Consider the following 102,431-nt stretch of genomic DNA (forward strand, 5'->3'; position numbering starts at 1 on the left):
ATCAACAAACTTCAGGAGAGCAATAAGATATTTTAGAAGGGTAATACTGAGAGGAAAACAAAAGATCATATGGGAGCATCAGTGAATGGGACAAATGGGTAAGTGGTTACAGGCAGAAATGAGGTGAGTGGGAATAAAGTATTGTTTGATGATAGGGTGGCAGATGTGGGGTATTTAAGATAGGAAGGTATGTAATGGGAGAGAGTCCTAGCAAGTACATTGGTGAAAAGAGAGGCAGATGTCAAAAACCTTGCTGAAAATGAAGTGTGCCAAAGCAGCCTGGGTGGATGGGATTGTAGTTGAACTTCTCAAGGAAAGATAACTGCTATTGATTGGTTAGTTAGGATTTTTGATATATGAATGGCTCATGGTGATGTGCCTGAGGATTGGTAGAATGCCTCTGTGGTGGCATTTTATAAAGGGAAGAGGGCCAATACTGCATGTTCAAATCACAGTGGCTTAAGGTTTTTGAGTGTATCTGGTAAGTTGTATGGGAGAATGTTCATTGAGAGGGCGTTGTCCTGCATTAAGCTTCAGGCTGGGAAGGAACATTGTAGTTCAAGAGTAATAGGTGATGTGTAGATTAGATTTTTGCTCTGAAGAATTTGTGCGAAAAATACTTAGAAAAACATGATTTGTAAGTGGCATTTATGAATCTGGAATAAGCGTATGGTGGGGTTGATGTAGATGTTCTCAGGAAGGTTTTATTGATATATGGTGTTGGTGGAAAGCTACTAAAAGTAGTGAAAAGTTTTATCAAGAGAATAAGACATGTGTGTGAATAGAAAGAGAGCAGGGTGAATTGTTTCATGTGAAGATGGGTCTGCAGCAGGGATGTGTGATTTGTTTGAGTGGGGTGGTGAGGGAAGTAAACATATGGGTTTTAGGAAGTCTGCAGTCTGTTAGGGGTGGGTGGCTTGGGAGATGTGTCATTTATTTCTAGCTGATAAAAAAGTTTTGATAGCAGTTTTAAGTGAGAAAGAACAGTTTGTTTTTGTGTTTGGGAGAGTGTGTGAAAGGAGAAAGTTGTGAATAAAAGCAAGATTATTTGATTTAGTAGAGGAGAGAGACAGGATAGTTGCAATATGAGTTTGAATGGAGAGAACTTAGAGAAAGTGAAGTGTTTGAGTTACCTGGGAGTGGCTATGACAGGAAATGGAACTGTGGGAGCTGAAGTGAGTCATGGGGTGGGTCAAAGGGCAAAGGTCTTGGGAGCGTAATGTATGCAAAGAAAGGTACTATGTGGGAGGAAGATGGGCATACAACAGTGTTGTATTGATGTGAGGCAAAGGCTTTAGATGAGTATGTGTTGAAGATGGTAATTGTGTTTGAATTGAAATGTTTGAGGACACTATTTGGTGTGAGGGGAGTTGATTAAGTAAGAAATGATAGGGAAGAGGGGATATGGTACTAAGAAGAGTTTGTGTGAAAAGGGTGTGCTAAAATGGTTTGGATATGTGTAGAGAATGAGTGAGGAGAGGTTGACAGAGAGGGTATATTTGTCAGAAGTGGAAGGGATAAGGAAAAGAGAGAGACCAAACTGGAGATAGAAGGATGGAGTGAAAGAGGTTTTGCGTGTTGGGGCCTGAACATTTAGGAGGGTGTAAGGTGTGCGCAGGATATAGTGAATTGGAGTAATGTGATATATAGGTGATGATGTGCTGTCAATGGAAGTCTTTGAGACTTGTTTATGGGTGGAAGGTTGTGGTTTTGGTGCACTATACATGACAATCAGAGTGTATTTATGAACAAATGAGGTCATCTCTTCTATTCCTGGCACTACCTTGTTAACATGGGAAACTGCATTTGAGTATGAAATGATATACTTTGCAGTATCCATTTCAAAAACTGGTCTTCACATGAAGTTGACTGCTCCCTCTAAAGAGGCCCTTATTTGAGGTCAACCATCTCTTGAAATGTAATACCCTCCCCTCCTTAAAGATGCTATGGGTAATACCATTCCATATTCCCTAATGCTAGAATTGTGTAACACATAGCATTCTCATTTTTTTATTTGAGTGTTTCTTCAGTCTTACACCTTTCTTGTTTAATGCAATTTTTCTTGCATTTCTTGTATGTTAATTCTCACTTTGTCTGCTTTTCTTATATGCTCCTGTTTCTGAACATGACATTCACTTTTATTACTTTGCAGATGTGTAGGATTTGAAGAGCAGGAGGTAGAAAGAAGAAAGTGTGGTTAGAGTAGGGTACTGGTGGAAGTTATTGACTGTGACCACCAGCAGCACACCACTAACCCTCTTTGCAATAAAGATATGATATCAAGCCATAGAATCTCTTATGCAAACATTTCTGAGAATTTTGTGAACTTGTAATTCTGTCATTGCATTTAGTGATTGAGAAGAAAGTTAATATAACTTAAATTAAACTAGAAGTTAATAGTTGTCTAAGACATATATACAGTAGACTTTGGTGAATTTTAGAATACTTTGTTGTGACAGAGTTCATGAACTGCTACAGACTGACATTATGTGAACTTTTCAAATGTTTAGCATTAGTGCAACAGTATATTACAAGAAGCATAAAGTGAAAACAACAAATGTAAGGTGTTCTGCTGTCACAGATCAAGAAATAAACAGAGTCAATATCTCATAGGGATATGATGTGTGTTGTGTAACTACGAGCATGTCTGGCCGTCACTTGAGCTCCGAGGATCGACGGGAACTGGCCCGTCTAATCAAAATTCTTACACAAAAGATTGTACAAGTGGTAGTTCAAAGTCGTCTTGGGGAGAAGGCCTATACCAAGTCAAAAACACCAGCACAAGGTTCAGAATGGGTAACTATTTTTTTGATTTGTATACATTATTTTTGATGTGTCAATGTCACTGAGGAGAGTATATGTAGTCTCTTTTATTAGAATTAAGTAAATAAAGAAAATACATGTCACATATGTACATGCTTTTCATCGGATATTAAGAAAAAATGAATAATTATTTATTTATTTATTGTATTCTTAAAGGACTGTATGGGTTTAGTGGGCCATGTATCCATTATCATGAGAGTAACATAGGTTATCATATAGTGAAAAGAATCACTTGGAACTTTTGGACCATTGTCATGAGAGTAACTTGAGTTTTAAACCAGGTATTCCCAATCACCAGTCCTTTTTCAGCACATAGATCTACAAGCTCTTCACCATTTCCATTTACAACACTGAACACCCCATGTACACCAATTATTCCCTCAACTGCCACATTGTTTACCTTTGCATTCAAATCACCCGTCACTATAACCCGGTATCTTCCATCAAAACTACTCACACACTCAGCTGCTCCCAAAACACTTGCCTCTCATGATCATTCTTCTCATGCCCAGGTGCATATGCACCAATGATAACCCATCTCTCTCTGTCCACTTTCACTTTTACCCATATCAATCTAGAGTTTACTTTCCTACATTCTATCACATACTCCCACCACTCCTGTTTCAGGAGTAGTGCTACTCCTTCCCTTGCTCTTGACCTCTCACTAACCCCTGACTTTACTCCCAAGACATTCCCAAACCACTCTTCCCCTTTACCCTTGGGCTTCTTTCACTCAGAGCCAAAAAATCCAGGTTTCTTTCCTCAAACATATTACCTATCTCTCCTTTTTTCTCATCTTGGTTACATCCACAGACATTTATACACCCCAATCTGAGCCTTCGAGGAGGACGAGCACTTGCCGTGTGACTCCTTCTTCTGTTTTCCCTTTTAGAAAGTTAAAATACAAGGAGGGGAGGGTTTCCAGCTCCCTGCTCCTGTCCCCTTTTGTCACCTTCTACGACACGTGAGGAATGCGCAGGAAGTATTCTTTCTCCCCTATCCCCAGGGTGTTTATGTATATATATATATATATATATATATATATTTTTTTTTTTTTTTTTTTATACTTTGTTGCTGTCTCCTGCGCCTGCGAGGTAGCGCAAGGAAACAGACGAAAGAAATGGCCCCCCCCCCCATACACATGTACATACACACGTCCACACACGCAAATATACATACCTACACAGCTTTCCATGGTTTACCCCAGACGCTTCACATGCCTTGATTCACTCCACTGACAGCACGTCAACCCCTGTATACCACATCGCTCCAATTCACTCTATTCCTTGCCCTCCTTTCACCCTCCTGCATGTTCAGGCCCCGATCACACAAAATCTTTTTCACTCCATCTTTCCACCTCCAATTTGGTCTCCCTCTTCTCCTCGTTCCCTCCACCTCCGACACATATATCCTCTTGGTCAATCTTTCCTCACTCATTCTCTCCATGTGCCCAAACCATTTCAAAACACCCTCTTCTGCTCTCTCAACCACGCTCTTTTTATTTCCACACATCTCTCTTACCCTTACGTTACTTACTCGATCAAACCACCTCACACCACACATTGTCCTCAAACATCTCATTTCCAGCACATCCATCCTCCTGCGCACAACTCTATCCATAGCCCACGCCTCGCAACCATACAACATTGTTGGAACTACTATTCCTTCAAACATACCCATTTTTGCTTTCTGAGATAATGTTCTCGACTTCCACACATTTTTCAAGGCTCCCAAAATTTTCGCCCCCTCCCCCACCCTATGATCCACTTCCGCTTCCATGGTTCCATCCGCTGCCAGATCCACTCCCAGATATCTAAAACACTTCACTTCCTCCAGTTTTTCTCCATTCAAACTCACCTCCCAATTGACTTGACCCTCAACCCTACTGTACCTAATAACCTTGCTCTTATTCACATTTGCTCTTAACTTTCTTCTTCCACACACTTTACCAAACTCAGTCACCAGCTTCTGCAGTTTCTCACATGAATCAGCCACCAGCGCTGTATCATCAGCGAACAACAACTGACTCACTTCCCAAGCTCTCTCATCCCCAACAGACTTCATACTTGCCCCTCTTTCCAGGACTCTTGCATTTACCTCCCTAACAACCCCATCCATAAACAAATTAAACAACCATGGAGACATCACACACCCCTGCCGCAAACCTACATTCACTGAGAACCAATCACTTTCCTCTCTTCCTACACGTACACATGCCTTACATCCTCGATAAAAACTTTTCACTGCTTCTAACAACTTGCCTCCCACACCATATACTCTTAATACCTTCCACAGAGCATCTGTGGGCAGATTAGAAAGGGTAGTGAGTGGTAGGATGAAGAAGTAAGATTATTAGTGAAAGAGAAGAGAGAGGAATTTGGACGATTTTTGAAGGGAAATAGTGCAATGACTGGGAAATGTATAAAAGAAAGAGGAGGAGGTCAAGAGAAAGGTGCAAGAGGGGAAAAAGAGGGCAAATGAGAGTTGGGGTGAGAGAGTATCATTAAATTTTAGGGAGAATAAAAAGATGTTTTGGAAGGAGGTAATTAAATAAAGTGCGTAAGACAAGAGAACAAATGGGAACATCGGTGAAGGGGGCTAATGGGAGGTAATAACAAGTAGTGGTGATGTGAGGAGATGGAATGAGTATTTTGAAGATTTGATGAATGTGTTAGATGATAGAGTGGCAGATATAGGGTGTTTTGGTTGAGGTGGTATGCGAAGTGAGAGGGTTAGGGAGAATGATTTGGTAAATAGAGAAGAGGTAGTAAAAGCTTTGCGGAATATGAAAGCTGGCAGGGCAGTGGGTTTGGACAGAATTGCAGTGGAATTTATTAATAAAGGGGGTGACTGTGTTGTTAACTGGTTGGTAAGGATATTTAATGTATGTATGACTCATGGTGAGGTGCCTGAGGATTGGGGTAATGCATGCATAGTGCCATTGTACACAGGCAAAGGGGATAAAGGTGAGTGCTTAAATTGCAGAGGTATAAGTCTGTTGAGTATTCCTGGGAAATTATATGGGAGGGTATTGACGGAGAGGGTGAAAGCATGCACATAGCATCAGATTGGGGAAGAGCAGTGTAGTTTCAGAAGTGATAGAGGATGTGTGGATCAGGTGTTTGCTTTGAAGAATGTATGTGAGAAATACTTAGAAAAGCAAATGGATTTGTATGTAGCATTTATGGATGTGGAGAAGGCAAATGATAGAGTTGATAGAGATGCTCAGTGGAAGGTATTAAGAATATATGGTGTGGGAGGTAAGTTGCTAGAAACAGTGAAAATTTTTAATCAAGGATGTAAGGCATGTGTATGAGTAGGAAGAGAGGAAAGTGATTGGTTCTCAGCAAATGTCGGTTTGTGGCAGGGGTGCATGATATCTCCATGGTTGTTTGATTTGTTTATGGGTGGGGTTGTTAGGGAGGTGAATGCAAGAGTTCTGGAGAGAGGGGAAAGTATGCAGTCTGTTGTGGATGAGAGGGTTTAGGAAGTGAGTCAGTTGTTGTTCACTAATGATATGGTACTGGTGGCTGATTCAAGTGAGAAACTGCAGAAGCTGGTGACTGAGTATGGTAAATTGTGTGAAAGAAGAAACCTGAGAGTGGTGATGGGAATGAATAAAGGCAGCAAGTATGAATTATGTACATGTGTATATATGTATATGTCTGTGTATGTATATATATATGTATACCTTGAAATGTATAGGTATGTATATGTATGTGTGTGGACGTGTATGTATATACATGTGTAAGTGGGTGGGTTGGTCCTTTCATCTGTTTCCTTGCGCTACCTCACTAATGTATTAGACAGCGACAAACTATAATAGATAAATATATAGATATAAATAAAAGATGTTTTGGAGGGAGTTAATAAAGTGCGTAAGACAGGAGAACAAATGGGAACATAGGTGAAGGGGGCTAATGGGGAGGTAATAACAATTAGTGGTGATGTCAGAAGGAGATGAAGTGAGTATTTTGGAGGTTTGTTGAATGTGTTAGATGATAGAGTGGCAGATATAGGGTGTTTTTGTCAAGGTGGTATGCGAAGTGAGAGGGTCAGGGAGAATGATTTGGTAAACAGAGAAGAGTTAGTGAAAGCTTTGCAGAAGATTAAAGCCGTCAAGGCGGTGAGTTTGGATGGTATTGCACAGGAATTTGTTTAAAAGGTGGTGACTGTGTTGTTGACTGGTTGGTGAGGATATTCACTGTAGGTATGGCTCATGGTGAAGTGCCTGAGGATTGGCAGAATGCATGCATATTGCCATTGTGCAAAAGGGAAGGGGATAAAGGTGAGTGTTCAAATTACAGAGGTATAAGTCTGTTGAGTAATCTCAGGAAATTATATGGGAGGGTATTGATTGAGAGGGTGAAGGCATGTACAGAGCATCAGACTGAGGAAGAGCAGTGTGGTTTCAGAAGTGGTAGAGGATGTATGGATCAGGTGTTTGCTTTGAGAATGTATGTGAGAAATATTCAGAAAATCAGATGGTGTGGGAGGTAAGTCGTTAGAAGCAGAGAAAAGTTTTTGTCAAGGATGTAAGGCATGTGTACAAGTAGGAAGAGAGGAAAGTGATTGGTTCGCTGTGAATGTCAGTTTTTGGAAGGGGTGTGTGATGTCTCCATGGTTGTTTAATTTGTTTATGGATGGGGTTGTTAGGGAGGTGAATGCAAGAGTTTTGGAGAGAAGGGCAAGTATGCAGTTTGTTGTGGATGAGAGGGCTTGAGAAGTGAGTCAGTTGTTGTTTGCTGATGATACAGCACTGGTGGATGATTTGGGTGAGAAACTGCAGAAGCTGGTGATTGAGTTTGGTAAAGTGTATGAAAGAAGAAAGCTGAGAGTAAATGTGAATAAGAGCAAGGTTATTAGGTACAGTAGGGTTGAGGGACAAGTCAGTTGGGAGGTAAGTTTGAATGGAGAAAAACTGGAGGAAGTGAATTGTTTTAGATATCTGGGAGTGGATGTGGCAGCAGATTTAACCATGGAAGTGGAAGTGAGTCACAATGTGGGGGAGGGGGTGAACGTTCTGGGAGAGTTGAAGAATGTGTGAAAGGCGAGAACATTATCTCAGAGAGCAAAAATGGATATGTTTGAAGGAAAAGTGTTTCCAACAATGTTATATGGTTGCAAGGTGTGGGCTGTAGATAGGGTTGCCCGGTGAGGGTGGATGTGTTGGAAATGAGATGTTTGAGGACAATATGTGGTATGAGGTGGTTTGATCGAGTAAGTAATGAAAGGGTGATAGAGATGATTGGTAACAAAAAGAGTGTGGTTGAGAGAGCAGAAGAGGGTGTATTGAAATGGTTTGGTCACATGGAGAGAATGAGTGAGGAAAGATTGACAAAGAGGCTGTATGTGTCAGAAGTGAAGGGAACGAGGAGAAATGGGAGACCAAATTGGAGGTGGAAGGATGGAGTGAAAAAGATTCTGAGCGATTGGGGCCTGAACATGCAAGAGGGTGAAAGGTGTGCAAGGAATAAAGTGAATTGGAACGATATGGTATGCCGGAGTCGACATGTTGTCAGTGGATTGAACCAGGGCATGTGAGTGTGTGGGGTGAACCATGGAAAGTTTTGTGGGGCCTGGATGTAGAAAAGGAGCTGTGGTTTCAGTGCATTATACATGACAGCAAGAGACTGAGTGTGAGTGAATGTATCCTTTGTTGTCTTTTCCTAGCGCTGCCTTGCACGCGAGCATGGGGAGGTGGGTGTCATTTCATGTGTGGCGGGGTGGCGATGGGAATGAATAAAGGCAGCAAGTATGAATTAGGTGCATGTGTGTAAATGTATATGTCTGTATATATATATATATATGTATATATATATATATATATATATATATATATATATATATATATATATATATATATATATATGTATATATATATATATATATATATATATGTTTTTTTTTTTTTTTTTTTTTGCTTTGTCGCTGTCTCCCGCGTTTGCGAGGTAGCGCAAGGAAACAGACGAAAGAAATGGCCCAACCCACCCCCATACACATGTATATACATACGTCCACACACGCAAATATACATACCTACACAGCTTTCCATGGTTTACCCCAGACGCTTCACATGCTCCGATTCAATCCACTGACAGCACGTCAACCCCGGTATACCACATCGCTCCAATTCACTCTATTCCTTGCCCGCCTTTCACCCTCCTGCATGTTCAGGCCCCGATCACACAAAATCTTTTTCACTCCATCTTTCCACCTCCAATTTGGTCTCCCTCTTCTCCTCGCTCCCTCCACCTCCGACACATATATCCTCTTGGTCAATCTTTCCTCACTCATTCTCTCCATGTGCCCAAACCATTTCAAAACACCCTCTTCTGCTCTCTCAACCACGCTCTTTTTATTTCCACACATCTCTCTTACCCTTACATTACTCGATCAAACCACCTCACACCACACATTGTCCTCAAACATCTCATTTCCAGCACATCCATCCTCCTGCACACAACTCTATCCATAGCCCACGCCTCGCAACCATACAACATTGTTGGAACCACTGTTCCTTCAAACATACCCATTTTTGCTTTCTGAGATAGTGTTCTCGACTTCCACACATTCTTCAAGGCTCCCAGAATTTTCGCCCCCTCCCCCACCCTATGATTCACTTCCGCTTCCATGGTTCCATCCGCTGCCAGATCCACTCCCAGATATCTAAAACACTTCACTTCCTCCAGTTTTTCTCCATTCAAACTCACCTCCCAATTGACTTGACCCTCAACCCTACTGTACCTAATAACCTTGCTCTTATTCACATTTACTCTTAACTTTCTTCTTTCACACACTTTACCAAACTCAGTCACCAGCTTCTGCAGTTTTTCACATGAATCAGCCACCAGCGCTGTATCATCAGCGAACAACAACTGACTCACTTCCCAAGCTCTCTCATCCCCAACAGACTTCATACTTGCCCCTCTTTCCAAAACTCTTGCATTCACCTCCCTAACAACCCCATCCATAAACAAATTAAACAACCATGGAGACATCACACACCCCTGCCGCAAACCTACATTCACTGAGAACCAATCACTTTCCTCTCTTCCTACACGTACACATGCCTTACATCCTCGATAAAAACTTTTCACTGCTTCTAACAACTTTCCTCCCACACCATATACTCTTAATACCTTCCACAGAGCATCTCTGTCAACTCTATCATATGCCTTCTCCAGATCCATAAATGCTACATACAAATCCATTTGCTTTTCTAAGTATTTCTCACATACATTCTTCAAAGCAAACACCTGATCCACACATCCTCTACCACTTCTGAAACCACACTGCTCTTCCCCAATCTGATGCTCTGTACATGCCTTCACCCTCTCAATCAATACCCTCCCATATAATTTACCAGGAATACTCAACAAACTTATACCTCTGTAATTTGAGCACTCACTCTTATCCCCTTTGCCTTTGTACAATGGCACTATGCACGCATTCCGCCAATCCTCAGGCACCTCACCGTGAGTCATACATACATTAAATAACCTTACCAACCAGTCAACAAATGTATAAGTATGTATATGTGTGTGTGTGGATGCGTATGTACATATATGTGGATGGGTTGGGCCATTCTTTTATCTGTTTTCTTGCGCTAACTTGCTGATGCAGGAGAGAGCGACAAAGTATGATAGATAAAGATAAATGAATAATAATGATATAGTGTTTATGGGATAGCCTTGACTAGGGCCTCAGTTGTCTTTCCTGTCTCAGCTTATATAGAAAAGAATATGTGAGGAATTCAATAATGAGTTCAAAAGTGTTGTCACATTTGAAAACACTATAGCTTTAGAAAACATTGAGTTATCTAGAAAAGACATTAACAGAATATTAAAAGGTCTTGATCTGTACAAGGTTCATACAAGATTCCTCCATCAACAAGGAGGAACTCAGTATTGAAGCTTTAAGTTTTTGGAATCTTTATACTCAATTTTTAGAGAAAAGTACAGGAAATACCTTACATAATCTAGGATTTTATAATCATCCATTGACTCATTTTCAATGTACCTGGAAGCTTTTCAGACCTTTCTAGAAAGTTTGAATGTCACTGAAGCCTTATATACTGAGATACTCAGTATATGGAAAGCTCACCGATAAGGATGACTTTATTGTCCATCAGCACATGGTGACAGGACTGAGTCTGAATTACTAACAAATTTTTTTTGAGGGGCTTTTATGGTATGTATTGCAGAGATCCTGAAGGATGAATGGAACATATTGTGAGTCATACATGAAACTGGGTTACAATAAGGGCCTGTTAATTGAACTCAAATAAAAGGTCTGGGATTCAAGAAAGAAGTTCTGGTGATGACTTTAGAAATAATCCTGGGAGGAAAAGACCCCTTGTGGTACCTAACTCATAGCATGCAATACAAATTAAGGATATTGTAGAATTGCTATCTGTGGATGTAATGACCATGGCAGGAGTAAATACAGGAGATATACACAACTCCTTATAGAGGGTGTGAGAGGAATTATTATGGTAAGACTTGTCATGGTCTACTGGTGAGGCTGCAGGAACAATGAATAACATAAGACACCACCACAGCACCTTTTTGTAGGTGGTGCATATGTATGAGGAGGGACATGTACCAAGATGAAGGGAGAATGAGTGTTTTTCACCAGGAAATAAATGCAGGTAGAAGACAAGAAAACTTTGGAAGTGGCCCATGTTGCCATTTAAAGAAATAATAAAATCAAAGCAGGAAGCTTCATCTAGGCCAAAGCAGCAGCAGAAGTAGTGCTTTGTAACTGGACAGTTTATGGCAAGCAAGTGTCATTAATGGACCAATCAGGTAAAAACACTTCTCAATGTCCAATTCCTTGATCCACTACTTTTATTTAAAAGCTTGTGTGCCTGTCAGGTTGTATCAGTATTCTCCTGAAGAAGATTTTGTCAGAACTAGTTGAGAAGAATAAATTCCCAAATTTTTCTTTGAAGTCATTATTAGTTGTAACTTCCCTTTGTGTTTCTTCTACTTTTGTCGTACTTTTACATTGTTCATGTTTTCTATGAGATTACTTTATGTGGGCATGCTTTCAAGCTGCTTAGGGGGTTAAGTCTTTGGGAAGGAAATATGTTTTAAAGTGTTATGAACCATTTCTTTCCCTAAGGCAGATACCCACGAACATCATTTGTTTATAATTTCTTTGCTTTTCCCTTTTTTCTTCAGTAGAAAAATCTTTCATCAATCCTAGCTAAGGCCTTCCTGAGTTAAACACTAGGAATCTTAAAGAATGAGGTTTGCAGGGTAACTGGAGCCTTGACATCAGGTATGTTGATGACATCATGGTCCAAGTGGTTGCTGATTGTTCAGGGTCCCCCATGTAATACAGTTGTCTGATACCACCTGTGGGATGGTCATTGAATTGAGAAATTCTCATTAGGTATGTCTATATATTTAGGAGGTAGAAAGTTCTTACTTACAGTTAGGTAAGCTTCCTCCCAGGTTGCTTTTGAGGCTGTGATTCAGGAAGAGAAGTTTTTCACTCTTCAAAACTTACAGTTTTAGATAAAAACTTATTCACAAAATTATCCGATTTCCAAATACAGAAAAAATAACAAGATGGTAATACCTGTCTGAGTGATAAATCATCATACTCTTCTTCTGCTTTGCAGTTCAACTTGGGTATTGAAGACATTCAAGAGATACAGCAGGAGACAAAGAGAGGCTTGGGAGGACACCTGCCAGATGTTGGGAAGCCGCTTGTCGTGGAAATTCTTCTCCGAACACCAGAGTCAGAAAGCCTAGTATTGGAACTATGGACTCTAACAATTCTTGATGCATGTGACACATCACCTGCCAGGATAAACCCAACAATCTACAATAGAATGACGGTAGGAGTTGTATTTATTAAAAGTTGTATTTATTAAAGCCTCAACCTTGCAGGTTGAGGCTTTTTTTTTATTTCATTAGTTTACATGTAAACTAATGAAGATATGTTGTTTTGGTATTAAGGTTCTTATGTACAGTACTACTAATTTAATATTTTATGTCTGTCATGTTTATTCTCTAACATCAACTATTCTTGGAAAGAACTGGAGGACTACTAGAATTATAAAAGCACAAAATGTTTTTCAGAAGTCTTACCTGTATGGTAATTTCTCCTAAGTTGCATAATTTTGGTTTGGTATTTTACTATAAGAAACAAAAGTATCTCCATAGGATTATATAGATTTCTCAGTGTAGAAGCTACTTCAAGGTTATGTAGCAGGTGTCTAGATACTATATTATATGAAACAAAAGTTTCTCTATGGTGATCATATAAGATACCAGTGTGATATGCAGTGGATGTATAGATACTGTCAGAGACATGCTCCTACTTGGCCCGACTCTGATATGGACTTTTTTCCGTGACTAGAGCCCTCAACATTAAAAGAAAATGTTGATCATATAAGATTATTGATGTAGTAACTGTTACAGGGGTATTGTTTCATGTGTCTACTAGGTGTAAAAGAGTGGGAAAAGGTTGAGTGTGGCCATCCTGTAGTCTAACCAGTGTGGTAGAAACTCTTGGGTGGTGCTGGATGTGTCTAATGGATATTAAAGAATGGGAGAAACCTGTGTGTTTGCCTGATAGTCCTGCCAGTGTAGTAGCTATTCCTGAGTGATGCTGAATATTTATTGTGGCTCTTAGGGAATAGAAGAAGGTTCTTTGTAGACCATCCTGTTTTCCTACCATTATTAGTGAAGACTGTGGACTATCCTGTTTTCTCACCATTATCAGTGAAGGCTCTTTGTGTACCATTCTGTTTTCTTACCATTATTGGTGTAACAGCAACTCCTGGTGTGATGTTACATAGGTAGAAGAGTATAGGAATTCTTGAGTGATGATCATGTTTCGTCTTGAAGTAAACCATTAGTTAGTCTCACTGGTTTGGTAGTTAGCAAGTTCTTGTGTTGACCTTCAAAGTTACATATTTTTATATTATGAGAAGGGAGTGCAGCACTTGTGGTGCTCATCGCTTGAATTTTCTCATCCATTAAACATCAGAAACTTTTGTACATTGCCAGCATTCACAGCTTCATCACTTGAGTGTACCTGTATTCAAATCACCTACCACTTTAATATCAAAAAGTTACTACTTTACATTCTTTCCAACATCCTTCAAGCTTATCTTTATGTTGTGACATTTGGTTGCTGTATCTGGATCTCCCAAAGAACTGTTTTCTGTTAGCATCATCAAAATGATGTCGTTACTTGAAGGATGTAATCAAGTCACCTCTTACTCATCTCTCTTCCTTGGTGAGTAAATTGATGTCTCCCAACCCCTCACTTTAGCTTTTTAATTCACTTTTAATTTTACCCTTCTCTGGACCCTTTCAGTTAATCTTTTAAGCTTCCTTTTGTATGATGACCTGACTTTGGAAGGTTATTCTAGTTTTGGTCTATGTTGTGAGTTATTTACCAGTTTTCCTTTTCCATGTACTTGAATGTGATTCTGTTTGCCAGTTGACAGTCTATCTCAGCATATTTTAAGACATTTGTCTCTGTCAAGAGATAAGGTACTATGACAACTCCCGGGTCTCTATCAAAGATTCCTGTACCTTATTTCTTGCTAGATAGTAATTGTGCCAAGACCCTCATTTACTTTTACTCTTCCACATTATTTTGAATTTAATCTGATTGAATTTTATCAGTTATGTAACATACCAGATTTTGGAATTTTAGATTACTTTGTAATGTGGTAAAATTCGCGTCACTTTTACTTCCACTATTAACATGGTATATCAGCATACATGTTCATGTAAGAGTCCAGTCCATCTGTGAAGTTACATGGATCAAGAAGAGCAGTAGTCCCAAAACTGAGTCTTGTAGCATTTTACCTGTGACCCTAGCCCATTTCAAGAATGCTCCTTTAACCTGTTTCTTTGCTCCCTTCTACTTAGGTAATCTTCTATCTGTTGAAAATATCTCCCCCGTATTGATGTTGGAAAATCAAACCTCTTAACTAATCTCCTTTTTGGTACAGGGTTAAATGCTTTCTTACTGTCAAGGAACACACAACCTAAATACCCATATTTTTTGTCTAAAATGGAGTTCATTCTCTCATAGAAATTCAAGATTTGTAACACTTGCCTTTCTTTCCTTGAAGCTTTGATTTCTCTCATGTTGTTGGTCTCTCTTTTGGAAGTAGCAATCCATTTGATGTTTGATTATATTTTCCATTGTTCTACAAACTAAAGTTGCTTATGAGACTAATCTACAGTTCATTGTAATTTCCTGATTTCCTTTCTAATCCTTTTGTCCTGAACCCCAACTTTCTATGCTTTGTATTTTGCTGCAGGGCTTGACTTTCACACCCTTTGTTTGCTTATAATTGACACCTTTTAGATTATGGCACCATAGGCATGTTGACAGGAAGTTAGCAGAGGCTGTGAGCATGAACTTTGCCAAATAAGAGAAAAGGAAGGATGTTTGGGCTGGGTTGCTCTTAAGATGTCAGGAGTAGATTGAACTTGAGTTGCTGTAGCAGAACAAACTTCAGTAGAGTATATTTGGGTTTTTTGGTATATTTTGGGTTTTTGGCAGTGAGAATGAATAAAGGCAGAGTGAATAGTGTGCATGTGTTTATATGTAGGTGTCTGTGTGTGTATATATATGTGTACATTGAGATGTATGGGTATGTATATTTGCGTGTGTGGACGTGTATGTATATACATGTGTATGGGGGTGGGTTGGGCCATTTCTTTTGTCTGTTTCCTTGCGCTACCTCGCAAACTCGGGAGACAGCGACAAAGCAAAATAAAAAAAAAATTATTCAAAATTAATTAATTTCAGGCAAAATAGATGTTTGTATGCTTTTTTGTGCTCATACAAATGCGGGAGACAGCGACAAAGCAAAATAAAAGAAAAATAACAAACCCTGAAATGTGTATTGATGTAACAGAAATAAGAAGACTGCAGTAGTAACCTTGTTTTTCTGGCAGTGCTGATGCAGTTATGTCTCATCCCGTTTGATGTTTTATGGTGGTAGTAGAATCATGAGCATATAGTCAAGTTCTTTATTTTTGTAATGAGGAAGGAACTTTCTTTATATCGCCAAAGTGAAAATGAGAATTTTCTCTACTACGTATTTGCTTTGTCTCCATCCCTACTGAGGTAATTAGGATGTTTTCCTAGTCCACAGTGAGAGAGTTAAAAGGTAGGTAGAACATTTGTTCTCTTCCTCTCCTTTAGCACTACATCTTTTTCTAGCATCAGTTATTTTTCATACTTTCTTGTCATTTTCCGTGTTTGTGAGGTAGCACAAGGAACAGATGAAGAAAGAGCTTCATCCTTTTACATCCATTCAGTAGCTTTAATGTCTAATGCACCAAAACAACAGCCTCCGTATCCAGAACCAGGCCTTACAGACCTTTCCGCGGTTTCCTGTGGTTGCTTCACATCCTCTGATTCAGTCCAGTCCATTGACAGCACGTCAGTGCCTGTATAACACATTGCTCCAGTTAACTCAATCATATGCATGCCTTTCACCCTCCTGCATGTTTAGGCCCTGAACATTCAAAATCTTTTTCACTTCATCCTTCCATCTCCAGTTTGGTCTCTCCCTTCTCATTGTCTCCCTCTACTTTTGCTACATATATCCATTTTGTCAACTTCTCTCATTCTCTCCATATGTTCAAACTATTTCAGCACACCCACTTCAGCTCTCTCATTCATACTCTTCTTGTTACCACACCTCTCTTACCCTACCATTACTTTTTTGATCAACCTTCTTCACACCACATATTATCCTCATATTATTTCCTTTCCAACACATTTACCCGCTTTTGAACATTTTCATCTAAAGTCTATGCTTTGCATCCATACAGCATCTGATATTGGTATGACTGTACCTTCAGACAAAAACATTTTCACCTTCTCAGACAGTTACCTGTCTTTCCACAACTTCCTTAGTGTTTCCAAAACCTTTGCCCCCTCATCTTACAAGTGTATGTGCTCACTCCTCCAGCTCATGGAGAAACTTCATAAAGAGAATTAGCCTTATATTGGGTCATTTGATTCAAATAGCCTAGTTATATCTTTTTTAGCAATTTCAGTGCTTTCCCAGATCTCTTCCCCGTCTTATCTTCCTGGTGTTTGTACTATAGTCCTCCAACGGTAAACTAAACTACTGAACTAAAATTTAGCTGCTCACATACTTTTCCTCATCCTCAACAGCTCTTCCTTTAGAATCCTTAGCTTGGTTAGCTGTTTTTTTTTACTAATGATTGCTCCTGATGAATTTATGGAAAAGTTTTGGATTATCTTTTGTCTTGTCCATGATATTTTTTTCATAGTTCTTCTTCCACTTCCTCCTTGTATTGCAGTACTTTTTTTTTTTTGCTCACTTGTGTCTTTCAATTACCTATTGGCTTTTATATCACCTGTATCTCCTCCATAGTACATCTTTAAGTTGTTTTGCTTTTTGGAATATTTTATTGACCCATATCTATCTCTTTCTTATTATATTTTCTCCAGTATCAGCCTTTGGTATCCATGTACTAACCCCTTTTCAGATTTCATGGAGCTTTTTGTAACATTGGTCTGTGCTTTGGCTGTGGAACTCCAATTTCCACTTTGTGTTCTCCTTGCATTTGTTATCTCTGCATAGTTTGATTACATTTCTATTTCAAATCAGGTTTGCTCTTGGCTTCTCCATTTTTGTCCTTTTATTCTGAAGAGTTGCTTCTCTAATGCATAGGTTTGGTCCTTCCTTGTATGGCTTATGGCTTTCTCCTCTGGGGTGTTCTAGTTCTGCATCCTTGCCAGATGCAGTTCGGTCTAAACAGTCTGATTTATCACTTCTCTTGGGCAAACCTCACTTCTTGACCTACTGCAGTGTTGATTCACTTTCCCTCTCCTATACAAATGACTTTGGTTTTTGCTTTTGATAGCTAACTGCTTGTATGCCCCCACCATTAGCTGCACCACTTAATACTGGGCAAACTACTGCATCACGTGACTATTGTAGGGCTTATGGGAACTCAAAGGTGGATAATTTTGAGTGGTTGCTTTTTCTACACCTTGAAGCTGAGGAACTCTCTATGCCCTTATGTCTTTCTCAGTTGCTATGACATGGCACTTTTTAAAAGGCTGGTCTTTTGTTCCCTTCAGAATTCTTAAATAATACTTTTCTTATCTCCTCTTTTTCCTTCTCAGTAACCTTTTTTATATATTGATTGAGGCCTGGCCATGATATGGACTTTTGTCTGTGAGTGGAACCTCCAACTTAAAACAATGAATACCCATATTGAAATATTATATTGTCACTTTTCCCTTTTCTTCATATTCAAGACTTGTCACAGACAAAAGTTCACACTGGGCTAGGCCTTAATTGAAATACAAAAAGGGGTTAAAATGAGAGAGAGCATGCTGGGCCCTGATACTCTTCCCATCCCACGAAACCCACTCTGCTTTCATTTCTGCTCAGAACCACTGGGAAGCTGTTCTTTAAAGAGTCAAGCACATGTTAGTAAAAAGAAATTCTGCTGATCTGACTACAGTTCTTCTTCTGACATATATTTTTGGACCTTCACAAAAGAAAAACTTAAATAACTTTTTTTTTTTTTTTTTTTTTTTTTTTTTTATACTTTGTCGCTGTCTCCCGCGTTTGCGAGGTAGCGCAAGGAAACAGACGAAAGAAATGGCCCAACCCCCCCCCCATACACATGTACATACACACGTCCAGACACGCAAATATACATACCTACACAGCTTTCCATGGTTTACCCCAGACGCTTCACATGCCTTGCTTCAATCCACTGACAGCACGTCAACCCCTGTATACCACATGACTCCAATTCACTCTATTTCTTGCCCTCCTTTCACCCTCCTGCATGTTCAGGCCCCGATCACACAAATCTTTTTCACTCCATCTTTCCACCTCCAATTTGGTCTCCCTCTTCTCCTCGTTCCCTCCACCTCCGACACATATATCCTCTTGGTCAATCTCTCCTCACTCATTCTCTCCATGTGCCCAAACCATTCCAAAACACCCTCTTCTGCTCTCTCGACCACGCTCTTTTTATTTCCACACATCTCTCTTACCCTTACGTTACTTACTCGATCAAACCACCTCACACCACACATTGTCCTCAAACATCTCATTTCCAGCACATCCATCCTCCTGCGCACATCTCTATCCATAGCCCACGCCTCGCAACCATACAGCATTGTTGGAACCACTATTCCCTCAAACATACCCATTTTTGCTTTCCGAGATAATGTTCTCGACTTCCACACATTTTTCAAGGCTCCCAAAATTTTCGCCCCCTCCCCCACCCTATGATCCACTTCCGCTTCCATGGTTCCATCCGCTGACAGATCCACTCCCAGATATCTAAAACACTTCACTTCCTCCAGTTTTTCTCCATTCAAACTCACCTCCCAATTGACTTGACCCTCACCCCTACTGTACCTAATAACCTTGCTCTTATTCACATTTACTCTCAACTTTCTTCTTCCACACACTTTACCAAACTCAGTCACCAGCTTCTGCAGTTTCTCACATGAATCAGCCACCAGCGCTGTATCATCAGCGAACAACAATTGACTCACTTCCCAAGCTCTCTCATCCCCAACAGACTTCATACTTGCCCCTCTTTCCAGGACTCTTGCATTTACCTCCTTTACAACCCCATCCATAAACAAATTAAACAACCATGGAGACATCACACACCCCTGCCGCAAACCTACATTCACTGAGAACCAATCACTTTCCTCTCTTCCTACACGTACACATGCCTTACATCCTCGATAAAAACTTTTCACTGCTTCTAACAACTTGCCTCCCACACCATATATTCTTAATACCTTCCACAGAGCATCTCTATCAACTCTATCATATGCCTTCTCCAGATCCATAAATGCTACATACAAATCCATTTGCTTTTCTAAGTATTTCTCACATACATTCTTCAAATAACTTATTAAACCTTTCTTTTGACATTGATCAATTAGTAGCTGACTCCCTAAATGATGTAGCTGCTCTTTTTGGTTTTTATCATATTCCTTTGGATGATTCTCTTCTAATCCTCCTCCTTCATCTCCTCCCATTGAAACTATGCCATCTCCCATATTCCTCTTGCACAGGGTATGCCACATGCTCTTCTAGCTTCAGGTGGACAAGATGTATAGCCCAGGTGGCATACATCCTCAAGCCCTATAAGAGTGTACCACTGAACTGCCTCAGATCCTTTCTTACTTATTTTGCCTTTGTCTTAAAGCTCAGACTTTTCCGTCATCTAGAAAGTATGCCTTGATGCAGCCCATCTCAAAGAAAGGAGACTGCTCTAACCCCTCAGATTGCCACTTCATTGCCTTCCCTTCTGCTATCTTTAAGGTCCTAGAAATTCTTAGCTCTCAGTTGCTCAAACACTTTCTGGTCACCTGCATGGATATCACAGCACTAAGTCTACTGGTAACCTCTTGTATCCTCTCCTAGGGATTTTGATTAAACTTTTGCAAGGCCCTTGACATCTCTGGAGCATTTGACAGGGTGTGGCATAAGTATTTGCTTTTTAAACTCACTTCATATGATTTTCGTGCTTCTCTCTATTCCCTTAAGTATTATTTCCTTTCTCACCATTCCATTACAGTAGGTGTTGATAAAGCAACTTTCCCTTCCTTTTCTGTATACAATAATGTTCCTCAAGGTTCTGTCCTACCATCTATTTTCTGTCCTCTCTCAGTAAATGGTCTTTCTTCTACTTCTAACCCTAATCATTCTTATGATGACTCCCTTTTGGATACATCAACTCATTTCCCTTCCTTCTTGAAAAAAATACTTGTTCTCCCTACTGAATATATATTCTCTCGTATCTTGGACCTGTGCAACATCGGAGAATGGATGAGTAAATGCTTAGTTAAATTTGTTAGTACTAAAAAGGTCTGTGTGGACTGGAAGTGGATAGGAAGCTGTGGTATCTGTGCATAACACATGACAGCTAGAGACTGGGTGTGAATGAACGTGGCATTTTTGTCTGTTTTCCTGGCACTGCCTCACTGAAGCAGGGGGCAGTGATGCTGTTCCCTGTGGTGCAGGGTAGTGCCGGGAATGGATGAAGGCAAGCAAGTATGAATATGTACATGTGTATATATGTGTATGTCTGTGTATGTGTATGTATATATATATTTTTTTTTTTTTTTTTTGCTTAGTTGCTGACACTGACAGCACGTCAACCCCGGTATACCACATCGATCCAATTCAGTCTATTCCTTGCCCTCCTTTCACCCTCCTGCATGTTCAGGCCCCGATCACACAAAATCTTTTTCACTCCATCTTTCCACCTCCAATTTGGTCTCCCACTTCTCCTCGTTCCCTCCACCTCCGACACATATATCCTCTTGGTCAATCTTTCCTCACTCATTCTCTCCATGTGCCCAAACCATTTCAAAACACCCTCTTCTGCTCTCTCAACCATGCTCTTTTTATTTCCACACATCTCTCTTACCCTTACGTTACTTACTCAATCAAACCACCTCACACCACACATTGTCCTCAAACATCTCATTTCCAGCACATCCATCCTCCTGCGCACAACTCTATCCATAGCCCATGCCTCGCAACCATACAACATTGTTGGAACCACTATTCCTTCAAACATACCCATTTTTGCTTTCCGAGATAATGTTCTCGACTTCCACACATTCTTCAAGGCTCCCAGAATTTTCGCCCCCTCCCCCACCCTATGATTCACTTCTGCTTCCATGGTTCCATCCGCTGCCAGATCCACTCCCAGATATCTAAAACACTTTACTTCCTCCAGTTTTTCTCCATTCAAACTTACCTCCCAATTGACTTGACCCTCAACCCTACTGTACCTAATTACCTTGCTCTTATTCACATTTACTCTTAACTTTCTTCTTTCACACACTTTACCAAACTCAGTCACCAGCTTCTGCAGTTTCTCACATGAATCAGCCACCAGCGCTGTATCATCAGCGAACAACAACTGACTCACTTCCCAAGCTCTCTCATCCACAACAGACTTCATACTTGCCCCTCTTTCCAAAACTCTTGCATTCACCTCCCTAACAACACCATCCATAAACAAATTAAACAACCATGGAGACATCACACACCCCTGCCGCAAACCTACATTCACTGAGAACCAATCACTTTCCTCTCTTCCTACATGTACACATGCCTTACATCCTCGATAAAAACTTTTCACTGCTTCTAACAACTTGCCTCCCACACCATATATTCTTAATACCTTCCACAGAGCATCTCTATCAACTCTATCATATGCCTTCTCCAGGTCCATAAATGCTACATACAAATCCATTTGCTTTTCTAAGTATTTCTCACATACATTCTTCAAAGCAAACACCTGATCCACACATCCTCTACCACTTCTGAAACCACACTGCTCTTCTACAATCTGATGTTCTGTACATGCCTTCACCCTCTCAATCAAAACCCTCCCATATAATTTACCAGGAATACTCAACAAACTTATACCTCTGTAATTTGAGCACTGTAATTTGAGCACTCACTCTTATCCCCTTTGCCTTTGTACAATGGCACTATGCACACATTCCGCCAATCCTCAAGCACCTCACCATGAGTCATACATACATTAAATAACCTTACCAACCAGTCAATAATACAGTCACCCCCTTTTTTAATAAATTCCACTGCAATACCATCCAAACCTGCTGCCTTGCCGGCTTTCATCTTCCGCAAAGCTTTTACTACCTCTTCTCTGTTTACCAAATCATTTTCCCTAACCCTCTCACTTTGCACACCACCTCGACCAAAACACCCTATATCTGCCACTCTATCATCAAACACATTCAACAAACCTTCAAAATACTCACTCCATCTCCTTCTCACATCACCACCACTTGTTATCACCTCCCCATTTGTGCCCTTCACTGAAGTTCCCATTTGCTCCCTTGTCTTACGCACTTTATTTACCTCCTTCCAAAACATCTTTTTATCCTCCCTAAAATATAATGATACTCTCTCACCCCAATTCTCATTTGCCCTCTTTTTCACCTCTTGACCTCCTGTCTCTTGACCTTTTCTCTTGACCTCCTGTCTCTTTCTTTTATACATCTCCCACTCAATTGCATTTTTTCCCTGCAAAAATCGTCCAAATCCCTCTCTCTTCTCTTTCACTAATAATTTTACTTCTTCATCCCACCACTCACTACCCTTTCTAATCAACCCACCTCCCACTCTTCTCATGCCACAAGCATCTTTTGTGCAGTCCATCACTGATTCCCTAAATACATCCCATTCCTGCCCCACTCCCCTTACTTCCATTGTTTTCACCTTTTTCCATTCTGTACTCAGTCTCTCCTGGTACTTCCTCACACAAGTCTCCTTCCCAGGCTCACTTACTCTCACCACCCTCTTCACCCCAACATTCACTCTTTTTTTCTGAAAACCCATACAAATCTTCACCTTAGCCTCCACAAGATAATGATCAGATATCCCTCCAGTTGCACCTCTCAGCACATAAACATCCAAAAGTCTCTCTTTCGCGCGCCTGTCAATTAACACGTAATCCAATAACGCTCTCTGGCCATCTCTCCTACTTGCATACGTATACTTATGTATATCTTGCTTTTTAAACCAGGTATTCCCAATCACCAGTCCTTTTTCAGCACATAAATCTACATGCTCTTCACCATTTCCATTTACAACACTGAACACCCCATGTATACCAATTATTCCCTCACCTGTATATATATATTCTTTTATACTTTGCCACTGTCTCCTGTGTTAGCGAGGTAGCACAAGGAAATAGACTGAAGAACGGCCCAACCCACCCACATACACATGTATATACATGCATGTCGACACACGCACATATACATACCTATACATCTCAACGTATACATATATATACACACACAGACATATACATATATACACATGTACATAATTCGTACGGTCTGCCCTCATTCGTTCCCGTCGCCACCCCGCCACACATGAAATGACAACCTCCTCTCCCAACATGTGCGCGAAGTAGCGCTAGGAAAAGACAACAAAGGCCACATTCATTCACACTCAGTCTCTAGCTGTCATGTATAATGCACCGAAACCACAGCTCCCTTTCCACATCCAGGGCTCACAGAACTTTCTATGGTTTACCCCAGACACTTCACATGCCCTGGCTCAATCCATTGACAGCACGTTGACCCCAGTATACCACATTGTTCCAACCACTATTCCTTCAAACATACCCATTTTTGCTTTCCAAGATAACATTCTCGACTTCCACACATTCTTCAATGCTCCCAGAACTTTCGCCCCCTCCCCCACCCTATGATTCACTTCTGCTTCCATGGTTCCATCTGCTACCAAATCCATTCCCAGATATCTAAAACACATCACTTCCTCCAGTTATTCTCCATTCAAACTTATCTCCCAGTTGACTTGTCCCTCAACCCCACTGTACCTAATAACCTTGCTCTTATTCACATTTACTCTCAGCTTTCTTCTTTCACACACTTTACCAAACTGAGTCACCAGCTTCTGCAGTTTCTCACTTGAATCAGCCACCAGCACTGTATCATCAGCGAACAACAAGTGACTCACTTCCCAAGCTCTCTCATCTACAACAGACTGCATACTTGTCCCTCTTTCCAAAACTTTTGCATTCACCTCCCTAACAACCCCATCCATAAACAAATCATACAACCATAGAGACATCACGCACCCAGCCGCAAACCAAGATTCACTGAGAACCAGTCACTTTCCTCCTTTCCTACTCGTACACCTGCCTTACATCCTCGATAAAAACTTTTCATTGCTTCTAACAACTTGCCTCCCACACCATATATTCTTAATACCTTCCACAGAGCATCTCTATCAACTCTGTCATATGCCTTCTCCAGATCCATAAATGCTACATACAAATCTATTTGCTTTTCTAAGTATTTCTCACATACATTCTTCAAAGCAAACACCTGATCCACACATCCTCTACCACTTCTGAAACCACACTGCTCTTCCCCAATCTGATGGGAGGTATAAGTATGAAGAAATATCTAGCAAGTTATTCATATCCTACATAAGACCAAAACTAGAATATTCTCATGTTTTATTGTTGCACCTAAAGAAGCACAAAGAGCTACTTGAGAAAGTTCAGAGGAGGGCAGTGGAAATGGTACCAGAAGTAAGGGAAAGCATGGAGGCTTCAAATTTACCCACCGTGGAAGAAAAAAGAGTGAAGACATGGTTATTGCACAGTATACATAGATTTAAGAGGTTGTATGAGAGCAGAGAATGTTCAAAGGTTGGAGCCTTATGAGTGTAAACTTCCTCCTTTACTATCTATCTATATCTTTGGCCATGGCAAAAGTCTCCACTTACATGCCTCCCTTACATACACAGTTCCTCGCATTCTTCCACCATTTCTCTCCCTCCAAAACTCTTTCACTCTATGTATTTCTCCATGTCACAGGTGGTCATCCTCTTGCACCAACTCCTTTAATTGTACTATCATCGACTCTCCTTGTAAACTCCCCAACTTGCATCCTTTCTATATGCCCAAACCACCTCAAAGTATTATGTTTCATCTGCTTGACCTCTTCACAATTCTTTTCCTTTGCATTCCCTGCCATACTACATCTCTCATATACACACTCTTATTACTTTTTTCATTCCATTTAGTCATACCAAATACTCCTCTCAAATAGCTGATTTTCACAGCCTGGATTCTTGACCTCTGTGACTCATTCCATGTCCATGTTTTGGCTACATAGGTTAGGATTGGGATGACTAAGCTGTCTCTTAATCCTTTCTTCATTTCAGTACTTACACATCTATCCTTCATTATTCTGTTAAGTAACCCAGAGACTCTTCTACCCTATACTGCTCTCTCCCTTATCTCTCCTTCTATCTCACCAAACTTATCCAAGGTAGTTCCTAAATACTTAAATTCTCTCACCTCTTCCAGTCTTTCTCCCCCATATCGATGACACAGTTTAATACACTTTCTTCTTTCACTCTATATGGTTTTGCAAAATCTGTACTTTTGACTCCATTTTCATTCAAGCACCATTACTTTACTTTTTCTAGCATATACCTTTAATCACCTACACTTACACATCATGAGAGACTCCTACAACCTTCATCAACTCAACTCCTTTTCACTCTCTTCACACTTTGATAATGGCATTGTCTGCTAATATGTTATTTTCATGGTTAAGGAAATAGTAATGGCCACTCAGATGTTAGACAGGAATTGAGTTTAGGTCATCTTGTTAGAAACAGCATGTTACAGTTTACTCTTGTGGCATTATGTTCTTTAATATACTTTTGAAGGTTAGTCATAAGCTTTTTGATACTGCAGTATACAGGACTCACAGAGATAAGATTCATTAGATAATTTATGTTATTTTACAACTCACAATAATTGTTTATATCTTCTAATGCCCAGGTGCTGCTGAAATCTCTTCTGGCAGTGACTCGCATCACTCCAGCATATAAACTGGCATTCAGGCAGGGACCTGACTCTTTTGTCATCTGTTACCGTGTGTATCTTGGTGACCCCAACTATGATTGTCTGGGTGAGTGTTGTCATTGGTAGCTGTTATTATGCAAATTGTTACAAAACATTTTAGAATATTCAGTTGAAATCTGAATGGCATATATTAGTATACCAAGGTGACCCTAACTATGATTATTTGGGTGAATGTTGTCAATGGTAGGTGTTATTATGCACACTGTTACAAACCATTTCAGATTTGATCAGTATATTTATATTATGATATTCAGTTGAAACTTGAGCAACATATATTAAGATATCCAGTTGAAATGTGAATAACATATATTATCCATTTGAAAATTGAACAGATTTTAGAAAATTTTGTTTTACCTTCATTTCTCATGCTTTTGTGTTGTGACAACAGACTGGACAGTCTGACCGTAGAGAGAAAAATGAGTTTTGAAAATGGAAAAACTGTTTCTTTTCTAGACTGGTGTTCTCTAAGCATTTTTTTTTCTGTCCTGCCTTTCTTTCTCTTTTGAAATTTTTTTTCCATATTTCTGAGAATCATGAAGTAAGCACTCTGGCATGGCTTGAAAGGCAGTGGGACAATAATTTCATCACTAATTGGTAATTGTTGATTGGAGGGGAGTGTACCTGGAGTGAGTGAGAGCTTCTACCACTGAATGTGTATTAATGAAGGGTGAGAAACATTGACCTCACTGGAAGGAAGGGGTCAGAGGCTTCTAGGGTTGAGAGACCATGAAGATTCTGTCATCGCTTGTAGGTCTCTGCCATGGAGATAATTTGTTTTTCATTCTTCAGAACTCACATTTGTTAGAGTTTCCAATACCAAGAACACTGCAATTCACAGTGTGGGAAAGTGTTGAAATGTGAATAACTGATAAGGTTAAATGTTTGATTCATACTGTATACTTATTCCTAACAATTTCTTCTGCAGGTGAGAATCATGTCCGAGCCCGGCTAGGTCAGGTTACGACTCCAGAATCAACTTTGCTCATGTGTGTAAGTTATCGTACTCAGATAACTCTTGCTCCCCCAAGCCGTAGTCCAGCGCATGATGCAATCATGCTCAAAAGTGACCATTTTAAGCCAGAAGTCTCTCCAAGGCACTGCCGTCGTGGTGTAGACAGGTAGGTGTCTTATGATTTTTGATGATACAATGGTCATGATTTTGAAATGACTGAAAAATTATGACCACCGTATTGACTTGTTTAATGCTAATGCAGTTATTAAATGTAATTCTTTTACCATGAGAAATATTATCGAATCTTGTATTATTATGTACACAAAGAATTGTTACATTAATATTAGTGAGCTCTATACAAACAGTTCCCTTTCCTGTCCACATGATAGAATTTAGAATTTTTATGACGTACATGATGCCATAGCAAACACCACAGTCCGGTAACACGAGTTTACCAGTAGTGTCTTAGCTATGTCTCTTTTGTATATCAACTGACTGTTCTATGTCTTCTATCTCATTCTTGTATCTCCCATGATGATGTGATCATTACAGGAAAGTGCATGTGGGAACTTATTGTCTTTCATTTTCCAGTGGTTTTATGGATATACTAGATCATGTGCACCCCTGTGACCTCTTTTGATATATTTTTTTTTGTACATATTCACTATTTCCTGTGTTAGAAAGGTAGCATTAAGAATAGAGAATCAAGCCTTAGAGGGAATATCCTCACTTAGCCCCCTTCTCTGTTCCTTCTTTTGGAAATTTAAAGACGAGACGGGAGGATTTCCAGCCCCCACTCTCTCCAATTTTAGTCACCTTCTTGACACACAGGGAATACGTGGGAAGTATACTCTCACCCCTATCAAGAGGGACATACATATATTTTTTTATATTTACTATATTTAGTCGCCGTCTCCCGCATCAGTGAGGTAATGTAAGGAAACAGACAAGGAATGGCCCAACCCACCCACACACCCATTTATCTACATAAACACCCATACACACACATATACATACATAAGCATTTCAGCATATACATACACAGACATATACATATATATGCATGTACATATTCATACTTGCTACCTTCGTCTATTCCCATCGCCACCCATCACAGATGAAATAGCATCCCCCCCCCAGGGAAGTAGTGGCAGGAAAAGACAAAAAAGGCCACATTCATTCACACTCAGTCTCTAGCTGTCATGTGTAATGCACCCAAGCCACAGCTCCCTTTCTACAACCAGGCCCCACAGACCTTTCCATGTTTTACCCCAGACGCTTCATCTTCCTTGGTTCAATCTATTGACAGCACTTCGACCCTGGTATACCATATCATTCCAATTCACTCTATTCCTTGCACACCTTTCACCCTCCTGTATGTTCAGGCCCCGATTGCTCAAATATGTGTGGATGGAACCATGGAAGTGAGTCAGGGTGGGGGAGAGGGCGAAGTTATGTATGTATGTATATGTGTGTGTATAGGCTTTTATGTATATATATGTGTGTGTGGGTGATTGGGCCATTCTTCATTAGTTTTTTGCGCTACCTCTCTGACATGGGAAACAGCGATTAAGTATAATGAATATATAGAATAGATATATATGTTTTTTTTCATACTATTCGCATAAGTGAGGTAGCGTTAAGGACAGAGGACTGAGCCTTTGAGGGAATATCCTCACGTGGCCCCCTTCTTTGTTCCTTCTTTTGGAAAATTAAAAACAAGAGGGGAGGATTTTCAACCCCCTCTCCCTTCCCTTTTAGTCGCCTTCTATGAGGTGCGGGGAATGCATGGGAAGTATTCTATCTCCCCTATCCCCAGGGATACACACACACACACACACACACACACACACACACACACACACACATATATATATATATATATATATATGATAGAGATGCTCTGTGGAAGGTATTAAGAATATATGGTGTGGGATGCAAGTTGTTAGAAGCAGTGAAAAGTTTTTATCGAGGATGTAAGGCATGTGTACGTGTAGGAAGAAAGGAAAGTGATTGGTTCGCAGTGAATGTAGGTTTGCGGCAGGGGTGTGTGATGTCTCCATGGTTGTTTAATTTGTTTATGGATGGGGTTGTTAGGGAGGTAAATGCAAGAGTTTTGGAAAGAGGGGCAAGTATGAAGTCTGTTGGGGATGAGAGAGCTTGGGAAGTGAGTCAGTTGTTGTTCGCTGATGATACAGCGCTGGTGGCTGATTCATGTGAGAAACTGCAGAAGCTGGTGACTGAGTTTGGTAAAGTGTGTGAAAGAAGAAAGTTAAGAGTAAATGTGAATAAGAGCAAGGTTATTAGGTACAGTAGGGTTGAGGGTCAAGTCAATTGGGAGGTGAGTTTGAATGGAGAAAAACTGGAGGAAGTAAAGTGTTTTAGATATCTGGGAGTGGATCTGGCAGCGGATGGAACCATGGAAGCGGAAGTGGATCATAGGATGGGGGAGGGGGCGAAAATTCTGGGAGCCTTGAAGAATGTGTGGAAGTCGAGAACATTATCTTGGAAAGCAAAAATGGGTATGTTTGAAGGAATAGTGGTTCCAACAATGTTGTATGGTTGCGAGGCGTAGGCCATGGATAGAGTGGTGCGCAGGAGGATGGATGTGCTGGAAATGAGATGTTTGAGGACAATGTCTGGTGTGAGGTGGTTTGATTGAGTAAGTAACGTAGGGGTAAGAGAGATGTGTGGAAATAAAAAGAGCGTGGTTGAGAGAGCAGAAGAGGGTGTTTTGAAATGGTTTGGGCACATGGAGAGAATGAGTGAGGAAAGATTGACCAAGAGGATATATGTGTCGGAGGTGGAGGGAACGAGGAGAAGAGGGAGACCAAATTGGAGGTGGAAAGATGGAGTGAAAAAGATTTTGTGTGATCGGGGCCTGAACATGCAGGAGGGTGAAAGGAGGGCAAGGAATAGAGTGAATTGGAGCGATGTGGTATACCGGGGTTGACGTGCTGTCAGTGGATTGAATCAGGGCATGTGAAGCGTCTGGGGTAAACCATAGAAAGCTGTGTAGGTATGTATATTTGCGTGTGTGGACGTATGTATATACATGTGTATGTGGGTGGGTTGGGCCATTTCTTTCGTCTGTTTCCTTGCGCTACCTCGCAAACGCGGGAGACAGCGACAAAGCAAAAAAAATATATATATATATATATATATATATATATATATATATATATATATATATATATATATATATATATATATATATATATATATATATATATATATATATATATATATATATATTTTTTTTTTTTTTTTTTTTTTTTGCCGCTGTCTCCCATGTTTGCGAGGTACCGCAGGGAAACAGACGAAAGAAATGGCCCAACCCACCCCCATACACATGTATATACATACGTCCACACACGCAACTATACATACCTACACAGCTTTCCATGGTTTACCCCAGACGCTTCACATGCCCTGATTCAATCCACTGACAGCGCGTCAACCCCGGTATACCACATCGCTCCAATTCACTCTATTCCTAGCCCTCCTTTCACCCTCCTGCATGTTCAGGCCCCGATCACACAAAATCTTTTTCACTCCATCTTTCCACCTCCCATTTGGTCTCCCTCTTCTCCTCATTCCCTCCACCTCCGACACATATATCCTCTTGGTCAATCTTTCCTCACTCATTCTCTCCATGTGCCCAAACCATTTCAAAACACCCTCTTCTGCTCTCTCAACCACACTCTTTTTATTTCCACACATCTCTCTTACCCTTACGTTACTTACTCGATCAAACCACCTCACACCACACATTGTCCTCAAACATCTCATTTCCAGCACATCCATCCTCCTGCGCACCACTCTATCCATGGCCCACGCCTCGCAACCATACAACATTGTTGGAACCACTATTCCTTCAAACATACCCATTTTTGCTTTCCGAGATAATGTTCTCGACTTCCACACATTCTTCAAGGCTCCCAGAATTTTCGCCCCCTCCCCCATCCTATGATCCACTTCCGCTTCCATGGTTCCATCCGCTGCCAGATCCACTCCCAGATATCTAAAACACTTTACTTCCTCCAGTTTTTCTCCATTCAAACTCACCTCCCAATTGACTTGAGCCTCAACCCTACTGTACCTAATAACCTTGCTCTTATTCACATTTACTCTTAACTTTCTTCTTTCACACACTTTACCAAACTCAGTCACCAGCTTCTGCAGTTTCTCACATGAATCAGCCACCAGCGCTGTATCATCAGCGAACAACAACTGACTCACTTCCCAAGCTCTCTCATCCCCAACAGACTTCATACTTGCCCCTCTTTCCAAAACTCTTGCATTCACCTCCCTAACAACCCCATCCATAAACAAATTAAACAACCATGGAGACATCACACACCCCTGCCGCAAACCTACATTCACTGAGAACCAATCACTTTCCTCTCTTCCTACACGTACACATGCCTTACATCCTCGATAAAAACTTTTCACTGCTTCTAACAACTTGCCTCCCACTCCATATATTCTTAATTCCTTCCACAGAGTATCTCTATCAACTCTAATATCATATGCCTTCTCCAGATCCATAAATGCTACATACAAATCCATTTGCTTTTCTTAGTATTTCTTACATACATTCCTCAAAGCAAACACCTGATCCACGCATCCTCTACGACTTCTGAAACCACACTGCTCTTCCACAATCTGATGCTCTGTACATGCCTTTACCCTCACAATCAATACCCTCCTATATAATTTCCCAGGAATACTCAACAAACTTATACCTCTGTAATTTGAGCACTCACTCTTATCCCCTTTGTCTTTGTACAATGGCACTATGCACGCATTCTGCCAATCCTCAGGCACCTCACCATGAATCATACATACATTAAATAACCTTACCAACCAGTCAACGAATAGTCACCCCTTTTTTTTATAAAAATTTCCCCTGCAATACCATCCAAACCTGTGCCTTGCCAGCTTTCATCTTCCCCAAAGCTTTTACTAAACCCCTTCTCGTTTACCAAATATTTTCCCTAAAACCCCCTCACTTTGCACACCACCTCGACCAAAACACCCTATATCTGCCCCTCTATCATCAAAAAACTTTTTTTTGAAATTTCCAAATACTCACTCCACCTCCTTTACATCACCATACTTTTTGTCATCCCCATTAGCCCCTTCACTGAAGTTCCCATTTTTCCCTTGTCTTAACATTAAATTTCCCCCTTCCAAAAACATCTTTTTACTCTCCCAAAACTTAATGTACCTCTCACCCCAATTTTTTTTCTTTTTTTTTTTTTCCCCTCTTTTTTTTTTTTTTGCATTTCTCCTTTTTGACCTTTTTCCCTTTTCTTTTTTATAATCCCCCATCAATTGCATTTTTTCCCCTGAAAAAATGCCCAAAATGCTCTTTTTCCCTTTTCACTAAAAATCTTATTTTTTCATCCCAACACTACTCCCTTTTTTAAACCCTGTCCCCCCTCCCATGCTTCTCAGCCACAAGCATTTTTGCGAAACCATCACTGTTTCCCTAAATAACCCTTTTTCCTCCCCACTCCCCTTACCTCCTTTGTTCCCCCTTTTTTTCCTTTGTATCTCTCCCCGGGTATTCCTCAACAAGTTCCTTCCCAACTCACTTACTCTAATCTCTTCCCCCAACTTTTCTTTCTTTTCTAAAAACCCTCTACAATTCCCTTCACTTACCCCCAAAAGATAATGTCAACATCCCCCCTTTGCCCCCCTCTAGCACTTAACACCCAAAAAGTTCTTTTTTGGTGCCTTAAATTGAAACGAAAATCCATAACCTCTTGGCCGTCTCTCTTATTACATACGTTTTTTTTTTTTTTTTTTTTTTCTTTGTCGCTTTTTCCCCGCGTTTGCGAGGGTAGCCAAGGAAAAGACAAGAAATGGCCCCCCCCCCCCCATAACATGTACTTTCCAGTCCACACACACAAATAACTACCTACACGTTCCCATGGTTTACCCGGACGTTTACATGCCTTGATAAACCCCACTGACACACGTCAACCCCTGTAACCACATCGCCCCAAATTACTCTTTTTGCCCTTTTTCCCCTCCTGCTTTTTAAAAGGCCCCCCGCACACAAAATTTTTTTTCACTCCTTTTTCCCCCCAATTTGGGTCTCCCCCTTTGTTCCCTCCACCTCGACACTATTTCCTTTTGGTCAATTTTCCTCACTTTTCTCTCCATGGCCCAAACCTTTTTAAAAAACCTCTTTGCTCTCTCAACCACGCTCTTTTTTATTTCCACACATTCTCTTACCCTTACGTATTACTCGATCAAACCCCTACAACACATTTTCCTAAAATCTCTTTCCCACATCCATCCCCTGCGCACAACCTACCATAGCCCACCCCCCCCCCCCTACAACATTGTGGAATCAATCCCTTTAAAAAAAACCCCTTTTGCTTTCCGGGATAATGTCTGACTTCCAAATTTTTTAAAGGGTCCCAAAATTTTCGCCCCTCCCCCCCCCTATGCCCTTCCCCTTCCCTGGTTCCATCCCTGACAGATCCACTCCCCAGTACTAAAAACTTCCTTATGTATATTCTCTTTTAAAAAAGGTAATTCCCCTCACCCGTCCTCTTGTGAGGTGCCTAGGATTTCGGAAAAAGCGTGATAGTGCCATTGACAAGGCAAAGGGGGTAAGGTGAGTGCTCAAATTAAAGAGGGGCAAGTATGAAGTCTGTTGGGGATGAGAGAGCTTGGGAAGTGAGTCAGTTGTTGTTCGCTGATGATACAGCGCTGGTGGCTGATTCATGTGAGAAACTGCAGAAGCTGGTGACTGAGTTTGGTAAAGTGTGTGAAAGAAGAAAGTTAAGAGTAAATGTGAATAAGAGCAAGGTTATTAGGTACAGTAGGGTTGAGGGTCAAGTCAATTGGGAGGTGAGTTTGAATGGAGAAAAACTGGAGGAAGTAAAGTGTTTTAGATATCTGGGAGTGGATCTGGCAGCGGATGGAACCATGGAAGCGGAAGTGGATCATAGGATGGGGGAGGGGGCGAAAATTCTGGGAGCCTTGAAGAATGTGTGGAAGTCGAGAACATTATCTTGGAAAGCAAAAATGGGTATGTTTGAAGGAATAGTGGTTCCAACAATGTTGTATGGTTGCGAGGCGTAGGCCATGGATAGAGTGGTGCGCAGGAGGATGGATGTGCTGGAAATGAGATGTTTGAGGACAATGTCTGGTGTGAGGTGGTTTGATTGAGTAAGTAACGTAGGGGTAAGAGAGATGTGTGGAAATAAAAAGAGCGTGGTTGAGAGAGCAGAAGAGGGTGTTTTGAAATGGTTTGGGCACATGGAGAGAATGAGTGAGGAAAGATTGACCAAGAGGATATATGTGTCGGAGGTGGAGGGAACGAGGAGAAGAGGGAGACCAAATTGGAGGTGGAAAGATGGAGTGAAAAAGATTTTGTGTGATCGGGGCCTGAACATGCAGGAGGGTGAAAGGAGGGCAAGGAATAGAGTGAATTGGAGCGATGTGGTATACCGGGGTTGACGTGCTGTCAGTGGATTGAATCAGGGCATGTGAAGCGTCTGGGGTAAACCATAGAAAGCTGTGTAGGTATGTATATTTGCGTGTGTGGACGTATGTATATACATGTGTATGTGGGTGGGTTGGGCCATTTCTTTCGTCTGTTTCCTTGCGCTACCTCGCAAACGCGGGAGACAGCGACAAAGCAAAAAAAATATATATATATATATATATATATATATATATATATATATATATATATATATATATATATATATATATATATATATATATATATATATATATATATATATATATATATTTTTTTTTTTTTTTTTTTTTTTTTGCCGCTGTCTCCCGTGTTTGCGAGGTACCGCAGGGAAACAGACGAAAGAAATGGCCCAACCCACCCCCATACACATGTATATACATACGTCCACACACGCAACTATACATACCTACACAGCTTTCCATGGTTTACCCCAGACGCTTCACATGCCCTGATTCAATCCACTGACAGCGCGTCAACCCCGGTATACCACATCGCTCCAATTCACTCTATTCCTAGCCCTCCTTTCACCCTCCTGCATGTTCAGGCCCCGATCACACAAAATCTTTTTCACTCCATCTTTCCACCTCCCATTTGGTCTCCCTCTTCTCCTCATTCCCTCCACCTCCGACACATATATCCTCTTGGTCAATCTTTCCACACTCATTCTCTCCATGTGCCCAAACCATTTCAAAACACCCTCTTCTGCTCTCTCAACCACACTCTTTTTATTTCCACACATCTCTCTTACCCTTACGTTACTTACTCGATCAAACCACCTCACACCACACATTGTCCTCAAACATCTCATTTCCAGCACATCCATCCTCCTGCGCACCACTCTATCCATGGCCCACGCCTCGCAACCATACAACATTGTTGGAACCACTATTCCTTCAAACATACCCATTTTTGCTTTCCGAGATAATGTTCTCGACTTCCACACATTCTTCAAGGCTCCCAGAATTTTCGCCCCCTCCCCCATCCTATGATCCACTTCCGCTTCCATGGTTCCATCCGCTGCCAGATCCACTCCCAGATATCTAAAACACTTTACTTCCTCCAGTTTTTCTCCATTCAAACTCACCTCCCAATTGACTTGAGCCTCAACCCTACTGTACCTAATAACCTTGCTCTTATTCACATTTACTCTTAACTTTCTTCTTTCACACACTTTACCAAACTCAGTCACCAGCTTCTGCAGTTTCTCACATGAATCAGCCACCAGCGCTGTATCATCAGCGAACAACAACTGACTCACTTCCCAAGCTCTCTCATCCCCAACAGACTTCATACTTGCCCCTCTTTCCAAAACTCTTGCATTCACCTCCCTAACAACCCCATCCATAAACAAATTAAACAACCATGGAGACATCACACACCCCTGCCGCAAACCTACATTCACTGAGAACCAATCACTTTCCTCTCTTCCTACACGTACACATGCCTTACATCCTCGATAAAAACTTTTCACTGCTTCTAACAACTTGCCTCCCACTCCATATATTCTTAATTCCTTCCACAGAGTATCTCTATCAACTCTAATATCATATGCCTTCTCCAGATCCATAAATGCTACATACAAATCCATTTGCTTTTCTTAGTATTTCTTACATACATTCCTCAAAGCAAACACCTGATCCACGCATCCTCTACGACTTCTGAAACCACACTGCTCTTCCACAATCTGATGCTCTGTACATGCCTTTACCCTCACAATCAATACCCTCCTATATAATTTCCCAGGAATACTCAACAAACTTATACCTCTGTAATTTGAGCACTCACTCTTATCCCCTTTGTCTTTGTACAATGGCACTATGCACGCATTCTGCCAATCCTCAGGCACCTCACCATGAATCATACATACATTAAATAACCTTACCAACCAGTCAACGACATAGTCACCCCCTTTTTTTTTTATAAATTCCACTGCAATACCATCCAAACCTGCTGCCTTGCCAGCTTTCATCTTCCGCAAAGCTTTTACTACCTCTTCTCTGTTTACCAAATCATTTTCCCTAACCCTCTCACTTTGCACACCACCTCGACCAAAACACCCTATATCTGCCACTCTATCATCAAACACATTCATTGAAACTTCAAAATACTCACTCCACCTCCTTCTCACATCACCACTACTTGTTGTCACCTCCCCATTAGCCCCCTTCACTGAAGTTCCCATTTGTTCCCTTGTCTTATGCACTTAATTTACCTCCTTCCAAAACATCTTTTTACTCTCCCTAAAACTTAATGATACTCTCTCACCCCAACTCTCATTTCCCCTCTTTTTCACTTCTTGCACCTTTCTCTTGACCTCCTTCCTCTTTCTTTTATACATCTCCCACTCAATTGCATTTTTTCCCTGCAAAAATCGTCCAAATGCCTCTCTCTTCTCTTTCACTAATAATCTTACTTCTTCATCCCAACACTCACTACCCTTTCTAACCTGTCCACCTCCCATGCTTCTCATGCCACAAGCATCTTTTGCGCAACCCATCACTGCTTCCCTAAATACATCCCATTCCTCCCCCACTCCCCTTACCTCCTTTGTTCTCACCTTTTTTCCATTATGTACTCAGTCTCTCCTGGTACTTCCTCACACAAGTCTCCTTCCCAAGCTCACTTACTCTCATCACTCTCTTCACCCCAACATTCTCTCTTCTTTTCTCAAAACCTCTACAATTCTTCACCTTCACCTCCACAAGATAATGATCAGACATCCCTCCAGTTGCACCTCTCAGCACATTAACATCCAAAAGTCTCTCTTTTGCGTGCCTATCAATTGACACGTAATCCAATAACGCTCTCTGGCCGTCTCTCTTACTTACATACGTTTTTTTTTTTTTTTTTTTATACTTTGTCGCTGTCTCCCGCGTTTGCGAGGTAGCGCAAGGAAACAGACGAAAGAAATGGCCCAACCCCCCCCATACACATGTACATACACACGTCCACACACACAAATATACATACCTACACAGCTATCCATGGTTTACCCCGGACGCTTCACATGCCTTGATTCAATCCACTGACAGCACGTCAACCCCTGTATACCACATCGCTCCAATTCACTCTATTCCTTGCCCTCCTTTCACCCTCCTGCATGTTCAGGCCCCGATCACACAAAATCTTTTTCACTCCATCTTTCCACCTCCAATTTGGTCTCCCACTTCTCGTTCCCTCCACCTCCGACACATATATCCTCTTGGTCAATCTTTCCTCACTCATTCTCTCCATGTGCCCAAACCATTTTAAAACACCCTCTTCTGCTCTCTCAACCACGCTCTTTTTATTTCCACACATCTCTCTTACCCTTACGTTACTTACTCGATCAAACCACCTCACACCACACATTATCCTCAAACATCTCATTTCCAGCACATCCATCCTCCTGCGCACAACTCTATCCATAGCCCACGCCTCGCCACCATACAACATTGTTGGAACTACTAATCCTTCAAACATACCCATTTTTGCTTTCCGGGATAATGTTCTCGACTTCCACACATTTTTCAAGGCTCCCAAAATTTTCGCCCCCTCCCCCACCCTATGATCCACTTCCGCTTCCATGGTTCCATCCGCTGACAGATCCACTCCCAGATATCTAAAACACTTCACTTATGTATATCTCTCTTTTTAAACCAGGTATTCCCAATCACCAGTCCTCATGGTGAGGTGCCTGAGGATTGGCGGAATGCGTGCATAGTGCCATTGTACAAAGGCAAAGGGGATAAGAGTGAGTGCTCAAATTACAGAGGTATAAGTTTGTTGAGTATTCCTGGTAAATTATATGGGAGGGTATTGATTGAGAGGGTGAAGGCATGTACAGAGCATCAGATTGGGGAAGAGCAGTGTGGTTTCAGAAGTGGTAGAGGATGTGTGGATCAGGTGTTTGCTTTGAAGAATGTATGTGAGAAATACTTAGAAAAGCAAATGGATTTGTATGTAGCATTTATGGATCTGGAGAAGGCATATGATAGAGTTGATAGAGATGCTCTGTGGAAGGTATTAAGAATATATGGTGTGGGAGGCAAGTTGTTAGAAGCAGTGAAAAGTTTTTATCGAGGATGTAAGGCATGTGTACGTGTAGGAAGAGAGGAAAGTGATTGGTTCTCAGTGAATGTAGGTTTGCGGCAGGGTTGTGTGATGTCTCCATGGTTGTTTAATTTGTTTATGGATGGGGTTGTTAGGGAGGTAAATGCAAGAGTTTTGGAAAGAGGGGCAAGTATAAAGTCTGTTGGGGATGAGAGAGCTTGGGAAGTGAGTCAGTTGTTGTTCGCTGATGATACAGCGCTGGTGGCTGATTCATGTGAGAAACTGCAGAAGCTTGTGACTGAGTTTGGAAAAGTGTGTGGAAGAAGAAAGTTAAGAGTAAATGTGAATAAGAGCAAGGTTATTAGGTACAGTAGGGTTGAGGGTCAAGTCAATTGGGAGGTGAGTTTGAATGGAGAAAAACTGGAGGAAGTGAAGTGTTTTAGATATCTGGGAGTGGATCTGGCAGCGGATGGAACCATGGAAGCGGAAGTGGATCATAGGGTGGGGGAGGGGGCGAAAATTCTGGGGGCCTTGAAGAATGTGTGGAAGTTGAGAACATTATCTCGGAAAGCAAAAATGGGTATGTTTGAAGGAATAGTGGTTCCAACAATGTTGTATGGTTGCGAGGCGTGGGCTATGGATAGAGTTGTGCGCAGGAGGATGGATGTGCTGGAAATGAGATGTTTGAGGACAATGTGTGGTGTGAGGTGGTTTGATCGAGTGAGTAACGTAAGGGTAAGAGAGATGTGTGGAAATAAAAAGAGCGTGGTTGAGAGAGCAGAAGAGGGTGTTTTGAAGTGGTTTGGGCACATGGAGAGGATGAGTGAGGAAAGATTGATCAAGAGGATATATGTGTCGGAGGTGGAGGGAGCAAGGAGAAGAGGGAGACCAAATTGGAGGTGGAAAGATGGAGTGAAAAAGATTTTGTGTGATCGGGGCCTGAACATGCAGGAGGGTGAAAGGAGGGCAAGAAATAGAGTGAATTGGAGTCATGTGGTATACAGGGGTTGACGTGCTGTCAGTGGATTGAAGCAAGGCATGTGAAGCGTCTGGGGTAAACCATGGAAAGCTGTGTAGGTATGTATATTTGCGTGTGTGGACGTGTGTATGTACATGTGTATGGGGGGGGGGGGCATTTCTTTCGTCTGTTTCCTTGCGCTACCTCGCAAACGCGGGAGACAGCGACAAAGTATAAAAAAAAAAAAAAAAAAAAAAATATATATATATATATATATATATATATATATATATATATATATATATATATATATATATATATACATATATATATTTTTTTTTTTTCCAAACTATTCGCCATTTCCCGCGTTAGCGAGGTAGCGTTAAGAACAGAGAACTGGGCCATTGAGGGAATATCCTCACCTGGCCCCCTTCTCTGTTCCTTCTTTTGGGGGAAAAAAAAAAAAAAAAAAAAAAAAAGCCTGCAAGGCAGCAGGTTTGGATGGTATTGCAGAGGAATTTATTAAAAAAGGGGGTGACTGTATTGTTGACTGGTTGGTAAGGTTATTTAATGTATGTATGACTCATGGTGAGGTGCCTGAGGATTGGCGGAATGCGTGCATAGTGCCAATGTACGAAGGCAAAGGGGATATGAGTGAGTTCTCAAATTACAGAAGTATAAGTTTGTTGAGTATTCCTGGTAAATTATATGGGAGGGTATTGATTGAGAGGGTGAAGGCATGTACAGAGCATCAGATTGGAGAAGAGCAGTGTGGTTTCAGAAGTGGGAGAGGATGTTTGGATCAGGTGTTTGCTTTGAAGAATGTATGTGAGAAATACTTAGAAAAGCAAATGGATTTGTATGTAGCATTTATGGATCTGGAAAAGGCATATGATAGAGTTGATAGAGATGCTCTGTGGAAGGTATTAAGGATATATGGTGTAGGAGGCAGGTTGTTAGAAGCATTGAAAAGTTTTTATCGAGGATGTAAGGCATGTGTACGTGTAGGAAGAGAGGAAAGTGATTGGTTCTAAGTGAATGTAGGTTTGCAGCAGGGGTGTGTGATGTCTCCATGGTTGTTTAATTTGTTTATGGATGGGGTTGTTAGGGAGGTGAATGCAAGAGTTTTGGAAAGAGGGGCAAGTGTGAAGTCTGTTGTGGATGAGAGAGCTTGGGAAGTGAGTCAGTTGTTGTTCGCTGATGATACAGCGCTGGTGGCTGATTCATGTGAGAAACTGCAGAAGCTGGTGACTGAGTTTGGTAAAGTGTGTGAAAGAAGAATGTTAAGAGCAAATGTGAATAAGAGCAAGGTTATTAGGTACAGTAGGGTTGAGGGTCAAGTCAATTGGGAGGCAAGTTTGAATGGAGAAAAACTGGAGGAAGTAAAGTGTTTTAGATATCTGGGAGTGGATCTGGCTGCGGATGGAACCATGGAAGCAGAAGTGAATCATAGGGTGGGGGAGGGGGCGAAAATCCTGGGAGCCTTGAAGAATGTGTGGAAGTCGAGAACATTATCTCGGAAAGCAAAAATGGGTATGTTTGAAGGAATAGTGGTTCCAACAATGTTGTATAGTTGCGAGGCGTGGGCTATGGATAGAGTTGTGCGCAGGATGGTGGATGTGCTGGAAATGAGATGTTTGAGGACAATGTGTGGTGTGAGGTGGTTTGATCGAGTAAGTAACGTATGGGTAAGAGAGATGTGTGGAAATAAAAAGAGCGTGGTTGAGAGAGCAGAAGAGGATGTTTTGAAATGGTTTGGGCACATGGAGAGAATGATTGAGGAAAGATTGACCAAGAAGATATATGTGTCGGAGATGGAGGGAACGAGGAGAAGTGGAAGACCAAATTGGAGGTGGAAAGATGGAGTGAAAAAGATTTTGTGTGATCGGGGCCTGAACATGCAGGAGGGTGAAAGGAGGGCAAGGAATAGAGTGAATTGGATCGATGTGGTATACCGGGGTTGACGTGCTGTCAGTGGATTGAATCAGGGCATGTGAAGCGTCTGGGGTAAACCATGGAAAGCTGTGTAGGTATGTATATTTGCGTGTGTGGACGTATGTATATACATGTGTATGGGGGTGGGTTGGGCCATTTTCTTTCGTCTGTTTCCTTGTGCTACCTCGCAAACGCGGGAGACAGCGACAAAGTATAAAAAGAAAAAAAAAAAATATATATATATATATATATATATATATATATATATATATATATAGTGAAAATGACTGGGAGATGTATTAAAGAAAGAGGCAAGAGGTCAAGAGAAAGGTGCAAGAGGTGAAAAAGAGGGCAAATGAGAGTTAGTGTGTGAGAGTATCATTAGATTTTAGGGAAAATAAAAAGATGTTAAGGAAGGAGGTAATTAAAGTGTGTAAGACAAGAAAACAAATGGGAACATCGGTGAAGGGGGCTAATGGGGAGGTGATAAAAGCAGTGGTGATGTGAGAAGGAAATGGAGTGAGTATTTTGAAGGTTTGTTGAATGTGATAGATGATAGAGTGGCAGATATAGTGTGTTTTGGTTGAGGTGGTGTGCGAAGTGAGAGGGTCAGGATGAATGATTGGTAAACAGAGAAGACGTAGTGAAAGCTTTGCGGAAGATGAAAGCCGGTAAGGCGGCAGGTTTGGATGGTATGCAGTGAAATTTATTAAAAAAAAGGGGGTGACTGTTGTTGACTGGTTGGTAAGGATATTCAGTGTATGTATGGCTCATGGTGAAGTGCCTGAGGTTTGGTGTAATACATGCATATTGCCATTGTACAAAGGCAAAGGGGATAAAGGTGAGTGCTCAAATTATGGAGGTATAAGATTGTTGAGTATTCCTGGGAAATTATATGAGAGGTTAAAGGCATATACAGAGCATCAGACAGGAAGCGCAGTGTGGTTTCAGAAGTGGAAGAGGATGTGTGGATCAGGTGTTCGCTTTGAAGAGTGTATGTGAGAAATACTTAGAAAAAGAAATGGATTTGTATGTAGCATTTATGGATGTGGAGAAGGCATATGATGGAGTTGATAGAGATGTTCTATGGAAGGTATCAAGAGTATATGGTGTGGGAGGCAAGTTGCTAGAAACAGTGAAAAGTTTTTATTGAGGATGTAAGGCATGTGTACGAGTAGGAAGAGAGGAAAGTGATTGGTTCCCAGTGAATGTCAATTTGCGGCAGGGGTGCATGATGTCTCCATGGTTGTTTAATTTGTTTATGAGTGGGGTGGTTAGGGAGGTGAATTCAAGAGTTTTGGAGAGAGTGGCAAGTACGCAGTCTGTTGTGGATAAGAGGGCTTGGGAAGTGAGTCAGTTGTTGTTCACTGATAATACAGCACTGGTGGCTGATTTGGGTGAGAAACTGCAGAAGCTGGTGACTGAGTTTGGTCAAGTGTGTGAAAGAAGAAAGCTGAGAGTAAATGTGAATAAGAGCAAGGTTTTTAGGCACAGTAGGGTTGAGGGACAAGTCAATTAGGAGGTAAGTTTGAATGGAGAAAAACTGGAGGAAATGAAGTGTTTTAGATATCTAGGAGTGGATTTGGCAGCAGATGGAACCATGGAAGTGGAAGTGAATCATAAGGTGGGGGAGGGGGCAAAAGTTCTGGGAGCATTGAAGAATGTGTGGGAGGCGAGAACATTATCCCGGAAAGCAAAAATGGGAATGTTTGAAGGAATAGTGGTCCAACAATGTTTTATAGTTGCGAGGCATGTGCTGTGGATAGAGTTGTGTGGAGGAGGATGAATGTGTCAGAAATTAAATGTTTAAGGACAGTATGTGGTGTGAGGTGGTTTGATCAAGTAAGTATTAAAGGGTAAGAGAGATGTGTTGTAATAAAAAGAGTGTGGTTGAGAGAGCAGAATAAGGTGTATTGATATGGTTTGGTCACATGGAGAGAATGAGTGAGGAAAGATTGACAAAGAGGATATATGTGTCAGAGGTTGAGGGAACGAGGAGAAGTGTGATACCAAATTGGAGGTGGAAGGATGTTGTGAAAAAGATTTTGAGCTATTGGGGCCTAAACATGCAGGAGGGTGAAAGGTGTGCAAGTAATAGAGTGAATTGGAACGATATGTTATACTGGGGTTGACTTGCTGTCAATGGATTGAACCAGGGCATGTGAAGCGTCTGGGGTAAACCATGGAAAGTCTTGTGGGGCCTGGATGTGGAAAGGGGGCTGTGCTTTCGGTGCATTATACATGACAACTAGAGTCTAAGTGTGAACAAATGTGGCCTTTGTTGTCTTTTCCTATTGCTACCTTGCACGCGTGTGGGGGTGGGAGGGGGTGTCATTTCATGTATGGCAAGGTGGTGACGGGAATTGAATAAGGGCAGCAAGTGTGAATTATGTACATGTGTATATATGTTTATGTCTGTGTATGTTTATATATGTATACTGTAAAATGTATAGGTATGTACATGTGCGTTTGTGGACGTGTATGTATGTACATATGTATGTGGTTGGGTTGGGCCTTAATTTCGTCTGTTTCCTTGCGCTACCTCACTAACATGGGATACACCAACAAAGTATAGTATAAATAAGATGTTTTATGTGTGTGTTTGTATGTGTTAGCAGATGTATCTTTCTTCGTCTGATTCCTGGCGCTATCTCTAATGCAGGAAATGGTTATCATGTATTAAAAAAAAAAGAATGTAATAATCCATTCCAAGTCAAGCTCATCTTTTCCAGAGGGAATGACAGCAGTGAGGCGACACAAGCTTCAGATGATAGCCAGGATGCAGCACGGCTCTTTACCGCCTCTCCTCTTGACCAGCCGTCAACACCACGCTCCAGAACAAGCAGGTATAGATCATCAGCTTTCAGTCTGCTCGAGAGTGAGAAAACATAGGTACCCATATGTAAGGCTTTATATTTATAGACTATTCAGTTCTGAAGGAGAGATCTTTACTTGTAGCAAGATAATGGAATAGTCTAAGGGTTTGGCCTTGGGTGGTAGGCTCTGGTTAAATTTATTGCATTATTCATGATATAAAGAGCAGATTTGTTCAAATGGGAATATTGTTCACCTGTTTCTGATGCTATAGAGTAGTCCAAAATCAGAATTCCTGGGCAAAAGTCACATGAAAGTCACACATGAACTTTCAAGAATGTGTTCAAATTTCTGACACTTTAGATGAATTTTGATGAGTAATTTGGAAATAGGATTGGAGAAATAAAACATGGCGTCAAGTTCTTGATATTCACTTGCATGATTGCATGTATGAAATGTATGTGCATCAAACAATCTGACTTTACAGATGGGTCCGATGGATTTCATAATGAACACCATGACTCCTGCACTAGAAAGACACATTATTTATTATATATATTTTGCTTTGTCGCTGTCTCTCGCATTTGCGAGGTAGTGCAAGGAAATAGACAAAAGAAATGGCCCAACCCACCCCCATACATATGTATATACATACACGTCCACACATGCAAATTTACATACCTATACATCTCAATATACTTATATATATACACACACAGACATATACATATATACACATGTACATAATTCATACTGTCTGCCTTTATTTATTCCCATCGCCACCTCGCCACACATGGAATAACATCCCCCTCCCCCCTCATGTGTGCGAGGTAGCGCTGGGAAAAGACAACAAAGGCCCCATTCGTTCACACTCAGTCTCTAGCTGTTATGTAATAATGCCCGAAACTACAGCTCCCTTTCCACATCCAGGCCCCACACAACTTTCCATGGTTTACCCCAGACGCTTCACATGCCCTGATTCAATCCATTGACAGCACGTCGACCCCGGTATACCACATCGATCCAATTCACTCCATTCCTTGCCCGCCTTTCACCCTCCTGCATGTTCAGGCCCCGATCACTCAAAATCTTTTTCACTCCATCTTTCCACCTCCAATTTGGTCTCCCACTTATCCTCGTTCCCTCCACCTCTGACACGTTTATCCTCTTGGTCAATCTTTCCTCACTCATTCTCTCCATGTGACCAGACCATTTCAAAACACCCTCTTCTGCTCTCTCAACCACGCTCTTTTTATTTCCACACATCTCTCTTACCCTTACGTTACTCACTCGATCAAACCACCTCACACCACACATTGTCCTCAAACATCTCATTTCCAGCACATCCACCCTCCTGCGCACAACTCTATCTGTAGCCCACGCCTCGCAACCATACAACATTGTTGGAACCACTATCCCTTCAAACATACCCATTTTTGCTTTCCGAGATAATGTTCTCGACTTCCAAACATTCTTCAAGGTTCCCAGGATTTTCGCCCCCTCCCCCACCCTATGATTCACTTCTGCTTCCATGGTTCCATCCGCTGCCAGATGCACTCCCAGATATCTAAAACACTTTACTTCCTCCAGTTTTTCTCCATTCAAACTTACCTCCCAATTGACTTGACCCTCAACCCTACTGTACCTAATAACATTGCTCTTATTCACATTTACTCTTAACTTTCTTCTTTCACACACTTTACCAAACTCAGTCACCAGCTTCTGCAGTTTCTCACATGAATCAGCCACCAGCGCTGTATCATCCGCGAACAACAAATGACTCACTTCCCAAGCTCTCTCATCCACAACAGACTTCATACTTGCCCGTCTTTCCAAAACTCTTGCATTCACCTCCCTAACAACCCCATCCATAAACAAATTAAACAACCATGGAGACATCACACACCCCTGCCGCAAACCTACATTCACTGAGAACCAATCACTTTCCTCTCTTCCTACACGTACACATGCCTTACATCCTCGACAAAAACTTTTCACTGCTTCTAACAACTTTCCTCCCACACCATATATTCTTAATACCTTCCACAGAGCATCTCTATCAACTCTATCATATGCCTTCTCCAGATCCATAAATGCTACATACAAATCCATTTGCTTTTCCAAGTATTTCTCACATACATTCTTCAAAGCAAACACCTGATCCACACATCCTCTACCACTTCTGAAACCACACTGCTCTTCCCCAATCTGATGCTCTGTACATGCCTTCACCCTCTCAATCAATACACTCCCATATAATTTACCAGGAATACTCAACAAACTTATACCTCTGTAATTTGAGCACTCACTCTTATTCCCCTATGCCTTTGTACAATGGCACTATGCAAGCATGCCACCAATCCTCAGGCACTTCACCATGAATCATACATTAAATATCCTTACCAACCAGTCAACAATACAGTCACCCCTTTTTTGATAAATTCCACTGCAATACCATCCAAACCTGCTGCCTTGCCGGCTTTCATCTTCCGCAAAGCTTTTACTACCTCTTCTCTGTTTACCAAATCATTTTCCCTAACCCTCTCACTTTGCACACCACCTCGACCAAAATACCCTATATCTGCCACTCTATCATCAAACACATTCAGCAGACCTTCAAAATACTCACTCCATCTCCTCACATCACCACTACTTGTTATCACCTCCCCATTAGCCCCCTTCACTGATATTCCCATTTGCTCCCTTGTCTTACGCACTTTATTTACCTCCTTCCAAAACATCTTTTTATTCTCCCTAAAATTTAATGATACTCTCTCACCCCAACTCTCATTTGCCCTCTTTTTAATGAGCATTTCTAATTTTTTTTATGTGGATTTCAATCTCCCATATTAGCATGACCTGGGCCTCACTATAGTACAGTTTTGTAAGAAGGGAGCCTCTACCTTATTCTTCCTCTAGAGCAATTTATTGAAAAACTTCAGCAATTGTTTGATATCCCTCTTACACCTTTGTCAACTGATACCTTAGTTTTTGACATAGTGAACATATCTTGTGGTTCTGGTGATTTCTCTTTCTAAAGAATCAGTTTCCAGGCCTTCACTTTGAGGCAAATTGTATAGGGAGGTTTATCTCCCTCTTTCCTTCTTCATGTAGGTATGCTTTCATTGCTAGAACGCCAAGATCAGTTTGAGTTTTGAAGAATGGAATGCTTTTTCTCTGATGCAGTGCCTGATTAGCAATTTTTCTTGGCTTTCTCACCCTCCCCTTCTTCCGCTCCTTTTTCAAAAGAACTTTACTCTTCTGAAACTGCCTTTGGATGGCTCCTGTGATCTACAAAATGTGTGAGCTTTGAGTAGCTGTTGGGAGATGGTTAAGGTGATGTCAACTTAGTGGCATTTACCAATTGGCCAAAAGTAAACCCCTTTCAGGCAGGCATTATCTGTGAATATCTTTGAGTCATTTGCAGAGAGAGCACAGGTAGATTCCTGCTTATGGAATATGAGGCTTGACAGAGCACAGCAGATATATTTCCAAGAAATGCATCTTCGCTCACAGGACACTGCCTTGGAGAGTAAAACCTACATTTATTGTATGGAGAGGCAGCTGGCTTGGATCTTTGTGTGGAAATGTCTTCCTCTGTGTGTGCAGTCTGCATTTTGAATTTATTGTGTGAGACAGACTTAGGTTAATTTTTGAGTCAGAAAATTGGTCTTAATTCTGAGTCTTTTTCTAAGCCTAATCTAGCGCAAGCGTAGGACATTTGTCATCTGACCCTCTCCATAGTTCAGTTCACATAGGGAAACATTGGCTTCCACTGTGCATGCAGCCTGTGTTTTGAATTTATTGTGAGAAACAGCACTAGATTAATTTTAGGGTCAGAAAATTAGACTTCACTTTGAGTGTTTATGGGAGATATTGGCTGTTATTTACAGGGCTGGAAGGGTTTGAAATAGCCAGAGTTGCCCTCTGCTAGTGGCCTGCTAAGGGTGAGGCAGTAAAGGCTAAGAAGCTGCACTGGGGTCCTCCAGGTATGGAGACTTGCTGTGTCCACCCCTTTGAGGGAGTCCAGTTGGAACAGGTGTCAGAGATATAGAGCAAAAATGGGTATATTTGTAGGAATTGTAGTTCCAACAATGTTATGTGGTTGCATGACATAGGCTAGAGATAGGGATGTACTCTATCATCATACACATTCAAAAAAAAATTCAAAATACTCACTCCATATCCTTTTCACATCATCACTACTTGTTATCACCTCCCCATTAGCCCCCTTCGCTGATGTTCCCATTTGTTCCCTTGTCTTATGCACTTTATTTACCTCCTTCCAAAAATCTTTTATTCTCTCTAAAATTTAATGATACTCTCACCCCAACTCTCATTTGCCCTCTTTTTCACTTCTTGCACCTTTCTCTTGACCTCCTGCCTCTTTCTTTTATACATCACCCACTCATTAGTGTTATTTCCCTGCAAAAATCATCCAAATACCTCTCTCTTCTCTTTCACTAATAATCTTACTTCTTCATCCCACCACTCACTACCCTTTCTAATCTGCCCACCTCCCATGCTTCTCATGCCACAGGCATCTTTTGCACAATCCGTCACTACTTCCCTAAATACATGCCATTCCTCCCCCACTCCCCTTACGTACATTGTTCTCACCTTTTTCCATTCTGTACTCGGTCTCTCTTGGTACTTCCTCACACAAGTCTCCTTCCCAAGCTCACTTACTCTCACCACTCTCTTCACCCCAACATTCTCTCTTCTTTTCTGAAAACCTCTACAAATCTTCACCTTCGCCTCCACAAGATAATGATCAGACATCCCTCCAGTTGCACCTCTCAGTACATTAACATCCAAAAGTCTCACTTTTGCGCGCCTATCAATTAACAGGTAATCCAATAACACTCTCTGGTCATCTCTCCTACTTACATACGTATACTTATGTATTTCTTTTCTTTCTTTCAAACTATTTGCCATTTCCCACATTAGCGAGGTAGCGTTAAGAACAGAGGACTGGGCCTTTGAGGGAATATCCTCACCTGGCCCCCTTCTCTGTCCCTTCTTTTGGAAAATAAAAAAAAAAAAAAGGAGAGGGGAGGATTTCCAGCCCCCTGCTCCCTTCCCTTTTAGTCGCCTTCTATGACACACAGGGAATACGTGGGAAGTATTCTTTCTCCCCTATCCCCAGGGATAATATAATTATGTATATCTCTCTTTTTAAACCTGGTATTCCCAATCACCAGTCCTTTTTCTGCACATGAATCTACAAGCTCTTTACCATTTCCATTTACAACACTGAACACCCCATGTACACCAATTATTCCCTCAACTGCCACATTATTCACCTTTGCATTCAAATCACCCATCACTATAACCTGGTCTTGTGCATCATAACTACTAACACACTCACTCAGCTGCTCCCAAAATACTTGCCTCTCATGATTTTTCTTCTCATGCCCAGGTGCATATGCACCAATAATCACCGATCTCTCCATCTACTTTCAGATTTACCCATATCAGTCTAGAGTTTACTTTCTTACACTCTGTCACATACTCCCACCACTTTTGTTCAGGAGTAGTGCTACTCCTTCCCTTGCTCTTGTCCTCTCACTAACCCCTGACTTTACTCCCAAGACATTCCCAAACCACTCTTCCCCTTTACCCTTGAGCCAAAACATCCAGGTTCCTTTCCTCAAACATACTACCTATCTCTCCTTTTTTCTCATCTTGGTTACATCCACATACATTTAGACACAACAATCTGAGCCTTCAAGGAGGATAAGCACTTCCCACATGACTCCTTCTTCTGTTTCCCCTTTTAGAAAGTTAATATACAAGAAGGGGAGGGTTTCCAGCTCCCTGCTCCCATCTCCTTTAGTCGCCTTCTACGACACATGAGGAATGTGTGGGAAGTGTGTGTGTGTGTATATATTTGAGGTGTATTTGAGGTGGTGGGCCATTTTTTGTCTGTTTCCTGACTCTACCTCGCTGACGTGGGAAACAGCGATTAAGTATAATGAAAATATTAAATATGATAGAAATAGCATCTACAGGCCTTGGTGACTCTGGAAGGCTTAGTATACAATTTACTTACTGCTGACAATTTGTCATCAGTAGTGATCAGTCCACTGAGAATTTTCTGCTGTTTCATCCATGCAAACTCTGGATTGATTTTGAACACATGTTCCTTCACTCATTATGGTTGGCCTCAGTGAAGAGTCATTCTGATTGAAAATCTGTTTTGAAATAGTTCTCAAATACTGATGTGCATTTTCAGATTCATAAATGCTTGATCCACCATTCTCTGGAGAGCCTTCTTTGCTCCCTGACTCCATATCCACCATGTTCATCACCATCTGAGTGATCACTGGTCCTTTTAACATAAACAGTCCTACCATACAACTTTCTAACAACACTAAGGAGGCCTTGCTTGTAGGTAATTCTTACAATCACTTTCACTCTCATTTTTCACTGGAATAGTTACTGCATTGATTTTTCTTCAGGCACTTGACCACCTTATCATATTTCTCTGCACACTTTCCAGATCCATTTCACAGCTTTTTAACTCCAACTGTTCACTGTATCACTCACCACTCCATCTCTTCACCTAACTTTACTATTCTTTAAGAGGTTTATTGCTCCTCTTGCTTCCTGCTGTTTAATATTTTCTAGATATATATACTCCTTTTTAGCTTTGTCTTCATTACCATTAGACATTTCTCTTTCATCATCTTTTCCACTGTTCTTTAGAATAATTTCTTCATCTTTTACAAACTTTATCGTTTATTGCTAGCATTCTCTTAGACTTCAGTATACTCGTGCTCCTCACACTAACCTTTCTTCTGTTGTTATTTGCTTCCTTTTAGGGTAGGTTTTTATATTCCTTTTTCCTCTATTTTTCCCATGATTCTCATTTTCTTTCCCTTTCATGCGTATATACCATTCTCCGTTCAGGAATTTATATTCTACATTCATGCCCCTTTGTACCTCATTATTTACTGGCAAATCCAGTATGACGTTTGCATGGAGCACTACTTGTCCCAGCATTGTTGAATGGATTGTGAAATGCAAATTGATATACATCAGGATAGGTGAAAATAAGAGCTTTAAATACAGATAATTTGTTTAGTGTAGTTATGATTTTGGAAGAGAGAGAGAGAGAGAGAGAGAGAGAGAGAGAGAGAGAGAGAGAGAGAGAGAGAGAGAGAGAGAGAAGAATTGAGGATATTTTTATTCATCAGCTTGCCATATCATATGATGAAAGTCTTTTAGGATGGTATGGCCAAGTAGAACGTATAGTAAATGGTACGTTGTCAAGATGTGCTTGGTTTCACCTTACAGTTGTAGGTTCAAAGAGAAGACATATGCTGCTGAAGAGATAGATAGATTTAGAGAGAAATTCTTAGGGCTAGAGGAATGATTGAGATTGGATGCAGTGGAAGTATTTTGTGTATGGATATAGTCTGAATGGAAACACTGGTCTCACTAAACAATCACCTCAATGTTCAAGTGAATATGTAAGAATAAATCATGCAAAAGTGGAAGTTCATGTTTCACTTTAACATGCTAGGAATGGGTTGAGAACATGCATGAGTTATTTTCTAAGGCTGTATGTACTTTATCCTTCCTTTGAAAATTAGGAAGTGAGTTAATGATTGTACATGGGTTAGATGGATAGTTTTCAAGTGTTCAAAATAGTTGCTTCACTGATATATTATCTCGGATTAATGTAATTGTGTACCCTCCATTGATTTTTTCAATCATAATTCACAGTTATGTGAGATAGTCTATGTTAATTTGTGTATGATGTATTACAGTGACAGTAGTTGCCGTGGATATGTCCAACAACAGCAACAGCCTGAGCGGAAAGTGTCGGTGGCCTTTGTAGATGCCAAACCTCCAAAGCCAGATGATTTCTTCATGCCAGATATCCCATTTTCTAATCTGTTGACCTCTGCCATTGAGGTTCAGCATGACAAGAAGACAGATAAGTGTGAAGGCACTGCTAATCAACTGTCAAATGCAGCTCAAGAAAGAAATGCTCAGGTGAGGATATAGTTTTTCTTATGTAACCAAAATATTTTTCATACTTGTTTGCCATCTCTTACATCAGCAAAACAGTGTCAGAAACAGATATCAGCCTTTGAGAAAAACCCTCGCTTGGCTTCTTTGCCTGTACCATCATTTTGTGGATGATGAAGCAAAAGAGCCAGACCTCCTTTGCAACCCCCACCTCTCTTAGTTGTTCCTATCTCTCTAGATATCTTTTAAGATTTATGATTTGTTACATGCTGTAGAAACTATGAGAGTGGTTTTATATTTTAAACAGAGATTCATACAGACATAGGCATTGATGTGAGATACGTAATAGATTGTATGATATGCTCCTTTTCTTTTTATTGCAAGAGAATATAGAACTGAATTTTGTTTTTAAAGTTACCATATGAGATACTTTTTTTTACAGTGCATATTTGCTATAGGTGGGATGGTGAGGTAATTGTCTTTGTCTCTTTGCTCCCAGGTTGTTCACATGCTGAAAGCAGAGGGTAGATTGTTAGTGATTTTTACCAAATTACCAGTGGTGCATACTCATTGTCTTTTTACGGGAGACCAACAATCAATGCAAAGAAGATATAACACAAAATTCTGTATTTGATCCGCTATTAGAACTGAAGTGCTTGCCTTTGCTTGATGAATAGTCATTGAAAGAGAACCTGGTCATTATTTAGAGGAAATGTATGGGAGGGGAACAGAACCTCCATCCTGGCATAGAACTGTTGAAGTGATTACAGAAATCATCCTGTATCCAATATATCAGGATTGCTGGTTTGGCTTTCGGCCTCATTAAAGCTAAGCTACAGTGCTAGCCTTAATACCTTCACCTGACGTAATTCATACACATCTTCTCTGTTGTATAATGGTTGGTCCACAGTCAACCCAGCTGTTCATCCACCCTTAGGGATTAGTCAATAAAATGGGTACCTGACTCAGGCTATGGTAAATTATATGGGAGGGTATTGATTGAGAGGGTGAAGGCATGTACAGAGCATCAAATTGGGGAAGAGCAGTGTGGTTTCAGAAGTGGTTGAGGATGTGTGGATCAGGTGTTTGCTTTGAAGAATGTATGTGAGAAATACTTAGAAAAGCAAATGGATTTGTATGTAGCATTTATGGATCTGGAGAAGGCATATGATAGAGTTGATAGAGATGCTCTGTGGAAGGTACTAAGAATATATGGTGTGGGAGGCAAGTTGTTAGAAGTAGTGAAAAGTTTTTATTGAGGATGTAAGGCATGTGTACGTGTAGGAAGAGAGGAAAGTGATTGGTCCTCAGTGAATGTAGGTTTGCAGCAGGGGTGTGTGATGTCTCCATGGTTGTTTGATTTGTTTATGGATGGGGTTGTCAAGGAGGTGAATGCAAGAGTTTTGGAAAGAGGGGCAAGTATGAAGTCTGTTGTGGATGAGAGAGCTTGGGAAGTGAGTCAGTTGTTGTTCGCTGATGATACAGCGCTGGTGGCTGATTCATGTGAGAAACTGCAGAAGCTGGTGACTGAGTTGGGTAAAGTGTGTGAAAGAAGAAAGTTAAGAGTAAATGTGAATAAGAGCAAGGTTATTAGGTACAGTAGGGTTGAGGGTCAAGTCAATTGGGAGGTAAGTTTGAATGGAGAAAAACTAGAGGAAGTAAAGTGTTTTAGATATCTGGGAGTGGATCTGGCAGTGGATGGAACCATGGAAGCGGAAGTGAATCATAGGGTGGGGAAGGGGGCGAAAATCCTGGGGGCCTTGAAGAATGTGTGGAATTCGAGAACATTATCTCGGAAAGCAAAAATGGGTATGTTTGAAGGAATAGTGGTTCCAACAATGTTGTATGGTTGCGAGGCGTGGGCTATGGTTAGAGTTGTGCGGAGGGGGATGGATGTGCTGGAAATGAGATGTTTGAGGACAATATGTGATGTGAGGTGGTTTGATCGAGTAAGTAATGTAAGGGTAAGAGAGATGTGTGGAAATAGAAAGAGCGTGGTTGAGAGAGCAGAAGAGGGTGTTTTGAAATGGTTTGGTCACATGGAGAGAATGAGTGAGGAAAGATTGACCAAGAGAATATATGTGTCAGAGGTGAAGGGAACGAGGAGAAGTGGGAGACCAAATTGGAGGTGGAAAGATGGAGTGAAAAAGATTTTGAGTGATCGGGGCCTGAACATGCAGGAGGGTGAAAGGCGGGCAAGGAATAGAGTGAATTGGATCAAGGTGGTATACCGGGGTCGACATGCTGTCAATGGATTGAATCAGGGCATGTGAAGCATCTGGGGTAAACCATGGAAAGTTCTATGGAGCCTGGATGTGGAAAGGGAGCTGTGGTTTCGGGCATTATTACATGACAGCTAGAAACTGAGTGTTAACAAATGGGGCCTTTGTAGTCTTTTCCTAGTGCTACCTCACACACATGAGGGGGAAGAGGGATGTTATTCCATGTGTGGCGATGGGAATAAATAAAGGCAGACAGTATGAATTATGTACATGTGTATATATGTATATGTCTGTGTGTGTATATATATGTGTACATTGAGATTTATAGGTATGTATATTTGTGTGTGTGGATGTGTATGTATATACATGTGTATGGGGGTGGGTTGGGCCATTTCTTTTGTCTGTTTCCTTGCACTACCTCACAAACGTGGGAGAGAGCGACAAAGCAAAATAAATAAATAAATAAGTAAAGTATTCCCTGCGTGTCGTAGAAGGCGACTAAAAGGGAAGGGAGTGGGGGGCTGGAAATCCTCCCTTCTCTTTTTTTTTTTTTTCCCCTCAAAAGAAGGATCAGAGAAGGGGGCCATGTGAGGATATTCCCTCAAAGGCCCAGTCCTCTGTTCTTAACGCTACCTCGCTAATGTGGGAAATGGCAAATAGTATGAAAAAAAAATAAAAAAAAAAAAAAATGAGAGGGGCGGATTTCCAGCCCCCCCGCTCCCTTCCCTTTTAGTCACCTTCTACGACACGCAGGGAATACGTGGGAAGTATTCTTTCTCCCCTATCCCCAGGGATAAATATATATATATATTTTATTTATTTATTTATTTTGCTTTGTCGCTGTCTGCTGCGTTTGCGAGGTAGCGCAAGAAAACAGACGAAAGAAATGTCCCAACCCACCCCCATACACATGTATATACATACACGTCCACACGCGCAAATATACATACCCATACATCTCAATGTACACATATATATACACACACAGACACATGCATATATACCCATGCACACAATTCACACTGTCTGCCTTTATTCATTCCCATCGCCACCTTGCCACACATGGAATACCATCCCCCTCCCCCCTCATGTGTGCGAGGTAGCTCTAGAAAAAGACAACAAAGGCCCCATTCGTTCACACTCAGTCTCTAGCTGTCATGCAATAATGCCCGAAACCACAGCTCCCTTTCCACATCCAGGCCCCACAGAACTTTCCATGGTTTACCCCAGACGCTTCGCATGCCCTGATTCAATCCACTGACAGCACGTGAACCCCGGTATACCACATCGATCCAATTCACTCTTTTCCTTGCCCGCCTTTCACCCTCCTGCATGTTCAGGCCCCGATCACTCAAAATCTTTTCACTCCATCTTTCCACCTCCAATTTGGTCTCCCACTTCTCCTCATTCCCTCCACCTCCGACACATATATATCCTCTTGGTCAATCTTTCCTCACTCATTCTCTCCATGTGCCCAAACCATTTCAAAACACCCTCTTCTGCTCTCTCAACCACGCTCTTTTTATTTCCACACATCTCTCTTACCCTTACATTACTTACTCGATCAAACCACCTCATACCACATATTGTCCTCAAACATCTCATTTCCAGCACTTCCACCCTCCTGCGCACAACTCTATCCATAGCCCACGCCTCGAAACCATACAACATTGTTGGAACCACTATTCCTTCAAACATACCCATTTTTGCTTTCCGAGATAATGTTCTCGACTTCCACACATTCTTCAAGGCTCCCTGGATTTTCGCCCCCTCCCCCACCCTATGATTCACTTCCGCTTCCATGGTTCCATCCGCTGCCAGATCTACTCCCAGATATCTAAAACACTTTACTTCCTCCAGTTTTTCTCCATTCAAACTTACCTTCCAATTGATTTGACCCTCAACCCTACTGTACCTAATAACCTTGCTCTTATTCACATTTACTCTTAACTTTCTTCTTTCACACACTTTACCCAACTCAGTCACCAGCTTCTGCAGTTTCTCACATGAATCAGCCACCAGCGCTGTATCATCAGCGAACAACAACTGACTCACTTCCCAAGCTCTCTCATCCCCAACAGACTTCATACTTGCCACTCTTTCCAAAACTTTTGCATTCACCTCCCTAACAACCCCATCCATAAACAAATTAAACAACCATGGAGACATCACATGCCCCTGCCGCAAACCAACATTCACTGAGAACCAATCACTTTCCTCTCTTCCTACTTGTACACATGCCTTACATCCTCAATAAATACAAACTTATACCTCAATAATTTGAGCACTCACCTTTATCCCCTTTGCCTTTGTACAATGGCACTATGCATGCATTCCGCCAATCCTCAGGCACCTCACCATGAGTCATACATACATTAAATAACCTTACCAACCAGTCAACAACACAGTCACCCTCTTTTTTTTTATAAATTCCACTGCAATACCATCCAAAACTGCTGCCTTGCCAGCTTTCATCTTCCGCAAAGCTTTTACTACCTCTTCTCTGTTTACCAAATCACTCTCCCTAACCCTCTCACTTTGCACACCACCTCGACCAAAACACCCTATATTTGCCACTCTATCATCTAACACATTCAACAACCCTGAAAATACTCACTCCATCACCTTCTCACATCACCACTACTTGTTGTCACCTCCCCATTAGCCTCCTTCACTGATGTTCCCATTTGTTCTCTTGTCTTACGCACTTTTTTTACCTCCTTCCAAAACATCTTTTTATTCTCCCTAAAATTTAATGATACTCTCTCACCCCAACTCTCATTTGCCTTCTTTTTCACCTCTTGCACCTTTTTCTTGACCTCCTGCCTCTTTCGTCTGTACATCTCCCTTTCATTTGCACTATTTCCTTGCAGAACTCATCCAAATGCCTCTCTCTTCTCTTTCAGTTATAATCTTACTTCTTCATCCCACCACTCACTACCCTTCTAATCTGCCTACCTCCCACGCTTCTCATGCCACAAGCATCTTTTGCGCAGGCCATCACTGCTTCCCTATATACATCCCATTCCTTCCCCACTCCCCTTACGTCCTTTGCTCTCACCTTTCTCCATTCTGCACTCAGTCTCTCCTGGTACTTCCTTACACAAGTCTTCTTCCTAAGCTCACTTACTTTCACCACTGCCTCCCCCCCAACATTCTCTCTTCTTTTCTGAAAACCTCTACAAATCTTCACCTTCGCCTCCTCAAAATAATGATCAGACATCCCTCCAGTTGCACCTCTCAGCACATTAGCATCCAAACATCTCTCTTTCGTGTGCCTATCAATTAACACATAATGCAATAATGCTCTCTGGCCATCTCTCCTACTTACATATGTATAGTGAAGGATAGAATGTGTAATTATGGAAGTGAGGAAGTATTACGGGACAGCATCGTCCTTCTGACCCTGATGAATGAAGCGAAAACATGGACATGGAATGAGTCACTGAGGTCAAGAATCTAGGCTGTGGAAATGGGCTATGTGAGAGGAGTATATGGTATGACTACATGGAATGAAGAAAGAAATGAGGGGATGTATGGGAGTTGGGGTATAACAGTGAATCCAGAGGGAATGAATTGTGGAGTGATAGAGTGAGTGGAATGTAGTACTTTAAGGTGGTTTGGGCATGTTGAAAGAATGCAAGATGGATGGTTTACAGGGAGAGTGTATGATAGTACAATTAAAGGGATATGTGTGAGAGGAAGACCACCTGTGACTTAGGGAAATAGAGTGGAAGAGTACTGGTTAGAGAGTAATGGTGGAAGAATGCATGGAATGATGTATGCAAGGGAGGCTTGTAAGGACAGGGATAGGCAGAGACTCTTTTGCCATAGCCACCCCTTTAATGGGAGTCTCCGTAGGGAATGGGCATCATAATTGTATCGATAAATATTTGAAATTTTTAGTCATACTCATCATGGGATGGCTAATGTCATTGCATTGCCTATATACAGAGATCACACTGAAGAAGAAATAGAGAAGGAAGCAGACATAAGAGATTAAGAAGTAATTATCAGCGTAAAGCTTGAATTGAAGGAACATATTGAAAAGCTAGTGCCTTCATACCAAATAATGCATGGAATGATATTGAGAGCATTTTTAATGAGAGATAGATAGTGATGAAAATGTTTAATGTTTATGTAAGAAGTAAACTCGAATGCCGCCATGTTGTATTGTCACCAGTAAAGTAGATTGAACTAAACAAGATTGTAAGAATACAAAAACATTCCAAAAGTAAGATGAATGGAGCATATAGATTACTATGAACAATTACAAGAACTGTAACTTCATGAAATCCAGTGTGAGAGGGAGAAATATATGATGATATATGCCTGGCAAATAATTGATGGAGTAAAGAACAATGTTTTGAACTTGAAAGCAACCAGACAAGGATGATACAGAATCATTGAGGAGAAATTCTTGGAAATATGCCAAAGTTACGTAAGACAAAGATATAAGAATGCTCAGCAAGGAAGTTGGGATGATTATTAATGATTAATGTGATGCTAGGGAATATAAGCAATTGAAATAGAGGGACTTGAGAAACATTCATAAGAAGATTAGAGCTTTAGTGGAGGACAGTCCTGGATGAACCTAGATTAGATAACTATGCTAGAGGAGTACAGTAGCTGCTGAAAAAAAAAGATAGCATTATACAACAAACAAGACAAGCATGGGAAAGAGATGAGGTGGTTAAGAAAAACATTGTTTTACATACAAGTCGAGTGGTGAATGCACCATAGTAGCCCCACTAGTATGACAAAATCTCATTGTAGGTACTCATAGGTAGGTGGGTACAGACTCACACCAACCTCAGATTTAGTCCCAGGGCATAAGATAAATTGAATGATAACCAGCTTGATGAAAGGTATGCCAAAATGGATATATTAATAATTGTGGTAAACTTGCAGGAGAGAGCAGGTGGAGCAACAGGTGTGGTGCAACAGGACACTGGGGATAAGGCTATGATGACAGCTTCAGATGGCTCACACAAATCTACTACGTCCACTCATTTGAGGGATGAGGCAGACTTTGTAATGGTTGAACTGGTAAGTGGTTCATTATTTTTCCTTTCCATTTTTTTTTTCTTTTTTCTTTTTTTCATACTATTCGCCATTTCCCGCGATAGTGAGGTAGCGTTAAGAACAGAGGACTGGGCCTTTGAGGGAATACCCTCACCTGGCCCCCTTCTCTGTTCCTTCTTTTGGAAAATTAAAAAAAAAAACGAGAGGGGAGGATTTCCAGCCCCCCGCTCCCTTCCCTTTTAGTCACCTTCTACGACACGCAGGGAATACGTGGGAAGTATTCTTTCTCCCCTTTCCATTTAGTTGAGTGTTTTCATTAAAAGATTGTTTAAAATTTTGTAATTCAGAGTTTAGGCTCTCAAATCACAGCATATGTCTCCAGTACATACTCTCCCTCCCTATGTGACTAGTCTTGAACATCCTAACATATCATTCCTGTGTGGTATGAAGATGTTAGTCACTCATATGTCACTTTTTCCATGTTTGAATTACAGTTATCTCATGTTTTCCTTTCATTTTTAAACCATTATTCTTTTTGTTGTGTTGAACTCTTTTGTCCTCAGCGTCCTCTTTTGTTTTGATCAGTAGCCTCATTTCAGCATCTCTAGAGTGGAATATGTTTATTAAGCTTCTGAAGTACTTCTTACTTTTTTAGTTTTCGCACTTGAGAGAGTTCATCAAGTATAGAAAGGTTGCATGTTAACTTGTATTATCAAGACAGTATTTTGTTGGATTGTGTCCCTAAATTACTCCCAAAAAAAGGAGCAGTGTGTGCCACAAAATGTTAATGTTCTCACAGCTGGAAAGATCTGATCTCCTCACAAACTTTATTTAATACTAGTGATTTGAGCCTGCCCCAAATTGAAACCCATTTTAAGAGGAGGGTTACATTTCTGAGAACTGGTAGTCCACATCTAACTCGTAAGTATGGAACATACATGTGAAAACTTAGCCTTGGAATTATTTACCACATAGTTTCATCTGTTGAATTAGTCAGTATTTACGTATTTTTACATCCAACTGTTGGTTGAATGTTAAGATTAACCTTATAGCTATTTGTCTACATCTCTTATGCCTGTTCCCTCTGGGAACTCCCATCAAGGGTGGCTAAGGCAAAAGAGTCTCTATTCATCCCTGTCCATACATGCCTCCCTCGCATACACCATTCCATACTTCCACCATTTGTCTGCCTCCAGTACTCATCCTCTCTATTTTGATATGTCATAGGTGGTCTTCCTTTCATACTAACCCCTTAAATCATACTCTTTGTAGATACATTCTTTCATTCTTTCCACATGACCAAATCACTTCAAAGTATTATGTTTTACATACTCTACCACTTCGCAGTTCATTCCCTATGTATTTCTTGCCATACCAAATCTCTCATACACCCCCTCTTTTCTTTTTCGATTCCATCTAGTCATACATATTCCTCCCAAATAGCTCATTTCCACAGCCTGGATTCTTGACCTCTGTGACTCAATCCATGTCCTTGTTTTGGCTGCTGAGGTCAGGGTTTGTAGGACTTTGCTGTCCTGTGAACCTTTATTTCCATTCTTACACGTCTATCTTTATTATTCTTTAAGGGACCAAGTGACTCTTATACCTTGTATAGCTCTTACCTTTATCTCTCTTTTCATATAAATAAACTTTACCAAGATAGCTACTAAATACAGGTACATTACCGATTTTCCGGCACTCTTGGTCCCAAAGCCTTGCTGGATTAACCATTTTGTCAGACCAACCATGGTCACATAATATTCATTCATCAACATACCTCTAACCCACTAATTATACTTCTCCCATATGTCTAAAGTATACCATGGACTGCTGGAAATTTGAATTAAACACAGATGAAATGTTTGAGCACCCTAAGACGGTAAGTTTGTCCTTGGATTGTTTGAATCATGTAGGGCCTTTTTCGTCTTCTGATATTAGTGTTTTCCTAGGTGTGCATCACCAAAATAATGCAGTTTCATTTGCATTATACACCTGCTCAGAACCGAGGTGCTCATCAGCTACAAGTTTTGCAAATTTGTCCACATACTTGGCAACTCCTTCGTGGTTTGCGGACTACTTTTCTCCGCACACTTTATTCATGGAAATTCCATGACACTTCTTGAATCTTTGAAGTCATCCTTCGCTATAGTCATGCTCATGTTGTAATTTAAGTTCTTTATGGAACAACTTATCCTGGTCCGTTATCATGCTACCTGACAAGTCCATTCCATCACTCCAACGCTGTTGAAACCATTCCATCATCACTCAATCGTACTCAGTACTCTTACCTCCTTTCATAGTTTTTCTAATCATCATTTGCTTCTTGGAATTGCTGTCTTCATAGTATTTCAATATTTTCTCCCTTTGCTTCTTTATTTCATAAACAGTTGATGAACCAGTACTGTAGATGTCACACAGCTTACACACCAAAACACCACAGTCCATTTTTTTCAACAGTTCTACTTTGTCTTGGATCGATATGGAGTGGTGTTTACGTTTGACACCACGACTGACACTCTCATATGTCTTAGAAGCCATAGCTAGGGTAAAATTTAAGCAAAAGAAGCTAAGAATCTCACAGAATTGCAGTATCACCACCAACAAGTGCAGTGTAAAGAATGTAAATAAGGATGCCTTACACACAACGCCATCTGTAACCGCCCAGTAAACTACTCTGGTGGCTGCGGTAATTTCAAGTTCCCTCATGTTATTTTGTCCAGACTAAAGGAGATGCCGAACCATCAGTTGCCGGAAATTTGGTGGTGTACCTGTACTTAAATTCTACCACCTCTTCCAGTCTTTCTCCCCCATATCTGTAAAACATTTTATTACACTTTCATCTCTCACTGTATAGGCTTTGCAAAATTTGTACTTTCACTCTGTTTCCTTTCAAATACCATAACCTTGCTTTTACGTGCATTTAACTTTTATTACCTATGCTTTTACCCATCATTAAGCACATTTATAACTTTCTGTAACTCCTTTTCACTCTCAGCAAACAACTCAGTATCATCTACAAACAGCCTTATCACTAGCCACCATGTCTCACCACCACATTCCATCTCTGCTTCCTCTTTCCCTAGTTTTACTTTCATGTTTCTTATTACCCCATCTGTAAATATGTTATAAAGGCTTGGTGACATATCATAGCCCTGCCTTACACCCACATGTGTGCTGAAACATTTGCTTAACTCTCTGTCCACTCTTACAGATGCATTTGCTTCTCTGTGGAAGGGTTTCACAACATCCTCCAGTTCTTCCCCTACCCCATATATCCTTAACAAACCCCATAAACTATTCCACTCATCTCTGTCATATGCTTTCTCCAGATCCATAAAAGTTGCATACAGCTTCTTACCTTTTGCTAGATACTTTTCCATTCATTCTCACCACAAAAATCTGATCTGCACATCCCTTACCTTTCTTAAAATACCTCTGCTCCTCACTTACTCTGCATTCAGTCACTTCTATCACCCTGTCAATCAACAATCCTGTGTACCCTTTTCCTGGTGTAGTTAACAGACTTATTTTCAGTAACTGCTACAATCATCCTTAGCCCTTTTTTTTTCTTTGAATAAAGGAAATGTTGCTTTCCCCAATCCTCAGGCACAGCCTTCTACTTCCATACTGAAATACATATAATCTGCATCTACTGTTTAACATTTTCTCTTCCTTTCTTCAACATTTCATCTTTAATCTCCATCCACTCTAGGTACTTCTCGTACCTTCAACTTTATTATATCCATATTTACCTTCCTTCTTGCTAAAGGTCCCTGCACCTGTATCCTTTTCCTTCTGTCCTCCATACCTGTGTATGGAATAACTGCTTCTTCACCTTCTCACTTATTCATAAGTTCTTCAGAATGCTCTTTCCATCTTTCTTTCCTTTCCTCCTTTTAATTCAGCAACTCCTCTTCCTTACTTCTCACATGTACATATCTGGTCTTACATCCTCCTCTTGCCTTTTTCACATCCTTCCAGTACAATTTCTTATTTTCCCAAAACTTTATTTCAACTTTCTTCCAAAATCTTCACATACTTTTTCCTTGCTTTCCTGTAATAGTTTCTTAACATTCCACTTACACATCATGTATTCTTTCCTCCCTCATTTGCTGAACTTCCATTGTTACATTCCGTTTGAGTAATTTACCATATGCCTTTTTCATCTCAAAAAAATCCTCTTACAACTGCAGTATCCACCACAACCTTTCTCAACCTTTCATTGTCTGCCATATCCATTTATATCACCCATCACAACTACCTTTCCCTCCTTCTCTAATCCATTTATGGTCATTTAGATTTCTTTAGAAATGCTTCATTTCATTCTAACCTTGCACAGTCTTCACAATTACAGGTGTGTATACATATAGTCATGCATACTTCAGATTTCCAGTCTTTTCTTTCACTCACACTGTTCTTTATTCATTCCATCCATGTTCTGTTACACACTTGCATACTTTCGGTGATAGCACAATTGCATATCCTTCTCCATATTCCCTCATAATTTTCATTCATTCCTGTCCATAGCACTCCTCCTGTCTGCCATTCCACAACTTGCATTCACCATTTCCATTTTACTCCATACAACCTGCCAAAGGATACGAGTTTCCCCAATCCCCTGCACATCCAGTCTATAACTTCTGAAATTACCCTCAAGCTTCCTTCTTTTACTCTCACCAGTCATCTCATTAACATACATAGCCATCACACTCAATTGCTCATCCCATTTATTCTTTGGCATAACTGGTGGATTTCAGTGCTCTTTCTTAGCCTTTTATGCTTCACTCTTGACAGGTCACTGGCTGAGGGAAATTTGTGTGCAGTATTTTCCAGAAGCAGAGGTGTTCTCAGTATTGTCCAAAAAGCTGAAATTTCAGTACACCTTAAGTATTTGTCTGTTTTAAAAACTAATTCCCTGATGGAGCTGGGCAATGCCCCTGCCTTTGGTTTTACCCCTCAGGGTGTTCCAATGAAGTCACCATGAGAAGCAGGGTGAGACTTGGATACTCTAGAAAACTATTAGTAGCCTGTCGATATCTTCTGCAATGCCAGGAAGGCACGGAAACATAATCTGCTCTCCTCATCACTGTTTACCATTCCCATTATAAGTACAAGCTATCAACCAATAGGTCACATGTACACAGTTACACTGTAGAAAATGCATAGGCTGTTGAGTGACCTAAGTGATGAGGATGAACATAAATCACACATATCAGTTGATGAAAGGTGATGGAGAATAACATGAGAAATTTGAAGAAATAAGTGACTCATCAAGTGAATTTAGCAGAATTATGCAAGGAGGAGGGAGGCCAGCATAGGACCACACTTATATCCCACCACTCTTGTACTTAGCCTTGAAATTACACGGTTACTGTGTCTAATTTTCTGTATGTTAAAAAGAGCTGGGGAAATATTGATAACATAAGTAACTGAGTGATTCTAGAATGATTAGGGAAGGAGGAGGTAGATCAGCAGGATATCCCTCCACCTGCACCCTGCCATCCTCTTGCTTGGCCTTGAGATTATATTACAACTGCATCAAAATTTTTCTTTATGTAATCCTGTATTGCTTGAGGATTTTGATAATTTTGATTGTAAAATATCATTAGAAGAGCAGTATTTAGTTTATCCCTTGAGTTGTTCCCAAGAGGAATGGGCAACAGAAACATGGGTATATAGATAGATGTGAAATTTTTTACAATCATTTATATATTATACTTGATCGCAAATTACAGAGGTGTAACTTTGTTGAGTATTCTTGGTAAATTATATGGGACGGTATTGATTGAGAGGGTAAAGGCATGTACAGAGCATCAGATTGGGGAAGAGCAGTGTGGTTTCAGAATTGGTAGAGGATGTATTGATCAGGTGTTTGCTTTGAAGAATGTATGTGAGAAATACTTAGAAAAGCAAATGGATTTGTATGTAGCATTTACGGATCTGGAAAAGGCATATGATAGAGTTGATAGAGATGCTCTGTGGAAGGTATTAAGAATATATGGTGTGGGAGGCAAGTTGTTAGAAGCAGTGAAGAGTTTTTATCAAGGATGTAAGGCATGTGTACGTGTAGGAAGAGAGGAAAGTGATTGGTTCTCATTGAATGTAGGTTTGTGGCAGGGATGTGATGTCTCCATGGTTGTTTAATTTGTTTATGGATGGGGTTGTTAGGGAGGTAAATGCAAGAGTTTTGGAAAGAGGGGCAAGTATGCAGTCTGTTGGGGATGAGAGAGCTTGGGAAGTGAGTCAGTTGTTTGCTGATGGTACAGTGCTGGTGGGTGATTCATGTGAGAAACTGCAGAAGCTGGTGACTGAGTTTGGTAAAGTGTGTGAGAGAAGAAAGCTGAGAGTAAATGTGAATAAGAACAAGGTTATTAGGTACAGTAGGGTTGAGGGACAAGTCAATTGGGAGGTAAGTTTGAATGGAGAAAAACTGGAGGAAGTGAAGTGTTTTAGATATCTGGGAGTGGATTTGGCAGCAGATAGAACCATAGAAGCGGAAGTGAATCATAGGGTGGGGGAGGGGGCGAAAGTTCTGGGAGCATTGAAGAATGTGTGGAAGTCGAGAACATTATCTCGGAAAGCAAAAATGGGTTTGTTTGAAGGAATAATGGTTCCAACAATGTTATATGGTTGCAAGGCATGGGCTATAGATAGAGTTGTGTGGAGGAGGATGGATGTGCTGGAAATGAGATGTTTGAGGACAGTATGTGGTGTGAGGTGGTTTGATCGGGTAAGTAATAATCGGGTAAGAGAGATGTGTGGTAATAAAAAGAGTGTGGTTGAGAGAGCAGAAGAGGGTGTTTTGAAATGGTTTGGTCACAGGGAGAGAATGAGTGAGGAAAGATTGACAAAGAGGATATATGTGTCAGAGGTGGAGGGAACGAGGAGAAGTGGGAGACCAAATTGGAGGTGAAAAGATAGAGTGAAAAAGATTTTGAGTGAACAGGGCCTGAACGTGCAGGAGGGTGAAAGGCGCGCAAGGAATAGAGTGAATCGGAATGATGTAGTATGTTGGGGTCGACGTGCTGTCAATGGATCGAACCAGGGCATGTGAAGCATCTGGGGTAAACCATGGAAAGTTGTGTGGGGCCTGGATGTGGAAAGGGAGTTGTGGTTTCGGTGCATTATTACATGACAGCTAGAGACTGAGTGTGAACGAATGGGGCCTTTGTTGTCTTTTCCTAGTGCTACCTCGCACACATGAGGGGGAGGGGGTTTTTATATCATGTGGCGGGGTGGTGATGGGAATGAATAAAGGCAGACAGTATGAATTATGTACATGTGTATATATGTATATGTCTGTGTGTGTATATATATGTTGAGATGTATAGGTATGTATATTCGTGTGTGTGGACGTGTATGTATGTACATGGGTATGTGGGTGGGTTGGGCCATTCTTTCTTCTGTTTCCTTGCGCTACCTCGCTAACGCGGGAGACAGCGACAAAGCAAAAAAAAAAAGAAAAAAAACTTGATTGCTGTTTCCTGCATCATTGTAATGCCAGGAAACAGACATCCACTCATATACACATATTTATACATATACACCCATACATGCAGATATACATGCATATACATATCATCATATACAGATATACACATATACATACACAGACATATACAGATATACATACATATACATACACAGACATACATATATACACATGTACATATTCATACTTGCTTTCCTTCATCCATTCCTGTCACAACCCTGCCCTACAGGAAGCAGCATTGTTACCCCCTGCTTCAGCAAGGTAGCACCAGGAAAACAGACAAAAAAGGCCACATTTGTTCACACTCAGTCCCTAGCTGTCATGTGTAATGCACCAAAACCACAGCTTCCTATCCACATCCAGGTCCCACAGACCTTTCCTTGCTTTACCCCAGACATTTCACATTCCTTGATTCAGTCCATTGACAGCACATCAACCCCAGTATTCCTTATCATTACAATTCACTCTATTCCTTGCACGTCTTTAACCTTCCTGTATGTTCAGGCCCCAATCTTCTCAAAACCTTTTTACTCCATCCTTCCACCTTCAATTTGGTCTCCTGCTTCTTCTTGTTCCCTCCACTTCTGACACATATATCATCTTTGTCAGCCTTTCCTCACTCATTCTCTCCATGTGTCCATATGTCCAAGCCATTTCAACACACCCTCTTCTGCTCTCTCAACCACTCTTTTCTTTCCACACATCTCAAAACCCTTTCATTACTTACTTGATCAAACCACTTCACACCACGTATTGTCCTAAAACATTTCATTTCCAACACATCCACCCTCCTCCGTACAACCCTATCTATAACCCATGCCTTGCAACCATATGATATTGTTGGAACTACTGTTCCTTCAAACATACCCATTTTTGCTCAGAGATAGCATTCTCTCCTTCCAAACATTCTTCATCGCTCCCAGAACCTTCACCCCCTCCTCCATTCTGTGACTCACTTGCACTTCCATGGTTCCATTCACCGCTAAATCCTCTCCCAGATATCTAAAACACTTCACTTCCTCCAATTTTTCTCCATTCAGACTTTCATTTTTTAATTTTTTTTATTTTTGCTTATATTGACTATCTCCCACCAACACTGGATGTGAAAGAAATAAGTCAAGCATGAAGCACAAAGGACCTCCATGTTCTTTCCTCTCCGCTCAAAATGATGGAGGATATTGGACCAACCCATACATGCCTGCCATACACTGGGTGTATGGCAGGCATGTAGTCAGCGGTGGGTAGCCACTGACCAGAGAGCTATATTACTAGTACTACGTGCCTGTGTATTGGGAGGGTTAGCTATGAGGGTTAGTTCAGTGGATGTCAAGTTGCATTCTTCTGACCCTGGTAGCTGTCTTTTGTTTCTGCCTAACCCTTATGTGGATTTGTGGCATTTTGTCTGCAAACATACAGTCGCTTCATGTCACACATAGCACTTGATATCTCTTATCTCACACAACTCATTCTTTTTTACTCTAGATTTTCCTGTGGTGAGCACTGTGCACTGTCCCTGCCAAATGGTAGGAATGATAAACAGAAGTATTAGGTTTGAGAGTTCAAATTACAGAGGTATAAGTTTGTTGAGAATTACAGAGGTATAAGTTTGTTGAGTATTCCTGGTAAATTATATGGGAGGGTATTGATTGAGAGGGTAAAGGCATGTACAGAGCATCAGATTGGGGAAGAGCAGTGTGGTGTCAGAAGTGGTAAAGGATGTGTGGACCAGGTGTTTGCTTTGAAGAATGTATGTGAGAAATACTTAGAAAAACAGATGAATTTGTTTGTAGTATTTATGGATCTGGAGAAGGCATATGATAGGCTTAATAGAGATGCTTTGTGGAAGGAATTAAGAGTATATGGTGTGGGAGGTAATTTGCGAGAAGCAGTGAAAAGTTTTTATCGAGGATGTAAGGCATGTGTAAGAGTAGGAAGAGAGGAAAGTGATTGGTTCCCAGTGAATATTGGTTTGCGGCAGGGGTGCTTGATGTCTCCATGGTTGTTTAATTTGTTTATGGGTGGGGTGGTTAGGGAGGTGAATGCAAGAGTTTTGGAGAGAGGGGCAAGTAATGCAGTCTGCTTGGGAAGTGAGTCAGTTGTTGTTCACAGATGATACAGCGCTGATGGCTGATTCGGATGAGAAACTGCAGAATCTGGTGACTGAGTTTGGTAAAGTGTGTGAAAGAAGAAAGCTGAGAGTAAATGTAAATAAGAGCAAGGTTATTAGGTTCAGTAGTGTTGAGGGACAAGTTAATTGGGAGGTAAGTTTGAGTGGAGAAAAACTGGAGGAAGTAAAGTGTTTTATATATCTGGGAGTGGATCTGGCAGCTGATGGAACCATGGAAGCAGAAGTGAGTCACAGGGTGGGGGAGGGGGCAAAGGTTTTGAGAGCATTGAAGAATGTGTGGAAGGCGAGAACGTTATCTCGGAGAGCAAAAATGGGTATGTTTGAAGGAATAGTGGTTTCAAGAATGTTATATGGTTGCGAGGCATGGGCTGTAGAGAAGGTTGTGCGGAGGAGGGTGGAGGTATGGGGAATGAAGTGTTTGAGTACAATATGTGGTGTGAGGTGGTTTGATCGAATAAGTAGTGAAAGGGTAAGAAACATGTGTCGTTATAAAAAGAGTGTGGTTGAGAGAGCAGAAGAGGGTGTCTTGAAATGGTTTGGTCACCTGGAGAGAATGAGTGAGGAAAGATTGACAAAGAGGACATGTGTGTCAAAGGTAGAGGGAACGAGGAGAAGTGGGAGACCAAATTGGTGATTTAAAGATGGAGTGAAAAAGATTTTGAGCAATTGGGGCCTGAACATAAAGGAGGGTGAAAGGTGTGCAAGGAATAGAGTGAATTGGTACGATGTGGTATACCAGGGTCAATTTGCTTTCAATGGATTGAACCAGGGCATGTGAAGCATCTGGGATAAACCATGGAAAGTTTTGTGGGGCCTGGATGTGGAAAGGGAGCTGTGGTTTCGGTGCATTACACATGACACCTAGAGACTGAGTGTGAATGAACGTGGCCCTCATTGTCTTTTTCCTAGTGCTACCTTGCATGCGCATGGGGGGAGGGGGATGCCATTCATGTGTGGCGGGATGGCGACAGGAATGGATGAAGTTAGCATCTATGAATCTGTACTTGTGTATATATGTATATGTCTGTGTATGTATATGTATGTATATGTTGAAATGTATAGGTATGTATATGTGCGTGTGTGGGCGTTTATATATATACATGTGTATGTGGGTGGGTTGAGCCATTCTTACATCTGTTTCCTTTCGCTACCTCGCTGATGCTGGAGACAGTGACTAAGTATAATAGATAAATAGTATAATAGTTAGGTTTGAACATTAGACAGGAACATTAGTTAGAAGCATTAGTTAGGAACAGTAGGTGGGAGCATTAGGCATGAACAATGGGTGTACACAAGGTAGTAGTCAGAAGGAAAATTAGTGAGGAGCCTCAAAAAGCATTTCACTTGAGTTGCCATCAGCCAGTGGCCTGTTAAGGGTGAGATACTAAAGTTTAAGAAGTGGCACTGGAGTTCACCAGTTATGGAAATTCTTTTGCACTGGCCACCCCTTTGAGGGAGTTTCTGAAGGAAGTCAGCATCAGAGATATAGATAGATAGGTAGTTCATTTCCAATATTGTGCCTTTGTGTGAAATAGAAGTAGAGTATGAACCAATTCCAGAGAGACAAAGAAACAACACTTTCTTGTCTTAACCAAATGTGCTAGCCTCTTTCTTCTTACTTTCATTTTAGTGTGCAAAGTGCAGTATTTTGGGATATTGAACACTCATGTAATTGATTAGTCAGTACTATTCCTGTTTATGAAATAAGACTATAGTGTGAAACAAAATTCATGAGAAAGAAACACTACCTTCATGTCGTTCCTTCTTATCAGGACCTTTCAGACATGGGAGTTACACCCTCTCACCTGCTCACTTAGTGCTGGACAAGGTTAACACAAAAGTGAAGGGGACAAGGAAAAGCAGGAGACTAAATTGGAGATGGAAGGATGGACTGAAAAAGATTTTGAGCGATAGGGCCCTGAACATGCAGGAAGCTGAAAGGCATGCACAGAATAGAGTGAATTGGAGCAGTGTGGTATACAGGGGTTTACATGCTATCAGTGGACTGAACTAGGGCATGTGAAATGTCCAGGGTAAACCATGGAAAGGTCTGTGGGGCCTGGATAGGGATAGGGAGTTGTGGTTTCAGTGCATTACACATGACAACTTGAGAATGTATGTGAGCAGATCAGGCCCTTCTTCGTCATTTCCTGGTGCTACCATGCTAATGTAGAAAATGTCAATCAAGTATGAAAAAAAATCATAGATAAAATATAATGTTTTGACTCATCCCTGAGCATGTAGTCTCTCTGATGTTTGTAGTGCTCTGCTCCAGTAGAGAAATTGCTTTTCATGCTTAAAAACACAGTTTTAGGATAATGCTCTCATATCTGTTCCCTTTAAGTTTAGTTAAAGAAAATACAAAGGGACAATATTGCAGCCTTTTTTGGTTTTGGCTTACCAAAGTTAAGGCATAGAAAAAAGGTTTTCCTTAAGACATTACCACAATTGTGTGAAGTTAAGATCTTGCATGTAAAGTGACAGGTCATGCAACATTTGCATTTGTATCTAGATAATTTTTCTCTTCAGAAAACTCCATTTGCTGGGACATGTGACACTGGCAGTGACCTAGGAGCTTTTTACCGGGAGTGCCAAAATGCTCCTCCACTTCGCATGTTTGCTGACACACCAGAGGATGAAATTAGTGACTTGACTGAGCAGCTTTTGACTTTTGAAGCTAATGTGAAAGAATACACTGAATTAGTCAATTCTTTACATTCTGAAAACAGTCCAAATAGTCCAGATTAAAGTGATTTGTATCATATATTTTGTCTTCTCTGTAATTTGTAAATAGTCCTGATGATTTTTTCGTATGTGTTAGATGTAATGCAGAGATTAATCAAAGAACTTTTTTGGAAAGCTTTTTTTCTATGTTGTTAGTAAAGCATCTCTTTTTAAAGGTCCATTGTGCATTTTTAAAGAAGAGTCAGCCTGAAATAAATTTCATCTCAGTGTAAAAAACTAACAGTTTTCTTGCAATATCAGGTGTAACCAGAGTAGATTTATGTTGAGTGGTATGTTGGTTCTTCCCAATGTACAGTAATAAAGACAAGGAAAATGTATTATAGTGGGATCCATGCAGATAAGATGTTTCCATGCATTGGCCTGATTAATGTACTCCAACCCATTCTTAGTTAGAATACTGGCATTAGGATGTATGGTAAAACTTGTAGGTTGTGCTAGGAAAGTAAGGCAGAATTTTAAACTAGCCAGAAGCCATGCTTTGTTGTGCCGTGTTTATTTTGACTTTTATGGTTTGTATATTTTCTTGCAATGTTTCTTCTGTCATCTGCTTGTTAAAACATGTTACATATTTGAAGTGTGAGTTTGAAAGGTAAACTTATTTATTTGCATAACTGTATTCATACAAGATATGATTAATATGCATTGCCTACAAGAATCCACTTACAAAAGTTGTAGGTAAAGTGGGAGAAGAGATACTTGCCTTTCCTGGCTGGGATCCTTGTGGTCCCAAGGGACTGTTCCCAGGTTATAGGATACAAGCTCATATGTATGAATACACACTCATACACATGGCAGATCAGAAAGGGATGTAGAAGCACTGGATAGAGGCTAATGATTTAACAGGAGTTTTCTGTCAATAAAATCATCTGTACTAGTCTCATTTGTTGGAAATAATAGGAACATTGTACTCATGGAACCAGTGAAGAATATACAGTATTGTTAGGCATAGAGACTTAGTGTAATCCATGGATACATTTTAACCTTTTCACTGTGACTAGGGAGTATACATGCGGATAATTTTTTTCTGCAGGCTGTGGCTGGGGCATATACACCTTGGTCATTTTTCTGTTTAATATAGCTGGGGTGTATGTATACAGCCATTAACCTTTAGGAGGCAGTTTACCCCTTATGGGGATCAGGTCTTGAAATGGCTGCCTTTACCTCGAGGCAAACTGTACAGCCATTTATTCTTGTATTGGCATCCCACACACTGTTCCAGGACACTACTATCAAAAATTTTTACTTATACTGGAAGGTACATGTAGAAATGTCAAGGATGCATGTATAATATCTGCACCCTCATGGTACACATGATAGTTGTTGTTATGTCTTTCTTACTAGATAATAGTTATTTATTATGCAAATCCATTAGTTGTCATCTTAGGTTGTGACAAAAACCCTTCCAAAAATATCACACAAATCCCTTTAGATGTCTGAAAATATAGCCCGAGTACCTCATACTCCTACCAGCTGTGCAGCATACGTTATAGATGGCACAGCACACATAAACAACGTACAAAGGGGACCTTGACAGACTCTAAAGTTGGTTTAATACATGGTTGATGAAGTTCAACTTGAGTCAGGGTAAAATACTTGGGATGGGTAACAGCAAAAGGCCTTGTTATGAATATCATGTAGCAGGAAATATGCTGCAGGAATCTATGTATGAAAAAGACTTGGGAATCAATTTCATTCCTAACTTATCAAGTAAATCGCACCTTAGGAGCTGAAACATGGACAAGGGGTAAGTCACAGAGGTCAAGAATTCGTATTGTGGAAATGAGTTATTTAAAAGGATTATGTGTTTTGAGTAGATGGAATGGAGAAAGTAATGAGGGGGTTTATGGCAAGGAATGTAAAGCAAATGAATGATGGAATGTTAAAGTGAGGACAATGTAATACTTTAAGGTGGTTTGGGCACATGGAAAGAATGCAAGACAGGGAGTTTACAAGGAAGTCTATGATAGAATGATTAAAGGGTTGGTTATTTATTTATTATACTTTGTTGCTGTCTCCCACGTTAGCGAGGTAGCACAAGGAAACAGATGAAAGAATGGCCCAACCCACCCACGTACACATTTATATACATACACATCCACACACGCACATATACATACCTATACATCTCAACGTATACATATATATACACACACAGACATATACATATTTACAATGTACATAATTCATACTGCCTGCCCTTAATCATTTCTGTCGCCACCCCGCCATACATGAAATAAAACCCCCCTTCCCCCACATGTGCGCGAGGTAGCTCTAGGGAAAGACAACAAAGGCCACATTCGTTCACACTCAGTCTCTAGCTGTCATATAATGCACCAAAACCACAGCTCCCTTTCCACATCCAGGCCCCACAGAACTTTCCATGGTTTACCCCAGACACTTCACATGCCCGGGTTCAATTCATTGACAGCACGTCAACCCCGGTATACCGTATCATTCCAATTCACTCTCTTCCTTGCACACCTTTCACCCTCCTGCATGTTCAGGCCCCAATCACTCAAGATCTTTTTCACTCCATCTTTCCACCTCCAATTTGGTCTCCCACTTCTCCTCATTCCCTCCACCCCTGACACATATATCCTCTTGGTCAATCTTTCCTCACTCATTCTCTCCATGTGACCAAACATTTCAAAACACCCTCTTCTGGTTTCTCAACCACACACTTTTTATTACTACATATCTCTCTTACCCTATAATTACTTACTCTATCAATCCACCTCACACCACATATTGTCCTCAAACATCTCATTTCCAGCACATCCACTGTCCTCTGCACAACTCTATCTATAGCCCATGCCTCGCAACCATATAACATTGTTGGAACCACTATTCCTTCAAACATACCCATTTTTGCTTTCCGAGATAATGTTCTCAACTTCTACACATTCTTCAACGCTCCCAGAACTTTCGCCCCAGCCCCCACCCTATGATTCACTTCCGCTTCCATGGTTCCATCCACTGCCAAATCCACTCCCAGATATCTAAAACACTTCACTTCCTCCAGTTTTTCTCCATTCAAACGTACCTCCCAATTGACTTGTCCCTCAACCCTACTATACCTAATAACATTGCTCTTATTCAAATTTACTCTCAGCTTTCTTGTTTCACACACTTTACCAAACTCAGTCACCAACTTCTGCAGTTTCTCACCTGAATCAGCCACCAGTGCTGTATCATCAGCAAACAACAACTGACTCACTTCCCAAGCTCTCTCATCCACAACAGACTGCATACTTACCCCTCTTTCCAAAACTCTTGCATTCACCTCCCTAACAACCCCATCCATAAACAAATTCAATAACCATGGAGACATCAAGCGCCCCTGCTGCAAACCAACATTCACTGAGAACCGATCACTTTCCTCTCTTCCTACTTGTATACATGCCTTACATCCTCAATAAAAACTTTCCACTGCTTCTAACAACTTGCCTCCCACACCATATATTCTTAATACTTTCCACAGAGCATCTCTGTCAACTCTATCATATGCCTTCTCCAGATCCATAAATGCTACATACAAATCCATTTGCTTTTCTAAGTATTTCTCACATACATTCTTCAAAGCAAACACCTGATCCACACATCCTCTACCACTTCTGAAACCACACTGCTCTTCCCCAATCTGATGCTCTGTACATGCCTTCACCCTCTCAATCAATACCCTCACTCTTATCCCCTTTGCCTTTGTACAATGGCACTATGCAAGCATTCCGCCAGTCCTCAGGCACCTCTCCATGACTCATACATACATTGAATAACCTTACCAACCAGTCAACAATACAGTTACCCCCTTTTTTAATAAATTCCACTGCAATACCATCCAAACCCGCTGCCTTGCCGGCTTTCATCTTCTGCAAAGCTTTTACTACCTCTTCTCTGTTTACCAAATCATTCTCCCTAACCCTCTCACTTTGCACACCACCTTGACCAAAACACCCTATATCTGCCATTCTATCATCAAACGCATTCAACAAACCTTCAAAATACTCACTCCATTTCCTTCTCACATCACCACTACTTGTGATCACCTCCCCATTAGCCCGCTTCACTGATGTTCCCATTTGTTCCCTTGTCTTACGCACTTTATTTACCTCCTTCCAAAACATCTTATCATTCTCCCTAAAATTTAAGGATACTCTCTCACCCCAACTCTCATTTGTCCCCTTTTTCACCTCTTGCACCTTTCTCTTGACCTCCTGCCTCTTTCTTTTATACATCTCCCAGTCATTTGCATTATTACTTCTTCATCCCACCACTCACTACCGTTTCTAATCTGCCCACCTCCCACACTTCTCATGCCACAAGCACCTTTTGCACAAGCCATCACTGCTTCCCTAAATACATCCCATTCCTCCCCCACTCCCCTTACGTCCTTTGTTCTCACCTTTTTCCATTCGGTACTCAGTCTCTTCTGGTACTTCCTCACACAAGTCTCCTTCCCAAGCTCACTTACTCTCACCACTTTCTTCACCCCAACATTCTCTCTTCTTTTCTGAAAACCTCTACAAATCTTCACCTTTGCCTCCACAAGATAATGATCAGACATCCTCCAGTTGCCCCTCTCAGCACATTAACATCCAAAAGTCTCTCTTTCACGCGCCTATCAATTAACACGTAATCCAATAATTCTGTGTGGCCGTCTCTCCTACTAACATATGGATACTTATGTATATCTCTCTTTTTAAACCAGGTATTCCCAATCACCAGTCCTTTTTCAGCACATAAATTTACAAGCTCTTCACCATTTCCATTTACAACACTGAACACCCCATGTACACCAATTATTCGCTGAACTGCCACATTACTCACCTTTGCATTCAAATCACCCATCACCATAACCCGCTCTCGTGCCTCAAAACTACTAACACAATCACTCAGCTGCTCCCAAAACATGACCTTTCTTCTCATGCCCAGGTGCATATGCACCAGTAATCACCCATCTCTCTCCATCCACTTTCAGTTTTACCCATATCAATCTAGAGTTTACTTTCTTACACTCTATCACATACTCCCACCACTCCTGTTTCAGAAGTAGTGCTACTCCTTCCCTTGTTCTTGTCCTCTCACTAACCCCTGACTTTACTCCCAAGACATTCCCAAACCACTCTTCCCCTTTACCCTTGAGCTTTGTTTCACTCAGAGCCAAAACATCCAGGTTTCTTTCGTCAAACATACTACCTATCTCTCCTTTTTTCTCATCTTGGTTACATCCACTTACTTTTAGACACCCCAATCTGAGCCTTCAAAGAGGATGAGCCCTCCCCGCATGACTCCTTCTTCTGTTTCCCCATTTAGAAAGTTAAAATACATGGAGGGGAGGGTTTCTAGCCCCCGCTTCCATCCCCTTTAGTTGCCTTCTACGACTCTTGACGAATGCGTGGGAAGTATTCTTTCTCCCCTATCCCCAGGGTTGGTGTGAGAGGAAAACTGCCTTTGACATGGGGAAATAGAGTTGAAGAGTACTGGAAAGAGAGAGAGAAATGGGGAAAGAATGCATAGAATGGTGTATGCAAGGGAAGCATGAAGCCATCCCCTTAATGGGAGTTCCTGGAGGGAATTGGCATCTGATATACAGATAGAGAAACAGATAATAATGTACTAATATTATAAAGGTGGGAGATGGACGATGTTGTGGAAAGTTAAAGATTAGTATAAATGAAAAAAATCAAGTTTTTAAGCTAACTTGACCCTAATGAGGCATCTGGACCAGATGAATTTTTCCCATTTGTGCTGAAGTACTGTAGTGCCTTCAGACATTTTCTAGGCTGCTCAAAATACTCAGTAGGACACTAAAGTAAAGGATAGTTCCAGAGATATGTAAGAGAGCAGATGTGCCTATCTTTAAGAAAGGAGACTTGGAGATAACTCTGAACCACAAGACTATTTTGTTGACAAGTGTTGTTTGTAAAACATTGTTAAAGATACTCAGAAGCAAATAGATAGTAATCTGCAAAGCAGAAATTTCTTAACTTGGAGACAACATGGCTTCAGAGAAAGAAGTTCCTGCTTCATGAACCTCTTAGAGTTCTATGACAGGGCGAGTTTGTTCTTAGATCAGAGATACTTGGGTAGACTGTGTGCTCCAAGACTGCCAATTAGACATTGATTAAGAAGCAAGAGCATCAGGCAAGAATGGGGTGAACTCCTTTGCAGGGTTGAATATTACGTATGGAGTTGGGAACAAAGGATATGGGTAAGTGCATATTTTCAAAATGGGCTTGAAAGTGGAGTGCCAAAAGGTTAAGTCTTCATCCCACTGCTGTTCTTGGTGTACATAAATGACTTGCCAGAAAGACTAGTCTCGTACTTAAACATGTTTATGAATGATTCCATGGTTGTGAGAAAATCAAGGCATGAAAATGGTTGCATCAGCTTACATGGAGACTTGGACAGACTCCAAAGCTGGTGTGACAAATGGATGATGAGATTCAGTCCAAATAAATGCAAAGTAATGAGAACGAAATACAGCAAAAGTAGGCCGTTAATGGGAAATAAGCTACAAGAATCAATCTGTGGAAGATATTTAGGAAAATATTATGATTCCCTGGGGATAGGGGAGAAAGAATACTTCCCACGTATTCCCTGCGTGTTGTAGAAGGCGACTAAAAGGGAAGGGGGCGGGAGGCTGGAAATCCTCCTCTCTCGTTTTTTTTTTTTTTTTTTCTTTTTTTTTTTCCCAAAAGAAGGAACAGAGAAGAGGGCCAGGTGAGGATATTCCCCCAAAGACCCAGTCCTCTGTTCTTAATGCTACCTCGCTATCGCGGGAAATGGCAAATAGTATGAAAGAAAAGAAAGATTATGATTGCATTCAAATATATGGATAAAGGAATGTTTAGTAAGCTACTCACAGTACAAATTACACCAAAACTGTATTATACCTCTCAGGTCTGATCACTGAACGTAAAGGAACAGAGACATGAATGAGAAGTTCCAGAAGAGATCAACCAAGATGCAACCAGATTTACAAAAGCTTACCTATTATAAAAGGTCAAAGGCTACATAGTCATAAATCTAACAGGAGAGAGGGGAAAGAGGTGACCTAATGACAGCATTTGAGTTTTGAAACCATCTGGTTGATACTGACAGTGTTCAGTTCTTCAAAAGGTGCAGTATCAGAGTTACCAGAGGTAGTGATCAGAATCTGAGAAAGAGTACAGTTAAGAAGGATGTAAAGAAGTATTTGTTTAGTGTAAGGGTAGTGGATGGTTGGAATGGTGTAAGTAAGGAGACTAAATGCAGGAAACATACAAAGATTTAAAAGTCTTCTTCATAGTACAAAAAGTACAAGAGATTGGGCCCCACGAGTAAACAACTGTCTCCCTATAATGTACATATTTGTAACCAGAGTAAATTAATTATTGCATCAAGTGAAGGAGTTCAGAGGACACAACCAAAAAAGAAGGTAGAGAAGGAAAGGTCAGAAGTGGCTGTCTTAGATGTCATAGAGGCTGTTGAACAAGAAAAAATGCCTATAACATATGGTATAAAAACTACTGAACATAGTGGGCAGGTATGGGAAGCAGAAGCAGCTTCTAGGGCTGGTCAGCAGACTAATGAGCAAGATGACTAATGTACAGGTAGTGGGACAGGGGTCAGGGAACATAATTGAAGTGCCCAGGAAATTGCGTGAAGTTATGGATATGATAATGTACACTGTTAGAGACAGAACAGTCAGGAAAATTTATTGTCCTGTTTATAAAAAGCATATAGGATCATTGCTTGTTAACAAAAAGAAATTATGAAGAAAGCCAGGAACACAGAGGCTGACAAATTAAGCTGATGAACTTAGGCTTAAGTGGATGGCACTAAAATTAAAGAAAGTAAATAAGGAGGTTGATATATGTAAATCTTTAATTATTTTTGGATTGGATAAGATCATGCACTGATGAAAAAGAAAGGGAAAAGAAAGAAGCATTGGTCATTAAAAGATTACTGTTTGTTGTAGATTTGCAAGATGAAATTTCTGTGATAAAAGAATAAAATGGTCATTGTAATCAACATTTAAATGTTAGAAAGCATTGAGATATCTAGAAAAAGATATTTCCCCTCATTATTATTATGGACCTCTGTGGTGTAGCCGTTAGTGTTCTTGACTGTGCTGTATTTATGGAATAACAATGGTAGAGCCCTCATAGGTTCAAATCCTGGTCATAGCAGCCAATCCACAGTTAACCCAACTCTTCATCCTTCACTAGGGGCTGGTCACAGATATGGGTACTTGGCTAAGACTAGGGTATATATATCATAAATGAGATGGCCTTAATTAGGCCCACACAAGGCTCATGGTCCTGATGAAATTTCACCACTTGCTAAAGGTGCATGTGCAGACACTTGAGAAACCTCTTGAAATATTGTTCAAGATGTTGCTGAAGTAAGGGAAAGCACCAAGGGAGTGGAAAAAGGGCAAACATCATATTTATGTGTAAGAAAGGAGACCAGGGAGAGGCATTAAAGTTACAGTCTAGTCTCACTGAAAATGTTGTCAGTAAGGTAAGGGAAAAGATAGTAAGGCAAATGGATTACTTCTTGCAGAAGAGAAATTGCCCAAGTGAAAGACATCATGGTGCCATGGGAAAGTCATGTGTAACATTGCTTAGATTTCTGAGGGTGAGCTCAGTATTGGACAAAAAAGAATTTTTGCCTGGGTGGATTGTTTGTATCTAAACCACCTAAAAACACTTGACTCTGTTCCTCAAAGGCAGCTGATTAGGAACATGGATCACTGGGTAGGAGTAAGGGATACTTCACTGATGAATAAATCATCTTAGTGGAAGGGAATTAAGGATACATATCAAGAGAAGCCTTCTCAAACTGGGTTTAGGTCACCAGCATAGTGCTACAGGGTTCTGTCCTGGGGCCATTATCTTTCATGGTATAAGTGAATGACTTGTCAAAAGGTATGGTTTCCAACATTGACATGTTTGCAGATGATGCTAAAGTCATGAAGGAAGTGGAAAATCATGGAGAATTACATCAAGTTAAAGAGGACCTTGACAGATTTCAAAGTTTGTCTGATATATGGTTGGTGCAGTACAGTCTGAATTAATGTAAAATAATGATGTGTCAGTGAAAGACCTTGATATGAATATCACCTAGCGGGAAATAAGCTCCAGGAATCTGTGTAAGAGTTATTTGCGAGTTGCCATTGTCCCTAACCTGTTACCAGAGCCCTACCTTAAGAAAATAGTTAAGGAGAGCACCTATCTGCTGGCAAATATTAGAATTGCATTCTATTCCTAAACAAGGAAATATTCAGCAAGCGTTTACATCATACAGCAGGCCAGAACTAGAATATGCTTCTCAAGTTTGGTCATCACACCTAAAGAAGTACAGAGATAATAGGGAAGGTCCACAGGAAAGTAACAAAGATGGTACCAAAATTAAGAGTTGAGTTATAGGAAAATGCTAGAGGCCTTGAATCTACTCTTCATAGTAGAGAGATAAATGAGGGGTGACCTGCTCATGTTAACTAAGAATAGTTCATGGAGTGATACAGAGATAAAGCAATCAGAGGACATACAATGAAATTAAGCAAGAAATAACTTAAGATGTGTAGATGTATTTTTTCAGTGAGTGAGTGGTGGATAAATGTAATAAAATTAATGAAAACATGATTAATGTGAACAACTTACTAAAATTAATAAATTTTCATGATAGCAAATTTTATAGTAAAGCTGCACACGTGCACACAATCAAGAGACAAGAATTATAGGGAAAGGCTAGAGGCCTTAAAATTGTCCTCATGGAAAAGAGAAGTGTGAGGGGTAATCTGATAACAGTCTTAAAATTTTAAGCCAGATTGATGATGTAGACTGAACAGTTCCTTGAAAGATTTAGGGGTATAATGACGAGGATATTTCATGAAATTTGATGAGGAATTTGTTTTAAAGAATGTACAAAAATTTATTTACAATGTGACTGTTAGATGAAGGGATGCATGGATCAGAGTTTTTGGTGGAAATGACTGTGGAAAAGTATCTTGTAAAAGATATAAACTGTATGCAGCTTTTATGGATCTGGATCAGGTTGTTGAGAATACATAGGGCGGGGGAACAACTTCTTCCAAATCCTTCAGTTCTCCTCCTTTTATATGATCTGCGTCTTGTCTCAACACAACTTCCTCAGTTAACTCAGACCTGGACAGGGTATCTCAGAGGGGTAGACAAAACCTGGTTAAGAATAATGCCTCCAAGACCCAGTTTCTACCCATCTCTCTATTAAAAACAACTCATAATTCTCATCTCTCCATTGATGGTTCTGTATTTCCTCCTCTTGCTTTCCTCAATGTACATACTTGGCATTAACTTAGGCTGAGTCACACTATTCATCACATCACTGTCACCTTCTCAAGAGAAACACTACTTTTCAGGCAGTTATTTCACTAAAAGAAAGACTAGCTTTATGCTTAAGGTGAGTATCAAACTTACTGCATTATTACAGTTCATTTATTTTGTGCATTAGGCTAGTACAGAATGTTTTTTAATGGTGTGCTGTTTCATTTTAAAGATTTTACAGACTCAGGAAGTGGTTGTCCATGCTTTTTCCTGAGTGGTATGAATAGGGTGATGGTGATGCATATGGTGATCCTACTGTGTTTATATTTTGAACTATAGCTGGGACTGTATTGTATTCAGGCATTGGTGTTGCTGAAGCGGCAGGTGAAATTTGTTCTAAAATTTGTCATCTCAAACTCAGATACAACTGAAAAAAACCTTGGTTTTACACATATTTTGATAATGGGGGAAAATTTTTTTGGCTTGGCACCATCACATCACATTAAAATATTCTTCCCAAGAAACCATGGTGTGCTGGGTGCATGACAGTGATTTGACATTTGGTGTGGACAGGTCCATTTGATTACATATAAGAAATTTTGATGGAACAGTTACATGATGTGATGTGACAGTTATGAGATGAATAGTGTGAATCAGCCTTTACTGTAACATTCATTCTTCCTTGGATTACCCACATTACAGAAATAGCTAAGTCAGCCTCTAAGAAACTGGGAGTCCTGTTTAGATGTCAAAATTTCTTCTGAATAGTTGTTCCATTTATACAAAGGTTGATTCGTCCTCATCTGGAGCACTGCTTTCACATATGGGATGGTTTTAGCTTTGGATCCTCACTTGACAGACTTGAGTCAAAGCTGTCCAACTTATAAGTTCTCTGAGACCAACTTCAAAATTTTACCTGCTTGCCATATGCCACAATGTTGGTTCACTTTCCCTTCCCTATAGGTATTTGGTTATTGCTCCCATGAGCTGGTTGCTTATGTGCCCACACCACTAGCTAGACCATGCACAAAAGTAAGCAAGCTGCTGCATCACATGATTGTGTAAGAGTGGATGGAAAGTTAGGCAAAAGTTTTGGCATACGTGTGTGTGAGATAAGTCTGTATGATGTCGCCATGGGTTTTTAATATATATATGATGTGATAGGAGAAATGAAAGCAAAACTAGGAAGAGGGGAATGTGGTGATGAGGTGAGGTGGCTAGTGACAAGTCTGTTTTTGGATGATATTGTGTTGTTTGCTTAGAGTGAAGAGGAGATGCAGAATGTTTTAAGTGCGTCTTATGATGTGTGCAAGCATATACGATTGAAGATAAAATGTGGTAAAAGTAAAATGGTATTTGAAAGTAAACAGAATGAAATTTTAGATTTAGCTAAGCCTAATACAATGAGAGGATAAAGTCTACTAAACTATCTTATGGATATGGAGAGATGAAGACTGAAAGAGATGACAGAATTTAAGTATTTGGGAGCTAACCTGGGTAAGTTTGGTTATGGGGAAGGAGAGATTTGAGAGAGAGCAATACTGGGAAGAAGAGTCATTGGCCCCCTTAATGGAATAATGAAGGGTAGAGGTGTAAGTGCGGAAGTGAAGGAAGGATTAAGGGACAGCTTAATCCTCCCAAATCTGTGTGGCTTACATGGAATGAGTCACAGAGGTCAAGAATCTAGACTGGAAGATAGGTGTTTGAGAGGAGCATGTGGAATGATTAGATGGAATGAAGAAAAAATTGAGAGGGTATATGAGAGACAGTATGGCAGGGAATGCAAAGGGAATGAATTGTAGAGTGGGTGAAACATAATACTTAGGGGTGGTTTTGGCATGTAGAAAGAATGCAAGGCTGGGAGTTTACACAGAGTTTGTGATAGTTTGATTAAGAACGTTGGTGTAAGAGAAAGACCACCAGTGACAAGGGGAAATAAAGTGGAAGGATACTGAAGGAAGAGAAATGGTAGAAGAATGCATGGAATGGTATATGTGAGGGAGGCATGTTTGAACGGGGATAAGTTGAGACTCTTTTGCTGTGGAACCCCCCCCATGAGAATTCCCAGAGGGAACTGGCATTAGAAAGATGAAAATAAATTAATGGAATAAACTAAACAATGAGATAGTCATTGTAGATAGCATATATAAGTTTTAAATGTTAAGAGAAAATGTTCAAGAGATAGGGCCCCATGAGTGTAAAACTTCCTCCTTGTATGGTATAAATAGGGAATTACTCAGCAGATTGAGTTGTATATCATTTTAATGAGATTATGCTCTAGTTTATCATAAGATTATTTCTATCATTATTATTTTGAAACTGCATCCAGTGCACTGAAAAAGTTTTTGTATTTGCCTCACACAAGGGTTCATGCTTGCAGTGGCATTCTAAACATTGTTTCCAAACACAAAAGTCTAATTTTTTCCATGCGCTAGTCAGGATATGTGGAGATGTCAAAGAAGCCTCTACCAGATCTACACTAGCCGTATATGATAATTTTTGAAGTGTGTCACTTTTGCAAGATAATAGATTGATAAAACTCATAGCAGTCATATTTGGTTGAGAGAAAAATACTTAAAAAAGTACCACAAATATCATTATGTAAATATGCCAGAAAATACTTACAGAGTACCTCAGTTGTCTGGCTGCAGAGTCTTGTGAGTTAAAGGCCACATCACACATTTAAAGAAGTGTCTCTTCAGGTTGAGTTCTACGTCACTGTATGCAAATTTTTCTAATGATTCACAGAACTGTTTTTCAGAATATTTGAGAATACACACATATACACATAAACATATCCCTTGCTTTGTGTGGGGTTATGTTCTGCAAAAACTTTGCACAAAGAGAAATTGCATATAGCGAATCAATAAACATACAGAGGAAAATGAGATGTTTTGGAGCAGTTTCTGTCAAACACATGCATAGTAGCATATTTTGGTTGCATAAAATGATGGACTGTTACAAGTAGGTTCCTTGCAGAATGGCAAAATTGCACATAGTGATCCTGCATAAAACGAGGGAGGGGCATAGTGTACCTTGGTAGTTAGGACTGTTGAAGTGATATGGTTTAAGAATTTTATTAAGGGTCACTGAGAGTAATATGCATCACAGAGCAGGCTAGAGAAAGAAGTTTCATTGAGTGTGTGTAGCAGTTAGTATTCCTGACTGTTACATTCATGGGCCACCCAGCACATAGGTTCAAATCCTGGTTGTGGGAGTCAGTCCACAGTCAACCCAGCTGTTCATCCACTCTTAGGGATTGGTTGATAAAATGGGTATCTGGTTCATGCTAGGGTATATATATTATTTATTTATTTATTATACTTGATCACCATGTCCCACATCAGCGAGGTAGTGCCAGGAAACAGACGAAGAATGGCCCATCCTTTTGTATACACACATATATACATAAATGCACATATACATATTCTTACTTGCTTGCCTTCATCCATTCCCGGTGCTACCCTGCCCCACAGGAAACAGCATTGCTATCCCCTGCTTCAGTAAGGAAGCACCAGGAAAATAGACAAAAAAGGCAACATTCGTACACACTCAAGTCTCTAGCAGTCATGTGTAATGCACCGAAGCCACAGCTCCCTATCCACATCCAGCCCCCACAGACCTTTCCATGGTTTACCCCAGACACTTCACATGCCCTGGTTCAGTCCGTTGACAGCAAGTCGACCCTGATATATCACATCATTCCAATTCACCCTATTCCTTGCATGCCCCTCACCCTCTTGTATGTTAAAGCCCTGATCGCTCAAAATGTTCTTCACTCAATACTTCCACCTCCAGTTCGGTCTCCAGTTTCTCCTTGTCCCTCCACCTCCGACACATTTGTCCTCTTCTGCTCTCTCAATCACGCTCTTTTTATTTCCACACACCTCTCGTACCCTTTCATTACTTCCTCAATCAAACCACCTGACACCACATACTGTCCTAAAACATTTCATTTCCGACACATCCACCCTCCTTCTTACAACCCTATCTATAGCCCATTCCTTGCAACCATATGATATTGTTGGAACTACTATTCCTTCAAATATACCCATTTTTGCTCTCTGCAGTAATGTTCTCTCCTTCCACACATTTTTCATTGCTCCTCAAGCATTTGTCCCCCTTCCCACCCTGTGACACACTTCTCCTTGCATGGTTCCATTCGCTGCTAAGTCCACTCCCAGATATCTAAAACACTCCACTTCCACCAGTTTTTCTCCATTCAAACTTACATCCCAGTTAACTTGTCTTTCAACCCTACTGAACCTAATGACCTTGCTCTTATTCACATTTACTCTTGACTTTGTCCTTTCATACACTTTTCCAAATTTATTCACTTACTTCTGTAGTTTCTCTCTCGAATCAGCCACCAGAGCTGTATCATCGGCAGACAACATCTAACACACTTCCAAGGCCCTGTCATCCCCAACAGACTGCATACTTGCCCCTTTCTGCAAAAACTTGCATTTACCTCCCTAACCACCTCATCCATGAACAAAATAAACAACCATGGGGGACATCACACACCCATGTCACAGACCGACCTTCTCTGGGAACCATTCACTCTCTTTTCTTCCTACTCATACACATGCTTTACATCCTTGGGAAACTTTTCACTGTTTCTAGCAGCTTACCTCCCACACCGTATACTCTTCAGACCTTCCACAAAACATCTCTATCAACCCTATCATATGCCTTCTCCAGATCCATAAATGCTGCGTACAAATCCATCCATCTGTTTTTCTGAATATTTCTCACATTCTTGTTGTGGATGAGAGAGCTTGGGAAGTGAGTCAGTTGTTGTTCGCTGATGATACAGCACTGGTGGCTGATTCATGTGAGAAACTGCAGGAGCTGGTGACTGAGTTTGGTAAAGTGTGTGAAAGAAGAAAGTTGAGAGTAAATGTGAATAAGAGCAAGGTTTTTAGGCACAGTAGGGTTGAGGGTCAAGTCAATTGGGAGGTAAGTTTGAATGGAGAAAAACTGGAGGAAGTGAAGTGTTTTAGATATCTGGGAGTGGATTTGGCAGTGGATGGAAACATGGAAGTGGAAGTGAATCATAGGGTGGGGGAGTGGGTGAAAATTCTGGGAACCTTGAAGAATGTGTAGAAGTCGAGAACATTATCTTGGAAAGCAAAGATGGGTATGTTTGAAGGAATAGTGGTTCCAACAATGTCGTATGGTTGCAAGGCATGGGCTACAGATAGAGTTGTGTGCAGGAGGGTGGATGTGCTGGAAATGAGATGTTTGAGGACAATATGTGGTGTGAGGTGGTTTGATCGAGTAAGTAATAATAGGGTAAGAGAGATGTGTGATAATAAAAAGAGCGTGGTTGAGAGAGCAGAAGAGGGTGTTTTGAAATGGTTTGGTCACATGGAGAGAATGAGTGAGGAAAGATTGACCAAGAGGATATATGTGTCTGAGGTGGAGGGAACGAGGAGAAGTGGGAGACCTAATTGGAGGTGGAAAGATGGAGTGAAAAAGATTTTGAGTGATCGGGGCCTGAACATGCAGGAGGGTGAAAGGCGTGCAAGGAATAGAGTGAATTGGAACGATGTGGTATACCGGGGTTGACGTGCTGTCAGTGGATTGAACCAGTGCATGTGAAGCATCTGGGGTAAACCATGGAAAGTTCTGTGGGGCCTGGATGTGGAAAGGGAGCTGTGGTTTCGGTGCATTATTACATGACAGCTAGAGACTGAGTGTGAATGAATTGGGCCTTTGTTGTCTTCCTAGCGCTACCTCACGCACATGAGGGGGGAGGGGGTTGCAATTACATGTGTGGCGGGGTGGCGATGGAAATACATAAAGGCAGACAGTATGAATTATGTACATGTGTATATATGTATATGTGTGTGTGTGTATATATATGTATACGTTGAGATGTATAGGTATGGATATTTGCATGTGTGGATGTATATGTATATACATGTGTATGTGGGTGGGTTGGGCCATTCTTTCATCTGTTTCCTTGCGCTACCTCACAAACACAGGAGACAGCGACAAAGCAAAATAATAATAATAATAATAATATTCTTGAAAGCAAACACCTGCTCCCCACATCCTCTACCACTTCTGAGACCACATTGATCTTCTCTAATCTGATGCTCTGTACATGCCTTCACCCTCTAAATCAATACCTTCCCATATAATTTCCCAGGAAAACTCAACAAACATATGCCTCTGTAGTTTGAACTCTCGCCTTTATCCCCTTTGCCTTTGTACAATGGCACTATGCATGCATTCTGCCAATTCTCAGGCACTTCACCATGATCTATACATACATTGAATATCTTTATCAACCAAGCAACAACACAGTCAACCCCTTTCTTGGTAAATTTTACTGCAATACTATTTTTTTCTTATACACATTCATTATGGTAAACAGAAATTGTGAGCAGCTTGCGGAGTTCTGTGCTAAAAAAGAACTGGTGATTGGGAATACGTTTTTAAAAAGAGGGAAGTACACAGGCATAAGTGTGTGAGTAGGAAAGATTGTAAACAGATATTATTGGATTACATACTAATTGATAGGTGTGCAAAAGAGATGCTCTTGGGTGTGAATGGGCAAATGTTAGGATGTCAAGATTGTAGAAAGTAAGTGAACTTGGAAGAGACTTGTGTGAAGAAATACCAGGAGCTATTGGGCATACAATAGCAAAAGGTGAGACTAAACAAAGCTCAAGGAGTGGGTGAGGAATGTAAGAAAAACAAAAAATGGGACTATTAGTTTGGCAAAGAGGACAAATCTGTTTTGGTTGTTTAGGTTTGGGGTTCATAGCAACTTCCATATATTGATGGGAGATGACTGGGACATCATTCTTCATGGTGAAAATTTGTGTGAACCTATGTTTGAGTTTAACATATGAACCAGTAAAGTGATTAAGGACAACTTGAGGCTGCGTTCCATGTGGGAACAGGGAAAAGTGGGACCCTCGTAAATGTAAAACTGGAAGTTTTATATCGTTCAAAATTGTAAAATTTACCTTCATTTTAAATGCTTTAAGACTTCCTAAGTGTTTAGAGAAAACTATGTTGATAAACAGGACAAAGTAAAAGACAGTGATCATGATTCTCCATCTTTATGTGCCATGAAAGTGATAGTAAGTTATAATTACTGTGAGTAACATAAATTCATTTGAAATTATATAAACAGAAGATTGAATGTTGCCTGGAAAATAGATGAACAAAAGTGATTCTGAAAGTAATAAACATCATGATGACATGCATAAGAAGTGTTATATCAAAAGGAACTAGGGTGTCTGACACCTTTGACTAAGCACCAGCTAGTCTGAATTATTCAAAGGAGATGGCATAAGTGCCTGATAGCTGTTGAGAGAAATGATAAAATTTGTAATTCATAAAAAGTGTGAATATGAATCAAGTTATAAATGTAGAAAAGTTATCATATTTGATGGAACCATCATGATTCAGTGATTTACCACTTCCTCCTCTGTCACATGGTGTTATTGTTAACACAGCAGATAATTACAGTGTAACAATTTTTGTTCCTGTATAGTAAGTGCTATTCCCTTATTGCTTATGCATAAAAAGTAGAGAGAAAGGCTATTATTCCCTTGAGACTTTGCCTTTGTGACCAGGACAGTGATAATTTGAAATTTACCGGCTTCCAGTTGGACAACAGGCAAGTTTGCACATTTTTAGTCAGGAAAACAACATATGAATCAAAATTAACATGTACTTGCACTAACGTTAAACAAAATTGATCACAAAAGAGTCAGAAGTGAGAAGTTTTTAGAGATTTACAATTGTACTGTCAATTACTCTTATGAATCAGACCCCCAAATACAATCTCCCATCATGTTCTCATTATATGTTCCTTGGTAGCGGCGTTCAAAGTTCAGTATATCATGGTGGAGGCACTTGCCTTGCTTCTTCGAATATGCTCCCATGCTCTCCTTGAATTTGTCAAGATGAGAGTTAAGGATATGGGCTTTGAGGGACATCCTGCCGCCCATTTTGTCAGTTTTTCACTATAGTCTCAACCAGTTCCACATAGTTTTCGGCCTTGTGATTGCCCAGGAAGCCCCAAACCACTGCAAAAAAGCTGTATCAAGTTGCTTGCTCCTTCCTAGTGAGCTTCTTGGGGAAGTCCTTGCACTCCAGGATTTTTATCTGTGGTCCGACAAAGACCCCAGCTTTGACCTTTGCCTCACACAGCTTAGGGAAGAAATCTTGAAGGTACTTGATAGAGTTGATAGAGATGCTTTGTGGAAGGTATTAAGAATATATGGTGTGGGAGGCAAGTTGTTAGAAGCATTGAAAAGTTTTTATCGAGGATGTAAGGCATGTGTACGTGTAGGAAGAGAGGAAAGTGATTGGTTCTCAGTGAATGTAGGTTTGCGGCAGGGGTGTGTGATGTCTCCATGGTTGTTTAATTTGTTTATGGATGGGGTTGTTAGGGAGGTGAATGCAAGAGTTTTGGAAAGAGGGGCAAGTATGAAGTCTGTTGGGGATGAGAGAGCTTGGGAAGTGAGTCAGTTGTTGTTCACTGATGATACAGCGCTGGTGGCTGATTCATGTGAGAAACTGCAGAAGCTGGTGACTGAGTTTGGTAAAGTGTGTGAAAGAAGAAAGTTAAGAGTAAATGTGAATAAGAGCAAGGTTATTAGGTACAGTAGGGTTGAGGGTCAAGTCAATTGGGAGGTGAGTTTGAATGGAGAAAAACTGGAGGAAGTGAAGTGGTTTAGATATCTGGGAGTGGATCTGGCAGCGGATGGAACCATGGAAGCGGAAGTGGATCATAGGGTGGGGGAGGGGGCGAAAATTCTGGGAGCCTTGAAGAATGTGTGGAAGTCGAGAACATTATCTCGGAAAGCAAAAATGGGTATGTTTGAAGGAATAGTGGTTCCAACAATGTTGTATGGTTGCGAGGCGTGGGCTATGGATAGAGTTGTGCGCAGGAGGATGGATGTGCTGGAAATGAGATGTATGAGGACAATGTGTGGTGTGAGGTGGTTTGATTGAGTAAGTAAAGTAAGGGTAAGAGAGATGTGTGGAAATAAAAAGAGCATGGTTGAGAGAGCAGAAGAGGGTGTTTTGAAATGGTTTGGGCACATGGAGAGAATGAGTGAGGAAAGATTGACCAAGAGGATATATGTGTCGGAGGTGGAGGGAACGAGGAGAAGAGGGAGACCAAATTGGAGGTGGAAAGATGGAGTGAAAAAGATTTTGTGTGATCGGGGCCTGAACATGCAGGAGGGTGAAAGGGCAAGGAATAGAGTGAATTGGAGCGATGTGGTATACCGGGGTTGACGTGCTGTCAGTGGATTGAATCAAGGCATGTGAAGCGTCTGGGGTAAACCATGGAAAGCTGTGTAGGTATGTATATTTGCGTGTGTGGACGTATGTATATACATGTGTATGGGGGTGGGTTGGGCCATTTCTTTCGTCTGTTTCCTTGTGCTACCTCGCAAACGCGGGAGACAGCGACAAAGCAAAAAAAAAAAACCATATATATATATATATATGCAAGGAATAGAGTGAATTGGATCGATGTGGTATACCGGGGTTGACGTGCTGTCAGTGGATTGAATCAGGGCATGTGAAGCGTCTGGGGTAAACCATGGAAAGTTGTGTGGGGCCTGGATGTGGAAAGGGAGCTGTGGTTTCGGGCATTATTGCATGACAGCTAGAGACTAAGTGTGAACGAATGGGGCCTTTGTTGTCTTTTCCTAGCGCTGCCTCGCACACATGAGGGGGGAGGGGGATGGTATTCCATGTATGGCGAGGTGGCGATGGGAATGAATAAAGGCAGACAGTGTGAATTGTGTGCATGGGTATATATGTATGTGTCTGTGTGTGTATATATATGTGTACATTGAGACGTATAGGTATGTATATTTGTGTGTGTGGACGTGTATGTATATGGACCATTTCTTTCGTCTGTTTCCTTGCGCTACCTCGGAAACGCGGGAGACAGCGACAAAGCAAAAAAAAAAAAAAAAAAAAAACTTGAAGGCTATAGACACTTTATCTAGAGCTGTGGCAAATTGTTTCATAAGGCCTAACTTATGTGTAGTAGTGGCATCAACACCTTCTGGGGTTCCACTAGTGGCTCCCACTTGATGTTCATCCCCACAGAGAATTTGGTCTGCTATGGCCAGTCCTGCCTGTAGTAGTGCTACATGGGGTCCCTGTTGTCCCATAGGCAAAGACAGCAGAGAAACTTGGTAAAACCGCCTTGGAGATCCATCAGGAGTGTCACCATTTTGAAGTCTTCAGTGACCCCCCAGCAGTACTCATCATACTTCAAGGTGTCTAGCAAGGTCTTGACACTGTTGTATTCTTCTTTGAGGTGCACAGAGTGAGCCATAGGAAGAGACGGGTACTTGTTCCTATTATGAAGTAGCATGGCAGTGAGGCTCCTGGATGAGCTGATGGGTTACAGGCGATTCTGACTTCCTCGAACAGACTGGTTACATTGTGGCAGAAGCAGAGCCCATCTTGACTGGTGAACAATCTGGAAAAATCCAGATGAAGCTTCCTTTGATCTGTGATTCACACACTTTCATCCAAATTCCACTGCTTGAGCCTAAACGTCAAAAGCTCAGCATTGGACTGTTTGAGACCAAGATCAGAGATCAAGTCGAGATGAGGTCATTTTGGTTGGGGTAGTATGGGTTTCTCTCCTCAGCTGCAACCCTGAAATTGTAATTTGGATATACATCTTCCTTCCCTCTGACTACTATTTATATTACTGGAAACTTCAGCTACTCAGCACTAAATCTATCTGGAATGTTCTGAAAAATAGGTAAATTTCAAAATCTCACTGTCCTGATCAGAAGATCAAAGTTTCAAGGGAGTAATAGCCATTTTCTCTACTTTTTAGATATATTCATTTAGAAAATAACATTTATTACCCAGGTACAAAAAAGTATAATTTTTTAGAGTGTTATCAATATAATCAATCATTCACATTCTGATGATAATCTTATTTTTTCAAAAGTTTGTAAAATATCTCTTAGATAAATTTATTCTTAAGTTCTGATAAAGATGCTTCAAGACAGAAAAGTTTTGTTGAATAATAAACTTATTACCAGTGCATTAAGATTAATAAACTGAAAATTTATTGTGCCTAATCATGTGATTTTAACCTCTTCATCAGTGGCAGGCTTATGACATAGCTCTCCTTCCCTTTGTGGGAAGGTGGGGTTTACAAAAATAAAATGACTCGAAGTACTTCCCTTGATCACAGAAATGTACGAATATTTTATTTCAGTTTCTGGTAGATATTTTCAACAAAAGCAACATACATATTGAGAAATGCTGACCTTTATCAAAGAAATATAGCTGACTGCTCTATGGCAACAAAAAAAAAAATACAAAGATCAGTAATTCAAGATCAGTAATTGTATTAAACATCTCGTGCAAGAATTTTAAAAGGCTGGATCCAAGTGTATATCAGCCATAGAGAACGGAAAAAATGTAGAAACAGTATTAATGAGCCCCAATGAAAGGGTTACAACAGCTAGGAAAGATTAAGTTGTTAAAGATTGATAATATGCTCTTCTGGGTAAATAATATACAAAAAATTATTCTAAATTCTTACCCTTTATTCAGATATGCTGATTATTAATTAGTAAACAAAATTCTACCTGCTTGATCCATTGCATCATGCCTACTTTTTCTTCAGTACATACCACTTTTTCTCAGTGGCTGACAAGGAACCTGTTGAAAGTATTTTAGTGTTCTTCATCATTGTGAACAGGGATGATAAAATTTTCAAAGAAATAATCTGCTGGCTAGACTGATGATAACTTTAACTGGTTACATTTGCACAAAGTTGATTAAAGCAAAGCTTTGATACAGTCTGGTGTCCAGCTCAATATCCAAGGTAGGATAGTTTGTGCATTTTTCTGATGAGTTTTCACAGTGCAAAATGTTTCCTTTTTAATTAGTTTGAAAAGCTGATTTTCAGACTTCCAACACTCATGTGCACTGTGCAACTATTACAGGGTCATAAATATAAAGAGTGAAAGCACCTGCACAGCATCTTATTACTTTACCGCAGTTCCCTACAACACTTTTAAGCTTTAAACTTATTTCACTTGTAGTCTTAATTTTGCTTTCTATGCTTACTCGTATATTTTTTTACCACCAGCTCTTCAACCTAATCATCAAAAGGCACAAATTCGGTATTCAAATATCCAGAATTTAACACATAGATGATTCACACCTCTCACATTGTTATTGGTACCTGAGTTTCCAGTCTAAATCTCAAGTTATCTATCTATCTATTTCTGATGCTCATACTCTCCTGGAACTCCGATCAAGTGGGTGGTCATGACAAAATTCTTCACTAATTCCTGTCCTTGCATGCCCCAAAAGAGTGGATTTTGAAAATGCAAAATGGGACATTAAATATTCAAGAAATATGTTGTTATAATAATTACAGTAATACTTCTATTTACCATATACAATACTGTACAATATACATATAAACTACTATACATATACTGTAAGCAGTGTATATAATTTGCCTTTAACTTGCCAAAAAGCCTAACTCCATATTACCCAGTGCCACTTTATAATGTTACTGCAGTTCTACAGAAAGAATATTAGAAAGATTATAAGAAAAAATAAGTTCCTTAAAAATTGTCATATATCAAAATTTAAATTTAAATTTTATGGTACACCAAACTGTTTTAACTCAGGCTTCTCAAAGTCATGGGCCAAACTAACATATCTTAATTTCTGGGAGAGATCCAGCTTCTATGCACATGCACTTCATGGCTGTTTGACAGTTCTACATAAAAATTTTTTTTCCTTTGGTGGTCAGTGCCTGTTCACTTCATCCACTAATTGTTACTTTTCATTATTTAGCCTAAGGAAAAACATTGCTCGCAATCATTCTGGTTTCTGCTGAGACACAATCTGTGATGTAGCAATCTGATTGATGCCTACAGGTCGCTTATTTACAACCAACATCAGTGGCACAGCTACTCGCACCGACCGGAATGACAATGTCTGAAAAAGATTGATCGATAAGTGTTCTAAATCATGAACATTATAAGTATATGTCAGATAAAAACAATCACTGAAGGTAGTTCATATAAAAGCTCACTTGGTATTAAAGGAATATGAGTCCTCCCTGGAAAAAAAGACATTTGCAGCTTTTTATGAAAGGGCAATACATATTGGAAGCACTCTCAATATCTTAAAGGAATAGGGTACTCACTTGTAAAAAAACAGCTCTACACCTTTTTAACAAAAGGCTATACATAATAGTAGCTCTCAGGAGTTATTAATGAATACACTACTTACCCATTTTACTGCAATGTTTGGACTCATCCAAATGAAGGATTTACACCTATTGGCTGCAGAAGACAGATTTATCCTGCAAAAAATGTATCCTATGGCAACAATCACCAAATATGCACTAGGCACTGGTGCCATCTAGTATATGATAGACATGCTTTCATTGTTCTGAAGGTAAGTTACATGTGAAATATATGATATCTGTACAAAGATATATTTTTTGTATATTATTATACTTTCTCGATGTCTCCTGCGTTAGCAAGGTAGCGCAAGGAAACAGATGAAAGAATGGCCCAACCCATCCACATACACATGTATATACATAAATGCCCACACACTCGCATATACATACCTATACATTTTAATGTATACATACATATACATAGACATACATACATACACATGTCAGTTGTTGTTCGCTGATGATACAGCGCTGGTGGCTGATTCGGGTGAGAAACTGTAGAAACTGGTGACTGAGTTTGGTAAAGTGTGTGAAACAAGAAAGCTGAGAGTAAATGTGAATAAGAGCAAGGTTATTAGGTACAGTAGGGTTGAGGGACAAGTCAATTGGGAGGTATGTTTGAATGGAGAAAAACTGGAGGAAGTGAAGTGTTTTAGATATCTGGGAGTGGATTTAGAAGCAGATGGAACCATGGAAGCATAAGTTAATCATAGGGTGGGGGAGTGGCATTTAAAAATGTGTGGAAGTTGAGAATGTTGTCTTGGAAAGCAAAAATGGGTATGTTTGAAGGAATAGTAATTCCAACAATGTTACATGGTTGCGAGGCATGGGCTATAGATAGAGTTGTGTGGAGGAGGGGGTTGTGCTGGAAATGAGGTGTTTGAGGACAATATGTGGTGTGAGGTGGTTAGATCAAGTAAGTAATGAAAGGGTAAGAGAGATGTGTGGTAATAAAGAGTGTGGTTGAGAGAGCAGAAGAGGGTGTTTTGAAATGGTTTGGTCGCATGGATAGAATGAGTGAGGAAAGATTGACAAAGAGGATATATGTGTCAGAGGTGGAGGGAACGAGGAGAAGTGGGAGACCAAATTGGAGGTGGAAAGATGGAGTGAAAAAGATTGTGAGTGATTGGGGTGTGCAAGGAATAGAGTGAACTGGAACGATGTGGTATACCAGGGTCAATAAGCTGTCAATGGATTGAACCAGGGCATGTGAAGCGTCTGGGGTAAACCATGGAAAGTTTTGTGGGGCCTGGATGTGGAAAGGGAGCTGTGGTTTCGGTGCATTATACATGACAGCTAGAGAATGAGTGTGAACAAATGTGGTCTTTGTTGTCTTTTCCTAGCGCTACCTCATGCACATGCAGGGGGAGGGGGCTGTCATTTCATGTGTGGTGGGATGGCGATGGGAATGAATAAGGGCAGACATTATGAATTATGTACATGTCTATATATGTATATGTCTGTGTGTGTATATATATGTATACGTTGAGATGTATAGGTATGTATATTTGCGTGTGTGGACGTGTATGTATATACATGTGTATGTGGGTGGGTTGGGCCATTCTTTCGTCTGTTTCCTTGCGCTACCTCGCTAACGCAGGAGACAGCAACAAAGCAAAATAAATAAAAATACATAAAAAAGAAAAATTAGGCTAACTGATGGGAGTGAAAAATCCAGTCTGGTGCCAAGCAGCAAACATGCTGACAGTACAGGAATCCAATAGTACTTTATGAAATGCTAATGTCTTGGACTAAGTGGGTTGATGATGTCACCCCTGTGGCAGTCCAATTGCCTAAGGGTGGATCCAAACAAGCTTTTGCCATTATGGCTAAATGGTTAGCGAAGGGTAGGGATGGGAGTATTTCTTCACCAGAAATACCAAGGGTTGGAAGGTCTCAACCCTGATTAGCCTCTAGGTATCCAACACAGTAGAATGTTTCTCATGCTCCTGGTAAAGATTGGAGAAGAGAAAAGTAGTATCTGGAGTGAAAAATTCAAATCTTTTTTGAATGAGATAAGAAATGGAATTCATATCCTTTGTGTCAGTTAACATGTATAACTTCTGTCTCAAACATATTAGCAAATAACTCACTTCCTCTGCTGGGATTTCTATACGATGAGTTTTCAGCACAGGAGCAATAATTGCTACCGAGTCTCCAATCTTTACACCATATCCACTGGCCCAATTGTATACAGTAACAGCAATGCAAGAGCCTTCCTTGTCCACCAAGCACATTGAAAATGGGATTCCAGATTCAGGAATAACTGTGCTTACAACTTTCCCCAAGATAACCTGAAAAAATAATAATCTTAGACAAAGATCAATATGAAGGGACTTAAATTTATATCAATTATGTATTTTAATGAGTTATATCCAAATTATGACATTTTTTATTTGAAAGAGATGGCATTGAAAGAAAAAGCCTAGAAATAGGCTATTCTTGAATCATAAACTACAACAATATTAAAGATTAATGTAAGGTGTAGGCTTAAAATGGAGAAACAGTATAATACTGATCTCTAAGTCTCAAATTGTCCTAGGGACTTAAAGCTATCATCTTTCCTAAATGAACTAACACCAATTTCCTGTTATGATCAAAATCATGCTAAACATCCATAAAACCAATATCATGATTACTGATGCCACAGAGACAATCATTAATTTGCATGTCTTTGGCAGAAAGTAGTAAGCACACATGCTTAGGTAGATAGATAGGGCCATACCTACCCCCTTGTGTTAAGTGGGTAACTGACACAGCAGGATTTTTTCAAAGATATTTATAGTTGCTTGAGACAAGGCAATTCTGCAGACCAAAAAAGTGTATATTTGAATTCAAATGAGGGTGGGAAGAGGCAATCCTTCCATTTGCAGTTGGAGAACCGCACTGAGCATAACCAAGTGCAATTGCAGATCATATTGGGTTCAGTACCATCCACTCTTCACCCACTCCCCTTGTTTCATACTCTCACCCTCCACTCTTCATGCTAATTCTCCTGATATCTTTGCACATAGGCGTCTTTTTTAAGTTCCCTTATTTGCATCACTTTTATCCCGCATTTCAATTAACACATTTGCCTGATGGGTAAACGGCAGCAAGCTGAACTGAAAACAAGAGCTAGGAAATCATTCCTCTCAGCTACTTTCCACAAAGTCTTCTTCTTGAGAATTATGATACATCATAACAGGTGTTACAAGCTTAAATACAAAATCAGTGGATTAAGGAAAAAATTACTAAGATATTACTCCCTGATTGGTCCATTACCAGCACTGCTGCTAACTGGCCAATCACAAGAGCTCCATTTCTGTTCCTGTTTTGGCCCAGGTGAGGCTATCTGCTTGCTGTAATCATTTCTTTTAATGGCAATGTTTTCCTTTTATTTTTGTCCACTCTTTGGCAGAGAATCTTTGCATCACTTCATCTTGGCAAGTATTCCTCCCTGTCCACATGTACCAACAAAGTGTCTGGGTTGTGCACATACCTTACATCAGCTCTGTGCTCACATAGCCTCACCTGTAAACCATGCCCAGACTCATTATAATAAATCTTCCCACACCTTTTGCATGGGATCTCTTACATTATACTGTTCTTGTTGTTCTATGCCTTTTTCTTAGTCATCACAGTGTCTCCTATCTTTATTTCTAATGTGTTCACTATGTCCATGGATGTTATTCATAAAACCTTATTATGAGTTACTTGCTGTGAGCTGGATATCAAGTGTCTCTTTCTCCTGTTGTTATTCAGCTTTCACAACTAGATCTTCTATCCATATTCCTCTGTGCCTTTCCTATGAGTTTATGAGGCCATTGGGGTAACAAAGCTTCATGAATGATTCCACAGGAACTCTGGCCTTCACACTCAAAAAGCCCTTGAAAAAATTCCTTTAACTACCCCAGACTTAATCCAATCATTGTGCACTAATAGATGGTGAATAACAATATCCTTGAAAGTGGGTTTTCTACATATTGAGTGTCTTTGTCCTTCACTTGTTCTACGTAGTAGAATGTCCAGAAAAGCCTGACAGCCATCATCTATTGTGAACTGGATCTTGTGATATACAATAAAGAGTTACTGCAGAATGCAATGTAGGTGTGACTACAAGCACGTCATCAATATCTCTGAACCACACTGTACCCCTGTTCAAAGTATTCTTATAATGATCCTCCTCCAAGTTCTCCAAGTACAGAAAGGTCAATAAAACACTATGCAGAAAACTCATAGCCAGGCCACTAAGCTGCTTATACTCCTCCTTACAGAATGTTAAGAGTCTAAACTTAACATGATGCGAGACCAATTCCATGTAGTTCAGCTTAGGCAGAATTATCAAAACAAGACAAGGTATGGCCTACAGGTGAGACTACATGAAAACACAGCTGAAATTAGATATGACCTCAACAAATATGCTTTGATGGCACATGTGTATGAGGAGGGACCCTTGCCAAGGTGAAGGGATACAAGGATTTTACACCAAAGAGAAAACAAGAAGACATGGAAACCACTGGAAGCAGCCTACACTGCCATTACATGAAAAAAATAATCAAAGCAGACAGCTTCACTTGGGCCAGGATGGCAGCAGAAATCGTGCTCTGTAACTCACCAGTCTGCATCAGGAGAGAAGCAGTAACAGACCAGTCATAACACATCTCAGTTACCAATTCCTTGATCCATCACCTTTGTTTGGCACAAGCTTGTGTACCTGTCAAGATGTATCATTATTCCCTGAAGAAGATTTTGTCAAGACTAGTTGAGAAGATTAAACACCTATTTATTGCTTTGATTTCACCTTGTTACCTTTTACCCTTTTATCACTATGGCTAACATACATATACCAAAAACAAAAATGATTCACACATTTAGAATCATAATTCTAAAGTCATATAGGTACACCACTGATTTTCCGGCACTCTTGGTTCCAAAGCCTTGTCTGATTAACCATTTTGCCAGACCAACCGTGGTCAGGTAATAATAATTCAACACAACTCTAACCCACTGATTATACATCTGACATGTGTCTAAAGTATACCATGGACTGCTAGAAATTTGAATTAAACAAATATTAAATTTTTGAGCACCCTAAGATGGTAAGTTTGTCCTTAGATTGTTTGAATCCAGTGGCATATCTAGGGTATGGCAGGTAGGTCAGGTGCCCTGGGCGCCACTTGAAGGGGGCGCCAGTGGCGTAATGGCGTCCTGGATCCAGACAATGATTCGGATCTTAAAGATTTAGATTTCTTGACCATGAAAACATATCTTTAGCATGTGGAATAACATTGATATCATTACTGGTTCAATAGTTATTCACAAAAATTGATATTTCCATAATGGGTCCTGGATCCAGACAATGATTTGGATCACTCCCAAAATCCTTGTGTCATTTCTGACTTTCCCTGAAATTTTCATCAAAATTTGTTCATAACTTTTGTTGAAAATTGCTCACAGACAAACAAACAAATGCCAGTAAAATTATAATCTCCTTGACGGATGTAATAAAAATAAAAAATATTGGTGTCATATGCGTGGACAGGGGCACAATTTCAGTGCTTGCCATCGGCACTATTTCCCCTAGATACGCCCCTGTTTGAATCCTGTGGGGTCTTCGTCTTCTATTGTCAGTGTTTTCCTAAGTGTGCATCGCCAGAATAATGCAGTTTTGCATGCATTATACACCTGCTCTGGACTGAAGTGCTCATCAGCTACGAGTTTCACAAATTCATCCACATACTAGGCAGCTCCTTCGTGGTTTGCAGACCACTCTTTTCTGCACACTTTATTCATGGAAATTCCATGACACTTCTTGAATCTTTGAAGCCATCCTTCACTATAGTGACGCTCATGTTGCAATTTATGTTCTTTATGGAACAACTTAGCCTGTTCCATTATCATGCTACCTAACAACTCCACTCCATCACTCCGATGCTGTCAAAACCATTCTACCATCACTCAATCGTGCTCAGTACTCTTACCATCTTTCATAGTTTTTCTAATCATCATCTGCTTCTTGGAATCGCTGTCTGCATAGCATTTAAATATTTTCTCCCTGTGCTTCTTTATATCATAAACAGTTGATGAACCAATACTGCAGATGCCACACAGCTTACACACCAAAACATCAAGGTCCATTTTTTTCAACAGTTCTACTTTATCTTGGATCGATATGGACTGGTGTTTATGTTTGACACCATGACTGACACTCTCATATTTCTTAGAAGCATAGCCAGGGTTAAATCTAAGCAAAATAAGCTAAGAATCTCACAGAATGCAATATCACCACCAATGAGTGCAGTGTAAGGAATGTAAATAAGTGCGCCCTACACACAATGCCATCTGTGGCCACCCAGTAAATTAGTCTGGTGGCTGCAGTAATTTCAAGTTCCCTCACGTAATTTTGTTCAGAGTAAAGGAGGTGCCAAACCATCAGTTGCCAGAAAATCAGTGGTGTACCTGTACAGCCACCAACTCACCCTGTCCTGGTTGTTTCCCTCACCCAACAGTGACACTGGTATGAGGTCAGGCTTTTTCCCACCAGTGAGGTTTGTTCCAGCTTTCTCATATGGACCCAGTTGTGTTGTGTTGATATCCTGAAGAAACAATTATAATGCTAATTACATACCAAAGAACCTATCTGTACCTGACAATGAGCTGATAATATACAGTCTATCTTATCATCTATCACTACACTTGCCTATCTTACCATCTATCTCTGGGCTTGTCTACCTTACCATATATCTCTGGGCTTGAGCTGATGATATTCTGGGGAATCTACTTTAACTTAAAGTCAGCATATT

At 40.6% G+C, this 102,431-nt stretch overlaps 2 protein-coding genes across 9 annotated transcripts in view; one reads left to right on the forward strand and one right to left on the reverse strand.

The window, feature by feature from the left end:
• Positions 1 to 2,166: 2,166 nt before the first annotated feature.
• Positions 2,167 to 72,985, forward strand: Atg13 (Autophagy-related 13). 2 transcript variants are annotated; one of them, XM_071675427.1, is made up of 8 exons: positions 2,167 to 2,796; positions 12,458 to 12,676; positions 26,229 to 26,358; positions 27,238 to 27,430; positions 44,435 to 44,548; positions 52,295 to 52,523; positions 59,633 to 59,770; positions 71,879 to 72,081. In XM_071675427.1, exons 1-8 carry the CDS (start codon positions 2,644 to 2,646, stop codon positions 71,936 to 71,938), a joined length of 1,236 nt encoding a protein of 411 aa, XP_071531528.1. In that variant the 5' UTR covers positions 2,167 to 2,643; the 3' UTR covers positions 71,939 to 72,081. The 2 variants fall into 2 exon arrangements, with proteins under 2 accessions (XP_071531528.1, XP_071531527.1); XM_071675426.1 differs by having other exon boundaries at positions 2,170 to 2,796; positions 71,896 to 72,985.
• A 20,973-nt stretch (positions 72,986 to 93,958) lies between these two features.
• The window catches only part of LOC139756246 (tetratricopeptide repeat protein 5-like), a 99,795-nt gene continuing 91,322 nt past the window's right edge, over positions 93,959 to 102,431 (reverse strand). For all 7 annotated transcript variants that reach the window (XM_071675433.1, XM_071675435.1, XM_071675428.1 and 4 more), the window contains 3 exons: positions 102,108 to 102,224; positions 97,740 to 97,940; positions 93,959 to 95,393 (listed from right to left, as the gene is read on the reverse strand). In XM_071675433.1, coding sequence (XP_071531534.1) covers positions 95,274 to 95,393; positions 97,740 to 97,940; positions 102,108 to 102,224 — 438 coding nt within the window. In that variant the 3' untranslated portion in view covers positions 93,959 to 95,273. The remainder of the gene's footprint in view (positions 95,394 to 97,739; positions 97,941 to 102,107; positions 102,225 to 102,431) is intronic.

The sequence above is a fragment of the Panulirus ornatus genome, chromosome 21 (assembly GCF_036320965.1).
Source record: "Panulirus ornatus isolate Po-2019 chromosome 21, ASM3632096v1, whole genome shotgun sequence".
Classification (NCBI taxonomy): domain Eukaryota; kingdom Metazoa; phylum Arthropoda; class Malacostraca; order Decapoda; family Palinuridae; genus Panulirus; species Panulirus ornatus.

Bases quoted from the DNA above. Each gene is read 5' to 3' on its own strand.
- Atg13 (XM_071675426.1), top strand. From the start codon at position 2,644: ATGTCTGGCCGTCACTTGAGCTCCGAGGATCGACGGGAACTGGCCCGT. The intron at 27,431-44,434 runs GTAGGTGTCTTA...CATCTTTTCCAG, and splicing joins TGCCGTCGTGGTGTAGACAG to AGGGAATGACAGCAGTGAGG. The intron at 59,771-71,895 runs GTAAGTGGTTCA...TTTTCTCTTCAG, and splicing joins ACTTTGTAATGGTTGAACTG to AAAACTCCATTTGCTGGGAC.